The following is a 142,425-nucleotide window of genomic DNA, read 5'->3' on the forward strand; positions in this document are numbered from 1 at the left end:
TTCTTAATTTGAACAGCAAGTTAACTGCTCACCTTCTCCTCAGGCATTTATCTGAAAGCACCTTCATGGACAGTGACCAAAAAATGACCCTGTGTTTCCAGGGCTGAGCGAGGAGGCAGATGGCCCGGGGTCAAGTTTTTTATGTCAAATTTTTGCCTTAGCACACTCTCTGCAAACTAAGGATAGCATCTTATCTAACAGCCTGTCAAATGTATCAGGCAGTAAGACTTTTAGGGTAGAGGCTGTCTCTTATCACACTTAGTTACACCATCCAGCAAAAATACGTTTCCAACCATTGACGGAAGCGTGGAATGCTACAGATAAGTGAGTTTAAAAGGGAGATCACTAGCAGAGATAAATGACCTGCAAATAAAGACAAAAAAACCTGATTACATGCATTCTGCAAAGTTTCTTAGGCACAGTAAAAGCTGATTCATTTCAAAGGTCTTTTAGCTAGTATAATTTCTTTCTACAAGGATGTAATTTGGAAAAAAGTCAGGATTTTGGAGAAATTAAAGGCAATTGAGGGGTGAAGAGGAAAAGAAACAATGAAAATCAACTGAGTTTGAACTGTAGAAAATGCAGACTTCGGTTTGTTTCTCCCATTGGATGGTAAAATAGGGATGAAAAAGGGAGGACTTGTTTCCAGTTGAATTAATCACTTCTTGCTGTTATAAAGAAGCTTAAAGTGAAAACAGCTTGTCTTTAGGTTTGAAGTTATTACTACACAAGATCTTAAATGTGTGGGTTGAGCATGAACTTGAGGCATTAATGCTCATTAGGATATAAAGGTACTTGAGGAATTCCAAATGTGGCACCGTTCCACGGTACCTGGAAGCGAAATGAAAATTTCCCATCAACCTTCACCTCTGCTTTATACTGTAAACTACAGTATAATTAATGTGCCAAAACAGTACTTAACAAGACCTCCCCAGTACGTACTTTAGTATTTAACTAAACCTCCCCAGTTCTCTTCTCCCTTCAGATTGTCACTTGAGCAGTTGGGGAGACCGTTGGGTTTTGGGGTTTCACTTAGAAATATTGTGTCATAGATGGTAAAAGCTATTTTCTTGTATTCCAGCTATAAAAGGGCATTATACTGCAGGTTTTCTGCACCTAGTCCTCAGGCAATCTGTTGTCTGTTTGCCCTGACATGACTGAAATCTAAGGAAGTTGGCTGAAGTCCTCCCCACTCCCTCTGTGGGCCCAATTCATGGTTTTGAGCAGAGTGTCCTCTAGCGGCCACCCAACCCTTTCTTACAAAAAGAGGTTGTAAACGGCCAAATTACCTGCTTTAGCCTCTAAATAACAATTGGCAAGTGAGAGCAGATTGCTCCAGGTGAATGACAGCGCTTAACTCCAGTTTGAGAAGGGCATTAGAACTGCATCCTTCACGTGCATTACGGAAGACAACGCAAGTTATGTCAAAGTCTTCAAGACTTAAGTCATATGTTCTTCCAGCTTGATTGCTCCCCGTAGCTCTTCCCGAAACACATTGAGCTCTGTTAGGACAAGGCCACACAGCTATTTAGGAGCTGGTCTGTAAAGAAATTTCTCTAGGAAAATAAACAAAAATGCTCTCTTCAAGACATATTTCAGTATTTAGGAAAGTCATCAACACCTTCCCTGGCACATCTGGCCACTTTACAAATGCAAGGTTGCCTTCTGCCTCCAATTACATCTCGGTGCATTAACTCTGAGCTTTAAACCAACCACCTGCAAAAAAAAAAAAAAAAAAAAAAAAAAAAAATCAATCCCTTCTAGGTTTATTTATATTGCTAACAAGAACGCTGGGCTAGGCATCAGTCATGTTTCTATACGTACGGTCTTGGAATCTTATCCCAGCACCTGGCAGGGCGGTGTGTGGCAGCTTCTGGCAGGATTGGTGGGAGTCTGCCTAGGACCCTGTGGGAATGGGATCTTTTGCCAAGTCAGCAGATTCATCAGTGGCCTTACCACAGGGAATTTGAGTGCAAAAAGGCAAGTTCTGCAACCTATACATTCACTTAGAAGCAGATCTTCACTTGAACTTGAAAACACACCTCCTACCTTGCTTATCTCCCCCTCATGACACATGTGATGTTTGTGAGATGTTACGAAACACTAGCAATCACAGTTCCCTTACTCTCAAATTTATCTAATTTTCCATCAACATGACAAATTGTTTAAAAAGGAGTGTGCAGCTCTGAACAGGAAACAAAACTTAACTCCTAAGCAACAGGAAAGAAAGTTAATGCCTGTGGCCCCTGCTTACATGCTTCCAGCCTCTGCTAGACAGACTTTTCCACACCAGGAGAATGCAGGGAATTCTGGTTTTGTTTTTCAGGTGTGGCTTTCTTTTCCCCCCCCACCCTTCTTTGTTTTAACTGTCACTTCTGTCCCAATAGAAAGATTTCACTGGAGTAGCTCCCCTGAGGAGCTCATCACTTACTTCCAGGGCATCAATGCTGCTCCTTTCTACTGTGAAGTGAACATAAATATTATCTGACACATTTAAATTTACTTACTATCATTTGTAGGACTCATCCATAGCTTTCCAAAGCAGAAAAGTATTATTTTTTCAGCAAGCATCTCGTAAAGGAAAACGCTAACACTGAATTAGTCTCATGTTATAGTCGCCAAAAGGACATCCATCATACACACAGATGACAGGAAGAAACACAGACCACAGGTAATTATCCTGTGGAATAAAGGTTAACTGATATAGTTAATTAGCAACAGCTGTATTTGCTATTATCATCAGTTTCCTACTACAGCTGAAGCCAAAGTATTATTCTCAATGCCAGTGAAATGGAAGCCTTGAGCACCAGCTCTTAAAAATCCACATTAATTAAGCACTGCAACAGAGCAGAGGAGACAAGAGGAGAGCTGCAGTTCAGAATGTATTAAACTCCTGACATGTTTGGTTCAGGCAATTCCTTCAAGTGCAGAAATGGACTAAATGACCCCTCGATATCTGCTGTCCACAGGTTGAGCAGGCAGGCAAGTGCATTCTCTCTTTAACCATTCTGATAAATTAAATCTAGATCAGTCCTGTGCATGCTAATTCCAAAATATATCTTGCCCAATTCCATTGCATAAAGATTTAGAAATCATTACCTGGGCAGGTCTCTTTCGAAAGATTATATTCTGAGGAGTTCATCTGCAACTGTGCACCTGTACCATATTATTAAGTGATTTTTCTAGTGTTCTAGTGTCTTAACCTTCAATTAGAGAAATAAGTACTTATCTACAAAGTATTCTAATCACAACATGATGCAAAGCCATGTTAAGAAGGCTAAAAAGTCTTTACTGAATTTATTGATACAGAAACACTTATTAATAAAGTTTAAATTGCATAACACTTTTGCATGCCTCAGGCCAATTTAACTCTAGTTTCTACACAGATTTTTCAACTTACACACTCATGATTAAAGCAGCTTGAAGTTCATTTTTTTTTTTTTTGCAAATTTACTGCAGTATCTAAACCTAAGAGGAGTGACATACAATTAAAGTGAAGGCTACTTAGGACACAAAAGGAAACAAAGCAGGTTAAAATCCTAGACAGTTTACAGACTATACAAAAACAGTTATGCTACAGTTACTCTATTAGAAATGCATACAAAACTACAGTGCAAGTGCTTGTGCACAGGGAAAAGGTATTTACAGTTCCCCTTCATTTACAGGCTATTAGCAATACTATCTTCACAATTAAATTACACATAAAATTTCCACTATGTGTCTGTTTGGATCTGTGGGTATCTGGACAAGGGGACAGTTTGACAACCTACAACATAAATTTCCTGTATATATATTTCTGTATTCAACCTTATCCAGGAAAAATAGCAGTATTTTATGCATCTTATAGAAAGCTACAAAAATCTAGCAAATGTAATAAAAAAGGCAAATCTGGTGAAAAATCCGATAAAATATCTTTTACAACCGGGGTTGGGATGGGGATAAAATCAAACACGGATAAATGAAAAATAATTCTCCTTCAACTGGTCAGCTTTAACAGAATCTCAGCAAGGCTTACTAATACAAACCTCAAGTTTAATGTAATTTTTAAAGCAACTTCTTTAAAAGAAGCTTTGTAATTAACAAACTGAAGGATGACCTGGTAGCCAGAAGTAGGAGGCACCCTGTACTATGCAGGGGTATGGAAACTGTGCCACAATACAGAAAGGCACATACCTGGTATGACAGCTATGAAACAGAAATGCCTAACAAATAGAGAGGTGACCGCCTTTGGGAAATATTACACGTAGATTCTATTAAGCTTCTGTTTATCACCATATTCAGGATTTTCGTTCGTAGAAAGAAATTCATTGTAGCTGCCAGAATTACAAGATGGGTGCTTGCATTTTACAGGAAACCATCAGCTCAGTGGCCCCATTTAAACAGAACTGCCCCACTTAAAAGAAAGAAATAAAAATCTGAGGAAGCAAGACAGCTTGGGGTACCATATATACTGGAGACTTAGGAAACTAGAGGCAAAACACAGCCTATGACTGTGTTATGTGCCTGCGGCCGCATGACACCATACCATCAGATGATATTCTCAAAGATATACAAAAAGCCTGTTAAGTAAGGAAGAGTTCTCCACCTCGGACTCAGACATAAAGGAGTTATCCATTTATTTTCAAAGCCGCACAGATCTTCAAAACACTATTTATCATTAAGCAAGTTGTGCAACTCAGTACCATTAACTGAAAACCCAGCGTATTTTTGGCAAGACAGTCTTCATTCATTCCTCCTCAGAAAATGAGGGGGCAGCATAAAAAAAAAAAAAAAAAAGATACCAACACAATACCAACTTAAGTGCTTCTGATGGGGCAATGCCTTAACATAGCTTCACTACCTACTGAGAGGGGGTTTTTACACACATACCACACCCCCCCCACAGCTTTAGGAGTATTTCACAGCAATACAAGCTCAAAGGTTTCTTTCCAGACTTTACCAGTTTACGTAGATTTTTCAAACAGGCTGAACCAGGTAAACTTCCCCTTCCAAACATGGTATCTCTTTCCATCCCTATTACAGGAAGATTTGGGAATAAAAGAGTTCACATCCACAGAACTGCAGAGTATAACGTTCTTCTATATGAGCCTGCTGTTTAAACATCTACTTAATTGTTGCAGGAATAAAATTACCTACCAAGTCAACCAGCTTCATTCTACCTGCGGTACGTTGACTGTGTGTACGCGAGTTGTATTCTGGCCACCTTGCTACAGCAGAGGCACACACACAGCAACACCTAAGAACCGCATCAATTTGGCTTTCTAGACTGTTTTCAGGTTCTACATACCCCCCAGAAAAATACATTTGGCTGATTTACCAGGACACAAGCCACTCCGCTCAGGCTAGTGCTCTGCACTTCACTCTGTCCAGCCCAGCAGACGTCATCTCACACAACAGCAGGATCCGCAGATTCTGCTTTCACAGTCAGTCTTCACAAACTCACTGCTCCCCATCTCCTCTCTACCCTCTTCCCCATTCAGAATTACTCTGTAAACATTTCCAGATAAAACAGTCACAACCCTGACTACCCTAGCATCCTGTTCTTCACTTGCCTTCATCATTTTAAAAAAAACCCAAGAAAAACAAAACCACAACTTTGCGTCTCAGACTAATTCACTAGAACAGGTGTTTCCCATTAAGAAAACCAATATTCTGTAAAACATTTTTACCTTTTCCTGAAAAATTCTATGTATAGTTTTTAAGCAAAACTGAGACCAACAAAAGGGGGAGCTGATGCTTTCCTTTTCATTAAAAACCTGTATGCCACAAGGGTAAAACCAAAAATTCTTTCCTTTCTGTAAAAGTTGTGCTTTTTCAGATTACTGGAAGAAACAAGATTTGCCAGGTCAGTTTTTACTAATAATCTTCAACCTCCATTAAACACACACCACGGTAGACACATGGCAGGTTTAGTGGGAGACAGCACAGACAGGTCTTTGGGGAACTGCTTAAGAATAAAAACTGCAATTTGGTAGAGCAGCCATGAGATTTTTAGAGTATCTCTGTGCAGTTAGTTTCAGGGAATTAAATCCTCCTTTCCATAAGCAGCTGAGCATTTCACCGACTTGCTTCCTAAGGAATCCCTGCTGTAGGATAAAACTATAGCACACAACCGAGAAGAAGGAAGAAACTCAAAAAAGCTATAATGTTTAAGTATACAGCAGCCACATTCCCCAGCTAGCCTACTGCCTCGGGTGGTCATATTAGCAGGCAAGCAAGTGGTATACATTTGTCAAGCCCTAAGTAGTACATTATTTTCTGCCTACTTCCCACCTTCTAGAAGGAAATTACTTTTCCCTGTAATAGAGCAGGTAATATTTCAAGGGATCAGGCAAAGGCAGACTCAAGACCTTTTCTCTCAAAAAGTTTACAGGGGGATCTGGCTTTAGTTCAGAGGGTTTAGTTTCCTCCTCTTCTCGTGCCTCATCCTCGAGATCCTCACTGTTGTTGTTATCATCTGATGGGTTGGAGATACGACTGGCGAAGACCTCTTTGTCCAAGAAAACAATAGTCTCCATGCGACGGCGACGCACACGTCTTCGTTTAAATCTTGGGGGGTTCTTCAGCCCATTTCCATTTTTGCTCATTGTTTCTTGATGTATAATTTTTTTAATGGTTCCTCGGATGGCTATGCGAGCCAGATCCTGGAGGCTGCGAACAGCCACTGGAGCTAAAACAAAATGAAAACCATGAACAGATATGGAGAAACTCCCCTCAAGAGTACTCACAGGAAAAGTTGTATTTGCTCAAATTAAATCAGGCCACTTGAATTCCCTACTGTGATTACAGAAACAGCTCTATTCAACTCCTGTCAACTCAGATAAACTGTGTTCTAACTTTCCAAACAAAATTTAATTATGCATTGCTCTCATTAACTAAAGAATGGGATGAAAGAACAGTTTCATATTTTGATGTCAAGTCCTCACAATTATTTTAAGATACACATGTCTTAAAGATTATATGAATGCAGACTTACTGACTCAAACTGTGACTGTTTAATAACTTAGAAAAAGATATTTTCCTACTGTCAATAACTAGACCTGAAGTCTATTTAACTCTTCCATAAAATGATTTTTCTATTGTGAAGTTACTTCATCTTTGCCAAGTACTTCACTTATAAAACATGTGTACTATTTATGCTCTTCAAAAACTGCTTCAGACTTAGTGGGTGAAGACAGGCTGGAAACCATTTGGTAGAAGTAATTATAGAAGCATACAATAAGTTATTGTATTAAAATACCTCCCACATTAATGGTTTGGAAGACTGTTCAGTCTTCTGCACTTATTTGCTGCCAGCTCACAAATGCACAACATCACTCATGTAGCATAAAGAAAAAAAATGTAATGATGCATACACATCCATGTACTAAAATGAATTAAAATTGAAATGACCAAAAAACCCTGTCGTCTTCTGACAAGTAAGCTCTCCCATGACCTGAATGAAGGAACCAGAAAAAAATTACATGTAATATATACGCAGGTCTCAGTACAAAGCCACCATACAAAGTATGCTGAAATATGCACTTAATGGACTTCATAGCACTGCTCTGACCGCTTACAGAGCTGCTTTTTGTCATGCAAAGACACCTTTCCAGAATAAGAACAAAGCCTGACTAATCTCTTTATGGAAGTATCTCTGCCTTCATGTGTTCTTAAGAGGCCTCGCTACACTGAAGTCTTAATCTAAAGATTGAGGCCACTGTGTACGACCTGTATTTCAAACAGTTAACCAAAAATTGCACAACTTCTATCCCTCAAGCGTTCCAGGTTCAGGATAATTCTGAATTGCTGGGCGGTGACAGCCTCTGAGTAGATACGTTTGTTCACAGGTACTGCTTGTACATTTTCCATCACCAAGGCACAGTGCCCAAGAACCACGACAGTACATAATTCAGGACTGAAACAGATGTCTGCATGTGCAAAACCAATGACCAAACATCCCACAAAGTTTAGGTACTGTTTCACAAGAAATCATTTGCATTTAGAATCTATTTTATGCAATTCTGATTCTGGCAGCAGGCCTCCACAGATATCCTCAAAGATAGACTGGGATCCAACACAAGACTTAAACAACTGTTCAAAGCAGGAAGCAGTAATTTTCCTTGAAATGATTCACAGAGGTGTTACATCTAAGGAAGCAAGGTGCAGCTTATAAGCAAAGAGAAGAAACCTCCCCCATACTCAAGAATGTCTGTACTCACGCAAGTGAACAAGCCTTGATTTTCCTGAATCTGCGTGGTTAGGCTGAATCAAAGGAGCAAAAGAAACAGCAAGAATCTTCTTGGTCTCCCAGGCAGAAGGACCAGTACGAGTTATCTTAGTCAACTAAACCAAAACAAGGAGATTATTGTCCATTGTGTGAACTACAGTAAGATTTTTCAACCAAAAATGAACAAACAACTTTTCTGCCTGGACAAGTGGTTAAAGTACTAGAAGCTACAACAGTAAAAGTTAGGTAATAAGGAGAAACACTGCTGGGTTTTTGATGAAATTGAGAACTCCTTACGGGATTAACACCAAGTAACCTCATCTGTTGCAAAAGAGTATATGAGCACTGGCGATTTGGGTCACCCTGCTTTCCCATATCTTCCTCAATTCTGAGCCAGAGCAGCTATGTCTGACCACTGAGGAAACATGTCAATCAGTAATGAACATTCCCTCTTGAAGGAAGTCTGCAGACCACTAGATTTCTGTTCCAGCTCAGATCTCTTGCACTAACTCACTGCACAGCACCTGACTGGGAAGAAACTCTGTACTCTGCTCATAATCTGAATTACAATCTCAAACTCTTTACACAAAAAAAAAAAAAAAATCTGAATTACAACCTTGAGCTCACACACAGGGCAGTTACCCACTTTTTACTAAAAAGGATCCACTGATACTTGTAGATAGGGACAACTTGCACACTCTTTCATCAGCCAGTTAGGGTGTAAAAGTTTGTATTTTGCCATTAAGTACGACACGAGATTAGATAACCTGAACAAAGCCTTGCTGACATTTTTTCTGCAGCATGAAAGTAAATTTGCAATTAAGAGCAACAGATTGGAGTATGTGGAAAGACTGGTAGAACTACGGATTTCTTAAATATTATGAACTGCTCAGAGTAGTTTCCATTCATAGTGAAAACTGGTGCCCTTAATGGTTTCCTCAACCTGCTACAAGAAAGGCAAATTAAAGGAAGAGCTATTGACTAAACCGATATCAGAATTAAGAATAATTGAAGTAGAAACATGGGTAGAAAGGCACTCAACCTTCTCTTCTAGAGGCATGACAAGAATTCCCCCAACTTTCAACAGGTTCTTCATGTAGTCTTCATGCTCCTTCTGCACTCCAGCACCACAATAAACACGGTCATACTGTGTACAGTCTGGAGAAATCTCTAAACAATTGCCGGTAACAAAAGATGGCTCACAAAATTCAAATCTGAAAATGAAGAAGATGCACAGCATACAATCATATTACAATTTATCAAACTAATTATTTTCATGATTCTGAAAAAATGAAACTATGAAAAATATTTGAAAAAAAAAGTTTCACAGAATTTCTCCTCTGAAGACCATGTATTCTATACATTAATCAAAACAGCACAGCTAAAGGTCTCAAAACCACAAAACAATGAGGTGAGAATTCATAGATTAAAATCTCCAAAGGATAAGGATGCATAATTTCATACTTTATACTTGCATATAACTCTTTAGAATGAGCTATTTTTAGTCACCTGATGCCGACTCAGTTATAATATGCAAATACAAATATTAGACCTGCGATTCCAAATGTTAATGTCCTTTAAATGCCAAAAGAAACCCTGGTGCAGTCCTTTTCAAAAGCTTTTAAATGGTTTTCAGATGTTGTGGTGAACTATCACCTGATGCTTCAGAAATATGCTTTGCTGAAGCCAAGGGAAGTTCTGCCATTAGCTTCAAAAGAACTGTGATTTTACCCTTCATAAAAATAATTTTTGCTTATAGCATATCTGATTTAGTTTAGGAAAAAAAAATGATTTTATGATGCTTCTGGTTTTCTTACATGCTCCAAAACTACATGAGCTTTAACTCCTATCAAAATCAGCCCTTAAATGTAGAAGTTGCACAACATATCCTTTCTTCTACTGGTATCTCAAAAGGCAGCTCAATATAGCACCTATTTATTCCTAAACACTTCCTGAAGCTTTCTGGTTTTGCAAAGCATGCTAGACATTCAGAGCAGCCAGCTAACAGTTCCTGCACACAGTGTTCTAGCAGCATAACCCAGCAGTCATTTCTCTCAGCAATGCCAACTTTCCAGTCATGTTGATTTCTGAATTCAGCTCACTATTGCTCCGTAACTATATTTGCCTGAAGAAAGGATAAAAGTCTTCTCTAAAACACCTATTCAAACAATAGCAATGTGGCTCTGGAAAAAAATCCAGTCTTCTATGCGTAAGCCCGTCCATGCCGAAAACTTTTAGTCTGCTGCCAACATCAAGAAAATACAGCTCTGTCATCAGCAGCTTTCCAGTACAGCAGTAACAGCACAAGGCTGAGTAGTTTAAATTCCAGCATGTAATGACTTTAATTTTCTTCCTGAGAGGAAGACTATCAGGTATCCAAAGATGCTTTACTTCCCTGTTTGAACAAACTGTGAGACGGATCCAAAAATACAACAGCTACAGCTTTTATTGCTGAGGTTACTACTGGCAATGGTTATCTTGCTGGAAAGTTATTATTTGTGACAGCAGCAAAATGGAGGTTCTAAGGAAGAACATAAATCAAACCCCAAGCAGTTTTAGTACCAACTTAATCATCATAAAACTACCTTCATATTTTAAAACACCATTTTTCTTCTTCTCAGATAAAACACATTACTCCACCACAGAAATCAGTTCATATTCTTCTGATAACCACGTATGCTCTCAGATCACAAACACAACTATTATTGGTGCAAGTTTCGAGTTGTTACCTGCAAGTGCATTTTAAAATAAGTAACCTTCTTCAGCTTCCTTTAAGCTCTGCAAAAGCAGCCCTGCTATTAAAAACACTGCAAGAATTTCTGAAACTCCACCCCCCCAATACACATCAGCTTCGAAGGTCACAGACCAGCTCAGCAAGCCTAAGGAGCCAGAATACTCAGATTACCCTGAATCCAGAGCAGCCACACGGGAGCAAAAACTGCCAGGACTAAAGGCAAATGCACAAAATGAATCCAAACGGGCATTCCACATTCTTACTTGTCAAAGCTGTCACTTGTTTTAATGAAGAAGTCCAATTTCTGCTTCGCGTATTCGATCACATCAGAATGAAGCTCCACACCATGGTTAACACCAAAAGGACCTGCAAATTTAGAACACACAGGTAATGGTAAAAGGCAACACCACAAAATCCAGCAGGATTGAATACAGTTTTGGTTATTTCCTGTAACAGATTGCTCCTGGAGTGTCAGTCAGCACTTGCGTAGGGTCAGCTATCTTAGTACTACAGTGGGAACTGCAACCCTATACCTGCAATTTCTGGCAGCGAATGCGGCTGGTTTTACACAACTGATTTTGAATCATCTGCTCTTAACTATGCAGGAAGTTACTCTGTAGGAGGGAAACACTGCCACTATTGCTATAAAACTGACCACCTGGAAAAAGTTGCAATGCAGAATAGCTTGCATCTTTAAATAAATCCCTCAAAAGAATATTTATGTTATTTTTATACTCCCTTGCTGATATGCTAAAAATCTCCTTAAGGGAATCAGGAACAGTCACCATACATTGTACCTCAATTAACAGCAACAATCAATAGAAAAATACATAAGTTGTTCAGCACACATGCTGTTTATTCAGAGCTGACTTGGTAACTTTTCCTAAAATTAAAAAAATACAAAAGCCCTGGAGTTATATATTGGCATCTTAGGTAGCCTCAACAAACCTAGCAGAAAACCACAAACGGGAGATGGGAATGAGGCTCTATCCTGACAAACAATTCAGCAGTGAAAATCCTTGACACCCCCACGAAAGGAAAATATGTACCCTATAGTCACTTGCTATCTATCCTGGCAGCACAACTGCTGACTGAAATACCTAAGGGCAAACTACAATTGTATAATTGCACTTTGATGCTTTGCACCTACTGTAGATGTGGTCGCAAAGTCAGTTCTGATGCACTAGCTGCTTTCCAGAGACTATTCCCACCTGTATGTTGATAAGAGTTGGAATTGGATTGCAAACATGTTTCGGTCTAGACAGGGCAGTGTAAAAACAAACAAGGCACAGAGCTGCTATAACCACAGGTTTCTGCAGAGATGCTCAATCCTAGTTTAAACACAGCATTCCTGCTCCCGAGCTGGGTTCTTGCTTAAGGGGCAACAAGCCTGAGTTTGTGCCCAATCCTGTAGGAATCTGCTCCAGGCACCTGTGCAATTGCTTCGCTGCCTGTTCTGAACTGCCACAGAAATCTGGATCCCAGTCAGTTCCAGAGGAAAGGTTGTAGGAATCCCAGTAAATTGGCCAGTTGGATTAATGCATTCCTTACTTTCCTAGCTACCTTTTAGTTTCATGACTTGAGGAATGCTTCATTCCCAATTTCAAAGCCTTCTCTTTTTAAATCTAATGTACACAGTTAAACTGATTGAAAAGGTATTTACCCAAGATGAGTCCAACCATAGAACTCAGATAACCAGTGCCACTGCCAAGATTCAAAAATGACAGCCCAGGTTGCAGATCCAAAGCTTCCATCACCTCAGAGTAAATGCACGGTGCTGAGAGATGAATATTTCCATGCTTCCATGCCAAGTCCTTGTAGGCATTGTCTTTGAACTCTTCCAGGTAGTAATCTGCTCGATCAATGGCTCGGAACGCCTGCTCTACCAGTTCTGTCCGGATGTATTGTGCCTCCTTCAGGTTATCAATTAATTCATCATTATCTTCTCCTGCACTCACTGCACCTCCCATCTTCAACAGTTTTCTACAAGCACTAAAACTAAAAGAGTAATAAAGGAAGGTGAGCTATAGAGCACACGCTTGAACACTAAATTATGCTGCTGTATATGAAGTACTTTGAGACAGACCTTTAGGCACTGTAAAGACCCCACAGCACCAGAAAAACATTACCACCAGCACCCCCCATCCCCCATTCTGACAATAAAAAACAAAATGCAGCAGATCTGGCATCTAGTACCTGACACTAATGGGGAAAACCACAATAGACAATTTAAATGTGCAATGCCTGTCTTCAAACACTACCAACATTTTACTAGCATGTCAGCTTTTCCACTGAACCCTTTTATACGAAGGATTATTCTAGCTGCTTTGCTTATAGGTCATTTTTCATTGCAAATCCAACCAACAGCGCAAGTTTGGCTTGCCTGTCAGAATTCTTGCCACATGCAGACCTTCTATCTCAAATAGTATCAAGGGGAAATGAAGAGACTAAGACACAGGCAGCAAGAACCAGAACATTTTCTCTGAACATGCATCAGGATGCTGATTTCAGAGGTTAAAAAACCTCTGACCTAGCGTACACGTTTGCTTTAGCAAATGCACTTTCATAGCTCATCTTTATAGCTTGAGCCACCACCATTAGTAAAGCACTTAACGATACAGACAGCAACTGCAGAGAGAATATCCACTGAGGGCTGTGGAATTTCTTAGGTCCTCTTAAATCCTAGACGAGCTAACCCCCAACGTGGAAACTCTTCAGTGACACAGATTTATGAATTACAAACGCTTCTGACCTCACAGAAATGAGCATCTTCAGCAACCTGTTCAGGCTTGGTGTGGGGGAACGAAAAGCAAATGCGTTCCTTGACTGTGCATTACATTAAGTATGGCTATATACTTCACGATGCAAAGTATCTATAGGTTTTAAATGAAAAGCTATAGGGGGAGAAGAACATAGAAGGACTTATCACTCAAAATTAGTCTAGTTTTTCTTCCCATATCTTAAAAAAAAAAAAAATATTCTTTTCAGAAAACACAACATGATTTTTTTTTTAAATGCATTTATTTACAATGCCTTTCTCTGCTCACAGTAATAACCACAGAAGCAGCAGCTTTAGAGTTCATTCCTGGGATCAGAAGATCTGCCTACAGCTAAATTGCTGGGGTTTATTTGTTACACGCAGCAAGAGCAAATTATACACTTTCATTTTCAGAGGAAACAGAGAAAAGATACAGAAGTCTAAGGAAATTTCACAGTTATTCAAATAACATACCATCCTGATTACCTGTAGAGACACACAAAATAGGATATACTTATGGAGGGAACTCGAGCCAGTTTTTAATACATTCATGTCTCAAACAGATCAATCCAGTTTCAGACCATGAATAAAACTTAAAAAACTGCCGCTTCTCTCCTTTCTGTAGTTACTCCTTCATTTTCCCTATAAAAAATGACTGGGTTTTATTACTTCACACAGGAAACACATCAAGTTGAAGGCTTAGGTGGGCTCATCAGCCAATTTGATTCTTTCTTTTTTTTTCCTCCTCTAACATACACAACAACTCATTGCATCTACACATATATGGTAGCTTATATCTTTCAGTCAGTTTGCTTCACTTAACATTCTGCATTAAAATACTTTCTTCCCTGAGGGTGTTGATTCCCTTGTCTTTCTTTTGTACGTTTTGTTTAGGCTTCCTTCTTTCTTCCAGGTAAGCTCTTTTTGCTCTTAAAAAAAAAAAAACCAAAAAAAAAAAAAAAACAAAAAAAAAACCTCTACATTTTTAGATTCCACATATGAGTAAGAAGTTGTGCCTTTAACAGTGTTCCACTTTGGATCATCAAAAATTCTTTCCAATGTACACAAGCCTCACTGGGACAACTGGTTCAACCAGGTTTTAGCTCAGCTATATGACCAATAACTGTTCTGCAACATGGAAGACATTTCTCTAATGAGATCAAGGAACATCCGAGCTATGACAGGCATCAGTTACTTCTGAAATGATCACTTTTACTGGACACTAGCTTACTTCCAACAAAATGCATGTTTTATATGCAGAACATAGAACTCAGGCATTTAAATTCCTCTTTGGATAATTTCACACCTTTGTTCACCCTTCTTCCTTTTTCCCACTGGAAGTTGGAACTAAGACCATGAGTAGGCCTTACTGTTAACAAACTTTTTAAAACAAGATCCCCTCACTCCACAATTGTCCCAATTGCACTTTTAACACTTCTAGGTAAAGCACAGATTTCCACAAATATGAGCAAGGACAAAGTTCCCGTGACAAAATCATGATCCTTAGCTGACCACAACACAGGTATCAAACCAAGCAGCCTTTTAATGTTGAAACATCCCTTCAATTGCATGTTGCCATTTCCCCTTTAAGAAAAACAAAACAGAAAACCAAACAAGTCTGCCTTGAGAAGCTGCATTCAGACGCCTGAAATAAACACTGAAATTAAAGCAATTTCTTCCAGGGCAAACACCAGCAGATGCACAGGGGAAGACTCAAAACAATACACAAGGCACAAAAATGCAATTCTTCACCCCAACACATTTCTAGGGTAATCCCTGCTCTGACATAACACGCTCCAGAAGGAATAACAAAGGTTATTTACCAATTAAAAAAAAAAAAATTACAGTTGGCACAGCATTCAATCCGATCCCTTCTAACCCTCTCAAACAAATAAATTAAAAAGCCTAGCGCCGTACAGCTCAATCACTACCTGCGTTATCAGGCTGCTGCCGAGGAAAGTGACGGAGATGTAAGAGAGTGGGAGGGAGGTCTAGGAAAGCCTGATGTTGATATTCCACCCTCAACCCCCCGTTTTAATTACTCCTGGGTGGCCCCGCTGCCTCCAGCCCTGCCCGCGGGGGAGCCCAGGCCGCCCCGGCGGGGAGGAGATGTTGGGGCGAGGAGAAGGGCCATGTCCCCACCCCAGGGCAGCCCCAGGTGGAGCGGGAGCCCCAGGGCAGGGCTGAGGGGGGCAGCGGCCTGAGGGGCGGCGCGGCCGGGGCTGAGGGGAAAGGCGGAGGGGGGGGGGGGGGGGGGGGGGCAGGGGCGGGGGCTGCGGCGGCCCGGTGAGATCGGGTCGAGCCTGGAGCAGCCGTACCTCAACGGACACGGTCTCCTCACCCTCCCCAGACCGTACCTGAGCGGCGGGTGAGCCCGGCCCAGCCCCGGTGCGACCCGCTCCCCCTCCCCGGGCCCGGCGCTGCCGCCGTCCCGCCGCGCTCCGCCGCTGTAAACACAGCCCAGCTGAGCGCCGGCCGCGCCGCTGCGCATGCGCGGCGCCCACCACCGCCGCGGGGGGGGTGGGGGGGGGCAGGGAGCATACCACTGCTGGATGGACGCGGGAGGGGAGGGGGGGGACGGGGCTGTACCATGCAGACGAGGGGTGGGAAGGCTGTACCACTATGGTGAGACAAGGGGGTTCGGTCGCCATCACGGCAGGAGCTCGCCTTTCCCTGGCGACGCTGCGGCTTGAATGCAGCCTGAGCCTAGACATGGGGGCTACTTACAACACCTACATATGTATAGGGACGGTATATGGGGCCTACGGACCGGGCCTTAATGCAAACCAGGCCAACACACTGGGGTGATGGAGCGGAGCTAAATACAGACCAGCCCTAAGGACAAACTGGGCCTAAATACAGCCCAGCTCAACAGGCTGGGCCCATAGGGAAAGGCTAAATATGGACCAGAGCTCCAAACTGGGCTAAATGTAGATGGGGCCATCAAACCAGGCTTAAATATGGCCTGGGCCAGCAGCGCAGGGGTATCGGGCAGGCGTGGGTGCAGACCAGGCCTAGATACAGACTGGGGCTACAGCCTGTCCCCACAGATCCAGCCTAAATACAGACCAGGACTAAATACAGACTAGGTTCCTATTCTTTCTGCATCTTGCGTTGTGCAGCTCCTGGGAAGGTCTTCCCCATCCCAGCGTGGCCGCCTTCCCCCATACCCCTTACCCAGCCCTCGTTCCCGGTTCCCAGCATATCCCTGCATTTCCACACCCGCTCCTTCAGCTCAGCGCCCAGTCCTCCCAATTCTGCCAGTCCTCCTTCCCCGTAGGACAGCTCGGCAGCAAGCTGCGACAGCACATCGCCCCGGCTCCGGGTGGGATCAGGGCTTCCCGGGAGCGGCTGCACGGAGCAGCCCGGCGAGGAGCTGGGGAGATGCCAGTCTCCAGCTGGCACACGCAGTCCTTGCGCTGTCACTGAACCTCCTGTGTGAAGCGTGGCCAACACCAGATGTTCTTGTATCGTTAGTCAGGCTTGGGGTGGGGGGGGGAAATCATGGGAACTTAAAAAAACTCCATGTTATTCCGGGAGCTAATTGATATTCTTGCATTTTGAGCCTATGAACACCCGGCTTGAGTCACATGCTTGGATTTTGTTTTTTGCTGCAACCATAAATGCCAGAACTAAATTCACTGAGAAGAAAATAAGTGAGAGGCGTGTTCACCTGACTCCAGGGGCTGGGGCTTGAAGGAAGCATGGAGTATTGCAAGGCTGCCACAATATCTGACTTCCCGTTTGCGCAGCAGAGGGATCTCTGTCCCCTGACATGATCTGGCTGAGGATTAGGCACCTAATTTAGATTTTACCCACCCACGTATGCTCATTCAGTGGTTGTAGCCAACTTGGTAGGGCCCAACAAGACACGGGGCAAAGATGGTTCCTCTCACCCATCTCAGAATGAGGAAATTGTCCTCTAAAAGCACGTGTACCTTCACAGCCTACGCAATCTGTGCGATCGCTAAGGCTGCAGATCAAGCAAAATTGTCTGGACTGGCCTTAGATCTAGGACTTGATACTATGCATGGCTACAAAATAAGAAGGAATAACCACATCTAGGCAAGAACCGTCTTGATTTAAATTGTTGGATTTGAATTGTGAAAAAGAAATAGCTATCCTTCCAGACACAACAAGCCCGCAGTGGAAAAAAAATAAGAATTACCCTGGTAAATGAGACTTAAATAGGAGAAAGTGAATCAGCATCTGAGATGTATTTATGCTTTAAGGTGATTATCTCAGCTCCCTTCATTAACATGATAACAGCAGACTTTGCAAACAGGCACGGGGTAATACTGTAGATGTCTGCACTTTCATTTCGCAGAAGACAGCTGCCTGGGAGAATGGGATTATTTGTGGAGAGTGAGCGCTGAAACTCCTCCTTGCTGATACAACCAAAACAGGACATGGTGATTGCGCTCGCCTCATCTTGTTTAATACAGAAAACACTCAAGCGTAATGGCAACACGGCTGAAATCTGCAGACGCAGAACAGACAAACTCCTCACACGTGTGATTCCAGGGCTTCCATTCAGCATCTGCTCCCCTCGCCGCTAAAGCCGCTTGAAAAATAGCAGTTAGTGGGGTTTTTTTTGGACAAATATTGTTAAAATAAAAGCTGGGTAAAAAAATTTCCCATTCTTGCTAGAGCAGCTGTGCTGGAGGCAGAGAGCTCGCAGCAGCAGGGTAGAGGGGAGCACTGCTTGTGCCTCCCTGCAAACTTGCTACTAAGGCAGAGAGGGAGATTTGGCGGCAGCAGCTGTTCTTGCAGCAAGTCCAGAAAGAGCTTGAGGAGTGTTTTAGGGATTCCCAAATACCCTGAGCCCTCCCAGGAGTGTTTGTGATTCCTTCCAGCCTTTCACTGCCAGGATCATTGAGACTTGCAGCTCCTCCGTTTCCAGATGGAGAATTACAAGAATTAGCCAGGAGAAGCACGCAGGGAAGACGCTTGGCCACTGCAAGTCCCCACCTCGTTGCCTGCACCCCAAACATGTCAAGGAGCACAGCCACGGGGAGGGAAGAGATAAAGAGAGACGGTCACACCCAAGGGACAGGTTCACTTCTGCACCTCTAATTCACACACACCTCTGCAGCACATGTCCCAGATCACACGCTAAGAGAAGACTCGTGCCAAGCTGTGCCCGGGCAGGCACGCTTTCGCTGCTGCACGGGCTCACCCCCAGCTTCTCACTGGCACCCGATGGTTCTTCTCCCCTGGGAGCTTTTCCCCACCTCAGGCTTCTCTGAAAATGTAGTTACAGCTGGAAACACCTCCACATAGGTCACGGCACCAGGCTCCAGCTCTGGTGGAAGCCCAAAGTTGTCTGATAATATTGCAAAAATACCCACATTTAGAAAACCAGAATGGTTGGGGATATCATGATTTCAGGGTCTGCAATTGCTGATTCTTTGTGCCACTTCTTTCCCAGCTTTTTAAAAAGACCTTCCATCCTTACAGCTCACCTGGGGCTTTGTTATCCATGAGTTATAGTCAGCAATAAATTAGCAAGTGACTCCTGGGTCTGCGTTGTCTGCAAATGCCTGTGGGCAGCTCCCCCTGGCTTGAAGAGCCCCAGCAACCTCTGAAAATGGAAAAAGCCAAGTAGGATTGGTAAAGTAGGGCCTGGTGGCACTGGTTAAATCCCAGTGTTATTCTATTTCCCAGCCATGTACCACAAGGTGTCTCCAGCAGTACAGGCATTGCTGCGGGCTTTGGAGGTTGCACCTCAGCATCTTCTGACCTGGGGCACAGCAGGGACCCTCGCAGGTGCAAGTGCCATCCCCGTCCCTGCTCTCAGCAACTCCCAGCTCTACAACCTTACCAGTAAGAATCAGGTCTCCATCCCTCGTTAGCTGAGATACTTAATTGCTGAGAGCAAGCAATTTTCATGAGGGCAAGCTGAAGCCACGATTTTCCTTGTTTTTCCTTGTCTTTATTTCCCTGTGTTTTCCTCTTTTCTCCCCTCTCCTTTTTAAAAAAAAAAAAAAAAAAAAAATTGTTTTGTCAATATTTTTAAATCACCAGTCAGCATGAATTAACTTCCAAAGTCCGTCTTAGCCATGGTCAGTTAAAATAGGATGTTTTCATTTATTTGAAAGAGCAAGTAGTAAAAATGCATTTTAGCACCCAAGTCAGGGCCCGGCAGGTTGAGCTCGTGTGCTGAGGCAGCCTGACCTGCAGCCTGGTGGTACAGATGGCTGTTCAAGTCAACAGGGTAATTTGTGAGTGACAGGATGACTCACCTAAATTAAGAGCTAGAGAAGCATTAAATCGTTGGGTTATATTTTTACCATTTTCTTGTTTGTTTGTTTGTTTTGCAAAATATGCTCTCTTGCGTTTTCTGGTTGGTTTGGCACTACACCACTGTCAGAAGCCTATACTATATATGCATGCACACATACATATGCATATATGTAAATACATGCAGACATACGCATCTACACTAGTATTACTATTAATACACTGACAGCAATTCACTTGAGATCCTCTTGCCCATACAAAGGATATCTATATATGTGTGTGTGTGTGTCTCCTGAAGCTATCCTCTTGCCTCACTTCATCAAAGGGCTCTGTGAGTAATTGCTGAAGCAAGAGGAAGAACATACGTCTTGATTTCCGCTGTATTGCACCGTGCACAACCACTGCCACTTGGAAAAAAGACTCATAAAGACCTGGATTCATCTCACTTAACTGCATCGTCAAAGGAAAGCCGCCAGGAGATGATACAGCCTGGCTGAGAGTGGGAGAAAGCGTCACCAGAGGTCCCTGCCCTTGGGGATATACAGCAGCGAGGTGCTTTATCTCTTCTTGGTGCTACTGGGAGCACTGGTGAACCCCGTCCAGTGTCCTGTCTCTCTCTTATCTTGTTATGGCCTGTCTGCCATGATTTAGGAGAGGGTTGTCAAATAAAAACCTCAAAAATCAAGCTTTTCATATTTATGGGGGAAGAAAATGATGCCTGGATCTTTCAAGTGATTCATGGATTAAATCAAATCAATGGATTTTATGGATTCATAAATAATGAAAATACAACGAGACGGCAGCCATGGCATGTTTTCCTGCTTTAGCTTTGGTAGTCCTATGTGTCCTACCTGCAGACTCGCCTGCCGGGCTGCGCCAGCCACAACATTTGTCCAGCCCCCCTGAAAAAACACGGGGGCTTGGCCATGCTGCTCGGAAGGCCTTGCCAAAACCTCCCTCCCCCAGAAATAAGAAAACGTCTTCAGATTTCAATGGAAGTTTATTCCTGGCCAAGATGTGCCTTATTTGATCTCCTGCTGGTATTACCCTCTAACTTAAATCACTCCCTTTCCTCCCACCCTGAATGTATTTATGAAGAGTAATCATATCCCTTCTTAACCTTTGTTTTTCTAGGCTAAACAAGCCAAGCTCTTTTAATCTCCTCTCCTAAGATAGGTTCTCCCTTCTGCTAATCACCCTGCCAGTCCTTCCCCGCACCTGTTCAAGGATAAATTCATCTTTTCTTTTTCCAAAGAGATGTCCCAGAACTACACACAATATCCCACACAAGGTCATACTGACACTGGTACTAACATTTCTCTGCCTCTCCTGAATAAATGGTTTGTTGCACAAGCCTTTTTGCGCAGCAAATGGAAAATAGATACAAATCCATAAACCAATAGCCGTAACACAACCTTATTCAAGGTGATCACTGGTTTACTTGAAAGGGCATTCTGCTCCTTTGCATTTGTGGGTCCCAGTCCTTAGCAGGCCTTAATCAATGGTTTTCTGTATTTCATTTACCCTGGATGAGCCTCAGGACCTTGTGTTAAAGGAGGCGCTGAGGGAAGTCTTGTCTGTGTTTCACTCAGCCTTTGCTCTGGCAAAACTCCCTTTGAAGTCATGGCTGAGGGTTTGAACTACGAAGATGCAGAGTCAAATGATGAAAAGCATTTTGCATTCGTCTCTTCTCTTTTCAAAATGATTTTCCAGTTTTACTTGGGGTTTAATTAAATTTCTGTGACCCCGGCAGGGAGTTCAGCCTTTCTTGATTAATGCTCTTTTAGGTGACTGATAAGAATTTAGCATCAACAATTGAGCTAACAAGCCCCAGTTAACAGTTTATAGCAGGAGACTAATTCTATTAACACTTTGCAGTGTCAGGACTCCACTTCCAGCTTGCAGCAGAAAGGAGGGGTAGGGGAGAGGGAGCAAATGTAAAATTTGGCAACTAAATCACCAAGATTCAGCTTCTTTGTGGGCAGAGCTCATCTGGAAACTATTTTAGCTGACAACATCAGAATTTCACCTGTTCATTTTTTTTTTTTTTTTTTTCTCTTTCCCTCCTGCCTGATGCTCTGCACTTTCTTGGCTCATTGTGATAACGGCTGGGAATAAGGAGTGGAACTGAATGGTGGCATTGATAAGAGAAATGAAAAGGTAAAGCGATGACATGATACTGGGGTAGGGCCTCTGCTGTTAGCCCTGCCCATGCTGGATGTGTACCAGTGTACAGGATGGTCAGGACAAAGATTCTTGTGCTGACAGTTGCAAATTAGTCTGTTGTGAGGAAAAAATTGAGGTTAACTCTCTGCAGAAATGTTTCTTTTACTTTTTGGTGACAACAGAAATATCTTGCAGGTCTGTCGTGCCATTCAGCACTGAAGAAGCCTGTCTGATTCACAAGCATATTTCCTTTCTCTTTCCTTCTCCTCCCTACTCTGCTTAAGCTTCTGCTAAAATCTCACTCTGTGCTAAAACACAGCCTGATATCGCTAAACCCCAGTACAAAGTCTTGGCTGAGACATCACAGTTGATCCACCTGTACAGAGCTTCTCACCTCCCATACCTGGAGACCCAGCTTCGTACTTGTCTGCTTTGAGCTGCCAAACCTCACACAAGCCTCTCCTTAGTGGGAGCTTGCAGAAACCAGAATATTATTTCAGGGATGTTGTATTCCTTTCTCTCCTGGGCGGTCATCAAGGATAATCTGAGTCAGCCAGATTGCCTGGAAATTACCTGAAAACAAGGCTACTTGGTGCGCTCTGGGTTGGTGGAACTACAGTCCCACTAAACGGCGTAAGGTAAAAATCGGTGTCCATCACTGCGTGACCCCCAGGCACTTATCACTGCTTCTCGTGTTAACAGAGAGCACAGATTCCTTTCTCCATCGCTGGCCACCATGTCTCTTGTTGACCTCTCTTACTTCCTCAGGACATCCCCTTAGGGCTCCCACTCATTTCTGCTTTGCCTGCTCCATGTGGTCCCACAGCTCTCCTAGGCTTTAGGAGGACCAGGGGTGCCCATGGCCAAAGGGGATTTTCCAAAGCTGGTAGCTGAGCGAGGAGTGTGGGCTTTGCAGGGGAGAAAAAAGTCAGGATGAAGCTCTCCAGAAGCCATCCCGCACCCTTCAGTGCTTTCCGAGCTGTTTCTCCTGTCCTCCTCAAGAACGGGGATGGGCACTAAGTGCTGCTGGAGCGGGTCCCCCCAAGGAAGGCTGCAGCCAGGGACACCCATATATTTATCCATGCTGTGGTCTGTGTCCCGTGCTCACAGTACATGCCTGGTTTTATTTTATTTGTTTTACAAAGCAGGCTAAAGATTTGATTCAATTATTTAGGCAATTCGATTACCTCCGCTGTCAGTGCGGTCGTTGGGGAGGATTAGCAGTGCCTTGGCCCCTCATCAGCAGGAGCTGGCGGGGAGCACACATCCCACATCACACACTGCCTCCCGCTCAGACCTTACCCCCTGTGCACTTTGTTCGGATGACAGCTCTTCACTGTCCCTGGATGAAACCGATGACAAAATACGCCAAGGGCTCACAGACATCCTCCCTCACTCTCCCTCGACCTCCCCCGACACTTTTGGTGCAGCATCGCTGCAAATTGCAGTTGTCAGCGGGGGAGCACGCTCACCAAGGGACTCCATCCATAATCAGTATGAAGACAACGTGTATATCTAAGTCCTGGATGCTCCCCAATATCAGATCCCAGCAGTGCCTGAGCTAATACCCATGTTCCTTCTCCTGAAAATGTGAAGACCAGCTGAGAAACCACAGGCGAGGGAGGCCCTGACAACACTCCCCACCTCTCAGGACAAGAGGCAGCCGAAGCATCGGTCCCCGAAGATGCCTGCGATGCTGCTGGGGCCGGGCGGGAGCCACGTCGTGAGCAAGCGGCGAGCGCCAACAAAGATCCTCCTGCCTTCATCTCTACAGCTGTTGGAAATGGCCCCGCGCACAAAGGGCAGCGTCCTCATTAAATTTCGTGGAGGGTTGCCATGTGGCCAGCAGAAATTTTGTTTTGTTTTATTTCGGTAAGCGGCATGGTAATATATTCACCACCTCCGAACATAATGGGGTGACAGATGGGAGCTGGGCTCTGGCTTTCATGGGAAAGGCCCCTCTCAGCAGGGAGGCAGTAAGTTTCCCACCTAATCTTCTGTAACCTTCAGACTGCTAACAACTGTAAGAAGCAAAGCAATGGGTAGTTATTAAATTAATGACTTCATCCCCAAGCCGGTAATAAATATTTTACAGTTTTATCTCTCCACCCTGTAGACTGCTCTAGACAGACTAGACGGTTTATTAATCTAGCTTCTGGATTTATGTTATTTAATTGCTAAACAGCCTCAGCATGGTTGGGCTGGATTATTAAATGTTGAAGCTCAAGGAGGAGTCCTCTGGAAAGTGACAAAACAAGAGGAGCTGATCCTTGCTCTTGGGCTGGATAAACTTCAGGCCAAAACCAACTCCCCTGCAGTGCTAAGGCCTGGTTAGTGCCTGTTTGAGTCCAAACCATTTGGCCATTGCCTCGCGCTCATGTTGGGTGGATTCTGGGACTCGCTAGAAGTAAGGAAGAGGCAAGGAAAAGTTTTGACACATCCTGGCTTCAATAAGGGCATGCCAGAGTTAACCATGGCCATGATGCTGCGGGGTCAGACATCATATCTTAGCGTGGACAGGTCCTCCCAGGGTGGTCCAGCGCTTCGTGCTAGTCCTGGAGCTCAGGCAGAACGTACGTCCTTGCTCTATCCCTTCATGGCTCGTGTTTCTTCAGATCATCACAGATAGTCACTGACATTCAAATAAAAGAGCGTTGCAGTTACATAAATGAAAGCCGGCTTTAATGGCTGTTATACTTCCTTGTTGACAGGGTTGAAAATGTCTTTAAATCTGATACTACCATTTTTACAACAATTGGTGATTTATTCATCCCACTGAAAGAAGGGGATGAAGGCATCTGGAATAACGAGAGCTATTTGTCTGAAGAATGCACCATCCGCGTACTTTCCTACAGCCTCAATCCCACGAGCCCTTCTGTACAAAGAAGGTCGTTTCAGGATATAGCTTCTCATAAAAGTGTAGGAGAAGTGAGTGTGTTAACAAGTGCAGGCCAGAGCCTTTAATCCAGCCAAGTTGTGCTCAGTGCTGGTTGGGAGGGGAGCAGTTTCCAGCCAGGGGCTGCTCTGTTGGCTGCAGCATCATCTCCAGCCCATCCGATTGCTCCCCAGCCTCAGCGTCACCATCCTGGGGCAGAGGGGAGGCCAAATAGCAGCTCTGAAGAACAAAGTTGCTTTATCTTCCCAGTAACCTGATGGAGAACGAGGCAACCCCTTCCTGACCACGCAGCTGTGTGATTTTCAGGACACCTTAGTTGTGGGAGCAGGCTGAGATGGAGGAAGCCTTAAGACTTCACCCAGAGGAGCTCTTGGGGCAGGGGAACCCAAAATCGGAAAGAATGCATGAGGGCTGGGAAAGAAACCCTTTTCTGCACACACCCGAAAGCCCTCGCTGGAGCTCGTAGCTCTCCGGGAGAGGCTACGTGGATGTTGACGAGTGGAAGGTACCGCCTGAGCAGAAGAACAGAGGGATGGGTCATTAGCAGCTTTTAACAATTAACCGTGGCATCAGTGAGGCCAAACGATGCTCTCGTTGGTCAATGATTTATCGATGTGTTTAGAAACAACCATATGCTGACAACTATCCTTTCCCTTGCATCCTCGAAGCAAAAGACCCGCTCTCCTCTGCTGTTCAGCTCTCACCCTGCGCGTGTTGGAGGAGGCTTAAGAGCTCTCCTAAGCACACCTATAAACCGACAGTGTACCATCTTAAACCAATTCAATTCCCTTCCCTGCGATAAAGGACGCCAGTTCAGAGAAGATAACATCTCGCAGCGATGGCTCCCAAAGCTGCAATTTAACACAAATCTAACCGCTCTATTATGCAGCCCAGCCAATTCGTTAAGAAAGGACAAGCGAGCACGTCTATTAGCTCTGTCGTCATAATCAAATATTGGCACAAGGAACCGCTCAGCAGCGCAAAGTCTAGCAAAAGCCCCCATAAAACAATTATGTGCCCTTGAGAAAAACAACACGCCAGCCAGTTTAGGTGAACCATTACCCGAGTTGCCCTGGTTTTCTCCCTTTTAAGATGCACAGCCCTTTGCAGAGGTGACAAAACTCAAATCAGCTCTAAGCTGTGTCCACCAAAGCCAGCCCGGGAAACCCACCAGCGTGAAGCAAGAGCATCTCCTGCAGCCTCTCCAGGAGGGACCTCCTCTCCTCCACCAGCCCTTTGAGCCTGTCCTAAGCCTCTGACAGTTGTCCTGGCCCAGGACAGCTTGCAGACACCCAATGAAGACAGAAAAAGCTTCCAATGAACACCCATGGCCATGTACATGCTTCAGGAAAGGCTTTAAGAAATCATCTTTGCACCCAAAACTTTGCTCCAATTTTTTCTGGCTACAGTTCTTACCCTTTTGGCTCCATTTCACTCTGCCTTTCCCCCTTGGGTCTTCGAGGCATGGCCACCACCTCCTGCCTGAACCCGTGCTTGTGCCTCTGCGTGGGGACAGCCAGGAAAGTTCAGCTTAGTTAATCAGAAAATTGAATTTCTTGGTGGTGGACCTGCCTGTCATTTGACCCAATTCACTCAGCTCCAGACGGCCTTAATACGATTTACCTTATTTTATCTTGGAAGCTACAACCAGAGCAAAGCAAAACTGAATTTTGACAACTTCAGAAATGACATCTCCAACAGAGAGACCAGCGAGAAATTCTCTTAATTGCCACCTCTTCAAAACTTAAAGTCTTTTGCCAGTGAAAAAGCTCAGTTTTTCCAGGAGCGTGATCTGTGGACATCACAACCAGGCAGATGTAAGTGAGGAAATCTTGTTGACAAATCCAAACCGTCTCCCAGCATTTTGGCTACATCTCAGAGATCAGTTTGGTAAAGCTTTTTTTGTAAATCCAAGAGGGGGAAAAGTCTGTCTCTGCGTCCCGTCCCAGGCCTGGCACCTCCTGCGCGGCTCCTGGGGGCACCTCCGCTGCTTGCGCGCTGCCCGCGGGGCCACGGAGCCCTGGAACCCCGGGGTGCTGGGGGGGCAGGGGGTGACCCCCGCCCCGAGCAACGCTGCCTGCAGCCCTCCCGCCTTGGGGAAGGGGCTCCAGCAACTGGCGGGGTAAATACACACCTTTGCTGGGACTTTCGATTCTCCCCATCACGGGACTCGCAGGGTTTTAAGGACTTTCGTGGCCGGATGGCGACGGCTCCTTGTTTTTCAAAGCCTTCTAGAGCTAAATTCCCCCTAAATCCCCCATTTTGGTAGGTGGGGTGGGCAGCCCCTGGCCGCGGCCCCGAGGTGGGGGGACACCGACCCTCGAAGCCACAGTGCGGGAGGAAGGATGAAGCCCACTGGGGACACGTCGGGGACATTGGCAGCAGCTCGAAGAAAGACCATAGGAACTAAAGTCACAAACAGAACTGGGTTTTATTACGAAATAACCCTGCCAGTACATAAGGAAGTTCTGTCTGCAAAATACATTTCCTGAGGAAAGTAGATCACAGTATTCGTTTTCACAGAATAACATGTAGCCTGCTATAACTTTCAATGTGACTCTTTATTATTTAAATATTAACAGTATTCCTTCACATAAACAAGTACTCAGTCATCACATAACCGACACACAAACGACAAAATAAATATACAACAAGAGCACAGTTCATTTTTTTTTTCCCGACTTAAATATTAAATAAATAATAAATACAGATTTTTCATTTCCTGTTATCAGTGCCTGAAACAATATGAATGAAAAAGAAAAGAAAAACTGAAAAAGTCTCTCTTCCCCCGGTGCCCCTGCCCCCACAAAAAAACAAACCAAAAAATTATCAAAATGTCTCAGTTATAAAATATCTTTAAAAAAATTCCCATTGTTAAAAGAATAAATAACAAAATATATAAAAAATAACTTGGTTGCATCAAAATTACAAGTAGGAGTTGTAGATAGGGGGTTTTCTTTTTTTCTTTTTTTTGGAATATCATTTTTTATGGTCAAAAGTTTTAATTTTTAACTTTTTTTTGCTTTTATCTTCTTTTCTATGGTGCGGTGTCCAGTTTAAAATAAGTATAAAATTAATAAATAAAAAAGTTAAATAAATAGCAAAAAGTTAACATAAGGTGTTGTAAATATAAATTACATACATCTTGCCAAAATTAAATAATTTACAGGATAATTAAACTAACTACTTTTTTTTTTTTTTTTCCTCTCTTTCTTCCAGGAAGTGCAATTTCTCTACTTTTAAATACTAACTGAATTGCAGTCACAATCAATTTGGACTCTATTTACATGTTAAGAACATTGTGTTTTTAACACCTCAAATTATTTATTTTTTTTTTTTTTTTTTCCCCTTTCTTTTGTATTTTTGCACTTGGAATGGGTTCTAAAATAAGTGAACTCATGGAGTCTGATCCTGCAAACACTTAAGAACGCGAGTAAACCCGCTGGCGCCAGCTGCCCCGCTGAGCTCAACCGGGGAACCGACACGAGTCAAGTGGCTCGTGAGCTTCGAGGCCAGATCCAGTGGCCACCGCAATCCCTGCGAGGCTTTTCACTGACATCAAATCGTGGCTTATGCCCTAAATACCTGCAGGATTTGGCTCAAAACGATACCACAGCCTTGCCCTTTAAGTATGGGTCAGCAATACTCAGCAAAACACATCAGCAAAACGGGACGCGGGACGTGGGATGCGGATGCGTCCCACGTTGGGAACCCCCCCCCGGGGGGGGGTTTTGCGCCCCCCCCCCTCCTTCCCACTTCCAAAATGTTTGCAGTGGGGGACAGCGAGCTCTGGAGGGGAGCGACGGTGGGGGAGAGCAAACCCGCGGGGCGACAGCCGGCACCACGCGCGGTGGAGCGGGGGGTGCTGGAGAGCAGCGTCGCAAAGACATTCATCGAGTTGTTCTTTAAGTGCACAGTGGGCTGCGTGTACCGAGCTGCTTACAAAATGCTTCTTTGGAAGAATACCCAATACCTGAATACTCTTTTTTTTTTTTTTTTTTTTTTTTTTTTTTCTTTCTTTTGAAGAATGGCGTCTGCGCTGTGATTTTGCGCAAAACGTAGAACACCAAACCAAAAAAATACCCATTGCCCTGTGGATATCTGTAAGAAATCAACTACTGATTCACGTAAGCACTTTGCTGGCCATCAATTAACATCTCTATTTTGTTGGTTTGTTTTTTTTTTTTTCTTTTTTTTGTTCATCGCAATCTCAGACGTTCTCTGGCATTGATGTATGATCTCTGGACTGGCAGTACTGCGCCACTGTAAGGATGATCACAATAATGAAAAGAATCAGAACTGTCATCAAACAGACTTCCAAAAAATCATATACACCGGACCATGACACATTAAGAATTCTTCTGTATGAAATATCTGGTATTGGCCTATTCATAATAGCTATTCTCATATTTAAGACAGACAAAGGAATACTGTAGTTGCAAACTCCAAAAGCTTCCCTGAGAACCTTTTTTCCATTGCGCTTTCCACTGGAGATCCAGAACTGCTCTTCAGATTTCTTTCAGAAAATAAAAATAAGCTACTTTATAATACTTCAGAGTTCCCATGCCCAGTGGATATCTGAACACCTCGGGGTTGGGAGGCCCAGCACAGGTTCAGATTTACAGGTAGCTTGCAGCTCCAGCACTTGTAGCAACACAGAACATAATTCATGTGTGAGTAGGTGATCTGGACATACGACCATAGACAACATGAGGGTTTAAGCCAGTCATATGCTAGTCTTGGATCAGACAAGACCCTGTTCTTGTAATGTTTTAACCCTTGGATCAACTCTGCAAGAGCATGGCAACTCATGAAAGATGCCTGCTCTTCACCAGCTACCAAGCCCCACAGCCTACTGGAGAATTTAACCTTCCATCCTGATCTACCTCGTGGTCCAGGTAGAGAAATCCCACTTTTCTCAAGAAGGTCCAAAGTTAAGTAAACGAGAACATTGAGTTCGATCAGTTCCACGTCTCAGAAATGGCCTCTTGGTTACATTTTGGTCCTTTTTTTTTTTTTTTTTTTTTTTTTTTTCATTCATTAAACAAGTTTTCTAACTTGTAAACCTGAATACTTGGAGGGAAAGTTCCATCTTACAGTCTGTTCGCTTGCTAATCTCCATCCCGTGGCACTAAACCTGGATGCCCTTGACGGCTTGCTTGATGCTCTCCAGCAGGTCCTTGTTCTCCGGGTTCTGGTAGCACTCCTGGTTGGTGTACATGTCTGTCAGAGTGTTCACGTACGCATCAAAATTCTGCTCACTAATTGGCTCCTGCAGCCAAAAAAAGCCAAATAAAAGTGTTAGTACTAGAGCAGGAAGAGGCTGAGATGTTTCTTTGCCATTAATCATCTGTTTGTACCAACAGCCAAAGGTCTCCACGTCGGACCCTTTTTCCGTGCAGTGTTGTACGTACGGGAATCTCATCATGCAACCCCTGAGCCCACCAGATCTTAACTGGCTCCTTAATTTTATGCATTGGCCTCGAGGAACTATTAACAGCATCAGGTTAAGTGCGTGAAGGCAGTTTGACAGGCCTGAGGCCGAATTAAGCCATGGAAACGAAGGGCTGGAGGGCGAGAAGACTGCTGAAACATCACGGAGGGAATCAAAGGCGAAGTTAGGACAGGAGCCCGGTCACCTTGGGCTCACGTCTGCCCACGCCAGCACGCTGCTGCAGCACAGCTTTTGCTTTTGAGGGGCATCGTGAAAACCTTGCAAATATCTACCTTGGAGTTAATGGGGAAAAAAGAAAGGGAGAAGAAAAAGAACAGGAATAAAATGAGCATACAAGTCTCGTGGGCATTATTTAATTGGAGTTGCCTGAAACCTTGAAAAAATATTTGCTGAACAGTTTATTTGACCTTTATGTGTCAAATACTTTACAAAAAAAGCACTCAGTGAGCGGTTTTCTGCCAGTTAGGCAGCTGGGTGAATACTATCCAAAACTGCTCTGCTGGAGGATGGCTTCTCTCCAACCAGCCTGAATTTAAATACAAACCCCAATGAAAAGGACTCCCCCCCCCCCCAAAAAAAAAAAAAAAGATGACAGAAAAAATAAATCAAAAGCTCATTCCTCTGATCTTTGCGATGGTCTTTATGAGTTGTAAGAGGACAGCTTCCCCAACAACACAAGCCCCCCCTCCACACACCTGGTTTTGACAACAGTAATTACATTCCTGGGAATAGAGAGAAGGTAATTAATAGCCTTTTGTGGTTTTACTATTTTAATGCAGTCTTTTCATTTTGCAGTAACTCTATGGTAACATGCTGTGGGCTGTTAGACCTTGTTAAATTAAACAAAATACACTCTCTTTAAGAATGCTATTCTTTGGCTGCCAGCTATTCAAAACTGAATTGAAACTACCTGCATTATAATAAGATCTGTAAGATCTTTCTGACGTTGAAATCCAATCCCTCCTGATCTCTAGTTGTGCTGTCTTAGCCTAAAAGGCGCTGGGTGCCCTTGATAAAGTTTCCTATTTTGTGATAATGCTCCCAGATGTAATGAGACAGAACAATAGATACAAAGGGAGATCAGCAGAAAATGACAACAAAAGGGAGATATAATGCAAGCTTCAGAGATAAGGCAAAAGTACTGATCTTAGAAAGGACACGTGGGTGTATGTAGAGAAATTCTCCCACTCTTTAATTGTACATCAGCCTTATCGTGAATTGGGTTTGGCACAACTCCCTCGATCACACCGGCTGGGCTGAGCTCCGTCAAAGTTTCTTACCATGTGCGGAAGGCGGATATTGGCAAGACTTTGGATTAAAGCCTGGCTCAACCCTGAGAGCTCCAGGAACAGGGCTTCATTTTGCTCCTCTATCATTTTGTTTTCCTCCTCAATGTTCTTCAGGTTCTTCTCCATGGTGGAGATCTGCAGAGCAAGGAGCACGGCGGGGTTAGCAACCCTCGCGCAGCGGCACCCACCGCCCCCCGGTGCAAGAGGCTTGGCCAAGCACCCGGGGGTTTGGATGCACGTCCAAGCACACAAACCTGTGACTGCAGTTTCACCATGGCCGCTTCCATCTCCGAGTTGGACTCGTTCAGCTCGCTGATCTCCTTGTTCAGCTGCTTGATCTCTTCATCGTTCTCCAGAACTGCAGGAGAGAAGGTCACAGGCACTCAGCGAGCAAAAATGTTGGGCTTTCTGCTGAGCCCATCCTGTTGTGTAGACATCACCACTCAAAGTCCTCACCTTTGATTTTACCTCCTCTAAACAGGATGCACATCTCACCTGTTTTTTAAAATTTTGTGGTAACTTTTTTAGCATCACGGTTCAATGATACTTGATAGGTCAATATGTAAATGCAGAAGCCGATGACAGCGTAGCGGTTGGAGTCCAGCACCTCCACGCACTCTGCCAGGTTGATTGCCCTGAAAACTCAGGTCATTCTCTCCAGTTCTGAGTTTGGGAAGATGCCATTTTAAAAAACTAATGCATGTCTTGATTAGGAATTACGAGGTTCATAAAATAAAGCAATATTTCTAGCAGAGTGCAGGTATTTATAGGTTCCAAACTATGTAAGTATTCAAGTTAAATGCCTGAACCTTGTCAAATACCACAGAAACCTCAGTAATAGCACTGGAGATGCAAAGTGCCATCGTTAACAAAATTCCAGATCCAGAAATATCTCAGGATTAAAAGCCCTGAATAGGTGAAAATCACTGAGCAACTGCAAGGGATTTGTAAAAATGCCAGTGAATATTTGAAAAAAAAAAAAAAAAAAAAGAAAAAATAATTGCAATTTCAGCATTATTTTTTTTTTTGCCTGGAATTTCACTATGAAAACTCCTTCTTTATCATTTCACCTGCTCTCTCGCAGTGTTGTCACTTGGGGAGCAGCGCTGGTACCACGCCATCCCCAATACCCAGGAAACCCAAGAAATGGGTGTTCGTAGCACATAATAAGTTTGCAAATCTGTCCAGATTTCAGTTCTTGAAACCTTCCCAGTTTGCAAAAAATAAAAGGTATTCAGGCTCAATACCCTGACACACCTGCGAGGAAAAAGGAGTGAAAATCCTTACCGTCGCTGGTCTTGAATTTTGTGTTGAGAATTTCATCCCCTGAGAGTTTTCCTTTCTTCCCAGCAAAAGTAGCTCTTGGACACCCTGACAAACTGAAAAGCAAGTAAAAATGGGTTTCATAAGCTCTCGGTATTTATAGGTGCTTATGTTCCCAACAAGAGCACGTACCATTTGGTGGAGTTCATGCTGCGAGACAGTTCTTCTAAAAGCATTTTATGGTACAGAGGAAATTGCTTTATGAATAATGCCACAAAACTCCCCATTTATGAAGCGAGAGCAATTTTCTCTGAACAAAGATTAAAAAACACATTGTTTCCTATAAGCGAGGGCATGACAGGTGAGGAAGGTGAGATGAGTCTGGCTGGTTTGGGCGTCAAACCCCCTGGTTTGGGTGTCCAAGTCCTGTTCTGGCTTGCTCGTGGAAGGACATATTATTATCAATTTTCATGGTTTTGCCCAATCGACATCTCACCGTTGCAATATTAAAACATCTACGCCTTTTCTTCCACGCAGAAAGCTCCAACCTTGGAGCAACCTGACTGAGCTCAGCATCAAAAGCACCAGCTATTGAGCTTTGCGCGAAGAGCTGAACGCTGCTCAAGGTGGGTTAGTCCACGGCGATGTTGTCACGCTCCCGGTGATTTTAACCCTGTGATTTACCTTCTGTGAGTGAGGAAGCTCCCGTTGGCATGGCCGGAGCCATCACAGCCCGGAGTAGGGCAGGTTGGGCCTTCATTCTTCAACGACTTCCAGGAAAATGAGGAGCCATTGAGCGAGCCTTCCTTCTGCCTGCGGGCTGCGAGAGGGCACCCTGATGCGCTCCGGTGCGAGGCGTATTTACCACTGATGTGTCCAAGCCCAACGCAGCCAGGAACCGGACACCTGGGCACAGGGAATTACCAAAAATTACAGCACAGGAATAAAGAGGGACGTAAGGAAATTAGGGATAAGCAGGAACGAAGAAACCTGGGAAGAGAGAGTTTGCATTTGGGGATCTCGCCTGGAATTTACGGGGCAGATGCTTAGTTGATGGAAATGGCAGATGAGAGATTAAGAGCTACAACTGCCCCTTCAAAAGGGCCAAAGAGAACCAAGGGAAATCCTGCGAGAGGGAAGGACCGTGGAGGTCACATCACACTCACACTTGCAGCAGGAGCAGGTCCCAGTGGTGTCCCAAACTGCGTTTGGTGCCTCATCGAGGGCAAAGACGGTGAGTGGGGCTGCCCGGCACCAAACCATCGCACATTTACAGCCGGCTCTGCCCGGTGTTACTGCCGAGGAACCCAGGGTCATCAACTTTGTCACCCTGCACTGGCACGGTCGGTGTGATCCAGGAGCACCGTCTGTGCCTGTGGGGACACGACCCTTCCCCGCGAACCAGCCCCTGAGCTGGCTCAGAATGCAACCTGTGCACCCAGAAGCTGCAAACCTGCTCCTGCAAGGAGCGGGGATAAGGGGTTTCAGAGCCTGTACCCCATCAGACAGGAGAAATAAACCCTTGGGCACCGCTCAGCCCGCAACCACAGCACAGCCTTGCTTGCCTCCTCCTCCTCCTGGTCGCACATCCCACGGCCACCAAGAGATCAACCTGCGCTCGCGAGGGGATAAAAGTGGGAATTGCCGTCAGGGCGGCACAGGAAACTTCCCACCCCTGTGCTCCTGCCGCCGTTTATGGACAATTAAAGCACCCAGGAGGTGCGAGGGGTGTCATGGAAGTGCTGACACAACTTGTGCTAATTGCCAAGAGGATGAGTGCCTCTAAAAGGCACCTCTTTCCTCCCCGCTCACAAACTCCCCGCCTAATGACATACTCACTAAATTCAGCCGTTCGACAAAGCCCGGTGTATCTATTAAGGTTTCTGCTGTGGTTTGCATTTGTTTAAAGATGCTAGTCAATTATAAATACAGTTAAAAGTTTATTACTCAAGGGAGGTTACTCCAAAAAAAAAAAGGAGGGGTGGTAGGAAAAGTAGGTAAGAAATGGCAAAAATAACCCCGTGTCCTCGGTTTGAAAGCAATTAGGGACTTTGAGTTTCCCCAACAAAATATCCGTGGAGCAGCTCCTGAAAATCGCAAGCTGCATTTCACCGCAGAAATGATTACCCTGATTGTTTATATTTCGTACAAAAAGGAGATGACAGCAGAAGGGGGGAGCTGTACACCCAGCCTTTTCCCAAGATAATTTGAAAAATGCTGATCTCGATTTTAATCAGCTGCAAATGCAGCACAATTCACTTATAATATCCCTGCCAGCAGGATCCTCAGTAAATTCATAACATCATTGCTTTTATATGATCATGAGCAAATTACTGAATCCTCAGGAGAAAAAGGAGGGGTGGGGGGGGAGGAAAGAGTGAGAGAGAGAAAGACAAACCCCAGCATTTAGTATGCAGCCGTTATGGTCCAACCATTACATATTTTACGCTGTTAATTTAACTTTCATTATATTTTCATTGTTAAAAAATAAACCAGAGCCTTATTGTGCAAAACAGCTGGCTTGGACATTTTTATTTTTTTTTTTTAAATTATTATTATTTAACGGAAGCACCAATAGCATTTGATCAATTAGGCAGCCGTGGATGCTTCCGTTTTATCCCAGAGCTGGGCTGAAGGTTGAGGTGATCTGTTCAATCACATCTGTAGCAAATTACTTGAAGGATGAACAGCAAAAACAACAGGGACTCAATGATTTTCTCCTCGGTGGTGATGTTCAAAACTCGGCCAGGTTCCAAGTGGCACTTGGTGCAGACGGAGGATGGATTTAGAGCCAAAGCTCCTTAAATGCAAACCCGGGCCGGGCGCACCTTGCTGTGGGAGACAGAACACGAGCTTTCCACGGGCTGGGGGAAGGCGGCAGCGAAGGGATCGTCTTGTTTTGGACATCTCAGAGGAGCTTCTGCTCCTCCTGGGCGTACTGGAGGGGAATGCCTTCACGTCCTCACGCCACAGAGACCCTCAGGTCCCACCACGGACGGAGCAGCAGAGCCGCAACAAGCCCCCGAGGCCAGACCGGAGGGTGGACAGCATCAGCTTTCTAGGAGTCAGAGAATCCCAGCTCTGGCGATGCTCCAACTCCATTTCTTGCCACTTTACCTTTCCAGCACCTTCAGGGTGGACTAAGAGAAACCCAACCCCTGGTGAAGATGCTGGAGGGGGGACCACTGGTTCTACTGGGGATGCCCCGATAGCTCACCCCGTGTTCCTATACAAGCACCGGCTACACCATAACAAAAGAGCCGTATAAAATCCCCTTCCTCCTTGCACTTGGAAGCAATCTCTTTGCAGAGAAACTGCACTTGGGGACCTGCTTGGCACATCCCTCACCGGTCCCAGCCCCGAATGGGGCAGGTGAGGATGAGCAAAGCCACGACCTCCCCAGCTCCTCAGGGCACGTGGAGAGGGGCGACCTCCCAACCGGGGGCTTCCGACTGCGGTCAGAGAAGCAAACATGCAACAGCCAGCAGTTGCATGACAGCATTTGCTGCTCGTCCTTTCCTTCACCGTGTCACTGGTTAACAGCACGGCATTACAAAGCCACCAGCAATTTAGTGTATTTGAGCCAAAAAAGGGATTTTTTTTTTCCCCACAGATTCTTGAGTAGGTTGCTTAATTTTTAATAAACTCTGCTAACTCCTGCTAATTATCACACGGCTCATTTAACTGGGAGGCTTTCCTTCCTGTAGACTGAGGAGTAAGAACAGAGCAGATGGCTCAAATATCATCTTTTTTCTTAAAGGTCCTTCCCCCGGCTGGTGCATCCCGGTTTCCCGCAGCCCCCGCGGGGCCCTTCCACACCCACTGGTTCCCGCTCCAGCTCAGCCCCCACTCCAGGGCAAAATCCAGGTACACGGAGGTATTCACCTCTGCAAGGGTAAGACCTGCCCTAGGACTAAAATGAGGTAAAAAGATGCATTTGGGGAGAGTCTGCTGAGCCAAAGGGGTTTGGCGAGATATACGAGCTCTCACGGGCATCTGGAAATTGATGGGGGTTGATAAGTTTTTCCGTGTTTTGTTTTACCTCCTTCCACCTGCACTTGAGTGGACAGGCTCTGGAAAGGCTGGGGATGCTCTGGGTTAACAAAAAATATAGGATGCTGGTGTCAGTGCTGGCCCCAGTCCCGCTGTAAAAGCTTTGATGTCCTGTAGCTGCATGAAGGGTCGAGACAAAGACCCTGAACCTCACATCAAGCCCTGGATACTGAGCCCGTGATGCTCGGGCTTGCTAGAACTCAGGACAAATGGATTTCACAGCAAATGAAAGCTCTGGAGGTGGACTAAAGGATTTAAAATCTCTGTTCCCAGTAGGAATAAACCCCCTGGGATGGTTTGAAAAATTCAGCCCAAGGCAGCAGAAAAAAGCTTTTTCAGTTTGCTTTGAATATTCAGCCATGGCAAAAATTCTACAAAAAGCATTTTATTCAGGGTTACCAGATCCTGACCCGACTCAGTGCTGTATAGTTTCTATTTCTACCATGTTCCTGGGGATTAAGCAAGTCCACTGGCACCCATCGCCTGCCCATTGCTGCCCGAAAGCCTGACCCCTGTGGGGTTTTACCCTCATTTAAACACTAGTGGTTTTTTTAGGAATTATAGAAAGCACAAGTAGGAGAGGAACTGTCCGTTCCCTACCAGCCTAACTTTCACATCCACAAAAGCAAATAAGAAAAAAATACACTGTTACCTCCCCAACTGCTCGGTTTTCCAATCAGACTTCAGAATCGCGACACCATTTTTGGGATGAAGGGAAAATTCCCCCCAAAACAACAGCAGAGCTCTGGCAGAGCCCACGCCAGCACGGGCAGACAATGACTCGAGCTGCGCGAGCGAGGAGGGATGTGGGATGGGTGCTGCCCCCCCGCGCAAATCAAAGGGGATTGAGCGAAAGGGTCCGCTCAGGAGTTCCATCCAGACTTACTTCATCAGCTCTGGGTCTTCTTTATCATCCTTTGTTGGGGTGATCTTGATCCCACTTTTCTTGGCACGAGGGCAGCCTGACAGACTGTGGTTAAAAAGAGAAGAAAGGCCTGTCTCACTGGCAGAATCACTGCATTTGCTATTCCCCCGCTTCAGTCATTTTCCCCTTGAATTTGACACAGTGTTTTTGATCTCTCTCGTTTTGCAGCTTCACATCACGAGGAAAAGTCAGGAGAAAAAAAAATAATAAAAAATTGAGGGAGATGGACAGTAATTAATGGTGTCTAGATAAGAAGATATCTGCTAACACCCTGCGCTGTTTAATGGAATTGTTGAAACAGAAGGCTCAGATCTCTGCTATTAATGCTCTAAAGTGATAATAGAAGTCATAAATAGGTGGCATTATTAACAGGAACATTGCATCAGCTAAAATCTGACCCTTTGTCTTTTATTCTGTTGAAGGGAGCTTCTAATCAGATGCTGGAAACATCAAAAAAAAAAAAAAAGAGAAGTCAGATTAAAGAGATGAAAATAGGCTTCAGTTGTCAGTAACATTAATGTTTTATTCAGAACTTTACAACTCTGCCCACTGCAGGGAGAGAGAAAACAAAACAAAACAAAACAAAACAAAAACAGAGGCTAGAGAGAAAATAATTTAGCGGAGATCTTACCTTCTATGCGATGCATAATTTCCTGTTATGTGACCAGAGCCATCACAACCAGGAGTAGGGCACCTGTGGAGGAAAGGGAGGCTCAGATTAGCCTGGGGATGCGAGCAGGGGATCGACGCTTTGTGACAGCTCATTTCAAAGAGAAATCTCGGGACTGTCAACACAGAAGCAGGTTTTTTTCTTCCTGCCCCTTCTCCCTCTGTAAGAACAAGGCCTGGTCTGTAACACCCATGGCACCAACGCTGATGCATCACTGCGTGTGTGTTGGCGTCGGAGAGGAGGATCAGTGGGAAGAGACGAGGATGTTGTGAGGGCGGCGGGTGGCTGCTCTCCGGCGGAGGGATGTGGGTCCCACCCTCACAAAGGGTGGTGATAATGAGCCAAAAAAAGACCTCCAGGACAGTGTCTGTCTTCTTGAGGAAGCCGTAAGGAGACAGCAGGTACCATCCAGGGCCATTGGGCTGGACATGAGCATAGACAAGAAACCAGAACATGAACCTACAACTCTGGACGACAGGACCATCCTGGCCACCACCAAGAGGAAGCCCAACAGAAGGTCTCAGATCAGTTCTGGGTGACTTGGTGGGGGCTAATCTCACCGAGGGCAAACAGTCACCCACTGCAGGAGGGTCTTCAGAGTCCAAAATCAGCCGATGCCTCCGATGGAAAGTAATGAAGGAACAGGAAGAAAAAGGTTAAAAAAAAAAAAAAAAAACCACAAAAAACCCCAAAACATAAAACAAAGCTCTTGCTTCCATAATACCATGGGCAAGAGACATGGGGGTCTTCAGGGGTACGGCTGTCTGTGGGACCTTGGGCTGGGGATCACCAGGTCCCCACACACGTGTACCAGCAGCTTTTGGTGCTTCGGTGCAAAATCTGCCCCTCGGTCCTCAGCCGCTGCTGTTACAAAGGGGTCTTTGACGATGCATCCGTGATCATGGGTTTGAAGGTAAGCATCCAGCGCTCTGGGCCGTGACTGAAAGCAAACCCCGGAGATTACTTCTGTGATCACACAAAGCTGCACAAAGGCTCTCAGGGGCTGCGAGCCCTGCCGAGCGGCGGCGGAGATAATGGCATGAGTTAAGCACTGCATCATTAAGGGCGCAGAAGCGAGGAAGGTGAGGGGATATGAGGTACCGGGAGCACAAAGATCTGCTCCGAATGCTGTAGGTGATGTGGCAGACATAAAAGTTGTCATGGGGACAAGGAAGAGAGGCGAGGAGTGCTCGCTGACGATGTGCGCGCCAGCCTGCCAATTAACCAGGGCTGCTTGTGTCAAGCGATTAGGACCGGGGGGAGGAAACCCACGGTGCCACCACGGGACGAGCAGGAGATGCTGAGCCGCTCGCTTCTGAGCGCGGCCGCCAGCTTGCAGAGCGCCCTTTCTCATCGGGGGAGGATTTTTGCTGTGTCCCCGCTGCCTCGATCCCCCATTTTTAAAGCCGCTGGAGTGCCCGGTTTGGAACCACTGGTTGGTGCCCCACAGCAGAGCAGGGAAGTGATGTGTCTCCAGGACACCCCAGTGAAGTGATGGGCAACGCGTGGTGGTGCACGAGCAGCCCCCAAGGCCAGTGCCTTTGGGAGAGGCAATATGCTGGTGCCTGGCCAGGGCAATGGTATAGCCGGGGTGCTCTGGCCCCCGAGAGTCAGCGGAGCAGTGATTTCCACAGATGCCTTTCGTTTTGTGGCTTGGGAAACGGCCTTTTAAAAAGTCCTCGTTTCTTCTGTCAGAAAAAAACATCAAAATTCTCCTCTTTGCGTCAGCTCTGGGGGGAGGTTTGGCATTTGCAGGTCATTGAGTAGTCTCCATTGGTGAGAGTGATTGGCACCTCACCTCGAGTGGGAGAGCAGGGACATGTCCTGGTCCCAGAAGGGTGGCAGGGAAACTAAGTCAAGACTGAGGCTCAGCATGCTCAGACCCAGGAAGACATAAATGCATGTAGGTCTGGTGCAGGAAGAGAAGGGACACATCCAGCAGGACCTCGAGGAGGGTGCAAATTCTCTAACTAATTTAGAAATTACAGGTTTAGGAGATGACTGTGACATTTCCCCATTATACACTGTTAAAGTAGAAAGCAAAACTATTTCTTTGTTGTTCTAGCTTCAGGGTGGGATGAAATTATGAAAACACTAACTCCAAACTCCTTTTGCCTTTCAGGACATTTAAAGAGGGGAGAGAATTGATTTGATTTTTATTTTTAATTATCTGGAGACAAATCATACTGACAGAGCCCTTATATTGCATGTTCCAGCCTGAAGCCATTTTTTTTATATCAGGGATATTAACCCCTGAAATAGAATTTATAATAGAAACACTGACACAGCCTTATCTGAAGTTGTGAAAAGCTATGACTGCGCTATCTGTAATATCTCCAAATCCCCTTCCTTTCTTCCCTCCTCTGCTCCCATCCTCACCAGGACGGAGAAAAAAAGCAGTACTTGGGAAATAACATTAAAAAGCTTTGTTTTGGCCAGAAGTCTCCTGGTTTACATAGTATTTTGATAAAAAGTGATGACATCGGATGCCCAAGGGGAGCAGGGGACTCTGCACAGCGAGGCTCAGCACGATGCTGGGCTCAGGGACGACCCCATTTGTTTTTACTCTGGGCCCTTACTGGAAATGGGCACTGTTCCTGAGAGCTTTTAATATCTTGAACGCTAATTGCCTGATCACCGGGCTATTCTTTAAGGCTGTTGGAGAAACACCAGTTCAGCAAAGCTCTCTTAAGAGGTTCTTTCAAAATGTATATTGTCTATAATGCATGATTAAGTGTACTTAGCGTTAATCGTGCGAGTCCTTTCCATCCGCTAGCGTATTCTATTAATATCAACTAATCCAGCTACTTTCTCCACCTCTGTGATAAGGAGCAAGCGGTTAACAAACATTTTTCCTGGCACCAGCATCCACATCAGTGGTGGGGTGTGGAGCAGTCCCAGACCCACCCTGCCCTCCGGGCCACCAAAAAGGGATTTGGGACTTTACCAATCACCTTAGTGAACAAAAATGCTCCCACCTGACTTGACTATTCTTACCATGGCTCCAAACATCACTGACTGCATACAGGACACAGGGCACATTTATATTCTTCATGATGAGCCTGTGCAATGTGAAGTCCCCTGTGAGGTTTTGCTCTCAGTAGGGGCTCTTTGGCCATAGTTACGAATACCTCGGTGTCTAAATAATCCTGAAACTGGATTCAGCAAAGCAGGGAACTCAGAGGAGAATCAGCCTCCAAAAATAGGCTGGCTCCATGGGAGTGATATTGAAAAAAAAAAAAAAAAAAAAAAATCACAATTAGCTTCTCCCCAAAGATGTGGCTCGAGTGGAGGAGAGTTTGGGTCCTGCCAGTGTCTCCATCTATTTTAAATACAATTTCTATTAAACCTTTCTTTAGGGGAGGCAACCTCAGAGATAATTTGGGAAACCTTCTTGTGAAGAATAAGCTCCTAGTGAAAATGAGGAGCTTTAAAAAGACAACAGTAAAGCTGAAAACAGGATTTGGAGGAACATATTTCAATGAAAATGTGAAGGCGTGTTCCTACCATCAGGAACAGAAACGGGAACAAAGAAATTCGGGTGCCCATGAGCCTTGTGCCACTGGCTTAGGATCTGGCTTCACCAAGCATTTGCTTGCTCCCTCTTTCATTCCCTCACAAATCAAATTCCTATGGAAATGAATAGAAATCTCTGTCACTGCATCCCAAACAGCCCCTAAAATTTAGCGTAAAATTAACATCCCAGGTTCTCCAAAAGAGTTGGCTTTGCTATATCCTGGCAGTATTTTCCCAGCTGTGTCTCTACCCAAAGATAAAGTGTGTGTCTTTATCCAGGCTTTGGCTGATTTGAGAGAAATACAAAAATGTTGAATGAAAAGGGTTATGGCACAAACGAGGGAACAAGAGCTTGTAAAAAGACGCCAAATGAAAAAGAAAATAGCATATGTCTGCAGTGCCCAAAGGAAACCTGCCAGGGGTCCAGGTTATTTCTGATCGCTGCTGTGATCCCCCCTCCCCAAAATAAGCTTTTCTCCGTGTCATCGCCTCTTCCCAACGTGGAAGGTGGAGGCTGGACTCCACCAGAGCTCCTCGCAGGCAGATTTTAATCGGCTCATTGAAAGGAGAAGGGAGGGGATGGAAAAAGGCAAAAGCAGAGCAAGAGAAGAAGGGGGAGGGAAGGGGAAGAGAGAAAAAAGGGTGGAAAAAAAGAAAAAAAAGGAGTTCCAAGTTGAGCGCAAACATACTTGAGGTCAGCAGAGTGGGCAGCCATGAGGTTTCTGAGGCTCTTGTCAGCAAGAGGACAACCAGAAAGGCTGAAAGAGAAGAGATGGAATATCTGGATAAGCAAAAAAAAAAAAAAAAAAAAAAAAAAAAAAAATGAAAAAAGGAAAAAGAAAAAGGGCCAGGGCGTGGGGAGGGAGAGGGGCAACAGAAGGTGGGGAGGAAACAGAACCAAACTATCCACTTGGTCAAAAAATATACTAAAAGAAATAAAAAGTTGTCTTTCAAGTCCAAACCATGAAATAAAGGTCAACCCACCTGCGGTGAGAGGCATAGTTTCCCGTTATGTGTCCACTGCCGTCACAGCCTGGGGTTGGGCAACTGGGCAACAACAACAACGAGTGTAAGTGCTGGAAAGGAATGGATTTACCCAAGAGCCACGGAGCCAGCTGAGCCCCCCTCGGGGTCTGTCTACGGGGGGGCTCAGCCCTGCCCCAGGGCCAGACCCCTTACACCAGCTCCTGCCATCGGACCTCAGCATGCGTTTATATGTTTGCATGCAAATAAACCAGCTGTTTCCCTTTCAGTTCCCCTTCCTGCCTTTTTTTTTTGTTCCCAAAAGATCACAAGGATCCTGAAAAAAAAAAAAAAAAAAATTCGAAAAACTTTGTAAAAATTGTCTCAAATGTGAAGAAAGTGTTCAAAATACTTAGTTGCTTGGTTTGCTCGGTGCCAGTGGGAGATTTAAAGCAGCCTGCTGGGCGGCATGAAGGAACAGGCGTGGTGAACACCACTGTCTTGGTGTGATTGGGGTGATTTTTGCAATCATGAAGCTCTGGCTGGAGGAATCAGCTTATTTCCCCAAAAATGTCAGATTTCAGATTTCTGAAGTTTTTTTTTTTATTATTATTTTTTCCTTCCAGCCCCTATAGCTGCAAAGAAAAGCTTGAAAACATTGTTCACTCCAGAAAGGGAATAAAAGTAACTTGTGTGCCTGGGGGGTCCTAAATCAGGGCTTGCAGTTTTTCCCACCTGTCCCTCTCTGCTGCCTCCCCCCTGAATGGTGCTTGCATGGAAAATGGGAAAAGGTGCCATCCCTTCCCAGTCTCCTGGGAATAAAAATAGGTTTGTGCATGAGCAGTGAGGTTCTGGCACAGTCGTGCCCTGCCTGCCCGAGGCCAGGGGGCACGTGAGAGCACGGGGGGATGTCCTGGGACACTGCAGGGATATCCTGGGACACTGCAGGGATGTCCTGGGACACTGCAGGGATGTCCTGGGACACTGCAGGGATATCCTGGGACACTGCAGGGATATTCTGGGACACTGCAGGGATATCCTGGGACACTGCAGGGATATTCTGGGACACTGCAGGGATATTCTGGGACACTGCAGGGATATCCTGGGACACTGCAGGGATGTCCTGGGACACTGCAGGGATGTCCTGGGACACTGCAGGGATATTCTGGGACACTGCAGGGATGTCCTGGGACACTGCAGGGATATCCTGGGACACTGCAGGGATATTCTGGGACACTGCAGGGATATCCTGGAACACTGCAGGGATGTCCTGGGACACTGCAGGGATATCCTGGAACACTGCAGGGATGTCCTGGGACACTGCAGGGATATCCTGGGACACTGCAGGGATATCCTGGGATGGTTTGGCCTGGCAGGTTGAGGCATGGGGGGTGCAGCTATTCCCTGCTCACCCTCGAGTCCTTTTCACAGCCACAGCACCCGCACGAGCACAGCGAGCCCTGGAGCCAGCGTTGATATGAAGATGTTGAAGCAGCAGTGACGTGTTGCTGCGGGGGTACCCACCCGGGGAACCGACACGAGGGTGATGAGAAGACAGAGGTGAGGGGCACCTTCACAGCGACAGCCATCAGCGCCTGGAGATGGCCCGGGGGGCTACACCCCAGCATCACACAGACACAGCGGGCAAGCCTGCTCCTGAGTTAACTACAGCTAATTCATTACAGCCCTTGGGCTAGAAAGGAGCAAGGATGCTAAATGGGGGAAGAAGGCTGAGAGCTGCCCACGACACCATTTATTTCTTCCATTCATGAGATTTCTCTACCCTCATAATACAATTAAAGCACAGGAGGACTTCAGGGGTCTACCTCAGAAATTGCTATTCACATCGCTGCAGGGTTTTAAAAAAGCCTTTAGAGCTTTGCACAGGGCAGCTGGTCTGTGCTTTGCTCATTTAGGGAAGGTGCTGCTGCTGCTCTGCCCCCACGGGTCTCCTCCCTGCCTGTCTGCTCCCTCGGCCCCCTGCTCGCATAGCCAAATAACAAGCTACGTTGTTTAAGGTCAGCAAAACAATGCCCGCCAACTCTTCCCTGTTTAACATATAAGAAGGTCAGATGCACAGGGAAGAAGCCAAGAACAGCAGATCTGCTGGGGTGCCTGGGAGGGGGCACCTCCCCAGCACAACCTCCAGACTGACCCTGACCTGCCGTTAGGTCCAGATCCAGGTCCAAGCTGCAGCGTTCGGGTCAGACTCTAAACATTAACCATTAGTTTGGAGATCAGTGTGGATGCAGAGCAATACTCCGTCTAACAGAATAGACCCGGGTCTGTATTTCCACCCACCCAGTGCCGTAAATACACAGATGTGAGCTGGGCAATGATCTCTCTCCAGCGCAAGATGCAGCACGACAGCAATCGCGCTGCAGCCCTAGTTCACATTTTGTGGCCCTGCAGTATCACGGCGGTGGGACCCTTGGCTCTACGTTAAGCAGCCAACAAGTCCTGTATTCCTCAACACTCCCATCGAGAAGCTACTGGGATCCCTTGAGTGAGTGCTCTTGGCTTCACAGCATCACTCAGTGTCCCAAAACAAGGGGGGCGGGAGACTGGGCAGGCTCCATCAGCCACGTCCATGAATCCTGAGAGCACCAAGCTCCTTGGAAAGTTCCCTTCATCACTGCAGAGTTTCAAGGCCATATGGGAATGTATTTTGCCTCAGAGGTCAGCAGTTGTATGAGGATAGGGTTTCTCTTTGAGCTTTCATCTGAACGACTTAGATGAGATAAGACCAATCACAGTAAGAAGGGAACTACACTTCTAATTTTAAAATGTATTTGCTAATAAATTTTATCTCCTACCAGCCTGGCTGTCCTGGGTACCTATTTTATACATTTTGGAGGAAGAGACAAGAAGGCAGAACTTACGTGAGCAGCTCTTTCTTGATGTCCTTGGATAGGAATTTGAGCTTGAAGTTGGTTAAAGTAACTTCCCCTGGGTATTTTCTTTCCTCAAAGTTTTCCTCTGACACTTCTTGCTCATCAGCTTCCGAGGAGGCAAAAGAGTGGGCAGCAGGCTCTGACTGCAAGAAAACAGCCAGGAAAAAGTGATTGTAGTGGTGGTCATTGCTGCTGAGCCATGGTGGGAAAGGATCCCAGGTACATCCCAGTCAGTGCAGCATTTCCAACACTCCTGAGCCCCCTGCAAGCACCCTGCATTTCCCAGACCAGAGATCCAATAGTCTGTAATTTCTCTTTTTTTTACAGGAGAAACGTGTAACGCATCTGTATGGGTTTTGACACCTGGCTCTCCCAAGGTCTTGGAGGATGAAGATCACTGCAATCCCCCCCAAATTCATCCTCAGCAGCACCTGCCTCCCCATGGGCAGAGAGGCAGCGCGCTGCTTCCAGGGTGTAGCAGCCTTACCAGGAGGTAACGGCTGGGCTCCCCCACCAGCAGGATTGATGTTAGTGGCACGCAGGGCCATATCTGCTAATGGCAGATATAAATCAACCCGGGGAACGTCCCCAGGAGCACCAGTGGTGCAAGTGAGCTGAAAGGATTTACAACGAAGGAAGCACTGCAGACCCAGGACAACGCACGTGGTGGGTTCGTCCGTTGCAAGAGCACCCCAACAGATCCAAGAGCATCTGCCTCCTGCCTGAGTGGCCACAGCTGATATCTGGCAGCACTGACAAAGCTAATAACGTTTCTCTCTGAGGCTCCAGGCATTCTGGAGGAAAACGGGACAACTGTGCAAGCAAACATGGCATTCAGTCCCCCATGAGGTGGTTTTTTAAGCATCAGGAGTCACCACTCACCTCTTCTGGCTCCTCTTCCCGCTGACGGTTTGGTTTAGTGTAGTCAATGGGCCCATCCCATTCATCCTGGCGGGAGGTCTGGCTGGACTGGGGGGAGGTCATGGTGCTGCTCGTGGCACTGGTGCTGTTTTGGCGCTGGGACACATCTGGGGACTTCATGCTGGGACTACTGCTGCAGCTGCTGCTGCTGGGAAAGGTGCTCTCCCGTTTGCGGTGCTTGTTCATACTCAAGTCCAGAGTCCCATTTTCATCCACCTCAATGTCCATGGACTGAAAGGTTGGAAACATGCCCAACATTAGCAGCTGCCAGAAATTCCCTACGGGGATCTTGCCCCCCACTGGAGTTTTGCAGTGCAGGGGGGCAGGTTAGTCATCTCCCATCCTCTCCACAGTCAGTTAGAAGGAACTGAATGAAAATGGATGCTCTTTCGTTAGTATTTCAGGAACATGCCATGCAAATGCACCCCTGTACTACCAGCAATGTGGCATTTTGACTCAGTTGCTTGAATACAGGCATCTAGTGCCACTTAAGATGCCCCGTGGCATCTGAGACATCTGCCCAAGGCTGGGGGTGCAACATGGGACTTCTGGAAAACCTGTGTTCCTCTGACAAATAGCTGGAGGTCAGACTGGACGCAACTGGGGAGTCTCAAATGGCATCAGATACAGACCAGTGAGCAACTGAAACCAGCTCTGAGACTCTGCTTGGGAACGGTGCTCATCTCAGATGGGTAATTTGAACCACGATGCATCTCCATAACACACTAAGAGCCAAGTTTACCTCCTCCAAACTGCGTCACCCAAAGCAGGGAGCCAAAGGGTGTTATGTGATGAGTCTCTGCATTCCCTCTATATTTAAAAATTAAAATGAAAGGAAGGGTAAAAAGAGGCATTTCTCCCATCCCAGAGTTCAAGTGTTAACCCACACTGCTGCATGCTGGAGTGGCTCACCTTGCCAGGGGCCTCTTGCTGCTTGGTGCTGAGATTCTCTGGCATTTCCCAGCAGCGGGTGGAGAGGTTGAGGATGGCAGTGGCAGCCATGTGCGCAGCCTCGGCGTCGTGGGAGTAGTCGAAGCCTGTGGAGGAAGATGAAGTGCTCTTCACGTAACTGCTGGAGGGGCTGTGGCTGGGGGAAGAGGCCTTTGGAAAAGGTTTGGCTGGAATAAAAAGAGAAGGAACAACACAAGGCTGTTGTATAACCAGCACAGGCAGCGGTGAGAGGTTAAGACAGTCTGACACAGCAAATGTATTAGCAGTTCCAGCAGCAATTCGTGGTTATTACCAATCCAGGGGCTATTTTGTTGCCTGGGATGTGCAATAGGAGCAGTGCTGGCTGCGGCTTGTGCAATGGTCTCAGTGTGAAAACTTAATTCATTAACTGACTCTGCCATCAGGTCTCCAAAACATGAGGGCTTTCTTCGTTAAAGCTACTCCTCAGCGGAAGCGATTAAAGGAGAAAGCTTAGAGAAGCTTCCTGGCTCTTTTTTTTTTATGGTTCTCTGCATGAGAACTTATCTGCAGAGCTGACTTACAGGGAGATTTCTTGTAGCACGTTTGAAAACTTACAATTTAAAAAATTACATTAATAGCAAAACCGTGGCCATGAAATATGAGCTTCCAACGATGACACCAGTGAAATATGGATTTTCTGACAGCTGACATATCATTTAAATACGCCTGAATAACAGGATTTATTACACAGCCACATGTGGCCCCGACACTGCACTGTTACTGTATGTCACAGCACTCAGCTGTGGAATCCCAGAGTTGCAATTTCTTTTTACACCCTATGAAAGAAAAGTGAGTATTTCCCAGGGTTAACCCACAATAAAACTTGCCCTAATCTTGAACCTGGTCCCATTTAGGAGGGTCCTGACCCACACAGAATCCCTCTGAGCTCAGTTGTTTCAGTGGGTGTAAACAGGGGATCATCCGATTTTGAACAGTCACAGGATTGGATTCTGAAACAATTAGCAGAATCTTCGCATTTTTAATTCATTTCACTATGCCCTTTTTGGGGGGAAAACATCCCCCCAGTTCAGCAGGAGTCTAACCCAGGGAAGACTCGTAAGCTTTGACCCGACGATGGCAAAGCACCACGACAACCTCAGTTGATGTGGCTACACAGCAAAGTGATTTCATTATTCCCATTACAAACTCGTAATAGAAGACACTATAAAATACTAATCTTCCCAAGGACTGCTTTCTTCCTCGTTGTGTGCGTATATAATGCATATTGACATTAATGGGAGTTATGCACACACATGCAGGGGAATATAAATCCCTCTGGATGAAGATCTCTTTAAAATAAGTTCTCAGTGAAAGGAACAGATTTCCCTGCTATGATCGGCAATCATATTCATCTCGTCGCTTTGATTAACTCATTGGAGGTTTGCCCAAATGGTTATTCTTCTGTATGGCTGCTTGTTTTCAAGTCCAGTTTAATCCACGTCCTTGAGGTGGGGTGCGGGTATTTACCAGCCCGACCTGACCATATCCAGGATTGCAAGATGCCAATTTCAATTTCACACCGTAGGCTCAGCGAAGCTTTTCCATTTCATAAGTATTTCTACCACTAATAGACTCGCAATCAGCAAATTAGTAAAATAAGTGATGAGAAAAAATAGAAAGGATTATCCTAGTGGGTCTGCTGGAATTATTTTTGTCAGTACAATTACCCTGAAAATTCTTTGCTAATATTGCAAATAACACAATCTATTCAGCAAGAGAATCACTTGTGCTGGGAAACAAATTACTTTTCCATCAGCCCTAACCCAGGATGACAGTGGCAGTTGTGCTCTCTGGCCTCCATCCAATTTCATTGTCTGATCCTTTACAGATTTAGTACTGTAATAAAGGGCGCTTCCATTGTAGTGCAACAACCGGGATGCTTTCAAGTACGAGCACTTTTTAGAGAGCAGCTGCATCAGGATTAAACAGGATTGTGGAAGCGGGATTAGCCATACAGAAAGCCCTCTTGAGGCTGCTGACTTCTGCAAACTGGGCTACTAAATCTTTTTTTTTTTTTTTTCCTTTGTTTATTTTTTTTTTTTTTTCCTCAAAAAGATGTCTTCAGGTGAACGTTTGGTGTCCAAGGGAAGGGGGAAGGTTTAACGTCGGTTTGTGGCAGGCTGTCTCGCCACGCAGCTCCCCTCCTGCTCCCGACAGCCCGGCCCCCGAGGGTTTATTTAGCCATTTCATTTTCACCCACGCTTCCGTTGCACGGTGGTGTAACCAGTGCAAGTGCCTCGGTCCAGAGCAGGGGTAGGTGGCTACGATAGGAAAGAGCAGGGAGATTGGAGGTGGGTAATGGATAGGTAGCAGAGCTGGAGAGCAGAGCACGGCAGAGAAGACGAATGGGTGGAGTGGGTCATATATAAGATGGAAGAGAAGAAAACTGTAATCCATTTAGCTAGATGAGGAAAGACAGATCAATAGATATGAACTGCAAAGCAACGGGGACCGGCTGAGGACAACTGTGTAACTTATCCCACCTAGAGACATCACTCAGATTAATGTTCCCACCACTCGATGCAATTCTTCCCAAAGCTGAAGCCAAAGCGACTCTCCCCCAGGCAAAGCTTTACCGGCAGCCGCGGGCTCCTTTCCCCACCACGTACATTCCACAGGACCCATCTCAGCCTCCCCCGTCCCCATTTCTCCCCCTGCTTCACAGCAGCAGGAGGGATCCAGCGACTCAGCCCTGAGTCTCCCATCACCCCAAAGCCACGACCCCAAGAGCCTGGCAACACTCTGAGAAGAGCAGAAAATGCAAAACCCAGCCCGTCCCTGCTCCCAACTTACATTTAAAGGCTTTAGGTGAGGTTTCGCTAGTCTGAATCTTTGGGGCAAGCATGCGTTTGCCAAAAACCTGAGCATCAAAACTTGCATAATCGAAGGTGACCTTGGAGTACTTCTCCAGCTCCTTGGCCAGGTTGGCCCGGGGGGTTGCTGGGACCATGTTGGGCCGGTAGCTTCCGTACTGAGGGATCTCCAGTTGCTTCACAAAGCACATAGGCCTGAGGAGGAAACAACAAGAGACCGTGATTTCTTTTTTCCTCGATGAGATGTGTGTTGGGAGGGGACTGGACACGATGGGGACACGTAGCTGCACCTTGTCCCCAAGGGACTACTGGGGAAGAGGAGGCAGCGACAGCCCTTTTGCTCTCCCTCACCACATCCACATCTGGGTTTGGGTCTCTTAGCTTTCTTTTTTATTTTTTCCCCCTTTTCTTTTTTTTTTTTTCCCTCTTTTCAGACAAAACACCAATGTTTCACTTTCATACAAAACAATGTTCTTGCAGGCTGCTGTGGCGTGGCAGCACTTCCCAACAGCAATAAAAACTTGGGCATCGCTCACTTATGGGACCCAGAGCACAGGATGGCACGCAAAGGCTTGAGGACCCCAGTTTAGCTCCACTCCCCACTGCAGGTTCATTGCAAAGGCACCAGGGCCTCTCCCCTGCATGCAGAGTCCCTCTTAAAGACCCGCTTCTGCTGGGCTGCCTATCATGAATCAATTTGTCTTGCATATAAATTGTATATAAATGGCCTATTGTTATTCTCCTTCCCGTGACCTCTTTCCACCAGCGAGTCCTCAGAGCGGGAGCTCCTTGGAGCATGGACCGTCCTCGTGATGCGCTCAGAGCGCTCTGCGCCCGGCGCGGGCTCCGCTGCAAATAAATAAGTAATCGCCCTAAATGGCCTTTCCAAAGCACCGAGCGCCGGTGCAGTGGGGTGCTCAGCAGTCCCGGGGAGCAAATAAATAAATTAATCAGACCTCGATGCCTTTGTGGGAGTGTGGCTCAGGGCTCGTACCGCGGTTTTTATCCTGCTCTCATTGCAAAATAACTAAGCATATTACAATCCATCTGTAGCCTCATGAATCACATCAGCTGCGGAAGCCAGCATCTATCAGGGACATCCTTAATGTGAGACGGCCCTTTCTCCCACGAAGGTAGAGACGGGTGAAATACCAAAATAAATGTGACTGGTTTGGAAATGAGTGGCAGGTTTCTCTCCTCTGAACCGCGGAGGCTAAGGAAGAAAAGCGGGTGGACTTACGCGAAACTGCCATCAAGTGATTTATATGTAGCCTAAATCTCTTCCTCTCCCTCCCTGAGCCCACCCTACTTATAATGCTAATATAATAACCATCATTCTCTGGCAGTTTGCATCGCAGAGCAATCGGCACAAATGCCTTCTGCTGCACTGGTAAAACCCTTTGGCCTGTAGCCTCAGCATTAATTGATGCTACAGAAGCAATTCATTGTCCTCAATGCCCTCCCTGGGATCATCAATTAAATATCTCCCCACCTTGGCGAGACCTATGATCATAATAACAGGACTCAGCAGTATCAAGATACAGCCGGAGGGAGCCGTGACGGCTGCTCTTGCGAGCGTGGCATCGCGGGGAGGGCTGGGGCTTCGCGGTCCCGTTTACCTGAGTATCCGGTCAGAATTGGAGCTGGTCTTCGCAGGATCACCAGACTGGGTTTGTTGCTTTTCATGCGATTTGGCTAATTTTTCAGCAGCAGCAATGGGGCACCCAGATAAACTGGGAGGGTTTGGGTTTGTTTTTTTTTTTTTTTTTAAAGAAGGAGAAAAAAAGAGAGAAGGAAACCAAGCATGAGGGATGAGCATGAAAATCTTAATTTCAAGGACCCAGAGCTGAACTGAGCCCCTGAGAAAAGTGTTTACATTTAAAGGTGGGGGGTTTATTATTATTATCCTAGTTCACATTTAGTTTTGGCAAGCAGCAAAGCAGCCAAACATCAAGTGCCAGATCTCTCCAGGATGAGCCCCAGAGCATCCCTAGGGTGCAGAGGCGGATCAAGGAGGCAGCTCCCCTGGGCCGAGCACAGCAAGGGGAGAAGGGGACAGGCTGGTTTCTTTGAGTGGTTGTAGCAGTTAAATGGCATTTTTGATTTGTATTTATTTGGATCTCTTGCAGGGACTGTTTGAAAGGAGCCTTCTGAAGGGCACTTGTGGGGAAAGATTTGCACTTCTGATGTGCACTGCTGCCAGCAGGCTGGTGCCTGGGGGAGGTCGGGGGCTATAATGGCTTTTGCTCACACATGCCCTACGTGTGAGCCTGGCTCTGCCTCTTTGGGACAGCTTGGCCTCTTACAGCAGTTGCTCAGGAAAGGTGAAAAAACCCTCACAAGCAGAGCCTGCATGCTCCCAGCCAACCCCAGGCCATCACAGGCACCTTCATCACTGGAGCAGCCAGCACTGAGGGAACCCCAGCTCAGCCCTGTGTGAAATTCAGGGCTCCGACCCCTCCAGGTCTCAGCCCAAGCCACTGTGCCCAAAACTTGCTCCATAAACCACTAAACACCAGTGAATCATTTCATTCTCACTGGAATTGCTTGCCGCCTGCACCAAACCGAGCTGCTCAATTAACCAAGCAGATTTCCCTAATTGTCCTCTAGCAGCTACAGCTACAACGAAGCATCCACCAGCTTCCTCCATGGCTGAACGAGTAACGGCACAAAGTCACCTCATGCCTGCAAATGCATCAACATTCACAGAGCCGCCACTCTCTTGCCAATTAAGCTCAAGTGCAACGAACGGTAAATCATAAATTCCTGAGTGCATCCCTGTAGCACAAGGTAGTCTGGCCTTTTGGAAGGTTTCTAACTCTTTAAGTCTACCATTCCCTCCACTTGCAGCCCTCCCATTTGTAAAAGTGCTTGAGTTTAACCAAAGCCAGAACATGGGGTATGATTACAGGTCTCAGAACACAACCCTCTTCCCTCCTGACCACATCTGGGCTGAGGTCCTACAGCAAGAAGACCTAATTTCCCAGATCATCAATAATTTCAGCCTAAATATTGTGAAAACTCCTAGAAATCCTGCTAAGTGCCACACCACCAAACACAAACATCGTCCTTCAGTCAGCCTCACCAGGCTTCCTCTGTTTCCCTAGTGCCAACCACCTTTTCCATGAACCCCCACCTACATCTACCTACCCCTCCATAGTCCCACCTGCAAGCCTGGAAGCATTTCCCCGCTCTATTTCCCAGCCAGAAATCACTGCCCTGTCTTGATTTCCCATCTTATTCTTCATCTTAGGGTCATCCCTGCTTCACCCATCTTAGTTGCACCACCTCTCCGTCCAAGAGTAAAGCCAAGGTGTTGGGGAGGATGGTTGCCCTCCTGTCATCCTTGCCCTGGCCATTATGGAGAAGAAGTTGAAGCTGGTACCTCCTGTGCGTGTTGCGGTTGCTGTTGACGTGACCCTGTCCTGTGCAGCCTGGCGTGGGGCATTTCAACACGTTCTCGTGCATCGCCAAGACTTCAGAGCAAGAAGGGGAAGGGGAGAGGGGAAGGGAAGCAAAAACAACTTGATAAAAATCAGAGGAAAAAAAAGAAAAAAAAAAAAAAAAGACAAAATCATCAAGTCTTGTACGCTGGTTTCCTAGAAATCAGGGAACGTGAAATGCTGTAATTAGAATTCGTCTGCATAGAGAAAAAAAGATTTACAAGGCAGCAGTGCTCAGGTCAGCACTAGATTAGCATCTCTGCACAGCTTGGGCTTTCTCCTCATTTGCTGATGACAATCTGGTCTCCCCCATCCAGCCACTCCCACCCACCACCCTTTGGAGCCAGGTCCCCCAATTTCAGGTAGTTTTAAGTGATTGAAGTTGTATCTCTGCTTTTATACTTAGGACTAGTCTTTGTCTGACTTTTTTTTTTTTTTTTTTTTTTTTTTAATTTTAATCTTCAGGATTATTGCTTCCTGCAGCGCTGACCTTAAAAGTAAAGAAAATAATTTGATTTGAAAGCTTTTCTAAAGCACACAGCTTGTGTTAGTTATTTATTAATATTTTTTCTTGCATTCAAGCTTGTGTGAAGATAGCTGTACTTTCTCCTTGTTTCCTGCAGTTCTGTGTTTATGGCAGGTCTGCAACCTTTGAAATTACTGATAAGGAAGGGCTCTTTTTTTTTTTTTGGTCTATTATGCCATTATCATAAACATACAACATTGATTTCTATGTATATGTGCAGGGAAAGGTATTTAGAAAGCTGGTAGAGAGGTAGAAATAAAATATATATCTCTGTGTAAATATATATATATATATAAATCTGTTATGATGATGATAAATTTTTTGTGGAATAGATGAATCTTGGTTTAGCACCTGGTGAATTTTACAGTGATGGGAGCGTAGGAGACTCAGCTATCCTGCGCATCCTGAACGACTCCTCTCCTTTGCCGTACGGCAACACCTTCCGCACGTTTGGACAGCAAGAAAGAAGAGTTTCCCCTCCTTCCCAAAGTGATATCCCAAATAGGGAAAAATATGTGACATTCAGTGTAAAGATGGGAACTGCTTAACACACCTCGGGAGGTGGGCAGTCATTTTTAAAGCACCTCTTTGATTTTCAGAGAAGGGACCTCATTCTCCACAGGATGGTGCTAAAAATCTTTAAGAAGGGTAGGACTTCTTAGAAAACTCCGTAGCGTTCCCCACGAAGAGCAGTAACACTTTGGTGGATAGAAGCATCCCGGAACAACTTGGAAAAGCACCATCCCACGCCAGAAACTCTGTTAGACCCCAAGGATTAACACCAGGCCTGTGCTAGGGACTCAGTCATAAAACTCCCATCATTTGGGAGTATCTGGCGTGCCCGTTGGCCTTGAGACAGCTCTGCCCATCAGGTGGGAAATTCCCCCTAGGAAATGAGGCTTCAGACTAATTTAATCAACCCTTGTTATCCCCCCATGTACTCACTCTCGGGAGGGATCCTGTCTTTGTGCGGACAACCGGAGAGGCTGCGATGGTGGGGGTAGAGTCCCGTGACGTGGCCGGTCCCATCACAGCCAGGAGTTGGACATTTGATTTCTCGCTTCTCGGGTCTTGAGGGATCTAGAGATTGTGGGGAAAGGGCAGTAGGGAGCAGGTTATTGGATTTGGAGGGGAAAAGGTGGAAAGGAGAGGAAAATTGCCGAGGATGCTTCCCACCACTTTTCCAGTCAAACAGGGGGAAACCTTTGGGTTTAGAGGTTTTTTTCTGTAAGACTGGAAGTTTCAAAAATTAAAATCAGCAAAGCAATTTGAGTAACTAACCTGGCTAGGAGCACGGAGCCACTCACACTGACCAGACAGACAGCCTGGTTCAGCACCCACGGGCCTCTGCAGCCCCTGCCAAGTCCCTCGTGTTGCTGTGGCCGGACTCCTACCACTTCTTTAAAACCCACTTGGATTTTAAACCAGCCCTACTGCTCAGGCTGAGATTTTCAAGGCCCACAGGCAATTCAGCCAGCCAATTCCCCTGCTAAAATGTAGAGGACACCACCCTTTTATGCATTCACTGTTGACCTCTAGGATGTCCCCATCCCTCTGGGCATTGAGGATTTGTGGCTAAACTCCCTCTGTGGGCTGGGAAACCCCCTCAGCACCGTAATTTTCATGGGGTGCTGAGCAGACAAGTTCACCTCTTTCACTGGGGGTGGGAAGGAAGGAAGGAGACGTACGAAGGCTTGGCCCCATACCTTTGCCGTAGTAGCTCTTTCGGATGCTGTCCAGTGGTTTGCTCTGTTTCTCATCCACCTGGAAGTGCTTTACGTGCTCTCCTGGCAGCCGGCTGGGCTCCCGCACAATTTTCACCTGCTCGGCTTTCAGCGCAATGGCTTGTTCCAGCAGCCCCAGGTTCCCCCTCGTCATCATGTCATACATCTCTGACTCGTCGGTCACCGCCGATTTCTGGGAGCGGGCGTCGTCGTCTTTGTCGTCGTCTGACCGGACCTCCACGATGACCGAGTACTCAGGCTTCGGGCTGAACTGCCCTTCACAGTGGCTTTTCTGGGTGTCCTGAGAAGTGTGAGGCGCTTCTTCGCAGATCACTTCAGGAGCCATCTCCTCCTCCTCCTCTTCATCCTCCTCTTCTTCTTCCTCTTCCTCCTCCTCTTCTTCCTCCTCCTCCTCCTCATCTTCATCCTCCTCCTCCTCGTCCTCCTCATCTTCTTCTTCTGCCTCAGCCTTCTGCAGTTTGCAGGACTCCTCACAGTTCGCGTCGTCCCGGTGCTCCGGACACAACTCGCTGCTGCGTTCACTTGTGACCTCGATGACCTCCTCCGCATCCTCTGTCTGGATGATGATCTCCTTATCACACTCCTCCTCCACTAACTCCTCTCCCGCATCCTCATGGACCAAGTGCACAACGTTGGATGGCGGCTTGGAGACCTGCAGCTCAGCTTCAGGCAACTGCCCTTCGATGGCGAGGGTTTCCTCCGCTATTTGGCCTAGGTTTAGGAGAGAGTTGGCGATTATTTCTTGATAGCTGCTATAGTTGGCCTTGCTGGGCCCAGACGTACTTGTTGCTGGGTTTTGTCCATAATGGGTTGATTTTGCTGGGCTTCTCTCTGATGGGGGGAGAAGAAAGAAAAAAAAGAAAAGGGGAAAAAGAAAGAAAATAAGAGAAAGGAAAAAAGGAGGAAAAGAAAAAGAAAAAAAAAAGGGGAAATGAAAAGGAAAAAAGAAGGAAATGGAAAAGAAAAAAAGTAAGAAGAAAAAATGAGAAAAAAAGAAAAAAGAAAAAAAAGGAGGAAAATTAAAAAAAAAAAAAAAAGGAGGAAAAGTTAAAGGAGGAAAAGAAAGTAATTATGTAAGCTCGTAAACATCTCTTTATCTTACTTTAGCTTAATTGAAACCAGGTCCTGGCTGTTATACCCCTGGAGCAGCCTAATTTATTGCAATTGGGAATGGCAGGTAGGAAGGGGATTTCCACGTGGAAGCTTTCGTGGGGCTCAGATGCGCGCAGCCACCCAGCCTCCCGCTGTCAGCAGCCACCTGGCCCCCTCGCTCCCAGTGCTCCCCAAACCAGGGGCTCTGAAGTGGGGAGCAACACAGTGCCAGGACCGCGGCTGGACGTTCCTGCTCTCGGATTGCACCGGATCCAGCCAAGGGCACCGGAGAAGCCAGCCGAGCGCCTCGAGGCACCGATGCGGGCCCCCGGCTGCCCTCCCCGCTGCCATCTGAGCCACGCAGCGAGTTCCTCTGTGCTTTCCATGGGTCTTTCCCCAGGGAGCATCCCTGATGGAAAAACTCTCATTTTTAAGACACCGGAGACAATCTGTGCGTAGCCCCTCTCAGCTTAACAGGAGCTTTGCTGTTGCGCTTCCACCACGCGCAATAATTGAAGGACCCATCCTGTACATAATTCAGAGGAGCTATAACTCCTGGTTATTAACACTCCGTGCCCTTTTTTCATCTGCAGAACACAGCTCTGCAATCAATAATGACAAAGCACCTTCTGCCGGCTCGGGGCTGCGGGTCTCCTCCTGCTCCAACGCCTCCGCCTCATCCTCTTCCAGCGTCCCCTCCGACTCGTCGGAGCCGGACTCCTCCTTCGCCTCGGCCTCCTCGCTGCCGTCGCTGTCGACGTTGTAGCCTTCATCCAAGGCTAGCTTGAGCGGATGGGATTTTCTCTTCGACACCAGGTGTTCGGCCTCCGCGTCCTGAAGTTTCCTCTTCTTTGCTAGAGGGCAGCTTTGTAAACTGCAGATGGGATCAAGGAGCAGAGAGGAGGCATTGCCGAGTGAGAAAGGCATGGCTACGGCATCTGAACCAGTTAGGCAAAAGCAAGTGGGACAAATACACAAATGCTAAAAAAGAAATCATCCAGCAGCCCAGATTTTTAGGTGGTTTAAGGCTTCAGGGCCGGATGATCTGTTCTCAGACCTCAACTTTGTGCAACAATTCTTCTCAGAAGTCAGCTCAAGGATGCTGGGCTCACTCCAGCAGACCAGCAGGATCAACGGCTCCCAGCACCACTGCTGCTGGTGGCCACCAGTGCCACCATCAAACCGGGCAGGGGATGCAGAACTGGTCCCCGGGGCATGCCCCTCAACTGCTCAGATTTCACCATTACAGGGTGAGGAAAACCATCACTTGAGGCTGGCATGGCCTCCAAGGCAGCCACCCTCCAGTGAACGTCCGTCTTTAGGTTTCTTGCTCACGTTTTTCCATCCCCACCACCTCCAACCCAGTCTCACCTTCTGTGTCTTGCATACTTTCCACGGATGTGTCCTGAGCCGTTACAGCCTGGGGTTGGACAACTTGAGAGGGAAACAAGCAACCATCAACAACAGCAGTAGGACTCAGAGAATTCATTTTTAATTAGAAGTGTATAAACTATGGTCAGTTAAACAGGTCCTGTGCACAAGGAACAAAATAACTGCAAAAGGGAAGATAATTTCCCTCAAATGGTTCAGCTTGTCCCTTTGAATTCCAAGTGAGGAGGGCAGGAGAGCAGCCTTACAGTTTGCTAAAAATTAATGAAATTGCTCACCCCATTTAATTAGATGAATGGTTCATTATAGTTTTATGATTATGTTTAATTAAAGATTTGCATGTGTAAGAGCAAGCTTTTAAAAAGCAGACAACTACTGCACTCTGCCTCCCCACTGCTACTCTTCAGTTTTCTTTTTTTGCTAGTGCAGGAGGAAAACATGGGCTTTTCACTTATTTGATGGCTTATCAGGGAACAGGGGGTTCCTTGCACTAAGAAATGGGTGGCTTTTTGGAAAGAGCAGGCTGGGAGTGGACCGAGGAAGTCTGAGCCAGAGCATGTTGGGTGGAGATCACCAGGACAAAAACCCTCAGAAGCACCTCAGAGCCTCACTTCTAGGGGAACGGATGGGATTTAGGTGATCAGATCTCCCAAATCCCTGCATTTGTTCCTGCTGCTCTGCAGAAGAGGATGAGTTAAAGACTTCCAGGGAGCTCTGGGCAGCGCTGGCAGCCGCTGCCGCCTTTGCCACGGGCTGCGGCGACACAGCCTGCTTGCTGCATCCCTCGGCGCGGGGCCGAACGCCTCCCCTGCGGGGGTAATTAGTGCCAGCTCCAGGAGCTATAAGGGCTCCAGATAAGAAGCATTAAAGCAAACATTTTCTGGCAAAACCAGATTATGGCATTGATTATAGGATGCCCAAGTGACTTGCCTGATGCCTGAGGAATTCTGCAGTCGTGTAGGATTAATAACCTCATTTAGCACCGTATCACCCTCGGCCCGGGAAGTTGGAAGCGCTAATGAAATCTCTTGATGACAGTGCGGAGGGAGGAGGCATCACCAGCCCAGAGGGGATCTGGCCAGCCTGTTATTCTTGGAGTAAAAGACACGGGACAACATTAAATAGTACCAAGTGCCAAGTCAGGCTTTAGGGACTCAGAATTTCTGCTCTCAGCAGAGAGCTCAGCCCTTGCAGAAAGCTCAGGATAAGGAGGATCCGAGTCCACTAATGGATGCAGCAGCTCTGGGTGCCCTGGCGGGTTATTAATGGCTCAACTCCCCAGAACACCGTGCACAAGTCAGATCGCTGTGTTCAAAGAATATAATTCAACCCAAAACCAGGACAGGAAAGGGCTGCTGAACTGTCAGGAGAGTAGGAATCCCTCCTTCAGGGAGACTGGCTTGCTTTAGGTTAGCAAAGCTAGTGCTAAGAGAGTAAATGATGGCAGCACGTCCCCCAAGGGGGACACGGCTTTCTAGATGAGGTGTGGGTGTAAGCCGCACCTCCTGCCCCCGCCCAAGATGAATTGTTCTTTGCTCACAACCTACTTTCAACCCGAGATGGTGAGCATCCTCCAACACCATCGCCTAGGGGGTGGCTCCCAGCTTTTTTGGCATGTATGCACAGCCTGGGGTCTGGCTCGCCAGCGAGGCATCCCTTCCCGAGCAAAAACACTTGAGGTCCTACATAAAAAGATCTCACCCCACTAACACGTAACTGGAAGAGGGAGCTCCCCCTTTCGCTGCTCCCTCTGCTGATGATCTGAAAGTCTATTTAATTTTAATTGCCCTCAGCCGTGACTGAGGCTGCTCTGTCCTGAGTAGCCCCAGACACACATTGAGTGACTGCACGCCGAAAGACAGAGCGGTGTTTGTGATACCAGTGCCTTGACTGAAAAAGGCCTTATTCAGTGGGAAACAAGAACAGCTCTGATGAAGACGTTACAGGCTTTTATAAGCTTTCCTGAAGCGATTAAAGCTGATTTCCCCCCACCCCGTTTCTGATGTGATGAAACGAAGCCTGCAGTAAAAAGTAAGTAGGAAAGAGCCGAGTGGTTCAGCATCGAGGTTTTCCAAAGCAGGTGGCGATTTGGGATGGCTCTGACTTCAGCATGTCGATTTATTCCCTTTAAAAATCTCAGCGCAGGGGTGACGCTTGGCATTCTCTGGGCCAGGCTTTCCCTCCCCACTCTCCTCCAGGGAGGTTTCACGCATTTTGGCAGGAATCCCAAAAGGGGAAAGGGGCTCCGAGATCTATTAAAGCTGCTCTCCTTCCCCGCAAGAGCCACCACACCGACCTGCTCTCCCCCTCTCCGCAGCCTTCACAAGCTTGACAAAAGGGCCTCTTATTGTTATGCAGACGATGCCCTGCTTCCAATTAGTCGATTAATCGTCCAGCTATTCAGGCAATTAGGTGACAGCTGCAGAGATGGCTTTGTGGAGCACCCTGTCCTGCCCCTTATATATGTCACCTGCTCCAATTACCACCTCCACTCAAGTGTTCAGCAATAAAAGTTGGAGAAGTGGCATGCCCGCCGCTTGCTCCTCCCGTCTCTCCAGAGTAATAGGAGAGCCGAGGAGCAGAAATGCTCTGAAATTGGGCTGGTTAAGGTCCAATTACTCTTTGACACACACGGCTTTCTAAGGGAGGCTGCTAGGAAAGGCAGCCCCCACTATTAGTGCCTGTCCAGGTTAAAGACTCCTACCTCTTGCGTAAGCCCTTGTGCAAGGTTTAAAGGGAGCTTAGAGATGGGGAGGCTGTTATTTATAATGAGAAGCTCTGTACGGCTGCAGAGGCTCGCTCTGGCTCTTTTGGCTGCTGCTGTTCAGATGCCAGCGCTGCTAAATGAGTAACAGGACCTCGGTGACTCAACAGAGGACATAGGTCCAAAAGAGGAGCATCTGGCACGAGAAGTGATGTGACACAACATTGTTTAGGGGCAACAGGAGGATGTAAAATATACAGAAGAAATACTGGTTAGCAGGATGTTGTCCCTAACAATCTGGCAATGCAAACTGCGGGCATCAGGTTTTGCTGGGGTTTAGATCTGGGGTGGGACAGAGGATGGCTGGAGGGTCTTTGGTTTAATGTGACCCATCCAGAGCTCCCGTTTTCATCTGTGGTTCCTCTAATGTGTGTTGTCAAGCAGTGCCTCGAGGATTTGGGACACAACGAGGTGCCCACCAATACAAGCCCCACAGCAAGACCTCCACACCCCCTGGGTTTGCCCCCCCCTCACCCAGGTTCCCAAGCCTGTAAGGAGCTGCGGGGCTTCACCCAAGCCAGTCCCAGTATGGGGCCTCCCCCCGCCCCACTGCCGAGGAGGAGCAGGGTCCTTACCTCACCTCCTGGCCGATGAGCTCCGTGGGCACTGGGCGAAGGGGCGGGATGCAGCAATGGAAACAAGCACAAGGTCAAAAACACAACGGAGGTGCCCAGTCTCCCCCCCACCGAGACATCCCCCCTTCTCTGGGGAATCCTCTCCTGCCTGCAGCTGGGTTTCTATTGCCTCCTCGGGCATCTCATTTGGGAAAGACAGGGCAAATCTATCTTGCCATCATTCACTGCATGCCGGCCTGTAGTAAATCACAATCCTGCCTCGTAAATCCTCATGCCTGTGCTTGATTTCAAGCATGTGAGTGTGTGCTTGCAGCATCAGGGACTACCTCTCTCTAAATACATGATGACTTTAAAGTCAATGGAGCTATACCAATATACATGCATATGACTCAAGTCCTTTCAAGTAAAGACAGAATTTTCTCATGCCTTCTTCTCTATGTATGCCTTTAAAATATGCTTCTCAGTTGCTTTTTGCACAGTTCACTACTGTTTTGTAGCAATGGCCACATTTACCTCCTACATATCAACAGGCACAGGCACAATTTTTCTCCTCCCCTTGTCACACTGGACTGATCTGGGAGCTCCTGCCTATGCTCAGACAGGTGACAGGGAACGTGCTACTTGGCTTTTAGGGTAAACAATAATCTGTAGAGGGGTTTGGGGATTACTCCCCAGTTGTGAATTAAGAGGACTTCTCATTGCTTACAGCAACAGCATACAACATCGCGTCACTGCTGAAACCTTACATCCAGCCAGGAATCCAAACAATCAGGAGGAAAAAAACCCACAACACAAGTCTAAATTTGCCCAGGCTAAAAACCATAACACGTTTGCTCAATTTGTTTGAGCTAATTGGGTTTCCTGGGATCCAGCTCCCAGTGGGATGACTCACAAGCTTCAACAAACTGGAGGCAGTGGCAAGTCCCAGGGTGTATGCAATAAATTACCTTTTCACATCAAGAAACCCAGATTCAACTGTGGGGAAGGCAGGGTGTGAGAAAATAAATAGAATCAGGGCACTCTCATTATCAACCTGAGCGAGCACCTTTATGTACATGCAACAAAGCAATAAAACCCAAATATCTGAGCTCAACTCGGCACAATTGGCAGTACCTGGGGTTTGTTTTGTTTTAAAAAATATACGGATGCTGAGAAGAGCAAGGAGGAAGGTGGGTCAGGACAAAGGAAGGTGGTCCAGCACAGTGCTGTGGGGGAAGCTGCAGTCCCTGCAGTCATCACACTTTTTCAGCCAGCCCTGTTTGTTCCTCACTTCCAGCCACTTTTGCAATTCATTGAATCCACGGCCACAAAAAGGAACCAAAATTGAGAGGCCGGTCTGTGAGCATCACACGTGGCTCTGGGACCACCCGAGGTGACACCCCGTGCTCTATATCAGAGCACCTCGCCTCCTCCGGGAGAGAAAGCACGCAAAGAAAGACCTGCATGGGTTTTTTAAAGTTGGAAAACAAATAGCAATCAAGCTTTGCATTAACAAGCCATTTGTCCTCACGTCCCTGCCAGGGGACAGCCCCGTTTGCTTCTCCAGCTTGCACTACTTCTGCCAGGCACTCTCAGATGTGCAACTTCAAAGCCTCTGGCAGAGTGTGCATGATGAAAGCCCCAGGAGCTGATCTGAAGCTCCAGCGATTGCGATCCCCCTAAAGCAAAGCATGCAAAGGGGCTTTTTTTTTGCTGGTTTTTTTTTCACCTTTTTTTTTTTTTTTTCTTTTTTTTAATTCCCCTGGGTGTAGGGGATGAGGGTTAAATATTACGAGGACCTGTAAAGGTTTGTGGTTGGGAGTTTTCCAGGTTCATAGACAAATTTTGATGGGGTTGGAGCAGGGGAGCAGTGAGAGTAACTTAAAGAGTTAAGCCCGCGCCTGAAAAATCAAAGCCTATTTGGAACAAACAAAGTGCAGCAAGCTCAAGCCTATACATCCCTGCGCTGCAGGATAACTAGCTGCTCACCTCTGATAGACTTCGATCGTGTGCGTGCTCTCTTATCGTCATTTTCTAAACTCATCTGGAATGGAAAGAAAAGATAATTGTTGAAAGATAACACAAAAACTATTGTTAAAGGACAATCTCACATGTGGTTGTTGCTCTGTGTAAATACATGGGTGGCAGGGAAAGCTTTCCCATGTTTTTGAGACAGAGGTTTCTTGCATTGATTTTATTGTTCAACCCACAGTGCCCAAATTTAACAACCTTAAATTAATTTCCACATCTTGGGACACAATAAGGATTCTCTCCTGGTCATGTACCACAGAGGGACAAACCCCCAAATGTGATGGCCCGTGATGGAAAAGGGCTGTCTGAGATATCACTTGTTAAGGGCAGAACTAATTTATCTGGATTTATGCCACTGAAGTGCTGTGAATACCTAGGTGAGTAGCCAGCACATATTCAGAAATCTGTGAATATGCAGCCGAGCTGATCTGATGCCTGGGAAGGGCAACTTTTCATGTAGTGCCCTAAAGAGCAATCTCTCCTTTCCATGTAAATTTGACACAAAGACGATTGGATCTAAATAGCCCCTGCAACGTGGACATCAAACGGGCGGGTCTGCAGGGAATAAGGGCATGAATAAGTAACATCGGGGACTTCAAAGTGGTTGATATTAATTAAACATCACAACATGCCACAAGGTAGCGGAAGGCTGAAGTGCAGCCACCTCTGGGGTGCAGCATGGGCTCCGTGCCCCGGCGTCAGGGAGGTCTTTGAAATTAGGCTGTGCCTGGAGGTGGGAGCAGCGAAAGCAGGGGACCTCCACAGCGGGGCAAAAAGACATAGCCAGAATAACAGAAATGTGATTAAAGTTGTCAACAAAGTTGCTGAAGTGGTCAAAGGGGTGGTTTTAGGTCTCGCCATCCTCACAGATGCTCGCTCTGCAGGCAAGCGCATTTGGCAGCAAATGCCAAGGGGGTGCGCAGGATCGGGGTGGGAGCAGGGAGGTGGGTTGGAGCCTGGTGGGTTGGGGCCAAGAAAATTTGGGGATTTATTAGTGTTACCATCTGGGACGTTTCCTCTCAGGATAATGAGAAAGACAGAGAAAAGCAGAGGGAAGGACCATTTCCAAGTGGTATTTGACATAATAAAACCAAAGTCTCTTTGGAGCATCCTCTACAAATTCCAGTTGGAGAGAGATGCGACCAGCTCCCATGCCATCCCAAAATGAGGAGGCTCCACAGCTAACCTCCTGGCACCCCCGAAAGAAGAGGGAGAACATGAGCACGTGCTGCTCCGCTGGCGGTGGGGACAACACGCGCGTGACGTGCCACCACATCCCCATCTGCACCTTGAAACTCCTTCGTGATGGCTGCTGCTCACAGTCCCCAGGAGAAGGGGCCGGGGGGGGCCGTCACCCCTCACCCTTGAAGGAGGCACAGTTTGGTTTGGGCCTCTCATGTCCCCACTGAGGTTCGGGGGTGGCGAGGAGGGAGGGAGGCTGTGGGGCGGGTAGGGAGAGGGGAAGAAGGTCCCCAGCCGATGGGGCACCACAACTGAAAACACATCAAAGGGGAGGGATGAAATTTCCCCAAGTGCCTCTCTCCTTCCCACTGCTACCCTCCAGAAATCCAGCACTAACACACAATGATTTACGTGATTTGTTAGATGGGGAGATTGGAGCAGGGAGGGGAAGAGAGGGGAAAAAAAAAAAAAAAATCAAAACCTGGAGCAATTTATGCATCCTGTCAGCATTCAGCTCATGGCACCGCGGTGTTGTGCTCCACGTTTATTACAATCTTCCCAATAACACAGCAGACAATTACTATAATTTCTATTTTTAAAGCCCCGGTTCCCTGCGGACCAATGGCTCACGTTTAAAGTGTGGAGAGGAGCAGGTGTCAAAGGGACTTCATTACATTTATGAGCCTTTCAACGCCGGCGTGCGCTGAGCGAGCTGGCTAATGCCGCCGCTGCACGCCGACAATACGACTAATACGTTTGATTGCTGGGAGCCAGCCTCCAACCAGAATGAATTTCAGAGAGGGTTTTTTCTTTCTTCTTTTTGTTTTGGGTTTTTTTTTTTTTTTTTGACAGTTTTCCCAGGGAATTGGCACGTGTTGGGCTGGTGCCTTGGCAATATGGGTTTCCTGCAGATAAATTATTCAAAGCGGCAGAGGAGGGCAAGCGGGAAGCGTAACGGGCACCGCCTGCAATGTGCCAGCTCTGGCCAAAATAGAGGAAGGGCTGGGACCCAGCAGGGACAATGCGGGAAAAGCAGAGGAAAACTTCAGTTTTCTTAAACCTGCCTTTCAAGGACAAACTGCTCGCCTATAAATGGGAGAGATCCAATTTCATATCACATCTGTCTTCCAAAAAAAAAAAAAAAAAATGAGCTGTCACATCTGAGCTAACATCCCGGCTCCTCACTACACCTTAGCACCTCAGAAAGCAATTCCTCCCATTGCCTTCAACACCTCTTTCAAGCCAAGATCAAACACCCCAGGAAGATGGGAGCACCCTCGGTCACCTCATGGGCGAAGCAGACAGGACCCACCTAGGGCAGGGATGGACCCAACCTTGCTGAGGACCAAAGGATGGAAAAGCCAAATAGGCTGCCTTGCCTGGCCTACTGTACAAAACAGCCTTTTTTTTTTTTTTTGAGAAAAAAAAAAAAAAAAAAAAAGAAACCCACAACTAAATTATTGGGGTTTTTCCCCTGTAGGAAAGGCTCCATTACTTGGTTAGAGAACTTGACCCAGCCCCATGGCTGCATATTTTAATGCTTTGCTTACAGCACCGGAGGGATGGGGTGGGCTCTGCACACCCAGACTCTGTTTTCTACCATCAGGCTCCTTTTCTCAGCTTAAATCAACAGCAGCAGCATTCTCAAAAAAATCTTCGTTTCCTAACAAAGTGCAGAAATAAGAGGAAAAAGATCCATTTCTGAGCTCAGCTCCTGCTCCTCCCAGGCAACTTAAATTAACTGACATGGCCATTACTGCACTTCTGGAGCCTCCGTGGTTATAGGGCTTGGATGTATGAAGGTTACATGAAACCACTGTCCTTTATTGTTCACCTCCTCAGCGAGAAGCCCTCTAGACAGATCGTTTTAATGCGAAATTTCAGGTCACATAGTGCATGTTTGCAGTCTTGGAGACTGACGGGGTATTTTCATTTGTTCTCTCTCTTGCTCGCATAATAGCCAGGCTGAGAAGCTATCTGGATTTCACTCTTATTATTTTAACTCTGAATGGAAAACGAAGCAATCTGAAAGGAAACCTGCAAATAAATTATTGCCACCAGATGCCAGCCTCAGAGCATATTAGTCCAGCTAGGAAAGGAAGAAGCTTATTCTGCTCCTCCTCACCTTATCACTGGATTATCTCTCACATTAAACCAAAATAAACATCCAGAAGGTTTCCTAACTCAATGCCAGGAGACAGCACAGTGGAAAGGACCCTGTGCTGGCTCTCGAGTGAATCACTTCAGGATTCAGCTCCATCCTCTGCCACTGAGAGTCAGGGTAACCTTGAGAACATCACTTCATCTCTGGGTGCCCCTCATTTTTATCGTCTCTCTAAACGGGCCTTTCCTTACCACGTGTTTTCCCCCCGCTACGGAGCTTCCTGACATGACCATAATACAAGCTGTACTGGTGATGTCCCGGTGCTGCAAATCCAAATCAATGAGGTCCAGATACACTTGAAAGACAGTTTAACCTGAGTACAACGTGAATTTTAACAGCCTACTTCTACAGTAGCAGTCTTGCTCTGCTGCCAAGACTACAGCAATACAGCGTAGGAACAGCAGCACAGATCTGAAGTTTAATTTTATGGAGTACCGACAGGGTTGATATTTTATTCTTCTTTCTTATCTTAACACACATTTCTTTTCCAATGGAAGACCTAGGTGATAACACAAAACTGCTGGAGCCTCCCATGCTCTGGTGCCCAGGTGTGCCTGGGCTTCGACAGCTCTATGCAAATACACCATTAAGGGCCACGCTGAAATTCCCCATGGTCAGCGGTAATACTTTATATGTATTCAAGAGCACCATGGAGCTCAGAGAAAATAAACATGCTGAAAAAGCCTTCAGCTGGACAAAGGGAGGTGAGGATTCAGCGGGAATATTTATTTTACTCTGAAAGCAGCAGAGCTTCCATCAGTGCTTATTTGTGGACATAGCAAAATGCCATTTGCAAGAAGCTGTGTCTGAGCTTTAGAGGGACAGACGGACAGAGGCTCTATTTTTAGTGAAAAAAAAAATCAAAACCTAAAATTGCCAAGCAGCAGGTAAAGCAAGAGGAGGAAAATGCCAGAAGAAATGACATTTTTCCTACGGAATTGTTGAAACGTGGTTTCTTACTTGCTCCTTCCCCTCTTCCCGGCCCAAAGAGCCCCTGCTCTAGCTCCTCGAGGGAGAGGGCCGTACTGCCCGCCCCAGCGAGGCAGGACCCCACCACACCTCACGGGACCCTGCCCACGCAGGTCTGAGGACGGTCCAGCCCCCGTAACCCCCTTTCAGGGCTGGGTTCAAAGCCAGGACAAGGGAAGGGAAGGGAGAAGGATGCTGTCTGGGAAACCTCCACCATCACCAACCCTGTCCCAGCAAATTCCTTCAAGCTCTCACCAGGGAAGATTTAATTTGCCGATTAATTTGCAGTGTCGTCTGCTGCTGCTTTCTTACCCAAGGATCAAGTGCGAGCCGATGAAGGGAGCAAACCCTGAGGTCCAGCTGGATGTAGACTATAGGGAGAATCACAGCCAGGCAGCAAAACTGCCACTTGGCACCCACCAACTGGGGAGAATGGCTTTGAATGGCCTGTCCTGATCACTCCTCCCTCTGCTCTTTTTTTGGATGTTTTTTTCCCCACCCCATAAGGAATTCCGCCCCCCTTGGCTGCCTCAGGCTCGACAGGGGTTTGATCCCAGACCAGATCCAACCAGACCTGGATCTGGGTCTCCAAATCTCTCGGGCTTGCTCTCTGCAAAGTGCCATGGCACCGTCGGTCCTTGCAGAAAATGAAGAAGGCTTTGTCCTGCTTAGCCCCAAGAGGGCTTAACTTCTCTAGCTGTGAAGTTCTAAAAAAATAAAGAAGGGACGATGGAGAAAGAAATACCCTTGATCAAGAGTCTGCCTCTACTTTTAAAAAAAGGCTCAACAGTAGCTCCCAGCTGCTATTTTATAACCACACTCTGAGGTTAAGGCTGTGGTTTGGTTTTTTTTCCCCTTCTTGCTTTAGGGTCTTCCTTGCTGCTTGATTTAAATCCTACTGACATTCCACCTATTGTGAGTCCCGTACTCGGCTGAATAAACTACTGTCTGCCTTTTGCTCTCTGACTGCTTCCAGGGAAGGACACCCAGTGCGTTGTTCTCGGGCTTGGAGTTGGAGGGGGGGGAGGATTTTGCCTCGACATCTTTAGATACAAACCCACAGCTTGTACCCACCTCAAATTAAAAATTACAGCTGTGTCACAAGCATCCTCCTGAAGCCATGCTGTCAGTTTGCATTTGCAGAAAGGGTCCAACCCTTACCCCCTCCCAAAAAAAAAAAAAAAAAAAAGAATATAAAAAAAAAGAGCCCAATGCTGCAAATGAAACGCTTACCCAGCGCTAATGCTCTGCAGCGATAGCAGAGGCATCCTGCGCACAAGTGAAACGGACCAGAAAAGATGCTCCCGAGCATCACATTTGACACAGCCGCAGCTGTATCGTGTGCCTCTGCAGCGCTGACACTCGAGCATTTAGGCTGGGGTGATTTCATATGCGGTAGTTTAAGTTGACACATACTTTCCTCTTGACTGTTTGAAAGCGCTACGACACGCCATCCAAACGCCATTTCACGCGCAGAGAGACCTAAGTGGCTCCGTACGTGCAAACAGCTCTTACGCCAGAAGAGGAGGGGTAGGGGAGGGGGGAAATAAAAAATAATCAGAGTTCTTCAACCTCATTGTTTTCAAGCTCAGTAATAAGTTGCTTTTTTTTAATAAGGTTATTCTTGAGTGGCGTAATGCGAGGCAATCCTGAAGCGAGCTACACACACGCCTCCGAAGGGGATTGCAGCAGCCGCTGGGCTCCGATGGCCCCATCAGCATCCACCCTGCCTGTCCTAACAGCAGCCAGCCTTCAGCACCAGCCTGCCCGCTGTTCAGCGACCCCCCCCCCCCGGCTCACCGTGGCACAGGAGAAGAGAGAAGATTTGGGAGAGAAAGATTCATTTCTCCACCAGCCACCGTGGTCCAGAAGGAAGCGCAAGCAGGAGCGTCCGTGCGGACGGTCTCAGCTGGCTCCGTGCAGAGAGCACCTCTCCCCAGCACTCTTCAGAGATCTCATTTCAGACGTGTCATGGGAAATTTTATCCGGTGCCTGGGCTTCTTTAGAGGCAAAAATAAATAAGTAAATGTGCCCCACATCCCATTGTCCTTCACCGTTGCGCATCCTGTGGATTATGAGCTGTAGCTGGCATGAAAAACTACATTTAAACACAATATGTATTTATGAGCACACATGCAAGTTGAAGCGTGCGCACATGGTGCAGATCCCAAGGTTAGAGAGGATTGAAACCTCTCTCCCTGATGTGAGGTAGGAGGGCTGGACACACATACATAATATCCAAATCTAACCTATCATGAGTTCTACCTGAATTTTAGGAAAACATAACAGAGAAAAAAAAAAAAAAAAAAAAAAGCATGCTACTGCACTGATAGGTAAAGAAATATTTTTTAAATATGCTTAAATGGATTTAAAGTAACACATGGGGAAAACTGCTCATAGAGAGCTGGCGGTAGCGTGAGCAAAGCCTGCTGCCTCCTTCCCCCTCTCCTATACAAGTCGAATTTGGCTTTTATAACAAAGGGCCGGAATTCATCTACTGCTCCCTCACACACCTCACGCCGACAGCCTCAGTCTTGCAGCCAGTGATGCGCAGGATCAGGCCCTCACGTAACCTCAGCATCCCACAGGGTGACTCTTCATGGACCTGGCTTTACAGGACCAAAACTCCCAACCTCCGAAAGCTGCAGCTCCCCAAATCCTGCAGCTCCCCCCAATCCTGCTCCCCCTTCAGATGCCCCCTCCCCACCTCCTCCTCTTGCCCCCAGACAGGTTGCTCTGTTAACACACAGATAAAGCAGAGCTGGGGGTTGCAAGAATCAGTAAATATTAGCAATGTGTTTGACAGAGGCAGAGCGCTAGAGGAGCACCAGGTACCAGGAATATTACCTTTTGTAATCATTGCTTTATTAACATACAACAATCTTATTAAATCTAATCTAAGTGCTTATTTGGCAGGTTCAATAGAAAAGCCTTAATTGAGCTCACTTTAAATATAGCAACAACTGCTTACTCTGCTTTCTAAGAAGGTGTGAGCTTTCCTGGCGGCACCTGCTTGCAGCTGACAGCTAGTTAGTGAAGAAGGATGGTTTTTAAGGGTGGGTTTTTGCTGATTTGGGGTTTTCCCAGGGTCTCAGTTTGTGTGGGGATACAGGAAGAGTTGGTAGCATCAGTCACCCAAGGAGGGCTTCCTCCACCACCCAGGTGGGTCCATCCGAGATGCTGCCTCGCTACCGAGAGGCCAAAACGGGACAGGAAGAACCATTTGCGTAACGAGCAGCCCAGTTCTATGCTTAATTAAAGCTTCCTAATCTGCTGGCAGTGAATCTGCCAGGAGGTTTGACAGCCTTGGCTGGACCTCTTTCATCAGCCACAGCTGCAGCAGTAAATGAGTGGCTCTGTTGAGCCCCCAGGAGCTGCCTGGGGTCCCAGTGGGGATGAATGCTCCGCTTGTCTTCTCCAAAGGCACCACAGCTTCACCTGGCGTACAAGGGGCTTCTTCCGACCAGCCGGCGCCTTGGAGAAAGGGCCTATTTTAACAGGCTTGGGACTGACCTAAATATCCAGATCTGAGCCATCCTTGAAGGATGGGACTGGAGAGGAAGGCAAGGATTTAATATCTGGACTCAAAGCCAAATCTCGACAGCTGGAAGCCCTCTCTGCCCGGATTCACCACGCAGGACATTTGGCTGTAGCAAGGAGACAGAAACTTCCAAGTCCTGCCCATCGCTTTGGGTACCGGAAAGGCTCCATCCCCCCCAGGACCACCTGGCTGGAGCAACACGTGGCCCTCGTCCTGTGGCCAATGCATGGGGAACGGGGGGGTCACCGTAACGAAAAAGTACAAAGTACGTGCTTGTGGAGGACCGAGGGCTTTCTGCTCACCTTGATGCGTGTGCCGTGCAGGCTGGCGGCTCCCTCGCAGCTGCTGATCTTCTCTCCGCAGGTCCACCTCTGATTCAGCAGCTCACCCCGAAACTCATTTTCTGGGGAGGGGAAGAGGAACACGGGGTCAGCCCAGTACCCCATCAGCAGCATCAACCAGCGGTGAAAATGCAGTATTTATTCCCTGCCTGCTTGCTTTAACAGCCGTACAAATCCTGCCTGAGGGTCTCTACGTCCCGAGCAGAACCCCAGGGTGCCACACCAAGGCCAAGAGCCCCAGCCATGAAGAATTTGCGTGTGTCCCCTCAGCCTACCCCAAACACTGCAATGCTGCTCAGCTCGGTCCTCAGTTGGAAAACACAGTATTAACAGTGAGTGTCACTGGTGGGCTGGGCAAGGCAGCTGCCAGCACCGGCCTGGGAGCCTCGTGGTGCCCATAGCCCTTAACACCATCTTCTCTTCCCAGGGATGAAGTTAATTTTTTTAATCTTTCACAAAAATTTGCACATCTACATCAGTGGATGGGACCCATTAGCTGGGGATCACCAAGAGTGGGGTCCCTGCGCAGGTTTCCATGACAATTATCTGGGACATCAGTGTTTTGGAAGCGGGTCACTGGTGAAGGTGCAAAACAAGAGTCTTGAAGTTAAAGGTCCCGGTGGCAGAGCCGCTTTGGGAGCAAGAGAGAGCGAGAAGAGAGGAGCCTCCATCCGAAGAGAAAGATTATGGGAAATACATACTTTACAAGCAGATTCTTGGCACTTGCCCTTCATCTAGTACAACTTCAAACATCTTCAAGGGGCTGGTACCGGCCCTGCCGCCCACGGAGGGATCTGGGCCGGCGTGGAGGAGCCGCCGTGGCGTGGGAGCTGCGTGGCAGGGCCTCCCTGGCTGAGCTGTTATTGCTCACTGTGATGAGATCAAGAGTGTTTGTCCCCGGCCTCCGGCCCCCGGGCCCCCAGCGTCACAGCTCACCTTGGCAAACCGCTGTCGCTTTGGGCACCGCCGCCGCCAGCCTTCCCCTCGCATCTTTAATTGCGGCTCCCTCTGGCATTGAGCGCTGAATAATTTATTGCCTGTTCTCCAAGCCTTGCTCCATTCATCTTCTACCACCGACGCAAAGGAAAAAGGAGAGCATCCCCCAGAAGGAGACACGTGAGGAGCTACACACGTGCCGGCACGCTCATTCATCTCGGGCTGCTAATAGCCTGGGGAAGAGCTCAAGGCAGAAGCTTCACTTCCTCTACTGGAACAGAATCCCGTGCTTCCTTGACTTGATGCTTCTATTATTGGGGTGATCTCAAAGATGGCAAAAGCAGGGAAGGGGCTCACACATGCTAAAGGGAACTTGTGGAAGGTGGGTGTTTCCAGCAATGGGTAACTGCTGAGTGTATAGGACACCAGCCAAGGAGCTTTGGGTCTGCCTTGCCACAAAGCAGCTTTAGGAGAAGGTGCAGCAGATACCTAGGGTGTTTATTTCTCCCCTGCCTGTGTCTGTTCTCTGTCCATTAGACATTAAGGAACAACCAGTACATCCCACAGTGCTCTTGCAAGAATGAGTACATTGAAAGACTGGGATAATTCGATCCTATGGTGATGAACAATCCAAGTTAGCGCCTAAGACAGATGACCGTGAAAGTCACCTTCATGTATTTGTCCTAAAACAGAGCAGTTCTGAAGCCAGGAGGGCAGCTGGGGGGACTTTTCTAAGTTTCACAGGAGAAATATCTGTGTTGGAGAGTCCACTTCAAACTCTGTTTGAAGCGCTGTGTTCCAGACTGGACTCACAGGAAAGGCACCAGGCTTGGAAACAAAATCCAGGGGTTGCTGAAACATTACTCTGCTTTGGAGAAGCTCTGAGGAGAGGGAGCAGGCAGGCACAGATGGCCAGGCAGATGATGAAAACTAAGCAAAATGCTAGAGAAGGACAGAAGAAAGGAGAACAGAGGGGAGAAAAAACATCAAAAAATAAGAATAAAGATGTTTCTATAGCATGTTCATAGGACAGTACAGCCTGCTTGCTTATCTGAAGCATTTCCCTGAGCATCCTACTCTGAAGCAGCATGTTTTAAAGCAGAAGCATCCTCTGGGATGCGGTAAGGGCAGGAGTAGAGAGTGGGTTAAACCGTAGAAACATTGGATCCTGGATGCAAGATAACTCCAAAGACAGCTTAGAAGATTTTTGAAAGGTTGAGAGGTCATGAGATTCAAGCCTGAGGAGGCAAAACCAGCAAAACACACAGGCATGTTTAGCCTCCTTGGGCCTTTTTTGCTCACGCATGCCTAAGTTGTAGGGTGAGTTCCAGAAGCTGCCACAGTAAATCTGGCCCGAGATGCCAGCTTGCCCTTGCTACAGGCCCCATCCCAACCTCCCGTGCCTTCGTCCCTGTGAGCAAGAGGAGGGGAAGGGGCTACGTGTCGGAGCAAGGAGCCTTGGCCAAGCTGCAGGTGTGTTGGCCATGCCAGCTCAGCACCCTCCTGCCTGCTCCCGTCTCTCTGCCCAGCCCAGTTCAGATGGCCAAGGCAGCTCCGTCAACACACGAATCAGATTTCCTCTACTCCATGCTGCTTAAATGCATCTGGTCTCTGGAGAGGATCAGCTTTCACTGCTGGCTGTGCCCTTTCCACCTCGCCTCCAGACCCTGGGTTCAGCAGAAGCGCAGTTCACCGGCTGTGTGAAGGACACTTCTCTTAACCCCTACCCAGACCACCCAAGAGGAGATGCAGGATATTGCTGTAAATGCAAGTTTTTGCCCATGGGAAGCAGATCCCGGAGGCAACAGCACATTCTGGGGTCCCCTCCTGGCAGAACTGAGACAGCCAAAGCTCATAGCCAGGAGCACTTGCATCCACCACCCCCTTGAAAAACCACCTAGCTGCTCAGCTTGCCCGATAGATCACTGCCTGATGTTCACATCCCAAAGAAAGTCACCAGCATTTCATCACCTGCTCCATCCTCAGTACCCACCACCCAGTCAGGACTGGGTCACACACTGGGGTCCCTCATTGGACAGGCTGATTTTCCCCATCAACATTTACAACAACCCACTGCCAAAACATCCGTGTGACCTCTTCCAAATGAGGTTCTTTCCCAAACCCTGAATCTATTTGTCTCCCTCTCTCCTTCTGAAATACCTACAGAGAAATGTCAGCTATGAACCAAAGCACTGAGTTGTGCAGAATCCTGGCACGAAGGAGCAAGTTCTGTGAAACCTTTGGGTCACCCTCATCAACTCCAAAGGAGGAGAACTGGAAATGTGGGAGGGAGACCACACGCAATTCAGAGTGTTAATCAGACTTGGGTGTGGTTTACTTTCCATTTCCAAAGAGAGAAGAAAGCATTGATGTGCCAGAAAAAAATTAAAGCCTCCAAAGAATAGCTGAAAGTTCCCCCCAAAATAAACCCAACAAACCTCATAGGAAGCTTTGGAGTTCAGAAGATGAATAGAAAATGAAGCAGGAGGCTGGGGGGGGGGGGGGGCTTCCTGGGTGGGAGCCAGCTCCCACACGTGTCCTTACAACGCCAAATCTATGCAGAGGTTACATCTGCTATAGCAAAGTGATGGGGTGAGAGACAGGTTCCTTAGAGAAAAGATGGGGGGTGAAGGCTTCGTTTCCTCATAAGATGCGTCACTGCATATTTAAACAGAAAGACTGGAAGAAAAACATATCAATCTTCATTTGCTCCCCCAAGTGTGAGGAAAGAAAAAGGAAGAGTGTAAGATTTTTCTTCATCTGTGTTCAGGCGCATTTTTCATGGGGAAGGTGAACCCTCTGTTAAGAAGGCAGCAGCGTGCTGAGAACAGGCTGAGTCCTTCGGTGTCCCAAGAGAGAACTCGGGCTCACTTCTGAGAGCAAATACAGCAGCAGTGCCAGGGATCAGAGGGTGCCCTTCGGACCCCACCTCTTAAGAATTTAAAAAAAAAAAAAAAAAAAAAAAAAATCTCAATTCCAAATTTTACATCTTCTCTGAGCTGCGAAAGCCACCCATGGGCCCCTCCACTTGCTCTGCACTGCTCGCTGGCTGCCACCCGTGCATTTTGCAACGCACTGCCCACACCCGCTGCTCTCCATGGCCACCAGCCCTGGAGAACACCGATAACTGAATCTACTTTCCCGCGTGGCCCCAAACCCACGGCACAGTGAGAGCTGCTCTTCCAGCAGGCAACGCGAGCCTTATCTTTCACTTAAGGCTTGGGTCGCAGATCCCGGCTGCACCGCCGAACCCCCTTGCACAGCCCAACCCAGCCCGAAGCACGACTCATCGTGCCCAACCCTCGCCGAGAAAAAGACTCCTCCGAGCCGATACCCCACGCGAGCGCCTGCCAGTTCAGCTCTCACGCACGCAGGAGCGCAGCAGCTATGCATCAGGGTGCTTTTTGTCAGGGGAAACGAACTAAAACCCCCGTAGGGATCAAAATACACTGAAAAAGTAGAACCCAGCTACTTTAGCAATTCTTCTCCGTTCTTCTCTGTTGCCAGCAGTGTTAGTTTAACCCCCTCTCAGGGCACAGAAATACTGTCTATTCGACGCAATTATTGCTGTTTACTGTGGCACGACTATGTTCAGTGCTTCAAATTTAGCTTCCCAAACATGCATTTAATTTAAGATCTAATACCGGATGTTAATTGTATATTGCACAGTAAACGACTGATCATTAAAACATATTAATTGAGGCTTAACAGCTGTGTAATAGATACTACATCTCATACTTATCAGCAAATATGATTTAATAATCAGTTAGGATGGGATGTATGGATGGGAGGCGTAGCACGGCAGATTGCGGGTCGTTCTTTGTTGTTCACTCGCTGACCTAAAGATATTTTTCCTTAGTGTGTTTGGAAAGGAGCTTGGCGATCACCAAGCAGATGTTGAGCTTTGATGTTCTCACCTAGGGAGCTTACCTGGACAAGCCTCAAAGAGTATATAATCCCTATAAAAGGAGAAATGAGGGATCCCTGAGCAGTTTTCTCCTATAAAGCTGGGGCTGAGCTACAGAGCCCTGGCCCTGTGACTGTGTTTGCGCTGAGGGCAGAGCAGGGAAACCACTGAATCCCAGTGAAAGGGGGACAAGCGGTGGGAGATGGTCATCCTCCCCCAGCAGCTGGGGGATGCTTTCCACCGTGTGCAGGAGTCACGCCACCCTATGCTTGCTAAGAGTAATTCTTATTTAAAGCAAGTTGACAAACACTGCCTTTGACCAAGGGTGCGTCTATCCCAGCCCGTGCACCCCGGGCAGTTCACCCGAGCGCTGGGTCTCGCGCTGCTCCCGTTCCCTGGCTCCATCGGGGCACCGACCCAGCCCATCCCGCCCTCGGGGCTCGCTGCTCCTCCTCCCCACGTCACCCCCAGCCGGGCCTCCTCTCGCCGAAGCGCGGAGCCGGACGGGCGCCTGGCTGCGCTGCGCGGCTGTTCGGAGACCCAACAGCTCCTCGTACCCGTGAGCTGGATTTTTGATCCCATCGCCCTGACGAACACGCAATGCTGGCTTAGCCCACTGTGCTACCTAACCACATGATGCAACATCAAAGGTTATGCAATCTGTGATGTGCACTCTGATCTTTTATTTTCCCCTTACCCAAAGGAAAAGAAGGGGTTTGATTTCAGTAGGATGAAGCCTCTCTAGCGCTTTCACTGCCAAATAGACACTCGCAGCATGGCGTGCGTTGCCAACCCACTAAGCAACTGGCTGAGCACCAGCACGGCTCAGAGGTGTACAACCTGCTCAGCTCTGCAGGTCCTGGGGGCCCAGAGGAGAGGAGGGGAGCACCAAGGTTTCCATCTGGCTATGCAGAGGGGAAGGGGACAAATCATTGCTAGCACAATGCCGCTGTTCTCCATCTCCAGCCACAAAACCCAGCCACCCTCCTTCCAGCGATTCCTGCAGTGCCCAGGGACCAGCCAGCAGCCCCGGGGGCAGCCCCCGCCTCAGCTCCTTCCTCCAGCACTGCTTGAAGCACAAGTGATTCACGTCCTCCTTCCCAGCCCTGTGCCACCTCACCTCTTGGCTCATCCTGCTTTTGATGCCATCAGCTGCTACCTCTGCCCAGGGAGCTGTGTCAGCCCCTGTTGCCACCTCAGCCACGCCAGCTCGTGCTTTGCCCTGCGATACCTGCCACCTTTGGATGCTTTAGAACTCTCCTTGCCAGGTCCTGGATGGAAAAAGCGAATCATCCCTTTCCCACGGCCCTGGGACAGGACACAGAGCACCCGGCTTAATCACAAGCAGCTTCGGATTTCCCAAACACGAGGACGCGTTGCAGTAGGAGGAAGCACCGAAACCTGCTCCTTGGAGAGGGGGCAAAGCCCTCAGCAGGGGGGTTCAGGAGCAGGTTAAAGATCCCCCAGGAGCAAGACCCAGACATCACCCTGCCATGGGACCCGGCCCTCCCCCGGGAACCTCTCTCCATCCCAGAGCCCATCAGCTCTTCGCACCCAGCCATGAAGTGCTCCAGGGAAGGACCAGCATTTCATCCTGTTCCTCTCTATCACCCAGCACTACAGGAGCCCGAGCCCTCAATGCAAAGGGAGCAAATGAGGCTACAGCCTCTCCTCATTAAGAGCAATATTCATGCTCCAGTGTTCATGGCCAGTTAATAAGACTTTTTATTAGAGTCTTTTTTCTTTTCCTACAAAGTGGCAGAAGCACACTATGCAGTGCTGTAGAAGATATAAAAGAGGGTGGTTTTCACCTTCCATCCTTGTATCACTTGTGTGCTCTTCAAGAGAGGAATAAATGCTGCGTGCCCACAGTAGCGCTGCTGTCTGTGCATTGCTCTTAAGTATATTGTTCAAAAAGAATAAAGAGTGAACATTAGTCAACATCCCATCTTCTCCTGGCTCCTTGGGGGAGCTGACAAAACGCAAAGCCACTGCGAGCATGGCAAGCCAGACCACCAACAAGAAGGAAAAATTAATGAAGTTCTCTCTGGGGTTTCCAAGGCCCAGGGCAACAGCAAGTGCCTGGAAAATCTCTCAGCCAACGCTGACCCCCCAAGATGAGAGCAAGACCTGGGCCATGGGCATCTCTGCCTCCTCCCTTTGCCCTGCCAGTCACTAAGAGTTGCCAAAAGTGTGTATTTTTTCCTGCTGCAACAGCAGGAACTTCGTATGAGCCTGCTGATTAATTCCTCTCCAAACACACCTGAGCCTGAACAACAAGAAAAATTGTAAAAAACTAAATAGCAAGCAAGCCCCGGCTTATCACTCCCAAACAATGAGTGCCAGCATCCCCCCCCTCTGCCAGGCTTATCCACAGCACGGACCGCTCCTGCCACCGGCTTCCCCTCCAGCATCCATCCTTTTGTTCGCGCAGAGGGAGCCGTGCTCAGCCAGTGCTCATCTGCTTGTGCCCAGCGCGTGTGCAAACAGGCGTGTAACGTGTCAGGCACGCAAGAGAGCATCTCTGAGAAACAGGATGTTGCTTCTTTCTTCTTGCACGTTTCCCTCATTATTTTGTTCTAATTTGGCTTTCCTGGTACCTTCTCTATTCAGTAAAAGCCAAATGCAAACCATGTCCCTTAATCTCTGAAACAGCAGCACACTGCTGAGAAAATAATATAGATGTAACTTCCAGCATCACACACTTTCTTTTCCATTTATATGCAAATGCTGACCTTTCACCCAAGCTGTCTCAAAGAAGTATTTCCTTAAAAATGCAAATAGCATGTTGCAGGCGGTTACTCTGGCTGAGTCTTTCTTATATTATTATTATTATCTTTTAACCTTACCAGCACTGTAAAACACAACTGCTAAACTGCGCCCCAGTAATAATTACTTTTCATACGAAATCGAAAGCCTCCGTGGAGCCAATGTGTCGAAACACCAGCAGGAGAATTCAGCGCAGATGAATTTTTAGAGGTGGTTTTGGATAAGCGTGTCTTGGGCCGAGGGGAAGGAAACAGCTCCAAGACGTGTTGCTGCTGAAGGGCACGACCTGATGGCTCAGGGTGAGGCTACAAGAGCATCACGTGCCTTGTAAAATCCTTCCCACGGTGCTGCTGACACAGAGAAGTCCTCAGGAAGGGGAAAACAATGTGCAAAAGCCAGGGAGGTTTGCGTGGACATGGTGGGCACAAGGAATATGTCCACTGGAGCTGCTGGTCTTAGACACTGATGTCCTCCCCCACCCGAGGTGGTCTGGGAAGAGCTTTAGGGTTGTGTGTGCGCTCATGGTATATCTGCTCTACAAAGGGGCTCCGGGGCGGCATTAAGACTCCTGGGTCTGAAGACAAATAGCGAGAAGGGTGGTTGAAGAAGAGGCCAGTGGAGAAGCAACCGTGACAAGATGATGCATGCAGAGGAAGAAACAAGATTCGGGGATTTCAGCTCCAAGCCCCCCGCCACACTAAGTTCACCTCTCCTTCTCCCAGCCGCTGAGAGAAGGGTTAACCTCCGGGTGGGGATGCTTCCACTCCCCCTGCGGCAGCGGTCCCGGTGCCAGCAGCTCTTGGCTTGCATCTCCTCATCCACAGGGACAGGGTTGTCCCCCCAAAACCAGGAGCACGAGCCTACCCAAGCAGGTTGAAGGGTGAAAGGAGACATCAGTGATTGCTGCAAACTGAGCACCCCCCTTTCTCACAGCGGCTCTACCGCCCGCACAGGGTGGCACTCCCGGCGCAGAGGGACTGAGTTGGATGCATTGACCCAGCTCGGGTATTTGACACCCTGTGTCCAAGCTGCTCCATCATCTGTTTGGAAATCGAGAGAGAGGAGGAAGAGCGAGCCCAAGCGTTGTGCTTGCAGAGGGGGATGCAAGGCTGCACACTGCGGGGAAGCCAAACGTATCAAACAAAGGTAATAAATGAGATTCTTCGAGTACAGAAATAGCAAGAAAAGCCAGCTACAGACAACCTTCCTGGGACAGGGCAACACATCGTTCAGCTCAGTACATTTCTGAGCAGCAAATACAGATCTCCCCAGTGTGTAAGGAAAAAGAAACAGGCAAGATTATGAACTGAACTTTCCTCTATCGTTTTAGTCATCTACCAATTTAGCTGTCAATGACTCTTTAGTTCCTTCTGGGCTCCAAAACTCCAGAGATGCCCCAGTGTTGACTGTCACAGCCCAAGTGAATTTGAATCTGCTCTGGGCCCTTACCCTCAGCCCCATAGTTTCTGGGAAAACAAACAAACAAAAAAACCCAAACAAACAAAAAAAACCTCCACAATACCTGCAAAAAACCACATTGGTTCTGCCCAAATTTGGCTTAAGATGGGCACACAGAGGTGACTGAGGGCCACAAACCCTTTTGCCCCCAGCACAGGACTGGGGTCCATCAATAGTGTTCGCTCAAGCAGGAGGTTTTCCGGACGGGGATTTCCACCACGTGTGACACCAGGTGAGGCAGAGGAGGGAGAAGCTGCTTGAAAGAGCCGGGGAAGAGGCTGGCAGCGCCTCTGACGCAAAGTTAGATGACTAAGTGGGCTACTTCCCAGCTGCCAGCTTGTCTTTATGATATTAAGCCTTTCCCCCGCTGCCATATAAGAAGTGAAAAGTCGACACGTAAGCGTGTGTCATACGGAGGCAGATAGACAGAAGCAATAAGGCATAAAAGGAGGTGAGATCATTGTGCAGCGACAACTCCCCTGGGGCGAGAGGCAGCGCTGCACAGGGCCCGCTGGCTCTCAGCCCCACCCCCCCTCGGCATCCCTTCTCCTGCCACGGGCTCGGCACTTTCAAACCGAAGCCCACTTCCACACCAAACCTCCCGGACCAGGGCCACGCACAGGGTGCCACGCTGCCCGCCACGAAACAAGGCAAATTAAGCTGACCCTTCAAATGGCTTTAGCAAAAAGGAGCCCCCGCCGCAGCACGCGGCTCTGCCAGCTGTAATGTCGTGGCCCCCCCCCCCCCCCCCCCAGGATGCGCCGCTTGCTTGAAAAGAAGGAGAATGATCAAATATGTTAAGTTTATAGCCCTGCTGGCACCGCTCTTAGCGCTCCTGCGGACCCCGTGTAATTGAAATTAAAGAGAGGCGAGCGATACCTTTCCGTCCTTCCTACGGCAGCCTGCGCTTGCTTGCGAATACGAAGCGGGGGAGGGCGAGGAGGAGGGATGGGGCAGCAGCCGGGTGCCCACGGGCAGCGCGTTCGGAGCAGCTTTCACCCCTGCTTCCAGCCGCTCCCACGGGCTGAGCCCGCTGCGCCGCTCGGGGTTTGTCCCGATCCCGAGCCGGGGGCAGGGGAAGCCCAAGGTGCCCGACGCCGCGCTCGCTCCCCAGCCCCTGAAGCTAAGGCTTAGCTCATATCCCATAAGCAAGAAGCTTCTCTCCCCTCCAAACCCTTCTTTTCCCAATCCTCCCTTTTCTGAGGGGGTGTCCTTGCTCTCCTCAGCGATGCTCCCTGCCAGAGCCACTTTGCCTCCCCAGGAGCCAGGAAAGCTGCTCCGTGACAGGAGGGAGCCAAAAGTTTCTAGGGGATGCAGGAGAAGAGCTGACAACCCCGTGCTCCTCTGAGACACTGCAGGCAAAGTTAACTGTTTAGACTGTCATTTTTTTTTTTAAAAATCAACAACATTGCTCCCAGGCACTTTTTTTTTTTTTTTTTTTTTTTTTAACTAAAAAACAGAGCAGCTCTCTCCAGAAGGCTATTAATTCTCTCCTGTCACTTGTGTTCTTGGAGAGAGCATTTCTCTGGGCAAAAGCAGCAAGTTGCTCACTGACTAATTACATCAAAATATTGAGGGCAACAAACAAACCCTTAACTCCACTTGCCAGAAACTCACTAGATGCAAAGCATCAAAATTATGGAGGAGAAACTTAAGGAGAAACTGGGACTCTGGATGCACTCATGGCCACATCAGCTGTCAGAGGCACAAACTTTCTTCTGCAGAGCCACCCGAGTTGGGCTAACTTTGCCTAAGATATCTTACCTCTCACCCAAAGCCTTTAATTTTTTACAGATTAAGAATTTTTTGCCTTTACCAAAGAAGAGAATTAATTTCTTTTCTCTCATTCCTATGCAGGCTCTTGAGGTTTGGGTACAGAGTGAGGCCTGGACACGTGTCCCCCAGGAAAACTCTCGCTTAGGCTTTGAGGCTCATTACATGATGGTTTTCAAAAGCTCTTGGCTGAAATCAGGCAACTTCTCTCAAAGCCCATCTGACACCTTCACTTCTCCCAGCAGCGCACAGGAGCAGCCCACCCCTGGGACTTAGTAGACCCAACCCTTCCCTGCCCCAAAACTTTCACCGGACGGTCAGCCAACAACACAATTTGGGCTTTGTCTTCATTTCCATCCCATCACCCTGCGTTGCCCGTACAGCCAAAAAGGGAAAAGCCACCGCTGAAAGAGGAAAGCCTAAGTCTGCATTGAGATGCCAAACCTGATATTCTTCTAAGAAGGTTTGGATGCCCAAGAGATGAAACAGGCGACTCAAAATGCAAGCTTCGGCCCCAAACCCACGGCTGCCAGACAGATATCCCCCTTCCACCCCCCAGAGCTGCCTCTCCCCGGCCGGAGAGCACCAGGGGCAGGGAAAGGCTCCATCTCCAAAATGTGGGTTAACCGAAGGCGGCTGCTGGGGAGGTTTCTCCGCACTACGTGGGTGTTTCTACACACAGGTAATTGGGTACTCATCACACAGCTTAACAAACCACACTCGGGGAACCCAGTGACAAGCACAAGGCAGAGTTATTCAACATCAAATTGTTGGGTTTGAGGGATTGTTTAAAAAAAAAAAAAAAAAAAAAAGAAACTCAAAAGTGCTCAGAGTGTCACCTACAGATTGCGCCAGCAATAACTTGGTTTTTAAATACTGTGTGCATGAAAGCTCCCCCCCGGCCATCTCTTGTACCTTATAATAATATTCACCAGGGGTTCCTCCTAATGCGGGGTTTGAATCCATTGCTGTTGAATACACCTGACTCCTTGGCTCGCAGGGAGCGTTCGAGTAAACACGCCCGTGAGCTGCTGCTCAGAGACACAATTACGGCCCTCGGCATCGATCAGAAAGGTCTGATCACACCTATGAGGAGCGAGAGGCTTCCCCAAAACGGGCACAGAACCTGGCGTGCAGATGCTGTCCTAGGGAGAGCCACGGCACTTGCCAAATGGTTTCAAGCGAAGGAGCGAAGAAACCCAAGTCTCTACTGCAGTTTATATTTAATTAGAGGAAAGGCAGCTTACGCAGCAGTTTTGGAAACATATTGTCTTACAGCATATTGGATATTTGTATCTTAACAGCTCGACATCGATTTCTTTTATGTAAAGGAAGAGGGGGGAAGAGAACTGCGTGCCCTAAGTTGTGTTAGCTCCAAAGAGACGCCTGTACCGCTTGGACTAATGTTTAGAGTAATCAAAGGCGTGAACTCATGTATTATGTATGGGAACGAGAATTTTCAGTCTTCTGCAAAAAGGAATCTCCAGCGTTTGGTATTTTGTTAGCAGGCTGGCACCATATGGCTCTCCCCTGCTGATATTCTTTCACACCAGAACTTTATGTTCAGATGCTTTAGTTAATATTTTACCCAGCAAGCATAAACAAGATGCAAAGATTGCAGTCGACAGCAACCTTCTCTTAAACCATATACCCATGTTAATAGTGAAGGCTTCTTTCAGCAAGTAGTTTGTCGAACACATGCCTGGTTTTTTTTTTTTTTTTTTTTTTTCCTTAGGGGTCCAAACTGGGCCATTTACTTTAACTGCCTTGGCATCAAACAAAACATGAGCAGTGAACCCAAGAAGGACATTTTCACTCCCTTCCTACTCTCTTTTCTGGCTGGTCCAAGGCAACAGTGGATGCATGCAGGTGCCACACCTATACATGTCGTATTTGTGTACAATTTAAGGCTGCATCTTTGCTTGGTTTTCATTTCAGACTAGATATTATCTCAGGAAGACAGAGATACCTCTTCTCCACGGCTGAAGCGGGGATGGAGCACCAGGCAAAGCTCGCAGCCTGTGGGGAAGCCTCACCCAAGCTCTAACAGCCTAAACTGGCCAAGCAAGACCAACAATAAAGAGCATCCAACTTCACAGGCTTTACCAAGACTTGTATTTCTCCCACCCTGCCCCAAGTTAGACACAGAATCACTTTGGAAGACTGCAGCTTGGAGATTTGGCTCTAAATATTACATTTAGATTTCCCCCACCCCCCAATATTCTTATTATTCTTCAATATTCTTAAAACAAATAGTACCTAACAGATGTCTTTCAGCCTGCGCTCTTATTAATGAGAATATTGTAAGAATGGAAATCAGGTCACAAATGTTTAATACTTTGTTTAAAAAGTCTTCAGCTTCTTTAAAGAGTTCCACTAATCCCAACATGACAGATGTACAAGGCAGTTTTGCTGGGGGCAGATTAAAATTCTCGCTCTGATTTGCTCTTTCATTTGGTCTGATTAAAATAACATTGCAATTTTTTTTAATGTGCTGACTTCAAAATAAAAAAGGAAAGAATAAAAAGTGACCAGTAAAGGCCAGCATGATCACAATAAAAGCAAATTTATTGTTGTTAAGATAAAAAAGCAAGAGAAAAGGAACTGAGGGACAGCCAGCCTATACCCAGGTTATCATTAAAGCTCTGTGTTAAAGATAAAAGGGGGACCTTTCCAAACTATGTTTTTCCATTTGAAAGTGTTTATTAATCTATTCTCTCTGAAGCAAAAAGTTCAATGAAAGACAAAGATCAAAAGTATTTTTAATTTAAAAAAAAAAAAAAAAAAATGAAAAGCAGACTATCGCAGAATGTGTCACTTCATTATTCTGCTATAAGACTGACACTTGCTGGGAACAGCCTGGCTGGCAGGACAAGGCGATCTCAGCCACCCTTTCCTCAATGAAACTCTGCCTGGAAATTCCCCATTTCCTTCCCTGACGTCCTTTCCCACCAGATCACCCTTCCCTGGACAAGCTTTCACAGCCAACTTCATTTCCTCGCTGCTATAAAACACGCCGGGCATCCGCATCCCGTAGGAACACGTGCGTGGCGGTCGATACACTGGGATGCTCTGATCAGATCAGCCGAGGAGGAGGGAGGTGGGATGAAGCCCTGGCCACGCTCACAGCCCGTATCCTCTCCCCACGCTCATCTGTAAACAAGCTGGAGCCACGTGTGCCTTTTCCCCCTTGGGTCTGCCCCAAAACGGCCACGGCTCCCAGTGCCAGGTCCCTCCAGGGCACTGCTGGGCCAGTTTCATCCAGGCTTTGCCTCAAAGGCTCCTGTAGTACAGATGGAGACATTGCTTTAAAAAAAGCAGTGAGCAACGTTCAAAATACAGTCCCTCAAAGGGCAAACTCCTGCTTAGAGGGTCCAAGATTTCACACCAAGATCCCAGTCTGCCGATCTGGATCTTTCTGGCCCAGAAAACTTCTCTGCCTCCACATCCCCACCTGCAGAACCACAGCAAGGCCTCACAGAAGCGTTATAGGGATGAATAACCTCACCAATAGAAAAAAACTAGTTTTATTTTCTTTAAAACTTCAGCTTGTGCCTTCTATAAGCGAGTCTACAGAAAATCCACAAAATGTTTCAACTTTTTGAGGATTTGCTCCATTCAGGTGGAGCAAATTTTTAATGTTTACATTCTTTAAACGCAAGTGCTCAACACAAGTTCGTGCCTCTGCGATGCCCTCACCCCCGTGCCCACCTCCAGCCATACCCAGGGCACAAACAACCTCCCCCCAGTGCAAGATGCTGCAGCAAAGCAGCTCTGAGAAGCGGAGGGATGCTCTCCTGCTCTCACAGAGGGGAAGCCCAAAGAACCTGTGTGGGGTGGAGACACTTGGAAACTGCTCAGCACCTCTTGCATCTCAGCCCTGTCCCAACGGGCCAAGTCACCACGCAGCTGCTCCTAACACACTTTCAGAAATCCCCTTCGACAGATTAACCTGCCAGGAGGGGAAATTTGCTTCCTCCAAATATATACACACAAAGCCCTTTTCCTCCTTGGTGAAAATATCTGCGAGGAGTGTGGGGAGGTGTGTGACAGATTTCCCTCCGATCTCCAAAGAAAGCAGAAGCGATGCCCCAGCCGTGCTCTTTGCCATTACTCCTGACCCAGATCCCACATCCCAGAGCAGAAATCTCATGTTAATTAATTTCACTCTAGGAGGAAGGTGTTGTGAGGCATTTCTCCCACCCCAGAAACTTTTCACAGCATGTGCTTATCACCCCACTTCTCTATTCACACCATGATCTCCTCTCCAAGGACTAGGCGGTGGATCAAGTTTCTACTTTGCAAAGGTAAACAGCCTCAGAAGCGATACAGAATATTTTAAGATGGGAGTTTTCACATAAGCCAGCACTAAGGATGTCAGAGACACCGAGGGACTCTGCATCACAAGCCCAGGGAGACCAGCACTGGTACCTACACGGTGGAGTTATTCTTTGCAGAAACCAGTAAAACCCAGGAGAAAGATGGAAAAGGTGGAAATCGGTTTCCTGACAGCAACTTCTGCCCTGTCAAAACTCTAGAAATACCTGGAGCTGAGAGGATGGGTGGGAGTTAATCCCAGCCTAATAATTCTCTCCACACAGCCGCTGTAGGGCTATCTCCCAAAAAGACAAACCTGGAGTTCGCAGCCACCTTAGCCTCCCTCCGGGCTGTCAGCATCCTCATCTGCACAGCCAGGGAATAAACAGCATTTGCACAACCAGTAACTCAAAGAGGGGATTTGTTGAGGGAGGAAGAGTAACGCATCGGGGGGGGGGGTCTTCCCAGCTCTGGAAGTTTACAGCACAGATCCTCCACCCTCAGCTCCCCTGTATGAGAAAGAGAAACTGCTATAAAGTGATGACAGGAGATGTCCTTTGTCATTAAGGAAAGAGCTCTAGGAACTAAGCTGCACGGTTTACAGCTGTAAAAAGAAAAGAAAAAAAAAAAAATAGTCCTTCCATTTGCAAACTCACACAAAGCAAAAGGGAGACTGGGTCATGCCCCCCCACTTTGCCATTAAACTCTCACGTCTGACTTCCCAGCGATAACGCGATGCTTCCCCCCCCCGTCTCCCTCCCCTTCCCACGGCTGATTTCATGTCTTCTGGGAAGCCCAGCCCAGCCGTGGCTATTTCCCCCGCACACTCCGGCCTTTCCTGTAAACCTGCTGCTTCCCCCTCCTCGCTCTGTTTTCAGGGGGCAGAGGGTCCCCCCCCCCAAACTTCCGAGTGGGGCAGATGCCAGCAGCCCCCCCCCCCCCCCCCCCCCCCCCCTCCAGGTTACAAAAGGAGGGGTCCGTCGCTCACCGGAGAGGGAGCTAGGGACCATTTTGCATCGCACCGACTGATTTGGGGGGGGGGGGGGGGGCTCGGCTGTATAAACTCACCTGCCCTCCTCAAGCCCTGATGCAAAACCACAGTGGGAATTGAGGGAAGAGAGGAGAGTTTATATTCCTGAGCACCAAAAGCTGCGCGATACAGCCTGCTTCGGGTGTTGCGCTGACTTAGGGGGCCCTGCTCCCCCGCCCAAACCCATCAAGCAACCAAGTTTGGAGGCAGCACCCCAAAGCCGAGCCTTGGGGGGGGGGGGGGGGGGGGGGGGGAGTTGAGCACTGTCTGATAAAATGGCAGCTGCTCTGACGCCGAGCTACGTCTTGCGAAGTGAGCCCTGCCCTCAGCATCCCACTGCCGGGAACCGGGGCCGCTCCGCTGCCGGCTCCCCCGGGGGCTCGGGGGGAACGGGGGGGGCCCAGAACCGGAGCTTCGCCTGCCCCTTAACATACACCCCCCACCCCGACACAACGCGCGCTTTGCGGGTCGTTGGGGAAAGTTGGAATTAACCCAGCTGGGTTAATCGCCGGCCTGATGCCATCCCTCACCCCCGGCTGGAAGGCATTTGTACCCCCCCACCCCCTCCCACCCCCCCACCCCAAACCCCTGCCCTCCTACCCCAGCCCGGGGTTATTAACCGACACAACCCGGCTCTACAAAACAAAAGTCGGCGGGTGGGGGGGGGGTGTCGCCGTTCCGCCCTCCGGGCTGCTTTTCCCCTGCTCCGTGTCCCCCCCCACACACTTTGGGGACAAGGATGAGCCCGGGGGCAAAGGGACGGGGCACCCAGTAGCAGCACGGGCGGGGGGGGGGGGGGGGGGGGAAGAAAGGGGGGAGGTCTGGGCTCTTCGGGGAAGGGGCTTCTCCCCCGCTTCCAGCCCAGGGTTTGCCCAAAGGGGAGGGGCCATCCCTGTCCCAAAGCCACCAAGGCCCCCCCCCCCTTGGCCGTGACCTTAAGCACCCTCACACCCCTCCAGCCCGGCCAAGCCCCGAGGATCCCCCCTTGCAGGGGCTACCAGGGAGGAGCTGCTGGCTTTGGTTTTTTTTTTTTTTTTTTTTTTTTTTTTGTTTTGTTTTGTTTTGTTTTTTGTTTTTTGTGGTTTTTTTGGGGGGGGGGGGGGTTCCTACAGCACGAAGTGTCCCCGCTGTCCCTTCTCCCCCCCCCCCCCCACCCCCGAGGGCTGCTGTGGGCTGGCAGCAACCTGGGACAGGGGGACACGGGTGGATTCACGGCCCCTTGCTCAGGGCTGCGCAGGGGACAAGCCCGCACAGACCCTCCTTGATGGGACCCCCGGGAATCCCTGGGGACGGTGCCCCCCGCCGTAACGGCACCCCGGGACAGACCTAGAATACATGGACCCCAACTCCACCGGGACAACAAAAGGCAGCTCCCATCTGCTTTCGGGGAAGGGAGAAACCCAACTTTCTGGAGTTTTCCTACTCTTCTCTCCTTTAGCATCCCACAGATCCCTAAACCACTTGGGGGAAAAAAAAAAAAATAAAAAAATAAATAAAATGCAAAAAAAAAAAAAAAAAAAAAAAAAGGCAAGCAAAAATAAGTTCTCCTTGGTCTTCCTGAGGCAGGAAAAAGAGGGGGAGGAAGGGAAGAGGGCAGAAAGAGCTGAAGGGGACAAGTTGTGCCCGGGCTTCTCGGGCCGCAGCAGCAGGCGATGGTTTGCTCTTTGCAACATGCGCCTGCTCCAATCTGCGCCGCTCGGGAACAATAAACAGGATCATACAAAGAAGTGGAAAGGCGGCATCTTTGCTTCTGGTTTCTATGACAGCATCAGAGACAAACCAACTATAAACTCTAATTCCTGGATTCCTCCTCCCCCCCCCCCCCCCAACCCCCTTTTGTCTGCCATTAATTAAAGTGGCCATATGGAAAAGGCTGATAATAACAGCAGATGAGCCAACGAGAGAGAGGAAAAGGGGAAGAAAAGAAAAAAATAACTAAAAGTAGTGGCAGGGCGATAGTGAGGATTTAGCCTGGGCTTTTTGCACTTGTTTTCAGCGGCTGCTCCGAGCGAGGGGGCTCAACAATAGCAGGAGGAGAGGGGAGCAGTGGGGGCTCTGGGGGCTGCCCCCCCCCATGCTGCCCGGCCAGCTTGGGGGGGGCAAAGTGTGGGCAGCCCCCCCTCCTGCCCAGCTCCGGGGGGGGCCCACACACCCCAGGTCCCCTGCTCTGAGGGGGCTGATCCCCACGACCTGCCCCCTTTGTGTGGGAGAGCCTCGGAGGGTGCTGAGCCCCCCCCCCCCCCCCCGCAGCTTTGGGGCCGCCTCCACGGGGAAGGGGTCGGTCCTACCCACCACCAAACTGCGCCCTAAACTCAGCCTAACTCGCCGGGGTTGATCCCGGCTCAAGCACATCGTCAAGCACCAGCCCCCTTTGCTCTCTTCCCCCCCCCCCCCGCCTCAAATTACCCACAAAACAACAACAACAACCAACTTTGCTAAAATTGATAAAGAGATTAGCCAAGCAAAGCCTCTTCCGAGCTAGCTAAAAATAAGAGCCCGCAGATTTCTGCCATGGTCAATGTACAGAAGAACCCACAAACATGGCACACGTCCCTTGTTCCGCGCTGCTATAAATAGAGAACTCTAAAGTAGTCAATATTGAGGAAAAGGGTTGGAGGGGGGGGGGGGGGGGGGGAAGGGGAGAAAGGGAATAAAAACTTAAAAAAAGGGAAAAGTCTGCCAGTGGCGAAAGCGAGCACCCGGCAGGCGACCTGAGCGGGCGACCGCCAGCCCTCCGCACACGCGTATAACCGGCGAGCAAAGCGCGGAGCTCCCCAAAGACTGAGGAGTAGGAAAGTGCCGACTTGGGCCAGAGTTTTTGCAGTAAAAGGGCTGGGGGGTGGGCTGGGGTAGAGCCCGGAGAGGGACGCGCGGAGCCCCCCGTCCCCGCACCGCCGGCACGCATCGCCATCAGCACCTCCGAGAGCTCCGCGGCCGCGGAGGCCGCCGGCGGCGCAAACTCCTCCCGGGAGCGTCTTCTGCTAACACCGCGCTCGCTTCCCTCCGGATAAACATCCACCGATCCCGCGGTCCACCAACCCGGCAAGCATCCTCTTCCAGAAATATTCAGAAAGTTTCCCGGCTGAATGCGATGTTGTGCTTTTTTTATTTTTTTTTTTTCCTCCTTTTTTTTTTTTTTTTTTTTTTTTTTTTTTTTTTTTAATAAATCTCCTCCTTTCTCGTCTTATTCAACCTCTTTTCAGTCAGAAGCATAACATGTCCACTAGCGTCTCGCAGTCAGCGAGAGAGCGAGCGAGCAAAGATGGACCTAGGAGCATGATGATCATCATAAAAATCCCCTCGGTTCTCCAGTGCAATTTTCAAAACAACAACCCAGCCTTCGTGCTCTAAAGGCGAAATGCCTGCGTCTGTTTACATCAACTGTGTGCTCCGAAAGCCTTTCCCCTGTCTCAATCCAAGGGAGGGGAGGGAAGAAAAAAAAAAAAAAAAAAAAAAAAAAGGAAGAGAGGAAAAAAAAAAAGAAAAGAAAAAAAAAAAAAAGCCAGCATTATCTGCCTTTGTCAGCAAAAGAACATAATATTGACTTACCTTTCCCCACAGCTATTGTCTGCCCCTTTGCAAAATGACATCACGGAAACCAATCATGAAATTTGCATGGGGGAGGTTGTGGGGGGAGAGTTCTTGGAGGGCAGCCCACTTCCCTACACCAGTAACACGCGTGTAAGACGGGTTGTTGGTTTCAATTAAATATCTGATACTCCTTAGTGTGTGAACTCTTAAGCCTGCTAAAGGCAATGTCTCATTTACTTAATGACCGCTCTCATTAATGGAAATGGCACAGAGGGGGCTTGCTGCGCCTTCCCTTTGTAAATACACTACCCATGAACCCTTGGGGTTGCAATATATCTGTTTACTCTCTGAGGTGAAATAAATTTACAGTATAGCATCAAAAAGAGAGAGAGAGGGAGATGGAGCTGCTGACTCGAGTGCACGGAGAGTTGGGGCTCTCCCAGCCCCGCCAGCCTCTCTCGCCTCGCGCTCCCCCCCTCCCCAAGCCCCAGCAGAAGGTGAGTGATTTTACCCGAGCTGATTCATAATTAATATGCACGAGGCTCGGGGCTCCTTTGATAGCAGCAACACAAAAGGACGGCGAGCGCGACAAGCGCCGTGCCGTGTCGTCCCCCTGCGCATCCCGACGCGTGGTACGGCCCAATAATTCCTAATAGCAGCAAGCAGCGAGTGACAGATGCCCTGGGTTAGCACAGCTCCAGCGAAAGTACTTTACAATATTTATTGGTGGTTAGGAAGATGACCTATCACCATAAAGAACAGACCGGGAAATTTATCGCCTCTATGAACCTGGAAGTATTGCATATTAGCTGATATACATATTCAAAAGTGAGTGGTTAAAAGGTGTATAAATATTTTTTTTTTCTTCCTCCCCTTAAAAAAAATAAATTTAAAAAAAAAAAAAAAATGACGCAACATATTCCCAGCACACATCACCTCACCCCCAGGGAGGACAGATCGCAGCTCAGGCAATGACGTTCTGGGCTTCGTGATGGGAAGGAGAATAACATAAGTCCTAAAAGAAAGCGGTGACTAAAATAGTTTGGGGATTGTTTCTAAGTACAAAAACTGCATGTTCTTCTATTATGCATGTTTTCCTCCCAGAAAGAGCCGCACTTTGCAGGAGCTAGCATCATCCTGCCTTGCAAATGTTTCTGTTCAGTGGAGATCTGGCCACCCCGGGAAGAGAAAGCCGTCGCCGAGCTGGGGGGAAGGAGGGAGGGAGGCTCGGGGAGACCCCAGCACCGCACGGCAGGAAGGGCAATAGCCCGTCCCCTCCCAGAGGGGAGCGTTAGCACTTGGATCGCAACTTGTTGGAATATTTTGGAAATAGTGGGGGAACACACAGGCGTGCTGCAGCCCCACGGAAGGGGGAGGTGGGGCGGGGGGGGGTTACTTTTGTACCCAGTGCTTTTTCCTGCACCCTCACCCCATCCCTGGCTTCACCAAGATGCTTAAGGCTTTGCTGTCATCTTAATGAAGATTTCCGAAAAGATGCGGGAGCTCACAAATGGACGGGAACCCCAGGAGCCTTTAGAGAGCTGAGAGAGCAGAGGCAGAGCCTGGCAGGATTCAACTTTCCCTGGCGGGGTTGCGCTCCCCTGCGGGAAACTCCAGCTCCAGAGCTGCGGGAGCACCAACCGCCCGTCTCCAGCTCCCCACCACCCCGCTCAGGTTGGGTGCAGGCACGAGGGGGAAAAGCCTCTCACATCACCCGAGCTGTTGGCCCAGGACTGTTATTAACTCTGCCAGACACCCATCTGGCACTGAGGGCTTGAGCAAAATGCAACCCCACCTCACCCACGGACAACTGCAGGCAAGGGCGAGTTACTTGATTTCCCAGTTGGGGCACTTTATTGAGGAGAGGGTGACAGAAATACTAATTTTAAACTGGTGAGGCTGCTTTGGAGATTCTTGCAGTGCCCACTTCCATGGTTTGCAAACCTGGTGTGCTCCTAAACCATTAACATAAAGGCGGTATTCAGCAGAGAGTACTCCTGAAAAGCGGTTTTCTATCTCCTTTGGACACACTACGAAGACAGGGATATTTTACATCCTAAACCTTTGGCATTCAGAAATTCTATTAAACTCTTATCTGCAGGCAGCAGGCCTGGTGCTATACTGCATCTCCATTGTTCTGCACCCACGATACAATCAAAGGGAGGGCTGGGTGGACTCAGCTCCTCTCTGCTCACAATGCTGCCTGGTCCTCTCCACCGCTCTTTCATTTAGAGACGTAACGCTAAAACTTGAGAAACAAAAGCACAATAGATAGGCTAGAAGGCAGGCAGGAAGTGTGTTGCCTTGCGTGTGTTTCCACATAAATTTGGGTACATGCACACGGCATGTATATGAATACAAACATACCGGCGCCTCAGCGTTAGCACGGAGGAAATTTATTATCGCTGTTGTTGCATTTATTAACACGTGACACACCTTGGAGCCCTAAGGCAGCTGACAGCTTTGCTACCCTTCCACTAAGCTCCAGGTTGCGAGAGGGTGTTTGGATTTTCTTTGTTCCCAAACTCGCCAGGCTTCCCCTTCCCCTCCTCTCAAAACCCACCCAAAACACCGCAGACAAGCCGTGCCCGACCCCGGAGTTTCCAGTTCCCACCAACTTCGGCAGCCGGCAGGAATTCCCATCCTGCAGCCCCCCCAAATCCCCTCCCCTGTCCCCTGGAGACCCGCCGCCCAGCACCACACCCCACGGCCCCCACTCCCCTTTACACTGGGGGAGCCCGCGGGGGAACGCGAGGCCACGCGTGGGGTCCCGGCCGGCGGGTCAGCACCACGGCGCTGGACAGCTCCGCCTGCCCGCTCCTCTTTTTAAAGCATTTTCGACCCTTTGAAGCATTTTTCGATTTTTTTTTTTTTTTTTTCATCTTCAGCTCCATCGAGTCACTTTACAGCTGTTTTCAGGAAAGAGATAATTATTGTGTGTTCCCAGGTCTGAAAGACCTACTGCTTCCCTAAAGGGAGCCGTACAGCAGAGTGGGATCAAATAAATATTCACATTTTTCCACCTTTGGAGCATCGTTTGAGATGGGTGCTCCGCGGGTCCCTGCCTGCGTGTCACCCGCAGAAGCCAATGCCAAAAGAATTTTTAAAAGTAGATTCTTTTCACTCTCCACCCCGTGCAATCTCTTTTTTCTTTTTTTTTTTTTTTTTTTTTTTTAAAAAAAAAAATAATCTTCCTATGCTCCTGTTTTCAGATCAAGCATTTCAAGTTTGGGAATATTTGAAATAAAACCGCATTTGCTTGTGTAAATATAGACATAAAAATGCCACGCTGTGTTTTGCTGGCTTCTTTGAGTCTGTTTCAAAGAAAATTAGATCTCAAACTTTATGCATTTGTAATTGGCACCAACTTCTCCGGTTACCAGCTGGGGGTGAAAGATTTTTTTTTTTTTTTTTCCTTGTTTCTTTCTGAAAGCTTCTATGCAGATGGGCTGGCTGCCTTAATGCCTCAGACTACAATTAGTGCTGTTGTATGCCGAATAGAAATGGCCAGCATTAATATTGTATATGGAACAGCTGAAGGGTTGCGAAGAAACCTGCCCACTACAGGCCCCTGGCAGATGGAACAACATACACAGACACAAAAAAAAAAAAAAAAAAAAAAAACAAAACAAAAAAAAACAACCCAACCTCCAACTTTTAATAACCTTTTGCTCGCTCTCCAGCCCCTTCTCCCCGATTTGGGTGGTTCCTTCCCGAAGAGTCAATGTCTTTGTCTAACCCAAATCTAGAGCTCTTTTCTCCCTGAAGAACAACAATTGGAGCAATCACCATCTTTTGCAAAAGGCACCTCGCATTATCCCCAAACTTCCTCCTTTGTGCCTCGGTTAATGCAGGCACTGAAACACACCCAGCTGAACAGGCACGAACTAACTTTTTATTTAATAACACCCCCCTCGTCCCTTTATTACCCAGCACTGTGCAAGAGGAAAAAAAAAAATACAAACCAACAAAAAACCCGAACCAAACACCACCCCCCCACACACTCCCCGAGCAGAACTGTGACCAGAAGCGGCAGAAAACAGGATTTTCTCCTCCCCCCGCTTCCCTCCTCGTCTTTTGTAATTAGGGGAAACTCGCGGCAGAGGGGACAAAGCCCCGCCGGGCCCTCGGAGCAGCAGCACTGGGGGCTTCACACCACCCCCCACCCCACCCCCCCCGTAACCCTTTGCAGCTGAGGCCGGAGCAAAGTGAGGGGGACGAAATGTGTATGTGGGGGGAATGATGCGACCGGTACCTCGCTTGCTAAATGCAAACCAGGGGAAACCTGCACTCTGAAATACACTCGGGTCCCTCTTTCCCCTTTTCCACGGGGCGGGGGAACAACATAAAACAAAGGGGGACGGGGTAGTTTGGGGGTCCGCCATCCCCCCCCACACACACAAACACACACGCTCCCACCCCTCCCGGGCTGACCGACCCCCCTTTACAAAGGCGTGGCTTAGGCAGAATTAAGCTGCTTGAGCGCTTTAGAGGAAAACCAGGGTGGGGGACACACATATATTTAGAAGCGCCCCCTCCACACTCATACCCCACCCCCCCACCACCCCCCCGCCCCGTCGCCATCCGCCAGCGAACGGCTACGAACCGAGGAAAGTCCCGCAGAGCTTCATCCTTGCCGGGTAGCGGTGGCTGCCTTGGCCCGGGGGGGGGGTGGGGAAGAGGGGGGCGGCGGGCTCGGGGGAAAGAGGGGGGGGGGGGGGCCAGGCCGGGAGGGAGCGGAGCCGCCGGGGGGTTTACTCCGTCATCCCTGGGAAAAGTTGAGGTCCGGAGCAAAAACTTATGCGCGGCGGCGGCCAATGGGACCTCGCCGCCAAATCACTGCAGCGCACTCGGCGGCCAATCCGCGGGGGCCCCGCACAATGGCGCTGGTGGGGGTGGGTGTGTGTCCCCTCCAAGGGATGTGTAGCACCCCCCCTCCCCCCCCTCGCCCCTCCTGGCTGGGCAGGGGAGGGGGGTGAAGCTGGGGAAGGGGACCCCTCCTCCCTCAGCGCCTCACTTCTGTCTTTAATTAAGAGAGATGAAGCGACAGTGTGCGGGGGGGGGGGGGGGGGGGGCAAACCCCCCCCCCTCCGAGACAAAGCATCCCCATGGAGCCTGATCCACCTCCACTATGTCAGGTAGACCCCCAAAAAACGCTGTATCTGCCTGCGGAGTGACAGACCCCCCCAGCTCACGCCGGCGCTGGGCTTGTGTGTGTGTGTGTGTGTGTGTGTCCCCAGCCCTGCGGGCAGCCCCCGGGCTGGCCAGGCTCTGGGCAACCAGTGGCCAGCTCACTGGACCTCTTACACAGCCGAGTCTGTTCAGAAATACATGAGTCTCATGATGGCCACATGCAACTTGTTGGATGCTTTGGTCGAATCCGGGGTGCATGAGGGGAAGGGAAAGGGGGAATTGCTTCTGGGAGAGATCTGAAATGGAAGAGGATGTCTCTCTGCCTCAAAGGACAGATGGCAACGTTGGACTGAACTGATCCCAGCTGGAGAAAACTGGCTACAGGCCAGCGAGGAACACTCTCACTGGCCTCCCAGATGGAAAAGCAGGGAAATAGTTACCAGGAAATAATAATAATAATAATAATAATAATAATAATAATAATAATAATAATAATAATAATAATAATAATAATAATAATAAACTAACCAGGATTGTGATTAATATGTACGATAGCACTGAACTTTTCTACCCCATTGGCTTGGAGGGCAAAGTGCCTTCTCTGGGTTGTGTGACCCACCACGCTCTGCTCATTACCCAAGATAAAACTGGCCATTTTTGAAAATGGGACAGAAGAGGGATTGCCTGGCAAAAATCCCGATTGTCAATGTAAAAACTCCACACCCTGACCTGAGTGGGCAAAGAAGTTCATTTGCAGAGAGAGGGCAAGCCCACCCAAGCCTCGGCTCGGGTGATTTGGGAAAGGGGAAAAGCCTGTGCTTGAGGGGCCAGGTGGCATCAGTAATAAGGAGCTGGGGACAAAGCTGATATTAACTGAAGGAGAGTTGAAAGCAATTTATCTCAGCAGGGCATGCCTGTATATTAGGGTAATTTTTTATTTTATAAACATAAGAGGGGATGCAGTTGGAATAAAGGTCGGCAAAGAATGTAGAACAAGAGGCTAATTCACTCTTTGGTTCAAGATCCTGGGCTGAACGCTTGGTTGAATACTTCTAACTCCTTAGTCCAGATTTCTTTGATGGCAGAGAGCTGGAAGGGGGAGCAGGGAGGAACAGCTTTGCTGGGCTGGGGCAGGCAGTGTGTGAATATCAAAGTACACCCTTTCTTCTGCATATCCATCATGGTCTTCTGCTGGTCTCAGGGAAGGCTAAGAAAATAATAATAGTAATAATTATTATCATAATTGGATTGAATTGAAAGGCAGTAGTTTGAGTCAAATTAAAAGTGTAACAGTTGAATAGGTGGGCTTTTTTTGACATTCTTACTCTTAGAAGGACCTGGATAAGCCATGCTTAGCTCAGCCAGATCTCTCATCCAGGCTGGATACAGCTCAGAAAAGGGGCTGGAACTGAGCTCCCTGCGCAGCTACATCCGAGAGCAGAGATCTCCCAGCAGAAGGGGGTGTGAGACAGCCTGTTTGGGGACTGGCACCTCTTCCGTCTTTGAATTAGCAGCTCTGTCTTTGCAGAATATTCTGTGCTTTATTGTCCCTTCAATCCCCACCTTGGAAGATGAGAGGTGACATTGCGGAGAGCTCTGTGCTTGGAAAATGACTTTCAGAATTACGTTCCAGCAATTTGAAACTTTCGCTCTCTCATCTTCAGCCTCTTGGGGCTTTAATGGGAGACAGCAAAGTGCCTCTTCCTCCTCCCCTCTTTTCTTTTCCTCCCCTGTTCTCTTGCAGCTGCAGCGGCCGGGATTCAGCAAGGTCACACAACTCCATTGCTTCCTGCGTGCAGGAGATCTCAAATTAAGGGGTGTTGGGAGCAGCCTGTTGAGATGAAACAGCCTTCACTCAGCTCCAGCAAGCAAGGAAATGAAACCCATTCACAGTGGCTCCAGACTGGCCCACCTTCCCTGTGCATTGGCTGGGGGAAAAGGTAAAGACCTGGAGGAGCAAAAAGCAGAGAAAAATAAGTCCGTCCTGGAGCTGGAAGCTGCTGTTTTTTGCCTGTCAGAGGGAGCCCCAAAACATTATCAGCAGGCCTTGTGGCTGCAGCTGCCTTGCCCACTCCTTCTTGGTGTTTTTGTCAGCATCTCACCCTGGTTTGGTTCTCGCTTTCCCCTAAATTTCTGCTGCTGCCTCCCCTTTCCCCGGCTTCACCAGAGAGACAGAGCTAGCCCTGGCTCCGTCCTCCTGCCAGCGGTGTGATCTTGTGGCCTTAGTTCTGTGTGGGCATTAAGGGGAGCAGAAGAGGACACAGATGGGAATGGAGAAAAATCACAGAAACTCCACTGATATCTGGATGGTTCCCTGCCGTGGGTCCTGGGAAGCCACGTGGCTCACATGGAAAAAGACCAAAGGAAACACCGTTCTTTTGTAGCCTATGATTTCTGCTGATGCACTGCCAGACTGGGGGGGAGTTTATTGTTCCATGTGTGCAGTTCTGAGTCTGGAAAAAAAAAAAAAGAAAGAAATCACTAAGACGTTTCTCTGCATACCCCACCACCATCTTACCAACAGCCTGTGTTAGACTTTCCTCTTAACCAGTTCCCATGCACCACAGCAGCCCTGGCTTTCTCACAAAGAAGGGCACAGTTCCCGTTATTTGTTGACTGTTTGCTTCTGTCTCAAATCTCTTCCTCCAGCACCTCTCTCATTGCCACGTGAGGAAAGCCAGAGAAGCAGTATGCAGATATTGTCAAACTCAACTTGATAGGTACTGTCAAAACTGCCAGCGTGTGGTGACAATAAACATTTTAGCTGGCTAACAATTTGCTGCAAAAAGGGTTGACCCTGAAATCAAGTTCTGCTGTAATGAACACTTTGTCTCCAAATATTTGCATTTTTGCTGACAAGGTTCACTCTCCAGGAGATTTCCTCCGCCCGTGAGCAATCTGCCTTCAGACGAGATGGAGGATGGATGTGGTTTCCTGAGCCAGTTTGTTATCTTGGCGGGGTTGGGGGGGGGACAGGACACGTGCACGTGCCCAAAATCAGCAGAGCCACCATGGATGGGGGATGTTCGAGCAGGGGAGCTGCTCAGCTCCAGGGTGTTGCTCACCGTCGTTGAGAAGCCCCTTTCCTTTTAGGTCCTGTATGGCAGTGCAATGCTGGTAACACAAAACTGAAAGCAATGATTAGCCTCATTTAACAGACGGGGAAACTGAGGCACGTGGTGATTTGGGACTGTATTTGGACTGTCTTTGCCGAGTTGTAGGAGGAGCAGCCAAGAAAGTGTCAGTGCAGGGGCCCTGTTACCCAGGGCTGCCCAAACCAGCGGCCGGAGGGGGCCGAAGCTGTGCTGGCACTCAGCAGCTCAGTTTGGGGGTGCAGCTGCCCCTCCGAGCACACGGAAATCTGGGGCTGCCCACCCTCAGGAACTGCTGTGCCGAATCTTCTTCCACCCTCTTCAAAGTGGCAAGGGATTTGACCAAGGTTACGTAGAGAGTCACCGGCAGAGCTAAGAGCTAACTAAAATCCTTAGCTGGCTCCACTGTGTCAGAGAAGATGCTCCAAGTTCCCTTGGTGCAAAGACAGAAATGCAATGCTTACGTGTTTGAGGATTAAGTTTCTCAGGACAACTATCTTTGCAGGGATGATCACCACCGCGGTGGCCATATTTTTGTCTGCTCCCATTAACGATGGGCAAATGAGCTCTACCTAATTCCCCAGGGACAGGGTTTCCAGCCTGGACTGGGAGGATTTACTTGCACAGTGCGTCGCTGCAGAATAAGCATCCTCCAAGGCTTACCGGAGCCGGCCTACCAAAGTCAAACACCTCCTGCCCTCTGCACTAGCACAGGGAAAAGCTGCAGCGTTCAATCCCACAAATCCCAAAGGTGGGAATGTCCGTCGGCAGCTTGCAAGTGGGTGGGTGCACACCCGCGTGGCCTCAGGTCACAGACAAGCGATTTGTCCCAACGGCGGGCGTGGGGCAGAGCAGCAGCGAGGGCAGGATGCTGCTTTCCAGCTTTGGGCTTCAGCATCCCAGCTCCATTGCGACAATTACTCCTTAAGATTGGGGAAAAATATCCCCAGGCAGGCAGGCTTTCACAAAGGCCTAGAAGGTAGGAGATCTGGATTTCATTTCCACTCCTGCCACTGATTTTTTGAGAGTGGGCACAGAAAAGTGTCTTCATGCATTTTCCTTCTGACACTTGGCTTCTCTATTTTGAGTAAAAGGTGCTCCGAGTGCACCCTGCCTCTTACTACTTCTATTAGCAGTGCTAGGTAGACTGGAGCTGTGATTTGCTTGAGATCCCTAAATTCCTAGACAAATACACAATAAATTGCAATAAAACTTCTCACTGCTGCAGGAAACTGGGGGAGGAAACAGAAAGTATCCTTACAGGTTTGCAAAAAGGACATAAAGGGAAGAAAAGCACAGCTTATTTCATTTTTATCTCCCTTTCCCCTCCCTGCTGTAATGAAAGGCAATTTTCACTAGCAGAGTGTTGTCATTTTGCTGAAGAAAAATTCACAGTTTTGGCCAGAGAGTGTTTTTTTTGATTTTTTCTTTTTTCTCTTTTTTTTTTTTTTTTTTTTTTTCCCCCCCCCTATTCATGACAGAGAGCTGTTGCATTTCTGGCAGCGGCAGTAGCACTGCGCCTTGGAAGGCATCCAGGCCCCCACCTCGATGCTCTCCGGCTCTGCCACCCCATGTGGTGCCTCCTCACTGGGCTCACCATGGCCACCGCCTCCCACGGCCCATCGGCCAGCGATGAGCATCTCAGAGCAGCAGCCTTGGCTGGCCCATCCTTGTGCAATTTTGGCAGAGGAGTGCAGCAAGGTACCACAGAAGTAGTCTGCTGGCGTGAGGGGGCAGAGTTAAACGCAGAGTTTTTAATTTAAAGTGCTCGGTGGAATTCAGTGCGCTGAGGATGAATTATTTTGGGTGGACCTTGTAAACTGGGCACTAACATGGTGGTTGATCGCAGTGAGATAACTAAACGTGCCCAGCTGTGCCTGGACAGCCCACGCAAGCCCTGCGAGGAAACACGAGCGATCCCCCTTGAAAGCAAAGCCCGCTGCAGTTGCCCCACACAAATACCCACAGAGGAACGTGCAGGTGTACACACATCCTTACCAAATCTCCCTGTGACCCCTCTGTAGATCTCTAGAGGGATCTTTTTCTCATGCTTCTTGTTACAAGGGAGTTTCTCAGCACTCACAAAGGTCACTATCGTCCTCTCAGCCCTCCTGGGCTTCCCCATCTCCTGGTGGATGTCCTAAGGTTACTCCTAGTTTTCTTCTCCATTATAAACTCTGAGAGCCAGTGGGAAAAAAAAAAAAAAAAAAAAAAACAAAACATCCTGGTTAAAGGCTACAAGCTGAGCTGTCCAACAAACCGTTGACTCCAAAGAGATGATTTTCTCTTTTTCATTCTTCTTCCCCTCATTCCCTCCTCTCTGGCACAGGACAATTACCAGAGCTCCGAGACACACACCTCGAGCCCCTTGCCAGCTGAGCCGTTTCACCCTGTCCTTGTTGCAAGCCGTGCTGGGAAGCCCATAAAGCACAAGGGAGGGATAATTACTAGTCCCAGAACTGTGATGATAATTAATACTCTGCTAAAAGGAGCGCTTGTCAGGTCAGGGAGCAGAAGGAGGGATGGGAAAGCAAATAGGCAAAAATAAAACCTGAGCAAAGGTTTGCTGGGAGGAAAGGGTTAGAGACAAGGAGGACAGGAGGACCTGGGGGGTGCAGATGTCCAGGGTGATGGGGATGGGGTCTGTGCTCATCCGCAGGCTGTTGGAGAGGAGAGGGAGTGTTGCACCCCCATGGGTAGGCTGTTGGGGAGCTTTAGTGTGCATTGTATCACAGGACCCCCTCCCATCTTCCCTTCATCACCCTCTCAGCCTGTTAGTGATCTCTTCCTTGGGAAACAAGCGCTGTTCTATTTTCCTTCTAAAAAAAAAAAAAAATAATCTGTTATTTAGAAAACAATTTTGATTTCCAGGCCAAACTAGCTCTGTCCCTGAGAGAGCAAACTGCAGACCTCACATCAGAAAAGCAGGACGTCCAAACAAGCAAGAGCATCTGCTCATCCCTGACATGCACTCAGAGAGCTCCTTGTCCCCCGAGTTACAGCTCTCCCCTCTTCACAAGCTTTCTGAATTTAAGACTGACTTCACCATTTCGAGGACACAAGAGTCCACCTTTTAATTGAGGTTGTAGAAGGAAATGTAGAAGAAATATAAATAATTCCATGGTAGCAATAGGGATATCTTGAAACCCAAACTTCATAAATCTAAACTCAATAAATCTGAGCAAGGTGAAGCATAAGAGAAAGGAGGATGTTAGCCAGGGAAACGTGGGCTTGGGGCTTTCCCCCAGTAGAGGCTTCTGGACAGCCTTGGGCAAAGGCGTTCATTCTTCTCTTCCTTCATCTCATCACCTGAAAGATCAGCAAAATGCCTCCGTATATGCTGCGTATCAGCCCACTAGCTACAACTGAGTTAAACCAAAAAAAGGCAACCCAGAACCCATGGTAAAGGGTGAGAGAAACAGAGAAGTGCTGGCAAGGGAGAACAATATGTTTTCAGACAAGATTTAAAAAGAAATGTTATGTTAATACTAGTTTGGCGTCATACTGTCATAACACCATCAAAATGACATGCTGTCACCACTAATACGACTGTTTAGGGAATATGCAACATGAACAAAAAAAGCAATTCGCTTAGAAACAAACTGGGATGAGTCTATATTGTAAGAAAACAGAAATATGCTGCAATCCAAGGGAGGACCAAACAAATGCTCTGCAGTTTCTGATGACAGTGGTGCAGACGGAGACAAGAAGCTCTAAAGAAAACTTGCTCCTTGTTTTCCAAGGCCCCTTAGCCTTCGCTGGGATAATCTGCTCATAAGAGAGCAACAGTTAAAGGACAGCTGTTCTGGCATTAATTAAAAAGCCCTACAGTCCTTTCCTAATAAATCCACTTTTTCTCTAAGATCTTCTTCCTCGATTTGTTTCAATACCTGTCCCTAATTAAGTCCGGTGAGAGGAATTCACTACTTCAAATGAGTTAAAAACGGATGTTCTCAAGGCACCTGCATCTGAAGAAACTTATTTTTGAAGCCCATGAATTAAATTAAGAGGGAACATTTTCAAGCTGATCGCTCCCTTTTGATTAACACAAACGAGCTGCTCTACGTTAAAAATCGTCACGCTTGCTCTTCCGGCTAATTTGGAGAGAGTTCAGCTGTTAGAGTGCTAAATAGTCACATTAAAGCCTACAGACCTGCGAGTGCATTTAGGCTGATTCCTTTAAAGGGGAGATTCAGCATCGCATCACCTGAAGATGCCCCTCTCCACAGAGAGCTATGGAAACAAGCTGCCCAACGGCGCTGACAGCGGCTTGTTGACCAACAGAATTCTGGCACAAGCCCTGCCTATCAGCCATGGCAACCGGGCTGACAGCAGGGCAATGGCAGCTGCTACGCACGGAAAAACGCTCTTAAAAATATCACGGCTGAAACCCATTAAAGAAAATAAAAATAGAAAATACGCAAGAAAACGCGGCTGCGTGTGAAATAAATATCGGGAAGGATGTTAGGTACATTTATAACTATAGCCTGCCCCAAATTTTCCTGGGGTTTTAACCCAAAGCTTCTTCACTACAAGCAATCCAAATGGGTTTTTTGTTTTTGTTTTTTTTTTTTTTGTTAGAAAATGTCAAATTTTCCTGTTTGGTTTTTTTTTTTGTTTTTTTTTTTTTTTTTTTCAACTCTTGCTAATGTGATCAAAATTGAGAGCTGAGTTGTATCTGACTAAAGCCAAATCACTGGTATCTGCTCACCCCAGGCTTGCCCAGACCTTGTTCACAGCCCAGGTTTTCCTCTGTGCCATCCCGTTAGCCCCAACCAGCTCCACCAACTGCAGAATCAGACTGGGAAGACGCCAGTTGCCTCACGCCTCCCAATACAGTGTAAATCTGATCATAAAATGGCTTAGAGCCTTTCTGAGGGGCATCTTTAATGATAATTTCATACCTCTTGTCAGAGTCTGAAGAAAAAGTGATCAATCAATGAGGGGTGATGCACCGGGGCAGAGCGTAAGCTCCTCAAAAGCCACCCCACCTCCAGCTGAGCCTCGGGTGAGCTGAATTCATTCCCGGTGTCAGTCCAGTGAAGCACACAATTATGCAGGAAAGATTTCGGGCTGGGCTGTCTAGCTACGTTAGGCCACCACACCAGGAGCTGGAGAGATTGCGTCCAAGAATTTGCTTATGGAAGAATGAAAAACTGCCCTGTTGAATCTCTTCCTTCCCACCTGCTGGGCTTTATCTCTTGAAACCTGAAAAATAAGGCAGAAAGATTTGCTCTGAGAGCTTTGACCCATGAGTTGGTTTTCTCATGTTGGTAACAGCTGAGTATTTAAAAAAAAAAAAAAAAACCAAAACAAAACAAAAACACACAAAAAAAACAAATTAAAAAAAAAAAAAAAAAAAAAACAAGAAACAAAAAAAAACAAGCCCAGCCTTTGCCATCCAGGATGAATTAACCGTGTTCCAGTGGGTCTGCACGGTGGTAGGCTGGTTTCTGCTGGAGCTGGGCATTTGCCATGCTTTCCTAGAAAAGCTCTCTGCCACTCTCCTTGCAACATTAATTCTGAACAACAGAGATGGAATGAAATGTACGTTTGAAAGCAAGCCACGAGGCAGAGAGCAATATTTAGCTTTCCCCTCCCAGAGGTCTTACCTGTGTTGGCACTGGTTTAAAGATGTTAGAATGGGATTAAGGGGCTAAATCAGATATTTTATTAGTTACAGGAGCCCAATTTCCTTGCTAAATAATTGAATGCATGCGCTTAAGGCACAAGTCTAGGCTGGCTGGTGAAAGGAGGTCCGCAAAACGCCCGGCTGAGATTTCAGAGAGGATCAGATGGAGAGTGTGGCATCAGTCTGTCTGCAACAACATCTGGTTTTCCTTTCATCTGGAGTGGACGCTGCATGTCACTGTGAATATCAGTTCCTGGGACATTTCTGACAAGGATTTACATGAGGAGATAAAAAGGTCTGAAATTTCTTTAGCGGAAATACTTTTTCTTTTAAATAAGAAAACAGGAGCTGAACTTATGTGTTTTCATAAGAGGTTTTTGTTTGTTGGCCAAATCTCTGACTAAGATGAGAACACAAAGGCCTGGTTAGATTCAGGTCTTCATGTGGTGTTAACCAGTCCAGGAAAAGAAAAAGCTGAGATACTTGCAGCCGAACCATTCTTACGAATTTTTCAACTATTCTGCAGATTTAATAAATTAAAATACTTCTGTAAATACTTTGAAGCTTATTCATCTCCGATAACACTTGGTACCTTATCATTTCTAACTGAGCTACAGAGAAAAACACATTATTATGGATTTTGTGGTAGATCCTCCGATTTATCAACCTAAAAAGATTTCAAAGCAATAGAGGCTTTCTATAGAAGTTAATATGTCATATGCTATTTATCACCTGGGGTTTGCTGAGTCTGCATTCCTAATCAATGACTTGACAACTTGAGTTAGTGAACACTTAAAGATTATATCCGTGCAGAGATGTGGCCAAAGCAGTTTCAGCCTCCAGGAGGGGACACTGGTCACCTTGGTCATTCATCCAAGACGTCTTGCGCATTTGTGGTTGCATCGCCCAGAGACGGGCACCAACGGTAACCACGATTTCCTCACCCGAGCAAGCACTACTCTTGCAAAAACCCACGCGAGCAGATGTTGAAATACCCCAGGGTTCAGCCGATGGCGGGAAAACTTCCAAATTCCAAGATGTATAATTCCATTCTGCCTCCTTCAAGTCTCCCCAGGGCCAGGGCAGAGATGCCCGCCCTTGCAGGCATTCATCACGTCCCCGCCTCGGCAATGCTGCGCTGGCTTTCTGGCTGGCTGCCACGCTCCATCCCAGAGGTGGCTGCCTCCGCTGCAGGTGAATGATGACGGCGCATACAGGGTGTTATGGGCACTGGGAGGCTTAACATCACTAAATAAATGTAATGAATATATACGATTTCATTTCCCCCCCCCCCCCCCCTCCCCAGACGCATTTCTACACTTTCATTTGATCTCGTTGACGTACTGCAGCCTCACTCCGTATAATCCACACAAACTCCACGTGCCGTGGAGTGGAGCCGGGAAGCTTGGCAGGTAGGAGCTTCAGGCAAAAGAGACCCCGGCACCGCGTACGCATGAAGGGGGACTGGTACCTCCCACCGCACGCCTGCCCTGAAAGCTAACAGGGCTGCAGCATCCCATCTGTAGCCTCAACACCTCTGTGCACGTACACGAATGCTCGTGCTGCGTGGATGAAGAAGCAGAAACACAGGAACAGGCAGAGCGAGTGTTTCCAGACACATTTACGGACTCGCGGGAGGGACAGGGATGCTCTGTGGATGGCGGAGGAAACCCATCTTTCAGCCCATGACGGATTTACTCCTGTGACCCTACAAGTGGAGGTCGGAAGACCCTGACAGAAAACAAATGAGAAATGACAGCTTTCAGAAATTCCTGCAGTAACTTCTTTCCCCCTCCAACCGCGACATCTCTCCCACCGCGCAGAGCTGGGGCTGAGGGGCTGGGCAGAGAAACACCCTTCCCAGCCCAGGTGCCAACTGGGACGTCTCCCTGGGGCTCCCTGGTGTTTGCTCTTGGCCATCTCCTCCCTCCTCAAACTTTACACACTGTTGGGGCAATGACTTGTAGTATCACCCGCCGGCATCCCCCACTGCCCCTGCTTTGGCTCACGCCGCTCCTCACTGCTCCTGCAGCCGCCATGCCTGCAGCAGTGAGTTACATCCGAAATAAAACAGATGCCTTAAAAATGACTTTGTGCAGAAGCAGAGCCATGGTGCAACTTTGCACGCTCTTGTTTATGTCCCTCTGTTACAGCCCATGTCTCCTCCTGTCCCCTTCAGGGATGTACTTACAGCCACTCATCTCAGCGAGCTGTTATGGGTCCCTGTCCCAAATCCTGGCTTGGGAGCTCCTAAACACAAGGCAGCACATGCATGGGTGCAAATCATCTGAGCCCCATAAGGACTGAACCCCCTAACGCCTCTCATTTGCTTTCCAAAATGTCCCCAGTTAGGAGAGGCGAACGCATTTAGGGACATGGAAATTTATTGTATCCTTTTATGAGAAGGACAGCGCACCGTCAGTCAGAACACAGGGAAAGAGAGGAATTAGTCAGGTTAGTTTTCTTCACCACTTAGTTGTTCCGGAGAGGCTGAGTTCTGGGGAGGGTGATGAATCACTGTTTATGAAATATTTCTTCCAAGAAGATGATTTGAAAAATACATTTCTAATTTATTGCAACCTCTTGCTTTCTTGGGGAACGGCAGCCAAAGGAGAAAAGTTCCTCCCTCCTCCATTCGCCTTCCCTCAGTTCATTATCGCTATAATCTTATCTCCCGTACCCTCTCCTCACCCTTTGAATATTACATCTCCTCCCGCTTGTGTGCGGAGGTGTAGCCGTGCGTGGAGAGCGGGGGGAGCCGGCGGGGAGGGGGGAACTGGGAAAAATCGTCACATATTTCAGGCTGGCTCTATTTAAATGAGTTTGGGATTGTGCTTCTCTGGAGCAGATGGCCCTGGAGATAATGATGCCTGAGCAGCGGAGGCTGGAGCCCCTCTCTCCTGTTGCCATGGCAGGCCACGGGGCTGAAATGGATTCTGCTTATTAAATTTGCGAGCTCTTGTGTACTCAGGATGAATGGCGTTCAGTCATAAAGAGGCCCAACCTCCTAATGTCGCTGGATAGTTTTATCTTAGAAAGCCAGGCACTCTAACTCCGCCAGACGAGGGTCTCATTAACCTATTAACAGCAGCCGTGGAGGAGTTCAACCCACAGGGGCTTTGAACGGGGAGAGCGGGATGTTTCCAGGAACGTGCCGAACGCCGACGGTCCTCGTGGTGTAAAACCCTGGGCGAAGGCAGTTGATCAACTTTTGGTTCAAAAAGGGGAGAGTTTCACTCAGCACGTCAGGACCTGCGTGTTTCCCGCACATGTTTGTATGGGACCTAACGCAACGGAGCCCATTGGAGCCTCCAACATTGCCTTTCGTTCTGGAACAAATATTAACAAGAGTTTGGGATTCACTGGGCCAAGGAGGTTTGCGAGGGGTAACAGCCCAGTGTCTGACTTGCGATGTAACCTCTGCTTTTTAAATCAGGATTACACAGAAATAGATACGATGCTGCCTTGGAGCCACAGCAAGAACTTGGTAGGATGGAGATCATAGCTCGTGGTAGAAACTGAAGGAGGAGAAAATGGAAAGATTTGAGATTTAGAGGACACATTTCTTAAAGAAAAAAAAAAAAAAAAGAAAGAAAGAAACAAAAACTCAGAGAAAAGATTGGTGCTCATTTCTTTTCCGACTTTCCTGTAGGACCAGTCTTGGCTAATGCTCACAGTGACAACACTCGTCTGAGACGTGCAAAACACTGCAGATTAAAAAAAAGCAGGCTGAAAGGCTTTACCTGAAAACATTCTTTCTTTCTACAAAAAATTGTGGGTTTGATTCAACTAAATATTTATATGCCTGTTCCAGACATGACAGATAAATCTGGCTTTTTCCAGAGCATGGGAAAAGGGTGTTTCCTGCTGCTAGCCCTTCCACCCAACCTTTCCACCCAGGTTTGCTTCAAATGATGCGGTGAGACTTAAAGAATTAAATCTTTTTCATCAGTATAAAAGCAAGTTGACTGACAATTTGAAGTGTAGTATAGTTGGGATTTTGTTTTCCACTGTACTTCTTTGTAGAGCCGCCTTTCAGAAAGACACCAATAGTTCGGAAGAATGGAAATTTCACATGCAGTAAGACAACGCATGTTACATTATAATTCAGTTAACTTTGATTAACCAGAGGTTGGTAAAATAGCACTGCACTATATTTAGTTTCACATCACATTTTTTTACATGTTATTATGCAAATTTTTGCACGAGCCTTATTTCAAATGCAACCCAACTTATTTTCTTCCCCGCATCCCTGCATGGCCAACAAAAGCCCACCTGCCCGAGTTGTGCTGTGTGGTTTCCCTGCTCTGGCAGCATCTACCTGTCCAGCCAACCTTGTGCTATGAAACAATCACACCAAAGGCTGCCACCATGGGACTTTTTTCCCCGATGGAGGTGAGAACTACTTGTTTTGGTGCAAGTCTTCCCACTCTAAAAGGAGAGGCAAGAGAGCAAATACCTGCAAACACCTTCATGACCGAGTGATGCACTTGGTGTGGTCTGTAGCTGTAAAGTTGGTGGGAGATTATCTAAGGGAAATGTTTTCCCCCCATCATTGTAAAATATTAATTTGTTGGAAAGGGAAGCATTCATGGTCCAGAAACTGGGGTTGCAGATCTTCCTTCTTCCATGAGAGGTGAGCAGGGAACTTGGCCACTTTGAGTCCTGCGGTGTCTTGGAGATAACTGCAGAGATGCAGAAGGGTCTGGGAATGGTCTAAAAAGTCCTCCTCATCTTCCAAACCCCTCATCACAACAGTGTAAAAGGCAGTCATTGCACAAGGTTGGTGCAAATAATCACCTGTGCTTGGGAAAGATCATCCCGGACTCCATAAGTGCAGCACAAAAGTAAAAGCCAGCCAAATATTTTGGCATTCAGTTCTCCCACCTTCTTCATTTTGAGGTTAATATTCTTAATGAAATAGAAGTGAAAGGAAAGTTCACAAGAATTTTGTTCACTTGGCAAAAACAACTGAATATTTAGATTTAGCACTTCTATTCATTTTGGTGAGTGCTGAGTAGCTACATCCTGCAGTTGGCTTTCAAAATTGTGGTCTCATCCAAGGACTCTGGACATCTCCCCTGTCCTCTGCTGGCCTCGGAGCAACTTCTGCAGGATGTGCATCTTTGAGCTGAGATGGTATGAAATCTGACCCTCGCTCAGTATCAGCTCTTTAGAAGGCTTTGAAGACCAAAGGAGCAGAAACACATGCCCAGATTTCCACAGAGCTCTCAAAATACAACCCCAGCAATACTGAGCGGATACAATTCAAAATTTAAAAGGCTGGTTGGAAGTGCTGGGTAAGGTGTTTATGCCTTTACTCCTTTCCAGCCGTGTGCCCCAGCAGCTCCCCTGACCTGGGCTGGAGTCCAGCTCCATGGACGGATTGGGTGTTGGCATGCTTAAGCCTGCTCTCGCTCCCGTGTAGATGTAGTCTGCAGGGTCACCTTGGGAGACTGCATGAGAACAGAGGGCTGGAGACAGGTCTCCTGCACGCCAGGTTGGTGCTCCCAGCCCTGACCCGCCATCCTCTTTGTTCTGAAATCCCCGTGAACAGGGAGGGTGGAGGAGAGGACGGGCAAAACGCTGCTGGGGCAGCTGCCTACGAGTGCGGGCCATAGAAAAGGGATTAGCTCTGCCTTCAAAATGCAAATCCCCTTGACACACGCCAAGCTCACAGGCACTCCTGGAGCCATTTGCCCAGTCCTGACTTACATCTTTTACACAAGCGCAGGCTTGCCAACTTAATGCCAGAGGTATGAACACTGGTGAATTAAAATGGAGCCTACAAATTAAAAGCTGATTAGCAGATATTAGAAGGACATTGAGATGAAGAGGCCACAGTGATGGAAAAAGGTTCCTGGTCCCCACTTTGGTTTGTAGCACAACCTCCTCCCCAGTCTCTGTGACTCCTCTGCCATGTCCTAATCCCCTTGCACAAGGGGTCAAGCTGACACCAGAGGGAAGAGGGGCTTCTTCAGACTTTTCCATGTCAAAATCCAGCCCCCAAATTACACAGACCCACAAGAAGAAAAGAGGACCACAGCAGGCTCCTTGCTCTCCAGAGAGGCCCTACGCAAGGAGCTGTCAGACAGGGTATCTGGAAAGCTTGCTCAAGCAGCGGGTAAAGCTACGCTTTAGCATTGCTCTTACAGGCCAAGCCTTCACATTCCCACCCTGCAATCAGCATTTGCACACATTTCCCTAAACTGGACACTCATTAAACTGGGAGATTTGGATTGCCAAAACATCATTGTCTCTCAAGACCTGACTACCCATCAGATACGCTAAGCTGCTGCGAGGAGGTGGTTTTGGCCCAAGCTAGCAGGAGCTGGGATGGCCAGTAAGGAACTCCACCAAAGCTGCTGCAGTCCCAGCAGGTCCCACAAAGCTGAGCGAGAGCAGAAAATCTCTTTCCCTGATCCCCAGAACAGGCTGAACTTCGAATGGGCCAAAAGGACAATCATGGCTTGTGGGAAGGGAAAGATCTGGTGACTTCTCATCAACATTATTCATTCTGCTTCTCTCTCCATCATCCCTTGATGAAGTATTGCTCAGGAGAGCCTGTCACAAGCTGGATGCTGGGGTCCTCATGCTCATGGGCTGGTGTCAGCACAGGGAACTGGAGGAGCAAGCAGGAGATGCTGAGATTGGTGATCAAAGACCACTGTGTATTTCCTGAGACAGCTGGTTTTATGCCTTAGGATTTATGAAGCAAACGGGGAAAGCCACTTTAGAAACATTGGCAAAGGCAAGTTTAAAACACAGGATAAAGCTTGGTCTTTTCCCTCCCCTTGTTACTAAACAACCAATTTGGAACCTGAGATTTTCTCACTTGTGAATGCCTCTTGTGTCTTCCCAAAGTGGGACATACCCGCAAGCAATTTTATAAATTGAAGACAAACACTTCAGTCACGAAGCCAGCTTAACTTCACAGGGAAAACAAGAAAGAGCATTAACCCGGCGTTCTTGAAGTAACGCTTTAGTTTTTCTGTTAAAAAATAAATTACTGACTGCGGAAGGAAGAAAGGACTCATTTTGCTGTGATAATTGCAAAGCACACAAAAAAGGTAATTTTTTGCCTGACTTACATTTAGAGCATGTCTCAGCTTTTACCAAACAGCCTTGGTTACCAACAGAAAGAAAGCACTGAAATATGCAAATATTTAAAAACTAGCAAGCAAATCCCTGGAGAAGAAGGAACAAAAAAGAAGCGGGGGAAGGGGTTCCAGCAGATACAGAGATGTGGCAGGCTGGGAGCTGCTTTTCTGAAGCCTCTTGGAAGTTTTTGCCAGGGACAGCCCAGGAAAGCGATGGCATGAGGACATCCTCCAAGGGCCAGCTTTCAAGTCATCCTCTGCCCACTTGAACGACAAAAGCAAATCGCTGCCGTGCAGGCTGTGATGTTTGTGGCAGCCTCAGCCTGCCCTCGTACGCACTTAAAGCAAGATATTTAAATGCTCTTTAGGCTTTGGTAACAACACTACAGAGAAGTGACAGCTCGCACCTCTCAGCTCCTTCCCAGTCTGGGTGAAGACCAGGCAGATATTCCAGCTCTTTTTTACACCTGGCTGACATGGAAAGTTATGTTGCAAATCATGAGACCTGGAGATTTCATCTTCTTTATCAAATCAAGGCCTATATTCCAAAGCTTTCATCCTCGTAACCTTGCTTGCCCTCAGTGACAGAATCTATGTCAAGTGACTGGTCACCCTCAGCCCAAGGAAGGACGATCTACGAGGTAGCCTCACTCAGGGGAAGCAGCTGGGTTTCTTCCCACTTTCCCTGCTCTTTGCTTGCATATTGCTAATAGTCTCAATAATGTGCTCCCGGCTACAGCAAGAGTGTTTCCATTTCTAAAATGCTTTATAGTCACTTACGGTTTTACTCTGTTGGGTAGTGACTCCCATCGTAAATGGGCATAAAATGGGACACGTTGGGGCTTACAGTGCAACAAATCCAGGCAGGCTGCAAGTTCAAAAGAGGCAGAAGGAAATATTCCTTTATGAACTATTTGTAAAGCTGTGAAGGAAGCTCCTTGCACAGGAAAAAAAAAAAAAAAATGCAAATTCAGGAGACAACTAGAGAAATTCACAGAACAAAATATCCCTCAAAACTGATTTTGTGGCTAATGCAGGAATTTCTGGAGCCCCAAATCACTATGGTTCAGTAAAGGATTTTGGAGGAAGCATCCCGCTCTTCCTCCCACTGCTGTTCTGATCTGTGCAGCCGGCTCCTAGAAGGAGCAGTTCCTACGGACCTGTAAACCCATCCCTCCCTCCCTCCCACAGCCCCTGTCCCGGTGTCCCCTTCGTGTCGGTGACACTGGGGAGCCCTGGCCGAGGTAGGTGGGTGGGTGGCAGAGGTGGGCGCGCGTGTGCGTGCATGCGTGTGAACCCGAGGAGCTGGGTGCATTTTCTTCCCTGCACGCTGACACGGCTTTGCTTTTGTTTCCTGAGTAAATAGAAAAGCCACGGTGGCAGGAAGGAGAAAGGCAAAGGCAGGGCTCGGCAAGCAGCGCCTGTTTACAATGACAAAGGGCTCTGCCACACTTCGGGGAGGAAATTTTCCTTCCAGACTTCAGGCCTCATTAAGTGAGTGGGCACAGCTAATAGGCTTTGTGTGCGAACGGCCCCAGCCTCGCAAGGTCCAGCTGTCACTGGGGCGAATGTCAAAAATAACAGCGGGCTCAGCCATTCTCCACCCCGCTCGGGCTTTAAAATTTATCTTTAAAAGGGGGAGGAGCAGGCAGTGAAAAGTAGCAAGCAATTAATGGGAGACAAAAGCAAATGGACCCGCCGGGGCTGATTGCAGGAGAGGGGGAAAGTCCCCCGGAGCTGGGCTAGAGGGTTGGTGGGGAAGAAACAGAAAAGCTGAAGAGCCCCCCTGTCAAGTAGAAACTCATTGCGGTGATAAATGCACGGGCAGGGCTGGGAGGATGCTCAGGAATTGAGGGTCCCGGCGGTCCCTCTCTGGGCTGGGCTGATGCAGCCGTCTCCCTGCCACGCGTCTTCGCTCCCCGAAATCTCCCTCACAGATGGTGACTCCGAAACAGCACATGTCTTCCCTCGGATAATCCAGAGGTCAGGCTCCTCTGAAGTTTAGTCTCGCACTGCCAGCAGAAAGCTGACAAAATTATGCAGAAATAAATATGCTTCTATGTTTAACTTTTCTCTTTCACCCCATCCAATCTCAGCCTGCCCTGAAATAATATTTGCATGCATTTGGTTTATCCCCCTGTCAGCTCCGTCTGGAGGGAGACTCACAAATGGCTCATTTGAGGGTATTTGTGATTCATGCGATACATCAATGGAAAAAAGGATTTCAAATCTCCAGAACTTTTAATAGCTTATTGGGTCTTGGCATCCACAGTCCCACAGAACGTGCCTGGTGTATTTTTAGCTAACCTCGAGCTGACTTTGATTTCAGGCAGCAACATCACACACCCCAGAGCTTGCCACTGTTTCTTTGTTTTGAGGGATGTGCCCTTACTCCATACCCGAAGTTATCCGCATTTTAAAATACATGGGGTCATGCCTTCACTTTTACTGCTGAAGGCTATTTTTCCACGAACCTTTCAGCTGCTGGGTCTTCACATCACGGCAAAATTGCGTCTGAGGAACCTGAACTCATGACATTTACACAGGGATTTGCTACTTCTGAGTAGAAGACATGAGCTACAAGCAGTGGATTCTGTATATTAGCAAATTTAGGGGCCAAACTATGGCTTTCAAATGAAGAACTGCTATCTTTGTGAAAATGCTCCAGATCTCGTGTCTGAAGGGCTGGGATGCACGGTGCTCTGAGGTCAAGACAAAGGATGTCCGCAATACAGTCTCAGAGGACTTTGGGGCAACTTCTCCAGAGCCAAGCAGCCTCGGAGAGGAGATGCTGACACATCTGATTCAATTGTGCCTTCAAACAGCAGTTGCACACCCTTCCCATTCCCCCTTGCATTCCCTGTCTTCTCATGGGCAGATATGCTGTGTTAAAGCATAAAGAAATCTCTTAGGAGGAAGTTTTGGGTTAGTTTGAGACTCAAAATATGGCCATGGAAGAGGTAAACCATGCCTAGAAACCCTTGAGGGTCCCTGAAAACAGCACAGAAATTTTGCCTGAATGAGTCACGCTGGTGAGAGCTTGAGCTCTCAAAAGATGCAACAATACACCTTGATGGGAAGGAAGCGAAGAGAGCGCGCCTACTCCAAACACATCTGCTCAGATCCAGGGTTCAGCTTGTTGCACTTGTACAGGGAAATCTGTGCAAACAAACAGTTATTGAACAGGTCAACTGAGCAGAGCGGCTGAAGGAGCCGAACAATGGGGTGGTTATTCACTCCGTGTACGCCAAGGCCATTCACCAGGCAAGCACCTCTTAAGGAGCCACGTGATAAACAGACTCAATTTGCCGTTTGTCGAGGTCATGCATTTGGGATGCCGTGGACAATATTTGATAACAGGAGCTACAAGGACGGAGCGGAAGCGGTCTCATTTCCAGCACCTCCACCGTGTTGGGGTTTTGTTCTCTTTAATTGCGTGTTGGTAGGAGAGGGTGTTGCTGAGCTCCTCGTTGAGTTGCAACGCTCGCAACTCTGGCGCTTTACCTCTCCGAGCCCTTTGCAAAACTTGGGAAGGCGACGTGTGCTGGCCCACGTTGCCACGCGTCCCTCCATCACCAGCTTCACGTCAAGTGGGGTTTGGAGTCCAGCAGTGAAGGCAACATGGAGCCATCGACATCTGGGGAAGGGCACGCAAAAAGCGGGTGATGAATTCAGTGTTTCATTTATATGCAACCTCAGCTTCCTCGATGCTGCAAAACGCTCAGGGATCCAGCTGTACAAACAGCGGCTTTGACAAATTCATCCTCCCCTTCTGCCCAAGGACCCTCCATGGCCGCTCACATCTTCCCTGCGTTTATTTGCTATTCAAACAGATTTGATGGATAACTTTTCTTGGAAATAAAGCAAACAGACTGTTTATGGACCACGGCAGTCTCCAGTTGGAGTTCCTCTGCTGAGTGGGGGTGAGGGCATCACAGGCTGTAGTTTTTCCCCACTTGCCGATGGAGGGTTTATACAACCCTCCTTAGTCTGAAAAATCCACTGCTTCTGGTGGATGCCCACCTTCAGTGAGGGACGGGGACTCGAGGTGTAAGGGTGGTGGGGATGGGGTTTTCTGCCATTTGCAGAGTTGGGTGGGGTTGTGCTCTGGGTGAGAGAGTGCAGAGCACCCAGAGCTGTTGGACAGCAAATGAGGAAGACCTAAACTTCATTTTAAAGTGTTACCCAAGATCTCCAACAAAAGACAGCAGGAGGGGAAAAACGTGAGAACAGACTGATGAAGAAGGGAAGAGGAGGAAGAAGAGAAGTGGCAGGAAAGGGAGAAAAGATAGATGGGCAGACAGACAGAGCAGGGTGGTGCTGCTTCTTGGGGAACATCCTGGATCCCTCTGGCTCATTGGGCTCCTCATGGTCCAGAGCACACCAGGATGGCAGAGGGAACAGCTTCAGTGATGGGCCCTCCCCCCAGCCTGCCATGACAAGGTGAAGATTTTGGGGGACCGCCTCACCTCTTTGCCTGCACTGGTGGGGCCCTTCCCCCTCGACTCCAGGACCCGCCAGGATTTCCTACGCATCTGTATGCAAATCGCAGGCTGCAGGCATGGGGAGAAGCACTTTGTTCAGAGCATCCTCCAGCACAGCTGCTCTGCTTCCCGGGGCTGTGCAGGCTGGCAGGAGCCCCTCCAGCCAGCCACACCGCGGGGCTTGGGACGTGGAAATGCCAAATAAAGCATTGCACAATTTTAGGGAAAGACCCCAAGTGCTGCCCGTCCCACAGCCACAGTCTGCCACGAGTACATGCAGCACTAAAGGGTCTTGGATAGGGGCAGGGAAAAATAAAACCTGGTTCTATAAAGCATTGGGGTACGTCTCTGCAGAAGCAGGGGGTAGCGAAGGACAGAGCCAAGTTAGGGAGACCAAGCTAGAGCATTTTTTGTATTGATGTGGCTCCCCATGTCCAGCTCAGCACCTGGATGGGAAACAGTCTGCTCCCAGTATGGAAGACAAATTCTTGCATCCGAGACTTGGTGGAAGGATTTCAATTCCGTCCAGCCCAAGAGACACAAAGCACAGCCCCCCCAGCCATGCTCCCAAATTCAATAGCTTTGGGTTTTTTCTGTATCTCAGCCACAACCTTCCTCCTTCTGCCTTCTCCTTGGATTTTCTTTTTTTTGTTAGAAATCCACTACATTCTGAAAAAAAAAAAAAAAAAAAAAAAAAAAAAAAGAAATCCCATTGTCTCAGAAACCTGTTTATTTTCAGGAAGAAGTGTTTACAGGGCCCCAGTGAGTTCCCAGCCATCTCTACAACGGAGAAATGTGAAACACTCTGGGAGGTGATTTTTCAATCTACCAAGACAGGAGCACTAGAAATCTCTACCGATGCTAAAACGATCCATTGCTCCCCAAAACAGTGGCTAACATTAGAGGCGCTGGCCCCAAGGAGCCAGGCAGGATGGTTATCTGATGGGATGGACAAACCACGGCAGCCCCATGGCCCCACTGAGCCTCCCTGCACCCGGGCAGCCCCCCACCTCCCCTCCTCACCATTAGAAATCATGGCAAGTATTGGGGGAGCAGTGGGAACCCCCTCTTTGAGGTGCTTGGTGCTCATGGGCCGTGCTAAAACCAGCACCAGGCGGCTTTTTACCAGTGTCAGGCTGATGGTAGGGCACCGTGCACGGCCGGGGTGGCCAACCTGTGTGCAAACCCCTCTGCCTCTCCCGTACCATCTTCCAACTCGGCTGTCATTTGCAACTCAAACAGCCAGTGCCTCAGGGGATCTGTTTATTTTCTTCTTTCTGCTGGACGAGATTCTCTGGCTCAACACTTTATAAAAGCAGATTTTATTTTTCCCTTCATCCCATGTGACACAGATGCAAATGGGGAACAGTAGGATGCCAGCTTATCTTTTATTTGTGCTTTTAGGTTATAATTGCAGTCTGAATCACTGACTTTTAAGTTATGCTACGTTCTGCCTCAGCAGAGAAAGGAAGAGGAGCGGAAACAGGGAACGATCCCGTGGAGTTCAGTAACACCAAGCAGCTTTGCCTTCAGACAAAAAGGCATTTGCAAGTGTTCCTCCCATTCGTTAACGGCACAAACTATTTCCGTGATGAAATAATAAAGAGAGTTAATTGAGATGGAGGGAAGAAAAAAAAAAAAAAAGATCATCAAACAAGAAAGGCTGCTTTGGTTCCTGTGACCATTGTGTTCATGACTGCAGCATCCGTTTTCTTGGTCTGATTTGGAGAGTTCAGAGTGTTTCACCTCACCCCCCAAAATCATCATTTCAGTGGATCGCAAAGCAAAGCTGTCCAGCCACGTTGCCTCCACCTTCCCATGCAGCTCTGCCCGACGCCGACGAGCTGTCTGTCTGTCTGTCTGCTGTCACCACATCCCTCCCCGCTTCTGCCGGGGCCACCAAGTCTGGCCATGCCGTGACCGACACAAACACGTCCCACGGGAGCTAGGGCTGCTGGCCCCACTCAGCCACAGACCCAGGAGGCAATAAAGCAATTTCGCCGCCGCCGGCTGCTCCAGTGGTGTGTGACACCCGGACAGCCTGGCCGCTCGCTCCCTCCTCCCCGACCCACCGCAGGGATGGAGAGCGGGGTGTTGCTGCAAATCCCCAAACAGCACGGTCTCAGCTGTGGAAAGGGCATTTTCACTCACTGCTGAGCCCTAAATTCCTTTTGAAGGATGTACATGTTTGATTAGCCAACCTCAGCACTCCCATAGCATCAGGTCAGGGTAATTAGAGACTTTGTGTTAATGAGTAGACAATGGCTCAAGAGCCTAATTGACACCTCCAAGCCCATGCAAGTTGCTAATTTCCAGAGATGGACCCAATGCCCCTGAGTTAACCCATATTAAACCCTTCCCATGAATAAGTTACCCCCCTCTTTTCCGAACACTAGGAAATCTCCAGCACCGGGACAGGGGGAGAAATGCAAAGGGCTGGGATGGGTGCTGTGAAATGGAAGGGATGGGTACTATGTGCCTTTCACACACACACACACACCCCCCGCTAAAAGCCCATCCTGAGGCTCCTGAGCAGACAATACCATCGTGCACTGCCCCACGTGCCCCCGGCAATGACCCCGGAGGACCACCCTCCTCGGAGGTGAAGGCTAAGGCGGCCGCCCTGCTCCATCAGCCCTCTCAATCTTCCCCAGACAAAGCCTGTCTTGGGGGAGCGGGTCCTGGGGAGGGGGCCAGGGCAGGGCTGTCTGGTGGGAAGCGCCAAGGCTGGGTTGCACGGCAGATAGTTTTGGAGGAGAAATGGGAGAGGAGAGGTGAAAGGGCAGCCCTCCCTCCCCACCGCCCAGGCTCGCTCCTCTTGGCCTTTGCTCCTCCATCTTGCTGCTCCCCCCCAGCCTGGCCTCGAAAAGAGGGAAATCCCAGCACAATTCATGGAGTATTTCACTCCCAGATAATTTACGAACACAGCATCTGCCAGACATGGGGGACACTGTACTTAATCTCAGCTTTCACGTCCTCTAGCTTATTTCACAATGAGCTTGGGTATTATTCAGGCAGTTGGACTAGATGATCATCGTAGGTCCTTTCCAACCAAAATAGTGTATATGTATGTGCATATATATATATATATATTTTTTTTTTTTTCCCCCTAAAAAGCACTAAAAGTGCCTCTTTGTCTGCTCCAAACTGTAGGTCTAGCACACTTCATCCAGACAAACTGCACCAAGCAACTCAGCCTCAGGATCGTGCCTCATCCTGTGGGAGCTCAGCCTTGGGCAGGGTGTGATGGAAACACCCAACCAACCTTCGCTTCTTTCCTCTGCACATAGCAGGGGCCAAAACCTGCCTCATCAAGTAAAGCCTTCCTTAAGTTAGGTTGATATTATGGACTTACGAAGCTCCTCGTGACAGGATTGACACAGACAGGCTAAAACAAACACCTGAGCTGAAAACAGAGGTGGAGGCGAAAGACAGCAAGCAATAAGAGCTTTGAAATGCCCCGTAGTGCACAGCTTGGGTATCCTGGTGAGAGACATCCCTGCAGTTCTGCCTTTGTACAAAAGCAACATCAGAGGATGGAAGTGGGAAATGGATGTTTCCTTCACGTTGAGAGACGCGAAACCCCCCTCACCAGCAAAATCACCCCCCATTACATTTGCCAGCCAAAAGCTGCTCTGCCCCAGCTGATTTCCTCTCCACACAGAGCCCGCGTCTAATTGTGAAAATTAATTGTGAAGCGCGCTGATGATTTACATATCCTGATGCCTGGGTTACTGCAGCATCGCTTTGGGCTGCGCACCCAGGCTGTAGCCCTTCTCCCTGCAAGCAGAGCTCTCCCCAGGTCCCACATGTCCCCATCCCCAGGCTCGTGTCCCCAAGCCGTGTCCGGGGGCTGGGCAGCATCCACGCCAGACCGGGCGCAGACCAGATGCATACTTTCACTAATGGCCTTTCAGGTACAACATTATTATTTTCCTCTAATGGTGTGCTTTTCTTTCTTCCTCGCTGGCTCATAAAAGGCACATCATAACTACAGAGGGAGGGGGAGAAAAAAAAAAAAAAAAAAAAAAGGCAAAAGCTTTGCAAATTACAGCAATCAGAGAGCCTGAACCATTAGGAGCATCTGGGACTGCATTTTACATAACAGTGGACACTTTCTTTGAAACAATTACAGCTAATAATGAATTAGGATTGACTGGGCTGTAAACGTTTCAAATTGCAATTCAGAGACTGTCACTCCTCACCATCCCTTTCTCGCTGGAAAAAGCCCTCTTAATGCTCAGCACATGTATGTCAGTGGGGATCTTGCAAGGAGATGAGCTTCTCCGTGGCTGCGAGCGCCGGGTCCCACGCCGTGGGCTCATCTCGAGTTCTGTTGGATTTGGGATCTTGCCTCCAAATGTGGCCTCTGGCAGATGATTCAGGGAAGAGTTTACAGTGTAAATTGATGTATCAGGGTGCTTTTTCCTTGCCTGTTTTGAATAATCCCAGGTTAGTGGTGGATCAGCAGGCTGCCCTTTTCTTCTGAGGAGCTGTTTCCCAAAAGGATGAGGGGATAACCCTGAGCCACGCTGAAGAGTTTTGGCCCATGAAGTGTCCTGTCTCCAGCAGCCCCAGCCCCTGTGAGCCCAGCATTATCTTGATGTCTCCAGCCCGGTCTAGTCCCAGGTTTTTGCCCCATACCATGGGATCTGGGTTGCCCTGGGGCTCGAGTCCCACATGTACCCACAGATGAGACTATACCCCAGCGGTGGCTCAACATCCATCACAGGCTGAGGCTTTTCCTGCCCAGTCCAGGACAATGAGACCCTCCAGCTCTAAGGAATAGAAGTGCATGAGTTTATTAAAACCTAGAAATGTTATTGCTCTTCTTCTCACCTTGCCTCTCATGGTGGCACTGGCTCTGCAATGCCATTGCCTGGGAACCCACCATACCCACATGCACTGGAGCCATCCCTGAGCTGAGAAGTCCCCGTGTCCTCCCCCCCCCAGATCGAGCAAGGACAGAGCTGGGGGGTCGCTGAGCCCCAATCCCCCACCTTGGCCAGCACAAACCCCTCCAGCTGCGCTGCGGGTCCACGTGCTTTATCTCCCACCCCAGCTGCCTGAACGACACAGGTACCCGAACATAAAGTTAAGAAAAAGGCATCAATCCCTTCACTTTTGCTGGAATAAAACCCTTTCTTTAAAAGGCAGTGAATATAGAGGGGAAGATTGAGAGGAGGGAACATTTGCAGCCCCTCTGCCGGGAGTGCAGATGTGGTATAAATGGGGTGATCTCTACCCTCTCAAAGCCCCCTTCTCTCCCGAGTTGGCAGGTCCTAAAAGGCCACTTGTTTTGCAAGTTGGCTGCTGTCTCACCCATCGTCTCCCAGGGAGGCAGTGTCACCTCAGGTTTCTAAGATCATCTGCACTGGCCGATGTTCATCCTCATCCCCGTCTCGCTCTTGTCTCCCGTTCCCAGACCAAAGCAGAGAGGACACGAAGAGGCAGCAAGGACCCCAAGTCCTCCCAACTCCAGCCCTTCTCTCAGGGGAAAAGCAGTGTATTCAGAGATGAAAGTAGGCAAACTCAACAGTAAGCCAAAGCAAGCCCAAGCTCCTGTGTCAGATACAAAAAAAAGTTCCTCCGGGTGTATCCATTGCTTGATGATATTTGATTTTTAAAATGCTCAGTGAGATGTTCCACTGCCATCAATCCACAAAACGTGGCTGCCACCTTTTTGTACCCTGGGCTCACCTTTCCTTCCTCCTAAAGCTGACAAAGTTTCAATAACAACATCTCTTTCCCATCTTTGGGAAACCCGAAGCCTTGCAATAAGCATGCATAGCAAATGGCTGCCTATTTTATAGAGACGGCTCACACCAGCCTTAAAACTCTAATTATAGAAGAATAACAAGGCTCTAAAGCTCAGAAGCACTTAGATATTATTTCAAGCCAACCAACAAGGAAGTTACAGCTGCTGTAATTAAACATGACACAAAGAAGTCAAGCATTAAATGCAGGTTCGTTAAGAAAGCGCAGGGACTCCGTGATCCATAAAGGCAGGACCTTGTAGTCGTGGGCTAGCCAGGGAGAAACTCCGAAAGGGGAGGTCTCACCCGTCTACCTCGAAAAGGCAGTAGCAAAGCTACTAATTGCGTGTGCAGTGAAGATAACGAGCCACTGGCAGGACTTTTGGGAGCACAGCTCAGTCCCCGGCTGCAGTGGGGTTCCTGGGGCATTGCCCTGTGCTGTCAGGCTGGCCCAGCCCCGTGCAGGGCCAGCACCCCCCCCCCCCCCCCGCAGCACCCACCGCATCGCCCTACACCTCTGGGAGCAAGCTCTTACACCCACGTGCAAAAAGAGGGGGAAAAGGTCAGGTCTTGCCTCATCTTTCCCAGCTCCCACTCAGCTTCGATCCCCCCCGGGTGCCAAGCTCCAGGAATCCCAGCCCAGCGCCCCGCAGTTCCTCTCAGGAGTTTACAAATGAACAGGCACTAATTAAGCAGGTCTCCGGGCAGGGTTGCTCAAGTCCTGCGGAAGGTGGAGCTGGGCAAGGGCCATCCCTGGGGAGCAGGATGCCACATCTTGTGTTATTCAATCAGGTTTTACAGATCCAGCAGCCATGTGTCTTTACTACAAGAAAAAAAAAAAAACCCAAACCCCAAGAAAACACTCTTGCTATTCAGTTGTTGTTCCACCAGCTGGTACCTCACACTCCCCAAGCCAGTATTGCTGTGTGTGCATTGCAGGATAGGGCCCACCGGTGCTGAGCCTGGATGGTCTGTAGGATGCTGGCATGGGGCAGGGCTGTTCCCTCCAGATTTAAGCAGCCCAAAGGCTTTTTTCTGCACGGGAATGATGGTGTGAAGGGGAGGCAGCCGGGCACAGCGGAACCCCTCAGCTCCCCACGCAGCATCCCAGGGGCAGGAGCTGTGACACCATAACCCACCACCACCACCCCACCCAGCCCCCCGAGGGGAGAAAAACCCACCCGGGGATCTCCGAGAAAACACCCCTACATACCACAAAAATAGACGCTAACACCCAACTAGCCCAAACACCCCCAAACCTGAAAAAAAAAAACAAAAACAAAAAAAACCAACAAAACAAAACAAAAAAAAAAACAGCACAACAACAAACCAAGAGCAAGATGCAGAAAAAGGGATGAAGGAGAGAAAAAAAGAGGAATGAACAGCACGACCCCCCCTGACCTGGAGCGTGCAGCCCTGCAGCCCCGGCTTTGTGTGAGCCCCTTCCCCCCCCCCCCGCGCCTGCCCGTACAATCAGGGCAGCTGCCTGGAACGGGGCCGGCTGCCACGGAGGAGAGGGCAAGGGGGCAGAGAGTAATTTATTTACTCCTTACAATGTGCTGTTTGAACAGACTCCTAAAGAAAACGGAGGAGGAAGCAACACTCTGCCAGGCGGGAGGAGGAGGAGGGGGATGCGAGGCAGGGGGAGACAGTCCTAAATGGATTAGAAATTTACCCTGCAACTGTGGGGCTTTAATTGATACATGGGGAGGGGGAGGAAGCGGTAAAATTTCCCTCTAATTGTATTAAAGATACACTAATTAGGTTGATTAAAAACAGAGAGGCTGTTTCTTTCTTTCCCCAGAAGGCCTAAGGGATGGCGATGGGGAGGGGCGAGAAGTGCAAACAGATTGGAGTTTAAAAAAAAAAAAAAAAAAGTGTTCAGCCTTTTCGAGAGGTGCAGCCACATCGGCTGCTCAGGGCACCAGGGAGAGCGGGAATGGTGTCCCAGGCACGTTAGGATGGCCAAAGCTTTGCCTTTCCCCCCAAAATGAGGTGCCAAGGTGGCAGAGTCACCCTCAGCACCTCCAAATCCCAGGCTTTGCTTAGCTGCAGTGCCCTAAAATTAGGGTTTACAGTTATTTCACCCCTGCTCTGTGAAGTTTCAATCAGCCTTAGCTACACAAACTTCCATAAATCCTTGTGGGTGTATATATATGTGCACACTTATTATAAAACTTTAAAAGAGACCATACATTTGCCCCAGATAATAAACCTAACGCAGTTGTTTTAACTGCTTAGTCCCCTCCCAAGTGATCCCAACTCTTAGAGGCTGAGCACAGTGAAAGGGAGAGGATGGGAAAGTTCACCCTGATCATCAAAACCTCTCATTGCAAGAGGTGCTTTCCTCCTCTGTTCACAGCTTCTCATCAGGGGAGAGGCTTGGTATGCCCCCAGCCCAACAACCTGCTGGCTTTTCCCCCCAAAAAACTCATTTCATGCTCACAGATGCCAACCCTCAGCACAGTGCCCTCTGAGTGGGGTCTGACAGCCCAGATGAAAACCTCTTCAGAGCCTGTGTCATCTTCTTACCTGGGAATTCCTGGGTGGGGGAACCCCCTGGCTTTTCCTCTTTAACAAGGACAGAAAAGTACTTTTCAGCCTGGGGAATAGTTTCCCTGTGAAAGGTTTTATTGCTGGCTTATGAGGCAGTCGCTAATTGATCTTTCAAATGACCAAGCTGTAAAGTGGGAATGGCAAAGAGCTGTGACTTTGAGGGAGATAAACAAGATTGTGTTTTTTATCCCCTTCCTTTTCCAAATGACCATTTTCTCCTTAGCCTGAAACCGCGGGATGAAGGGCAAACTCAAATTGAGGAAGGAAGCTTGATGATTTCTGATGCTTCCATTACTGCATAATCAGGGACTGAAACTGCAATCAACAGAACCGCCTTTGCAACCCAGCAGCTTTCAAAAAAACTCAAGTGAAAGGAAGATAATTTTCTTTGTGGGACTTTATGTTCCTGAACCACCACCTCCCTTCCGCCCTTTTTTCTTAATGTTTGTTTAGAAAAGAGAAGTGGAGGGCCTCGAGGAGATGCGTGGCCTCTGGATGAGCACAGCTACAGAATGGTTGGAAGGGACCTTTAAAGGTCATGGATCCAGAGGTCCGGGGCAGAGTGAGACAGGACAAAGGCATTTTAACTCTGAGAAGGCAACTAGTCAGCAAAGAGGCTGGAAGAGCGACTGTATTTGTTCAAAAATTGCAATCACCCAAAGGATAAGGAGACCAGAGGTAGTTTTTCCTCCTTTTCCCCTTGAATGAACCCATCTTTCAGGTAGTCCCAGCCTGGATCTGTGTCTGCATCTGAACTCGCCCCTATAAAACCCACCAGCGTCTCATCTCCACAAAGGTTTCAGCTGGACACCACTACTGCAAGCTGGTTATCTTGGTGCAAAAATTTGTGCTTGCTGGGAAAATTCAGCCTTGAGCATGACTGCATCCCCCTGAAGCATCAGGGCAGGGTGTTTTCAGGGAGCTCTCTGGTGTTAAGCTCCAGATCTGCTCCCCCCACATGGGAATTGAATGTCTAGATATACAAGTGGGGAAAAAAAAAAAAAAAAAAAAAAGATTTTGTTTTTTCCAACCCAAAAGGAGGTGTGTTCGTTTGCTTAGATCTAGTTGCAAGTAGTCAGCACTGAAAGGAGGTTCTTGGTCAGTGCTCTGCTTGCCCAGCCTGCCTGGGGGATGCTGAAACCAGCACTGCAGCCACAGTCATCAAAGCAGTTTTCCCAGGAAGCACAAGCACAGGGTTTTTTGCAGGAAGGTAACTGGCTGATCTGGATCAAAAAAAACTAGCTCTTTCTTTAGCAGATTAAGATTATCGTCAATATTTCATACTGCTGAGGCAGCTCCTGGGTCTTCCTGAAGTTCTGGGAAAGCCTCCAGATAGACATTTGTAAGGCTAGAGGATAATTTTTTTCCAGGAAGCGAATGCTCACAAATGGAACCAGCTCAGCCTTGCACAGTTCATCCAAATCCTTGAAACAGCACCAAACTAAGCAGGGACTGGCAAAGACAGAGCTCGAGCCTAGTGCTGGAGGCAGCCCCAGCACATTCCTGCTTGCAGCAGCACAGAGCGGCGGGCAGGATCCAGCCTCCCTTTGTGTTTCAGCAGCAAAATTACCTTATTCCACCATCCCCACCTAGAACTGGTGTTTCTTGGTTTAAGCCTCTCCTCTGGCCGGACCTCTTGATGGGCCTGTTGGCTCATCTGCCCACAGCTAACTGGGACGAGCTGCAACAAGAGGGTAAATGGTGTGTAAATTCAATTTCTCTCTTGTCCAACGACCCCAGCCAAGCGAGGGGTGCTGTTTTGAGCCTGTACTGGCTATGCTTATCAAGACCTGAACTCCTGGAGTCAGGTGATTTGAAAGCAAGTATAAAGACTCCGCATTTTCTTACATTTTTCATTTTCATTTAGCCAGTGTTAAGGCTTTGGCAGAGGAAGGGTGCACAGTTGCTGCATGCTGGGGCTGTGGCAACAAGCATGCAGTACAGCAGAGCCTCGCATCCTTTCATCTCCGAGTGACGGGGCACAGACCGGAGCACGCACTCGCTTGCTCTCCTCTTGAAAGCATCTCTTGGCTTCAGAGACGTCCCCAAACCCCTTTGACAAACACCTCCAGCCTTTGTAGGCGACTATCACACTCTGCCACAAGCGACATGCCCTGCCAGCTATTTCCCTCCACCGCATAAAACGCATCACTTTAAAGGCAGCTTTTGATTGCGTTCAAGTTGGCCGATATTTGAATAGCCTCCGAGCATCGGCTGTTTGCTGGGGCTGGAGGGGGCCCTTCTGCAAGCCCAGGGCATGCCAAGAGGGTTTGAAGCATTGCAGGGCTCCCCGTCCCCCTCCAGCCTCCCCATGTTCTCCTGGCCGAAGCACCGAGACAATTCCCTGCAGCCGCCCGGGTGCCCCAACACAGCCAGCGTCTGAACCAGGGGTGCAGCAAAGGACTAGGAGGAACATCAGCATCATCATCATCACTCAGCTCCCAACCCGCCCCGGCTTTGCTCCCCGCCACCAGGTCAATTTTTGCATTTGAGGAACTCTTGCCACTATGATTTTAAATGAATTTTTTTAAAAAAAGAAATAAAGGTCTTACTACAAAATTACATGATTACATGTTCCTTTTGCACCATGGAAATGATAACTGAGGTTGTAAGACAGTGGCAATCTCGGCTCCTCAGGTTTACCATTTCTCATAGCTTTCAAAATACACAAGGCAACATTTTTTTTTTTTTTTTAACTACTACTATGTTTGCTGGAAAATTAAGTTTTAGAAGGACTAAAAATATTAACAAATTTAGGTTGAGAAAATGGGAGGAGGAGGAGGAGAGCGGATTTTAAAAATGTCAAAACACTCAGAGGCAGCATTTTTAATGAAATGTTTCACTTCAGAAATGCCAAAACATTTTGTTTTGACATTTTCAAAATGAAACTTAATGATATTTTTCTTAGAAACAGCACGGATTGCTTTGTAATAACCTAAGTTAAAGAAAAAGGAAAGAGGAGAAAAACGCAAAGGCTTGACGGCCACCAAAACAAAACAAACTTTTCACCATCCTTCCAGTGATGCATTGACATGGAAAGAGCATTTCCTTCCCTCCTCCTGCCATTTTGCCAACAAATTTAAGCATTTTCTGTTTCACTTCACATTGCACTAATGAGTTCCCCTGCTTTTCTGCGCTGCAAACAGACTCTTGCCTTCTCCTGGCTTCCAAGATCCTCCCTTTTGGAGCGACTTTTCTCAAGCCTGGCCTCGCTGTGCAAGCAGGGCTTCCTACGAAGCTGGGGAAAATCCCTGTGCCCATGGCTCAGCCCACTGCAGCTCTCCTACCCCAAAGTGGTTTTAATACAAGCAAGAATTGCTTTCTCCTCCTTGGGAGAGGAGCCTCCTCCTCTATCGCTTATGCGCTGAATATGTTGCAGAATCAAACCTCTCTCTGTGGTATCACCCATGCCAGAAATTGCCCTTGTCCTTTCTTTCCTGCCACACTTTGGAGGCAGAGCTCTCCTCCCAGCCTGGAGGAACCGGTGCATGAACCAAATGGGCCCGTGGTTCCGGATCGCACCCAAACCTCTTGCAGGGCAGGGGGGAGAGGGTTGGTCCACAGCCAACCAGCAGCATCCTGAATCCTGAGCCCTTCTCCTCTGCATACACAGTGATAAAATGGACCATGAAAGTTTATCAGCCATGAACCAAATGACCGTTTACATGCATTTATTATGCAGTTATTTGTGATCTGCAACCCTTCTCGTAATGCCTCCTCCATAACCATTCCCATCCTGTGCTGAGCACCTGCAGCCTAACACTGAACAGTGCGGGTTGGAGGAGTTGGGAAGGCTTTTCTGGAAGCAGCCTTCATGAAAAGGAAGGAAAGAAGCAGCTGAATAACTCTCAACCCCAGGTGAGGGCCATGGGGCACCTTCAATACGTTTTTGGACTTGGGGTGAGACTCCTCAGCCTGCCATGGGGCAAGGGAAGCTCGTTGCATGGCATAAATCCAGGCTGAAGCACAGGTGCCAAGGGTCTCTCTGAGTAAAAATAACCGTTGCAAATGGAGAAACACAAACAGAAAGAGTTGCAAGCTGTTAAAAGAACAGCTGAAAGCTCAAATCCCCAAAATGAAGTGACTCAGGTACCTTTTGCAGCCTCCTCCGGTCGGCTCCCAGCCCAGGGATGAGTGGCTGCAGCTGGGGAGGGACCCAAGCCGGGGCAGGTTCTGGCTTCTAGGAAAGGAGGATTGATGGTTTCCTTCTCCCAGGTAAGAGCTGACTCCTTGCAGGGAACAGCAGGAGCTGGTGCAGTTGTGAGCCAATACGTAAAACCAAAATATGCCAAAAAGAAGTAAACCTGCATAAGGAAACAAATGCAGACTTTGTTGCTTCTTGTTGGGAAAAAAACGCACCCAAAAAGGCAGTGGGGACAGCTGGTGGCATCACTCCATCGGAAGCCAAACCCTGCAAATTCTGGAAAATTTTCACTGGGGAAAGGAGGTATCAGAGACCCACATAACCCTGGCCCATCCCTGAACCATGCTGCATTAGGCTGGCGCAGGGTCCAAGCTTAGGAGAAGGCAATCAAAGCCCTGATCAGCCTTTTATTTTTGAGGCTCAGACACACATGTTTCACCATAGGATATTTTGCTTTACTCAGTGCAGAAGAGATCAAAAATAATTAATTGCTTGCACACCCCCTGCACACGCAGGCCTGTATTTACATATGGAAATTAAATCCTTGGGTATGCAAAGCCAAGCACATCCAATGGATTCACATCAGGATCCTTACCGAGGCTTTCTTGGAAGTGTCTTCGTGGCACCAAGACCCAGGGGCTGAGCCACAGCGTGTCCTTGTGTGGCTGATGGCAGAGGGACCAAGAAGGGTTTGAAGATACCCTTGACCAGGGTGCCTTTAGCACTATGGTTACCCCTGAAGCAAGAGCACGTTATACCTGGCCAGCTCCGTGCACCTCAGAGGGGGAGATTGGACCCAACATCCCTCCAGTTAGTAACGAGAGTTCTGCATCCTATTTAAAAGACAGTGCTGCCTATTAAGCAATTTACTCTTTTCTAATTGAAATTATCCAGTATACCAGGTTTTGTGTTTGCAGCTGAGTGCTCCCAATTGGCCACAGCCTCAATGAGAGGAAAAGAGATTCAAATACCCATCCTCTGCAAGGAGAGGCATTTTGTGGTGGTATCAAACTAAAGGGAGAAAGCAACAGCCCCCAAAATGTGAACTGCCCCTTTAATTCCTGTCAAGGCTACAGCCCACAGACTACAAAAACAACATTTTAATTTAAATTCCGATTCCACATTCATTCATGGGAGCTGGCTCTGAGCGGGGATTTCATTAAAGGCTTTAATAGATTTTATAGGACTTGTCAGATCCGGAAAGGTTATGGAGCAAATGCATTTTCTCTGCTTCCAGAATTTCAACAACGGCTCGGTAAACAAATTTACCATGAAAATGCAAAGAGTCCAGCCTTGTACAGACAAGGAGAAATGAACTTCATCTGAGTGACTTAAAGACATCAAGATGCACTGTCTGTCCCCTTCCCAACTCGCTTTTTCTCTGTTCCTTTCCCTTAGCATGCAGTGCAGCTTAGATGAGGTTTCTTTTGTTTTTTTTTTTTTTTTTTTTGGTGGAAAACCAGAAAAGGAGAAGCACCTTTTTCCATTGATCCAACTGGGATTTGGAGATATTAATAAATGTTGGCAGCTTTAGCAGCAATGCATGGATGAGGGTCATAGGAAGGGCTGCTAACAGACCTTACCTCCGAGACCAGCTCAGAGATTGACTCAGGGCAGTGGGTTTTGCAGCTAGAAATTGCTTTGCTAGAAAACCCTGGGTATTTGAGGACAGATGTGCCTCAGCTGGTGGAAGTGCTGTGGGAGAGTGAACAGACAGGAGAGCTAACAGCAGCCTCAGCTTTGCTCCACACCCATCAATGACCCCCTGTTTCAGGGTCGTTGCCGGGCTGGGTGAGCCCCGAGGACCCAGGCCAAGGAGGAAGAACGCAGCCGACTCAGTATGAGTGATAAAGCGTGCTTCAGTTTATTGATTTTCATTACAGCCTTTTATAATCCTTCTACTAATTATGCCTACTAGTCACTAGCTGATTGGCTTAAGCTCTAAAGGTCGTATTCGCACGGTCCACCTACTTGCAGTTAGCTTACAGCCCAAGCTTCTCATAACACTAAGTTTCTCATGCTACTATTTCTAATTCCTCTTGACTTGTTTTCGATACACGACAGTACCGTAACACAAAGTTTCTCAGACCACCGTTATCATAACACTAGGTTTCTCAGACCACTATTCCTAATTCCCCTTAACCTGTTTTTGACACACCACGGTACACGGGGCTGAAGCGTCCTTGACATTCCTCCTGTATCAGCAGCTGCGAGCAGCTGCAGGCAAACCCTAGTGAGGCCCAGCATCAGCAGCTAGAGCAGGCTCTGATCGTACAATTGCTCGGTGGGCTCAGGACCCTTGTCTCTGAGCCATTCTCCAACAGGTCGTCTTGACCAGCCCTTTCCATTCAGCAGGGAGAACGAAGGTGATTTGGGTTGAGCAGCCATTATTGCCTAAACTCCAACAAAATATCTTTTCTACCAGAGCCTTTTCCACCCGCTTTTTTTGCCCTTGACGAATCTACCTCGAAGGCAGGTCTGGATGTCAGGCCCAGGAAGGAGCCCACCGCGGCCGGGCGGTGGAGGCAGATGTCCCACCACGGGGACACGGTGCTGCTGGGCTGCAGGATCGGTGCTGGGACGGCCGAGCTCGCTGTGAGCGGGAGGCGCCGGGCATCGGTGGTTAGAGCCAAACGGCAGGAATCAAAGGCTGATGCCTTGGCAACCGAGTCGTGGTGATGCTGAATAAAGTGAAGAAAAGGCCTCTTGTTTTCGGATGAGCTCTGTAAACAGAGATGAATGTCAGAGGAGATTTTGCCTGAGCATCGTTTATAGGCTGTATAGTGGCATCACGGGGAGAAATCAGCTTGGAGAAAATTATAACTAATGCAAACCTCCAACCAAAACCTTTTTTCTGTTGGAGGGTAAGACAAGTTGATGACTTTATTATTATTATTATTACGATGATTATTTTCCCTCCTTATGACTTTGCAATTTGAGATTGACAGGTCCTAACACAGCTGCTCTGGATCCTTTCCCAGCTCCACAAAGAGAGACGTAGTGTGAAAAGCAGCCGGGCGGTTCAAGAGCCTCTGGCGGGGTGGGAACGGGGATCGGCGGCTCCGTGACAGAGACCCCATAGATGTGGGACCCGGCACCGAGAGGTGTCGAACATCTGGGAGCCCCTTTCACCGGGAACAGGCGCTGCAGGTGGCTGGGAATGTGGCTGATAGCTACGCTGTAATTATAGGAAGCCAGGGAGAGAAGCAGATTTAAATCAAGTGACTACTGAGTTACAGCGTGAGAATTCCCTCTGTAATTTATGGTGCATTAAATAGCCTAAATATTCTGTCCCCACGAGTTACTCTAGTAGCTAATAGCTCTCATTTTGAGGCAGCTTTTTCTATGATTCACCTTAATCTTGATTTTTCTTCCTAGCTGGCATGTACCACGTTAAAATTTCCTCCTCCACTGAACAGTGTATACTTCAAATGACCCATGTTCCTTAGGACATCAGCTTGCTAAAATCCAGTTCTGTTCAACCAAGAGTGAAGCTTTAAACTGATTCACCAAATAGAGCCTCAAAAAACGCTTTAGGGAGCCTTGGCATGGATGTACCTGGGTGACACGTACGGATGTGGCCTCGGGGTGCTGCTGATACGCTTAGGACACACTGACATTTATTTGAAGGTGTCAAGCAGCGTGGATGGTGCTTCTGAAGACTCATCCATCCCGGCTCAAGCAGGGGTAGCAGACTGTGCAATTGGTTAAAACGCAAAGAAAAACATGTTACATTAGCCCAGATGAGTATGATTAGCATACTAGCTTCTCACAGGGGGCCGCCCCGATAGCCCCCTCCCCTGCCACCAAAAAACTCCACCACTCACTCAACCCAGGACACATACACAGACCAGAGAGTCAGGGATCAGGCTGACAAGCACAGAAAACCTCAAGATATCCCTGATCCAACCTCTGCTCCAACCAGGGGTAAGTTCAAAGTTAACTCAGGATGTCAGAGCCTTGTTCAGTCAAGTTTTGAAAATCTCCAAGGATGGAGGTGCCACAACCTCTCTGCCAGCACAACTATCGCTTAACTCTAGCTCCTTTAACAGGAGACAGCAGCCACATTTCTCTCCTGGCCACGGCGCACCGGTTTGTGCCGAAACTTTTGGACTGCTCTGATGTGAAGTGTGGGGGGAGCACCCCTTTCCTCTCCCCTGCAGGCACTTTCAGGCATCTCCCATGAACACACTGCGCAGATCACTCGGAGCTGGAGCACACACAGAAAAATCTCTCAAGCCGCTTCAGCAAAGCCTGCAAACTGGCCTGAAGTCAAGGCAGGTTTGCGAGCTGGCCAGAAACACCAGAGCCAACGGATCCCTTCAGCCAGCAGACATTAGCAGGAAAATACTATCCAGTGCAGAAGTCACAAAGAAATGGGAAAATCCTTTTTCCTGCTGCCATCTACAGTTTGGGTTGTGGCAGGAGGCTGGGCTGAGAACCAGGGGGAAAGGCAGGCAAGAGAAAGGCTGAACTCCAGAAAATTATTGCAGCTCTTCTGAGCAAAAGGCTCCTCCATCAGCACCCGGGAAGTTGCTGCCATCTATTGATGTAAGGGACATGGTGTCCGGCACAGGGATGCTCTCAGCAGCAGCCCAACAGAAAGGATGGAAATAACTTCATTGCATACGAGGTCTGATGAGCTGCACACACCTGGGATACGTGGTTTGGCCCCTGCTCTAAAATTCTTCACTCTTAAAAGGGGCCCAAAGTTGGCCTCAGGCTTGATGTGCTGCAAATTATGTCCTGCTCAGTGATTTCTCCTCTGGCCGAAGTTAGAGGACAGTGGCTAAAACACCTTCTGGCAACCTCCTCCGCGTTTCTCCAAGCTGGATTTTCCAGCATTAACTTGCCACGGCAGAAAGTCCTTCCCCGTTCAGATGAAGACCACGAACCCCAGTGACTCTGGCCCCCATCACTGTGCTGTACCACTCCAACGTGCTTTTTTGTGTCCCCAGAAGAAGTTTCCCCCAAAGCCCCAGTGGAAGAGAGCTCTGCCATGCCGAGGGGCCAGAGACAAGCCCCACACACATAGCCAGGGCTAGGTGGCCAGGAAGATACCTGTCTTTCCCCTTTTCTCCCTAAAACTCCCCTGGAGCTGTGAGCTCATTCTCACACAGTGTTTTTGAGCCAAGCTGGTCACCAGCTCCCCTGCCCTTGTCTCCTGGTCAGATGTGATGACATGGGGGGACACTGTCCTCTCGGTGCTACCACCTCAATTCTGAGCACTGCTCTACAAGCTCCAGATGGGATTTTAACCCTGTTCCTCCTCCAGGAACACTGACATTTTTAGCCTCGTGCAAATCTTCTTCCAGGACTAGCTGATGGCAAACGGATGAATCCTTACATCTGCGTCTCCTTGGGCACCACGCAGAGCTTTCGCAGCAGGAAAGGAGAGAGGAGGAGGATGACTGAGTAACTTCATGGCTTAGAGTCAAAAAATTCTGTTCTGTGCATCTTTGGCTTCCTCTGCACGGTTAAGTCGCATGTTCACCCTCCCCAGAGAGCTTTTTAATTTGCAGCTGCTCTTCCTCCTTCCTTGTGCCCCTGGGGTGGTGGGCTGGATGGAGACGTTCCCCTGGCCAGACTCATTTCAGGAGAGGAGAGAGGGGAATTCAAACCACACTGAAAGGCCAGGGCAACACTGCTCCAGCCAAGCAGTGATGACAAGGGGTCACACAGACCTCAGGTGACCCAGGGGTGCAGCAGGAGCCGGAGCAAGCAGTGGCTTGGCAGGGTCCCTGTCTCCCCGGGGGAGCTGCCACCCAGGTCAGGACTGCAAGAAAACCAGCTGCAGGCAGCAGGGTCAGTGCTGCAAGGCTGAAGGCATGATGCTCCCAGGGGTCCAACCTGTGCTTCTAATCCAAGAACGGGTTAAAAAGAACAGTAATAAATGACTCTGAAGTTAATTTTGAGCTGGTTTTATTTTCGGGACCCAGGGGGAAAGAGAGCGGTACAGCTCCCACCTGGAAAAGATCTGTGGGGAACTTGTTCGAACAAACGTGAGAGTGATAACGCTTTTGGATTAATAAAGCAGAGAGAATACACAGTGGTGTGTGCTACGGGGGAAATGAGGTCAGGCTCCGTCAATGGATCCCTCAGCAAGTGAAGACAACTCCAAAGCGCCTCAGACTTGCTCGGGAAGGTTTCTAAGGACAAAAAGGACCTTCTCAGCGCAGCCTCTTCCTTCAATGCAGGCTTTGTGGTGCTCCCACTTCCAGGACAGGCAATATTCCTTCCTGCTCTGTCTTCCTCCAGCCCCAGGGCGACGACAGAGCCAGGTTTGTTGGATGGCACAAAGGGACCACACAGCGTCTCCCCCAGATGCGCGCCCGAGCACAGCCCTCCTCCAGCTGCCCCCGCTCACAGCCTCACTTCCAGTTACACACGGCATAAAATACCAATTCCCCGGTTCCAGCCCAAATATCGGCTCAGTTTAGCCCGACAGCCAGCATCACCCACATCTATGCTCTGCCCCGACTCCTCTGAGCCCAATCCCAGAGCATCCTTCATGCTCCACAGAGACTGTCACCCCAGGGACAGGACTCCTTCCTTCCCACCACAGGTGAGAGGGGTGTGAGCACTGTTGTTTCCAGCAGTGCAAGGAGGATTTTACAGAATGAAGTCAGTTCCCTCCAAGAAACAGCTAAGAAAGGAGCAGGACACTATGGGTTTTCCAAGGGCTAAAAAAAAAAAATAATGATTTTTTTTTTTTGAGCCGAAACTCAGCGATGCACGGGTAGGCAGGGCTCAGCACGCCACAAGGTTTTCCCAGCATCACCCCAGCGGCAAACTAAATTATCATGTCTGACATTTCCCCCCCCCTCAAAGGCCAAAATAATTCCTTTGCTCTGGATACAGATCAGTTGGCAAACAAGCTTTCAGACACAATTATTTTGCCCTGAGAGGATTCTGCAGCTGCTCCTCTTTTTCTTGAGATCAATACCTAAAGGATAATCCTGCAGATTATCCTACAGTTTGCTGGTGTTAGCTGAAGATCTCTTGTTTGCTTTATTTCCTTTATGAATTACAACTCCTTCTGGGTAGGGGTGGGGAAAAAGTGTTTTTATATTCCATATTGCCACAAATGAGACTTGGTATCACAAATTGTCTGTAGATGGTTGGAAATGAATTTTGTTTACTTTCTATTCAAATTGGAACATTTTATAAGAACATACCGATTTCAGGTGGTGAGTCATGCCTTTGCAAAAGAGCAGAGCAAACAATAGCAACCACCTAAACAAAATCAAAGCAGATTTCTTTCTTCCAAACCTAGCAGCTACATTCTTTTAAAGCAAATCAAGTCTGTAGGAGTTTATTCTCCTGCAAGTCCCGTAGGCGGAAGGCAGCAGAGATCAGAAACATGTTCTTTGATATGAAGGGTTATTTTTATTTGTTTTTAACCTGTCACATGGTTCTGAAACCAACCACATGCATCCAGAATAGCAGCTCATGACTATTTATTGCTGAAAAGTTTCCCAGGTGTTAAACTTGAAGAAATGGAAGAATATCTCTGTGGCTTCCAGGGCAGATAGGCTGCTGCTAAAATAAAGTTTTGTCTCAGAATAATTGCCACAGAGTATTTCTTTCCTGCGCAATAGACCAGGACCATAAAACTCCCAAACAAATCATCAAAAGAATCCTACATGTGGGATGAAGGAATCTTCAAAGCCTGAGGGACTTCTGATGAATTGCTGGAATTTGAGGACTTTTAAAATTCCGTTCATGTCTGAGGTGGGCATGGGGAGCTCCAGCTCACCCCTCTCAATCAGCCTGCGAAGGCAGAAGAAGGTAACATATTCTGCAAACTCACTGAAAACTTCAGCCTCTCTGGCTCTGTTTTAGGACGTGCATGTGTAATTTTAAGCACTTGCCTAAATTCTGCTGGAGAAGGCTGGAGATGGCTCCAAGGATGAGCTCGTATGCTTTCCTGAGTGTGCAGTTTGGTGGCATTTATGAGGCAAAACTGTCTTTGGTGCTCTTAGAGAGATTGTAGCAGATGTTGAGTGCAAAACAGCATTGGCAAAAAAAAGTATTAGTACGTAAAGACATGAGACAAAGCACACTGGAGCTACCAGCAAGCCTGACATCCTCTTCTGTACCTCCATCTCCTGCCCAGAGATCTTCCAGCAGCAAGGGATTTCCAAGCTTCAAATGGGAGCTCAGACCCACTGATTAAACATCAGATCGAAATACACGATGGCGACTTGAACCTTGAAATGAAACTTCACTGCACACGCACAGTTAGCACAGCTCCGACACGGTCACCCCTCGGGGACACGGGTGAGTGGCAGCCTGTCACCAGGGCTCGGTGCTGGCACTGATCAAAAACCTGCCACGTCTGCGGAGCTTAAAGCCAGCAGCACACTCGTGTAGCTAAACTCTGCAAATCAACAAACAACAGCAGAGCCGGGCACAGCCACCTAAGTATCTCCTGCCACTTGACAATTCAATTATATTTGTGTTCAAAGTGCTGCCGGTCTGTAAGTGAGCAGACGGGCAAGGGAATGAAGTGTCAATTAGTGCATCTCAGCAGCCCTGCTAGTTCTTTCCTCTTGATTTGTCTTTTCAAGGCTCAAAAAGACAATCTGAATATTAATGCTAATTGTTGCTCGCAGGGGTTGCTGCGGGCAGGGAAAGGGGGGGGAGGGGGGGATGAGGCTGGGGGCTGCACGGTGGCAGAGCTGGCCTGCCAAAACCTCACCGGCCGATGGCAGCTCCGCGGGACGGGGGTTAAACCCGGCTTCCAGCCCCCCCTCCAGCAACCAGGGCCACCCTGGCCACCTGCCTGCAGAGCCCACAGCTCACACCAAGGTCCTTCCCAGCCCTTTCGCTCCCCACGATGTAAACCCCAAGGTCACGGGACTCCCTGTCCCTTTTCTCTTTCGATCCACACGTCTGCTGCGGGACTCCATCCTCCGCCCCCGGCTTCACCTTACTTTCATTTCAGCAGCTCCAGGGCAGGATCATGTTGGGCAGCACTCGCTGCTGGCTGCATCCCTGGGAAGAGCATCATTTCACGGAGCTCTCTCCGGTTTTGCTTCTGCCATTGGAGAAGAAGCAGAGGGAGATACAGGCAGGCAACTGCCAGACCTGCGAGCTCCAGGTCAGCACGCAGGTACCCCCCACACCGCGCCACAGCACTGCATCACTGTGGGGCTCCCCTGGCCAGCAGCCACCTCCCCAAATCAGCAAGCACCCCAAGATACCGTCTACCCTCTACTCTCGGTCTACAGACCTTGCCCTGCCCCTCTCACATCCCCTGAGATCCTGCGCAGGAACACTGAGAATGCTAAAAAGCCACCAGGGAAGAGCACTGGAGTCAATACAAATGTCACATTTCTTCCAAGAGGTTGCACTGAAATTCTACCTTTTCAGCCTCAAGCGTATTCCCTGTGATCTTTGAGCCACAAGGATCACTAGCAATCCTTTCCAATGCGTTGAGGGGTTTTTTGTCTGGGTTTGTGGTTTGTTTTTTGTATTATTATTTTTTTTTTTAAATAGAACTTTCTATAATCTATAAGATACCTGTTGGATATGAAGCCCGCCAGGTGCCAGGCGGGTGAAGTGACAGGGTTACAGTCCCACAAGGTGGCAGAGCTCCATCGCTCATCGGCGGCCGCCGTCTGAGAAGATGCACCGAATCCTCCTGGAAAACGCACGGATCCGGGGTGCTCTGCACCCCGGGGGACCCCTGCAAAACACTGCTGATGGCAAGGGACCCCTTTGCTTTGCTGCTTCAGCTTTTCCCGGTTGGAAACTGGGGGTAAACTGTGTGTGCAGCAGGAGAAACGGTTCTTGAGGCTTTTGGCACAGGTGGGGGAAAGAAAAAACAAAACAAAACAAAGCAAAACAAAACCACAAAAAAAAAAAAAAAAACCTCCATGTTTTTTGTCTGCACAGAGGTTTCTAAGAAAGTTTTATTGGGAAAGAATTAGGGCGTTAAACTTAACCCACTCAAGGGGAATTTTAAACTGGGAAGGAAAATGCAAACTCTCAAGCAGGCAGGAGTTGCTGTAATAAATTATAATAGTGCTCCAGAGCCGAGAGGGGGATTTTGCTGGGATTTCAGCCCTGAGGCTGAGCACACAATAGCCTGTCTGAGCAGAATTGCTAACATTCAGCTTTGCTGCCCGGTGTATAAAAATGCCCTGCTCCTCTTGCTGGACTCATACCTTCACCACCTTTTCCTCCAGACACATCTCTGATAAAGACAGAGAACGGGGCAGCTGGCTGGGAGGTCCCGCAGCTGCGGGGGATTGCAGCGAGGCGCGCTCCTCCTGCGGGATGTGTCCAAGGGAGAGACCAAGGAGTGAATCCCTGGCTTTTCAGCATCTGAGAATAGGTTTTCAAATTCCTTTCCAAGCTGTTCAGAAACATGCAATTTCTTCCTGCCCTCCCTGGAGCTGCCCCGCTCCAGTTCAGTTAAACAAATGGCAATAAACTGGCCGTGAATATATTTCAGCAGGAGACTAATATTCAGCTTCAAAGCAAATAAACTCCCCAAAAAAGTCTGAAAGGATGAAGCACCAACCAAATCTAAAAAAAAAAAAAATAAAAAAAATAAGCAGCACTATTTTTATTTTGTTGTAGTTCTTGATCTGTTTAAGAAGAGCTGCAAAGTAACTGCAGGTATGAGTGCTTTGCAGTCCTCAGCTGCCAGTGAAGTTAACCACCGCCCACGGTGTGCACAGAGAAGTTTGGTTTAATTCAGGTAAAGCAGCACACTCCTGAAGACATATATTTTCACTGATGTCCTTGGACTTGAGAGCAGACTCATGGTTTTCTCCCATGCAGTCACTTATTTTCAGTGTGTCTTAAGTCTCTCTTATCACTAAGGACTCGTTTCGAAACAGACTGTGGTTTTAAATAACCATGAGGACACAACAAGCTTGGAGATGGGTCTTCAAAATAAAGACAGGAATCGCAGTCAGTCCAGTAAATGGACAAATGAAAGGTTTCACACTCTGAGTGGAAATCAGAGAGATGTGATCTTTAATGAGGATGCTCTCCAAAGTGATGGGAAGCTGCAGCAGGAATTTTCCACTGCAGGAAATCACACTCAAAGGAACGGGCTAATTTGCTGAAGTAAAATTAAACCTTCCCTTGCTCAAACACCGAACTCGATGGTCTGACAAAACAGTTACCGTGGCAACCAAAGGGAAAAAAAGTCACAGGAAACTCAGATTTTTTTATTTTTTTTTTTTCCCCCCTGATGAATTGAGAAAATAAACTTCTAATTGCACTGAGCATCACTACAAGTGTTGATGGCAAGGCACCCAGGCAGCCGCAGCAGCTCAGCCAGCATGGGTTGTGGGTGAGGTTTACACAGTAATGCTGCAGAGCCAGGACAAAGCTCACAATTTGTTTTTGCAAACCCTTCCTTTTCATCAGCCTGAGAAATCCCGTGAAACCCTGATTTGCGAAGAGCTTTGTTTGCCTGCTTTCTAGGAGGAGGAGAAAGCCCTTGGTGAAGCTGCAGTGTGAATGTCTCAGGAAAGGAAAGGAAAACAGGCTCAAAAGAAAGAAAAGGGAAAAAAAAAAAAAAAAAAAAAAAAAAAAAGAGGTCCAAATGCATTTGCCCACAGGCCCTAGGCAGTGTACTACCAAAGAGTGTTCCAAAAACGGTATTTAACAGACACATTGATCAGTTCTTGAACTGCTCAGTACCCTGCAGTCAGGAATAGAGCAGCCAGAAGCAGATATACCCCAAAAGCCACGATCCTCAGCTTTCCCAGGGCTCCTCAGGAGCTCTCAGCCCTCTCCAACCAGCTATGTGTGCTAGAAATGACAAAATAATTCCCACTTACACAGCTGTGACACACACTGGCCTCTGCTAGTTAATCAACTCTTGCCTCTTCTCTAATTACTTCTTAAGTTCTTTTAAATAATTGCATTTATGCTGGAGAAGTACCATCAGTCTGGAGGTGTCTCATGGTGGAGGATGCTGTTGCTCTCAGGACAAACACAAAGGACTTTGTGGCCCATGAGCTCTGCAGGTCCTACCATCACCTCAAGGGCTTTGCTCCTGCATCTCTGGGCAACTTGGGCATCTTCCACCCTGAGCACCATCCCTCACCTTGGAGCTCCAAACCCCCACAAGAAGAGGTGCGATAAAGTCAATGTTTGCTGCTGGTTAGTAAGAACCTCTAAAAAAACCACATAAGAACCACCTCTGCAAACATCCTACCTCTCCAAAGAAACCTCATACAAACCCGACAGTGCCCTGCCTCTTAATAAAAGCAGACTTCGCCCAGTCTGAGAGGTAATTGCTGGCTCCACAGATGCCTGCATCGTACCATTTGCAGATATTTTTATCTTGCCAA

At 48.1% G+C, this 142,425-nt stretch overlaps 2 protein-coding genes across 11 annotated transcripts; both read right to left on the bottom strand.

Moving 5' to 3' along the window:
* Positions 1 to 3,268: 3,268 nt before the first annotated feature.
* On the bottom strand, positions 3,269 to 16,189 carry PCMTD2 (protein-L-isoaspartate (D-aspartate) O-methyltransferase domain containing 2). 3 transcript variants are annotated; one of them, XM_042801097.1, is made up of 7 exons: positions 16,059 to 16,170; positions 15,072 to 15,285; positions 12,607 to 12,941; positions 11,207 to 11,309; positions 9,252 to 9,423; positions 8,202 to 8,325; positions 3,269 to 6,670 (listed from the first exon to the last, which is right to left on the bottom strand). In XM_042801097.1, the coding sequence occupies exons 3-7, from the start codon at positions 12,911 to 12,913 to the stop codon at positions 6,288 to 6,290; spliced, it is 1,089 nt and encodes a 362-aa protein (XP_042657031.1). In that variant the 5' UTR covers positions 12,914 to 12,941; positions 15,072 to 15,285; positions 16,059 to 16,170; the 3' UTR covers positions 3,269 to 6,287. The 3 variants fall into 3 exon arrangements, with proteins under 3 accessions (XP_042657031.1, XP_042657030.1, XP_032866308.2); XM_042801096.1 differs by lacking the exon at positions 15,072 to 15,285 and having other exon boundaries at positions 16,059 to 16,189; XM_033010417.2 differs by lacking the exons at positions 15,072 to 15,285; positions 16,059 to 16,170 and adding an exon at positions 15,633 to 15,890.
* A 12,798-nt stretch (positions 16,190 to 28,987) lies between these two features.
* On the bottom strand, positions 28,988 to 96,913 carry MYT1 (myelin transcription factor 1). 8 transcript variants are annotated; one of them, XM_042800907.1, is made up of 24 exons: positions 96,809 to 96,912; positions 72,443 to 72,543; positions 64,243 to 64,297; positions 62,275 to 62,305; positions 58,918 to 58,980; positions 58,173 to 58,420; positions 57,238 to 57,285; positions 56,416 to 57,165; positions 55,655 to 55,789; positions 54,126 to 54,216; positions 52,360 to 52,473; positions 50,721 to 50,935; positions 47,868 to 48,073; positions 46,917 to 47,186; positions 46,023 to 46,177; positions 43,162 to 43,224; positions 42,867 to 42,935; positions 38,623 to 38,685; positions 37,953 to 38,036; positions 33,698 to 33,919; positions 33,038 to 33,129; positions 32,005 to 32,108; positions 31,742 to 31,885; positions 28,988 to 30,278 (listed from the first exon to the last, which is right to left on the bottom strand). In XM_042800907.1, exons 1-24 carry the CDS (start codon positions 96,831 to 96,833, stop codon positions 30,138 to 30,140), a joined length of 3,489 nt encoding a protein of 1,162 aa, XP_042656841.1. In that variant the 5' UTR covers positions 96,834 to 96,912; the 3' UTR covers positions 28,988 to 30,137. The 8 variants fall into 8 exon arrangements, with proteins under 8 accessions (XP_042656841.1, XP_042656842.1, XP_042656840.1 ...); XM_042800908.1 differs by having other exon boundaries at positions 47,868 to 47,992; positions 56,416 to 57,285; XM_042800906.1 differs by having other exon boundaries at positions 56,416 to 57,285; positions 96,809 to 96,911.
* Between the last annotated feature and the right edge of the window lie 45,512 nt (positions 96,914 to 142,425).

Source organism: Tyto alba, unplaced genomic scaffold (assembly GCF_018691265.1).
Source record: "Tyto alba isolate M040663 unplaced genomic scaffold, T.alba_DEE_v4.0 Super-Scaffold_33, whole genome shotgun sequence".
Classification (NCBI taxonomy): Eukaryota; Metazoa; Chordata; class Aves; order Strigiformes; family Tytonidae; genus Tyto; species Tyto alba.

What these genes read in the sequence shown, in the direction of transcription:
- PCMTD2 (XM_042801096.1), bottom strand. Translation starts at nt 12,913, where the DNA reads ATGGGAGGTGCAGTGAGTGCAGGAGAAGATAATGATGAATTAATTGAT. An exon ending in ACAAGTGACAGCTTTGACAA is followed by an intron (nt 9,424 to 11,206) that starts GTAAGAATGTGG and finishes CTTCATTTTCAG; the next exon opens with ATTTGAATTTTGTGAGCCAT. An exon ending in ATCAAGGCTTGTTCACTTGC is followed by an intron (nt 6,671 to 8,201) that starts GTGAGTACAGAC and finishes ATTTTGTTTTAG; the next exon opens with CTCCAGTGGCTGTTCGCAGC.
- MYT1 (XM_042800906.1), bottom strand. Translation starts at nt 96,833, where the DNA reads ATGAAGCTCTGCGGGACTTTCCTCG. An exon ending in ACGATCGAAGTCTATCAGAG is followed by an intron (nt 62,306 to 64,242) that starts GTGAGCAGCTAG and finishes CCCTTCGCCCAG; the next exon opens with TGCCCACGGAGCTCATCGGC. An exon ending in AAGTATGCAAGACACAGAAG is followed by an intron (nt 58,421 to 58,917) that starts GTGAGACTGGGT and finishes TCCCATCTGCAG; the next exon opens with TTTACAAAGCTGCCCTCTAG.